Source organism: Esox lucius, chromosome 5, assembly GCF_011004845.1.
Source record: "Esox lucius isolate fEsoLuc1 chromosome 5, fEsoLuc1.pri, whole genome shotgun sequence".
NCBI classification, from domain to species: Eukaryota; Metazoa; Chordata; class Actinopteri; order Esociformes; family Esocidae; genus Esox; species Esox lucius.
This window is the reverse complement of record NC_047573.1, coordinates 3,590,477-3,712,372: the sequence shown is the minus strand read 5'-3', so window position 1 is coordinate 3,712,372 and position 121,896 is coordinate 3,590,477. Positions and strand designations below refer to the sequence as shown.

The 121,896-nt window shown below is 42.9% G+C and overlaps 2 protein-coding genes across 5 annotated transcripts; one reads left to right on the top strand and one right to left on the bottom strand.

Annotated features, from left to right (window-relative positions):
- Positions 1 to 215: 215 nt before the first annotated feature.
- Positions 216 to 61,180, top strand: micu1 (mitochondrial calcium uptake 1). 4 transcript variants are annotated; one of them, XM_013134025.4, is made up of 15 exons: positions 216 to 351; positions 8,257 to 8,424; positions 11,086 to 11,254; positions 19,988 to 20,150; positions 29,989 to 30,032; positions 36,045 to 36,056; positions 46,554 to 46,559; positions 50,046 to 50,160; positions 50,493 to 50,575; positions 51,254 to 51,371; positions 51,498 to 51,580; positions 53,174 to 53,311; positions 55,165 to 55,273; positions 59,217 to 59,306; positions 59,720 to 61,180. In XM_013134025.4, exons 2-15 carry the CDS (start codon positions 8,258 to 8,260, stop codon positions 59,881 to 59,883), a joined length of 1,461 nt encoding a protein of 486 aa, XP_012989479.3. In that variant the 5' UTR covers positions 216 to 351; position 8,257; the 3' UTR covers positions 59,884 to 61,180. The 4 variants fall into 4 exon arrangements, with proteins under 4 accessions (XP_012989479.3, XP_019902283.2, XP_019902282.2 ...); XM_020046724.3 differs by lacking the exon at positions 36,045 to 36,056; XM_020046723.3 differs by lacking the exon at positions 46,554 to 46,559.
- Positions 61,181 to 73,709: 12,529 nt separating this feature from the next.
- Positions 73,710 to 100,952, bottom strand: LOC105006110 (chitin synthase chs-2-like). The gene is made up of 19 exons (XM_020046310.1): positions 100,931 to 100,952; positions 100,539 to 100,674; positions 96,386 to 96,574; positions 94,067 to 95,100; positions 93,855 to 93,950; positions 93,594 to 93,752; positions 88,912 to 89,086; positions 86,539 to 86,640; positions 83,220 to 83,361; positions 81,792 to 81,992; positions 81,420 to 81,704; positions 81,138 to 81,317; positions 80,570 to 80,975; positions 80,285 to 80,322; positions 78,223 to 78,287; positions 77,455 to 77,565; positions 75,611 to 75,825; positions 74,969 to 75,059; positions 73,710 to 74,856 (listed from the first exon to the last, which is right to left on the bottom strand). The coding sequence occupies exons 3-19, from the start codon at positions 96,440 to 96,442 to the stop codon at positions 74,749 to 74,751; spliced, it is 3,465 nt and encodes a 1,154-aa protein (XP_019901869.1). The 5' UTR covers positions 96,443 to 96,574; positions 100,539 to 100,674; positions 100,931 to 100,952; the 3' UTR covers positions 73,710 to 74,748.
- Between the last annotated feature and the right edge of the window lie 20,944 nt (positions 100,953 to 121,896).

Sequence of the window (121,896 nt, the reverse complement as noted above, 5' to 3'; positions counted from 1 at the left end):
GCATTCATCAGTACAGCTTCAGTAGCCACAATGTCAGATTCCATGACTACAAAGTTTTAACTTAAGTTTAGGCATAAGTGTGGTTAATTTTGATGTTAGGATTACATTAAAAATAATATTTTAATAATACGAAATATAGAAATACGTGGTGTATGATTTTGTAGCTACAGAAGCTATAGTGACAACAGCACTGGGGCGGGCCGTCCCACGCGGAAGGAGTGTTTTGGATGTTCTTCAAGAAGCACGTCAGACTGTAGAAGGGAAACAAATCGGGAGACGTCGTAACTCACTAGCTGCCTGACATTCACACAGAAATAATTGAACAACTGTGGTATTTCTCTTAAAACCAAGGTAAGTAGCAACACAACCGTCTTCAACCAGTGTTCAGGTGATGTTGAGAAACTATGCATTACAGTTTTAAAAGCAGTCAACAATTGTGAGCTAGCTTGCATGTTAGCTAGTCTGCGTGCTAATAGCTAACCGTAGCTTCCGACCGTTTGATATTGCCTCTTTCGCGGTGTCGGAGGATATTGTACTTGTCTAGACCACATGTAATAACGAAATAGTCACAGCTACTTTTGTCGTAGACTTTGGATGATGTGTACCACACGTTTAACAGCGTAATTGCATTTAGCATGGTGCTAGCTACACCGTAGCTGTCATTGACATCAGCTGTAAACAGCACTAAGTCGTACACTTTTCTGTCCTGTTTTTTTTTGGCCCATTTTTGTTTTCAGTGATTGGCTTTACTGTTTCTATCAGCCATGCAAGTTTTGCATTAGCTATGTTCGTGTTTATTTCATTATGGCCGGGTGGCAGTTGCCTATGTGGAAGGAATATGGAATAGAACGTAAAGGGAGTTTTCATTTGTGGCCATGAAATAAAATTGCTCTTTCTTTGGTAAGGTGGAAAACTGGTCACACTTTATAATAAGATAATGTCTGTAAAGTGGTTATAAATAATAATAGTAATAATAATAATTTAAATGTACATTTTTGTTTAGATGTTCATAGGATAATAGGGTTGTGAATGTGGGTCAAGACACATCATGAAAACCAATCTATTTTATTTAGTGGGTAGAGTACTAATTTATCATAATCCAGAACCAATTGTAACTAAGGTTTAACTGTGCAGCTATGAAAATGTTACCTATGTTTTTATAGTGCTTTTCTTTGCAAACTCAAATCACTTTAGGAGAATAACATGCAAAAACAAGTATTTATTGGGCACCCATGTCAGACATGGGCTGTTATGTCATAACTTGACCTGTCAGATTCAGAAGTAGATCAGTTTGGGGATAAAACCCAGGATGGTCATCAGGGGACTCTGTCCTTTGCTCTCTTTACAGCCATGCTTCTGCGCTCTTACAGTGGTCTCTAATTGGTCTCCAATTGTTTAATTAAACTCCCCCCGTAGCAAGCTGTCGGATAACCAACTGGGTTGAACCCGCCCCAGCTGTCTGATAACCACCCGGGTTGAACCCGCCCCAGCTGTCAGATAACCACCCGGGTTGAACCCGCCCCAGCTGTCAGATAACCACCCGGGTTGAACCCGCCCCAGCTGTCAGATAACCACCCGGGTTGAACCCGCCCCAGCTGTCAGAAAACCACCCGGGTTGAACCCGCCCCAGCTGTCAGAAAACCACCCGGGTTGAACCCGCCCCAGCTGTCAGAAAACCACCCGTGTTGAACCCGCCCCAGCTGTCAGAAAACCACCCGGGTTGAACCCGCCCCAGCTGTCAGAAAACCACCCGGGTTGAACCCGCCCCAGCTGTCAGAAAACCACCCGGGTTGAACCCGCCCCAGCTGTCAGATAACCACCCGGGTTGAACCCGCCCCAGCTGTCAGATAACCACCCGGGTTGAACCCGCCCCAGCTGTCAGATAACCACCCGGGTTGAACCCGCCCCAGCTGTCAGATAACCACCCGGGTTGAACCCGCCCCAGCTGTCAGATAACCACCCGGGTTGAACCCGCCCCAGCTGTCAGATAACCACCCGGGTTGAACCCGCCCCAGCTGTCAGATAACCACCCGGGTTGAACCCGCCCCAGCTGTCAGAAAACCACCCGGGTTGAACCCGCCCCAGCTGTCAGAAAACCACCCGGGTTGAACCCGCCCCAGCTGTCAGAAAACCACCCGGGTTGAACCCGCCCCAGCTGTCAGAAAACCACCCGGGTTGAACCCGCCCCAGCTGTCAGAAAACCACCCGGGTTGAACCCGCCCCAGCTGTCAGAAAACCACCCGGGTTGAACCCGCCCCAGCTGTCAGATAACCACCCGGGTTGAACCCGCCCCAGCTGTCAGAAAACCACCCGGGTTGAACCCGCCCCAGCTGTCAGATAACCTTCAACAAACCTGCCCTTTAAGGGTGTTTGTTGAAGATGTTTGTCTTCAACAAACCTGAATTTAGGGGTGTAATGGTTCAGCATTGTGCTCATGGTTGGGTTTCGGTAAAGCAGTAATTTTAAATGCCTCACTGTTCATACCATTGTGATATAAGGGGCAAGCCTTTCAAACATCCACAACTGAAAGTGCAGCCTTCATCCCCGGAAAACAAAAAATGAAGTTACGTGAATATTGCTTTTTGTTATGTACATGTTGTTGTTGTTGTTGTGTTCAACTCCCAGAATTGGGTGTTATGGATTTCATTTCCTTAGTATGTGAAGGCAATGGTCTCCATGGAGAATTGGGTGATCAGGATGAAAGACGAGTTTCCCATTTAGGGCCTCCAACTAACTCTTTATTTACCATAATAACTGAGCCAATGACACGTGTCTGTAGAAGAGGTTTAGTCCAGGACTTTGCCAGCCCTATGGGGTATTTTTGTTGCAAACTGTAACCTGGGCCCATTTGTTTAAAAAGTTTAATCTGGATCAGAATTATCTGGATTTGGAAATCCCATGTTTTGCTATCTAGATTCAGGTAATCCAACTTTTATGCTGGTTTTTCAAAGCAACATTGGTTTGGATCACCCTGATCCAGATACACCATTTTAAATTTTATCGAATCTGGATTACCAGTGCTCTAAATGGGACTTCACATAACAATGTAGGTTACTAGCTAAGTATAGAACCACAGGTAGAATAGCCAGCGTTTATTTGAAGAGACAGAAAACAGCACAATAAAACAATACAAACTTCTTCCATTTTCAACATCATCTGACCCCCAACAAATAAATAAAAACAAACAAATATACATTATTCACAAATACATTGTGGATATTGTGAACACATTAATTCATGGAAAGGCTTAATGTCCCATAGTTAAAATAAGGAACGTTGTTGTTCATTGTGGAGACCAGCTTTTTGAATCCCTGCAGGTCTGGTTCGTGGTTTTTGTGTAATAATTAATTGTTCCTCTGCCAGATGAATCTGTACTTCTGCTCTTTCGGTTTCTTGTTTAAGAAGTGACTTGTGGGCATCATCATCTTTGTTTGGCAAAGAATGCTTCCAGGCTATTTTTTCTGAGCTCCTGTGGCAATAACTACTGGCTCTATCAGTGATGATCCATCTTCTTCCTCAATGACAGGTTCATCTCTGATGATTGTGTCATTTAAATAAATATACAGCGACAAATGACAGGTAAAATTAAATATATTATTTTGTTTGATATTGTCAGCTGTTTAGGGGATTATTTTATGGGGACAATCTTTTATTGGTAGCTTAATGTCATCTTTATGACTAACAGTTAATAATAGATGTAAATATGCTAAAGTATGCAAATGTTGGATTACTTAACCAATTTAAAAGTTTTATTACATTTTGTTCCAGAAATTCACCCTAAATCCTCCCTTCTGCAGGGATCAGGATAATCCAGATTTTTTTGATCAAAAGTATCCCAATCTTACAAAATTATGAACAACTCTTACTGAAGGTTGGATCCAGAGTAAAATCAAGACTGTGATCTAATCCGTGTTCTGCATGTTCTGCTTCGAGGTGTTTAGACCTAGCTGGGTTCGTAGAGGTGTCCAGGCCTTGCTGGGTTTGTAGAGGTGTCCAGGCCTTGCTGGGTTTGTAGAGGTGTCCAGGCCTTGCTGGGTTCGTAGAGGTGTCCAGGCCTTGCTGGGTTCGTAGAGGTGTCCAGGCCTTGCTGGGTTCGTAGAGGTGTCCAGGCCTTGCTGGGTTCGTAGAGGTGTCCAGGCCTAGCTGGGTTCGTAGAGGTGTCCAGGCCTTGCTGGGTTCGTAGAGGTGTCCAGGCCTTGCTGGGTTCGTAGAGGTGTCCAGGCCTTGCTGGGTTCGTAGAGGTGTCCAGGCCTTGCTGGGTTCGTAGAGGTGTCCAGGCCTTGCTGGGTTCCTCGAGGTGTCCAGGCCTTGCTGGGTTCGTAGAGGTGTCCAGGCCTTGCTGGGTTCCTCGAGGTGTCCAGGCCTTGCTGGGTTCCTCGAGGTGTCCAGGCCTTGCTGGGTTCCTCGAGGTGTCCAGGCCTTGCTGGGTCTAGTTACTACCAAGGTGTCAGACTGTTTGTTTCTGTCTCCGTGTTGCAGAGCATTGTGGGGATCATAGAGAGAGAGTGATTTTTCTGGAGTATTGGATTTTAGGAGCTTAGACCTATAAATCTGTGTTGTCTCTGGTGTGGAGGTTATAGTGTATGGGATGGATGGATGGAGAGATGTATTACAGTTAGAGATTTCCTGTCCGGTTCAGAAGTTCTGGCCTTCTGGCAGGATGTTAGAAGGGGTGAACAGACCCCCGTGAAATCAACAAACAGGAAAGCATGGATGGAATCACAAATGCCAGACTTTAAAATGGGATGCATTTTCTTTATTCAAATCGATGAGAACACAATAACATTTTAAGGGAGGCATATTATCATTAGGATAATCTTTTAAGTTTTGAATGTTGCCAGATTCACTTAAATTACTGAATTAAGTTATCTAGCTATTGACAGCGTTGCCATCTGTTGTAAGTAAACGTGATGTCAAATTGATGATGATGGCAATTGTGAATAACTAAAGATTTGCCTGCACTGGCATTGTCATCGTATTTCCAAGCCCCTGTAGTATAATTTATCATTTTAAATTTACCAGTCATTTACTCACCATTTCCACTTGTGAAGGCGTTGCCACCCATAAGGCAGTTTCTCTCTCCCCTTCACCTTTGGCCAAACACGACCCCTGTGTTTGTTAAAACCCTGCTTGTCTTGTGTCAGACGTTACCCGGCCTGCCTGTCCATAGAAATGCGGATTGATTGTTCTGTGCCGATGTGCTTGCCTGTCCTGACTTTCTGTCACCAGTTTTGGAGGAGGGCCTCACAGAGATGCACCGGCCATTTTAAACAGTGTTTTCAGTGGGATGCATGCAGGCACGGTTCTGGGCATAAGCGGCAAGCGGTCGCTTAGGGCCCCTGACCGCTGTGGGGCCCCAACCGGAAAAGAGGGGCCCCAAATAAAGTTTTGCTTAGGGCCCCCAAAAGGCTAGAACCGGTGCTGGGTGCATGGCGCTGCCTACTGTGCTGTAGACCAGCCCTACCCAGGGTTGCCGTCAATGCCACCAACGGGAGGCTGCCTGACAGGAACTCCACACGTTGCCATTCGACAGTTTTTCAGTGTTGTCCCCTAACGCAGATACCTCGCCCCTCTGGCCACTGTTGTCACAGACTACTGATTGTCCAATTACCATATATGCTGAGTCTTGTTTTTGTTGATGTTTTATTTTTTTTGCTGACTCAGTGGGTGTGACAATCCATGCCCGGATCGTTAGTGGAATATTGACAGGCAGCTCTATCCTCGGAGGGTGTGCGTATGTTTGAGTCCCAAACCTGACCACTGAGTGTGTGGAGAGGAATTCCCTGTGGACCCAGGCGTGACATTAGGGGACCTTTCTGTCAATTCTTAATCATCTTTTCCCAACACTGGATTGTTTTTTAATGAAAGTCATGTCCCAAATGTAGTTTTGGAGATTAGCCTTTCTGGGGTACAGTTAGAAATTGGTTCATTGTGAATGTAACAAACAGTGTGTCTGAAGATTTTTGGCTGTACTCCAAATGGACTTTGATACACTAAATAGGGCTCTGTTCTAATGTACTGTACTAACTACTAGGGAATGTGGTGCCATTTTTAGAAGCATCTATTTTCTTATTAATTACAACTATCAATTATAATTTTTTCCATGCACCTTCTCTTTGTAATGACTAAAATACAAGTTATTTGAACACCTCCCCCAAGGAAAGCCTCTATTTTCATGAAGACATAATAGTAATCGCCTGGAGTTTGCTACACATTGTTGGAAAATTTATCGTAAACTGGTTCTATTATCAGATGCCTTGATGAGAGAAGAGGCTTTTGTCTTGATTCACATTCAAACGGTGTTAGGGCCTGATATTAGTTCTGGAGATTTGGTGACCTGAAGATTGGACCAACTTCTGCAGTTATGTAACTGTGATCCGTGGTGGTTTATCACAGCCTCATTTTCTTAAGACTTAAGGTATTTTCAAGCATGTAGCTGTGATTTGATAGCCTTATCTAACTTTTGAAGGGCGAAAACCTTTTGTTTTATTCCATTTGTGTCCCATGACCTTCCCAATGTTGACAAAGGACCATCAGAATTTTGCATGTTTGTCACCTCATATTTACACCCCAGCCCAAAAACAGGAAGTCGTGGATGGCCATTTTATAAATGGTTCAAATGGAACCAATGAACCAAAGTTATGAAATCTCTTATTTATGTTGTAAATTCAAGGCTGATAAACAAAAGCTTGACAGCTTCTTGCTTTTTTCCCTAAGGGTGAGTACTGCCTGAAGACACCCTGTACACAAGAGCTCAAGACAACATTAAACAGAATACCTATTAATCTGTTCATTCCGGATGAGGTTTTCCCCCGGGTGTGGGGAGATGGATGCACACCAGTTGGTGGCAATTAGCAAATACGGGTCTTTCAGACTCAAGGGAGTACTACTGTCCACTTTGACTAGCCCACTTCAGTCCAGACAGAGCAAATTCAGTTAATGACGTGCCATTTGATTGACATTTACCACTCAAATGAATGGCACGTTGAATTGAATTATAATGGAGTGACCCTGAATGAATGGATGTCTGCGGACAACGGAGAACCGGGGTAGAATGTTGTCAAAATGGATGTCTTGGAACTAGCAGCATGTGTGATCCCTGCCCGCGGTTAAGGATTTCACTTTGACTAGGGCTCCAACAACTTCACTGTCAGTAGGGCTGATTGATGAAGATCAATATTTCTGATAATAACAACAGTCGGCAACAAATTTCCTTGTCGATAAGTTGGGCCTACATGAGACCTAGCTAGAGAAAAATCTAACTTAAAGATGGAGGACACATCAATTCTCATCACTGTACCATAGTCTAAAACAAGTGTCTGTTTCTCACAGAGCTACGTATTAGTTTGGCATAGTGCCCGAAGTTGCGTGTGAGTGATATACGTTTGGTCTTGCGATATACATTTGTTCTTGAATGCATTGTTAAGCAGAGCATTAATGTAATGGTTGCGGTCGTGACACTGAAACTGGTGGGCTACCTGTGCGCATTGGAGTTGTTTTACAGTCCAGCTAACTAAGCTTTCCCCTCATTGATGATGGGATGGATCATACCATGTGTGTCATAGAAACGTCAAGAAAAATGTATCCCCAGACAGTTAATTGAATTTTTAAGGATGTTGTCTGTGTACTTTGGGCTATACTTCTATTTCTAGTCAAATTCCGATCAAACGTAATAATAATAATCTACAACTTAGATTATTATTAAAATGTTTATTTATAGCCTTAATTGTTAGGCATTTTACAGTCACTGTGTGGACATAATGCTCTATTTCCAATTTAACTGCATACATTTTGTCTGTATTATATTCTATTTATTTTTTAGGTAAGTGAGATGATTAGGTGGCCTTTATGATATGACTGCAAGATTGGAAATGTGACCATGGGAACCTCAGTAACCAAACTAAGTTAGAGCCCCATTTTTTGGTTCCATCTAACATACCAGACCCTATACAGGGCAATGTCCCATTCACTGCCCTGGGGCCTTTGGATGGATCTTTAGACCAGAGTGCCCCCTACTGACCTTACAACACCTCTTCCAGCAACATCTGGTCTCCCCACCAGGGACCCAGCAGGTCTGACCACGCTTAGCTTCAGAGGACAAGTAGCATGGCAGTTCTTTGATGATAGCAAAGCATTCAGTGGAGAAACAGCGGTAATGTGCAGAAGAATAGCTGGGATTGCATAGATCTGCAGAGATAGAGGACTCCTCTACCTTTTGGGGCACCCCTCATCTCTCTTCCCTCTTTCTCTCTCTAGAATGTACCGCTTGCGGGCTTTGTCGGCGGCAGCGGTCGGGTTGGCTCAGTTGTCACGCCGTTACCATGGTGAGGCTTTAAGGGGCGGGACCAGCAGGAAGAGACTTATGCTGGCAGCTTTGGTGGGTGTGACTGGTGCCTCAGCTAGTGCTGGACTTCTCTGGACCAGGTAAGGTATACACACAAACCACACACTTCGAGTCAACTAAACCCCTTTCTTGTATTTAGTATATATATAGTTATATTTAATCAGATAATATGTAATTTCCTAAATTAAAAAAAAATCCCCCTGAAAGTGTATAGTATGGTGGGTGGATATTAGTAATTGTGTTTTACACAATTGAAACTCTCGAGGAACAACAAAATACAAACAAGTTTGAAAAGGTTAATGGGGATGTCGACACAAACAAGTCATAAACTTCCCATAAAGCATATTTTGAACTTTGATTCATAAAAAAAAGTGATTATGGCCACAACCAAGGCGCCAGGCCTTAAACCTATCTAATCTACGACCCTGTTCAGTTGGCTCCAAGGTGAAGTTGCCTGTATTCTTCCGTTTGTGCAGGACAGGAACTGGGGGTAACTCCGATCAGGAGGTCTGTTAACTCTGACCTAGAACTATGGTTGGCATGACAGTGTAGGGTCCTATCTTGTTTTCCTATTAGTATGATGAGTTGTTTTGTATCTCATAGCATTAGAGATAATATATTTGGGGGCTGACAAGGAGGGGTATAAAGAGCTGAAAGCAATAATGTGTAATCAGAACAATTGTTATGACACTACTCTGTTGGTCTCTGTACTTATACTCTATTTTGTGAAACCGGTTCTTCCTGTGGATCCACGTAATTAAACTTGAAATAATCAACTGTTATACCAGACTCTGAGAGGTTTTTATTTGTATATATCGTGAGCATTTTCCATCTTCCGCAATAGTAATCCTATAATCCTGTAAAAAAACACTATTTTTGCTGTGTCCTAGCTATGGCTACAGAGATTCTCAGTTATCAACTATAATATCTGGAGGTATTATATGATGTCTTCCTATCTCAGTTATCAACTATAATATCTGGCGGTATTATATGATGTCTTCCTATCTCAGTTATCAACTATAATATCTGGGGGTATTATATGATGTCTTCCTATCTCAGTTATCAACTATAATATCTGGCGGTATTATATGATGTCTTCCAATCTCAGTTTATCAACTATAATATCTGGCGGTATTGTCTGATATATTCCTATCTCAGTTATCAACTATAATATCTGGCGGTATTGTCTGATATATTCCTATCTCAGTTATCAACTATAATATCTGGCGGTATTATATGATGTCTTCCTATCTCAGTTTATCAACTATAATATCTGGAGGTATTATCTGATGTCTTCCTATCTCAGTTTATCAACTATAATTTCGGGAGGCATTATCTGAAGGCGTTAGACCCCAATTTTACACAGACAGGGAGGCGACTATTAGCTAGCATTTATCTCCCGGTTGCAAACTGGCTGTCTTCGGTTAAAAATGGCTTTAGTATTTATGGGGCTTAATGAGGAGAGGAGCGCTACTCTGTTAAATATATATTTAGGCTCTCATTTCTGCGTACTGGGCGTTACCATGAAGGCGTACTATGGAGAGGTGTGTTCCCCGTCCGCGCTGGACAATATTGCTGTTCCTCCACGCTGCCGTTCTGTGATTAATTTTTTTGAATGATGATGATGATGATGGTGGTAGTGTTCTAGGGGCCGACTCCCATTTTGGGCTGTCTTGTCAACAAATAGATCATAGGAAGCAATGGAACTGGGCCTCTTTGTGACAGATCTGTGGGTTGTGTCTGTATAATATACCGACCAGACACGGGCGGGGGGGGGGGGGGGGGGTAAAGGTACGGAACAGGGGGGACCCTTTCGGCACTATTTATCACACAGGCGCATGCACACAGACACTCCTAGCTGCTGAACATCTCTGTGTTTGCCACCAGGCTCCCTCAGGGTTCTAGTTTGTAGGTTGTAGTTTGACTCCAGTACTACTTCCTCTAAAGCCCCATCTGCAACGGTGTTATTCTGTGCAAACTGACACACCTCATAGGTAAGTGGTTGGGGGGGGGGTTGCTCAAGGGGACATCCGCACAGTGTCACCTGTCGACCTCGCGGGAGCTGAGCTTAAGTCACGCTTGATTTAAGCGGGATTGAGTGGCTTTGCAAGGCTCTCTTTTGACTGTTTATTGAACAGATGATATGTGTCTCTGGAAGGTCTTGTGACTGATCTGTCGATGCCCTGTAAACAAATGCCATGGCAATGCCATGTAAACGAATGATCTGTCGGTGACATGGCAATGCCCTGTAAACAAATGCCCTGTACACGAATGCCCTGTACACAAATGCCCTGTAAACGAATGCCCTGTAAACAAATGCCCTGTAAACGAATGCCGTGGCAATGCCATGTAAACGAATGATCTGTTGGTGCCATGGCAATGCCCTGTAAACAAATGATCTGTCGATGCCATGGCGATGCCCTGTAAACGAATGCCGTGGCAATGCCATGTAAACGAATGATCTGTCAGTGACATGGCAATGCCCTGTAAACAAATGCCCTGTAAACGAATGCCATGGCAATGCCCTGTAAACGAATGCCATGGCAATGCCATGTAAACGAATGATCTGTCGGTGCCATGACAATGCCCTGTAAACGAATGCCATGGCAATGCCCTGTAAACGAATGATCTGTCGGTGCCATGGCAATGCCCTGTAAACGAATGCCATGGCAATGCCCTGTAAACGAATACCAGGACAGTTGCCCCTTGTTTAATCCACACATCTTTTCTCGCTGCTCCAGAGCGTATGCAGATGCTGGGCCGTCTGTCAAGCATGACGATCGTCCTGAGGCGAAGGAGGAAGAGTCTGAGGCGGAGTCGGAGAGTTCTGTGGAGACCAGCGGCAGAGAGGAGGGCGAAGAGGACGGAGGGAAGAAGAAGAAAACCCGATCAGGTTTCAGAGACCGCAAGGTAATCAATAAACTACGAAACGGAGTCCAATCAGGGATTCACACAGTCACCACGCACGTAGCACGCAGAACCCACGCTCACACGCTTTCACTGACAGAACCACCAATGTATTGGTTTGTTTAAAAATCTTTATCAACTCAGTGATTTTTCTGTTGGGATAGTTTATTAAAGACACAGAACCGGTCCACTCTCACATCTGGAGAAGGGAGCGTGAATGGTTCCAATAACGGGCTTCACTTCTCAACCTAAATGGTGATACATTTGCTGAGTGGAAGGGACAAGTGGATGGAGACAGAGAGAGGGAGAGTTAGGGGGAGAGAGAGAGGGGGGGAGGGTTGGATGGAGGTTCAGAATGAGGGATGGGAGGCAGAGCCGGAGGGGGAGAGGGCAAAAGGGGGAGAGGGCGAAAGGGGGAGAGGGCGAAAGGGGGAGAGGGCGAGAGGGAGGGAACGGGAGAGAGAGGGAACGGGAGAGAGAGGGAACGGGAGGGGGAACGAGAGGGGGGGAACGGGAGGGGGAACGAGAGACGGGGAAAGAGAGAGAGAGGGGGGGAGGAACGAGAGGGAGAGGGGGAATGAGAGAGAGAGGGGGGGGAACGAGAGGGGGGGGGGGACGAGAGGGAGAGGGGGAACGAGAGAGAGAGAGAGAGGGGGAACGAGAGAGAGAGAGAGGGGGAACGAGAGAGAGGGAGAGGGGGAACGAGAGAGAGGGAGAGGGGGAACGAGAGAGGGAGAGGGGGAACGAGAGAGGGAGAGGGGGAACGAGAGAGGGAGAGGGGGAACGAGAGAGGGAGAGGGGGAACGAGAGAGGGAGAGGGGGAACGAGAGAGAGGGAGAGAGGGGGAACGAGAGAGGGAGAGAGGGAGAACGAGAGAGGGAGAGAGGGAGAGGGGGGGAACGAGAGAGGGAGAGGGGGGGAACGAGAGAGGGAGAGGGGGGGAACGAGAGAGGGAGAGGGGGGGAACGAGAGAGAGAGAGGGGGGGAACGAGAGAGAGAGAGGGGGGGAACGAGAGAGAGAGAGGGGGGGAACGAGAGAGAGAGAGGGGGGGAACGAGAGAGAGAGGGGGGGAACGAGAGAGAGAGGGGGGGAACGAGAGAGAGGAGGCTGGAAATCGGAGAAGGGGGAGGAGCAGGGGAGTTACACTGAGAGGCAGAAAGATGTTTGCGCTAGCAGCAGTGTACTGAACTCTCTGTCTTGTGGAGTCTCTAGTACGCACAACAGAGTACTGCAGTCTGTACACCCATCAGCCATAACATTATGACCACCTGCATAATATTGTGTAGGTCCCCCTTTTGCTGCCAAAACAGCCCTGACCCGTCGAGGCGTGGACTCCACTAGACCTCTGAGGTGTGCTGTGGTATCTGGCACCAAGACGTTAGCAGCAGATCCTTTAAGTCCTGGAAGTTGCGAGGTGGGGCCTCCGTGGATCGGGCCTGTTTATCCAGCACCTCCCACAGATGCTCGATTGGATTGAGTTCTGCATAAACAACTTGAATTCGTCATTGTGTTCCTCAAACTATTCCTGAAAAGTCTTTGCTTTGTGGCAGGGCGCATTATCCTGCAGAAAGAGGCCAATGCCATTAGGGAATACCGTTATCATGAAAGGGTGCACATGGTCTGCAACAATGCTCAGGTAGGTGGTACGTGTCAAAGTAACATCCACATGAATGGCAGGACCCAAGGTTTCCCAGCAGAACACTGCCTCCACTGGCTTGCCTTCTTCCCATAGTGCATCCTGTTGCCATTTGTTCTCCAGGTAAGCGACGCGCATGCCCCTGCCATTCACATGATGTAAAAGAAAACGTGATTCGACAGACCAGGCCTCATCCTTCCATTGCTCTGTGGTCCAGTTCTGATGCTAACGTCCCCAATTTAGGCGCTTTCGGCAGTGTACAAGGGTCATCATGGGCATCCTGACTGGGCTGTGGCTACACAGCCCCATACGCAACAAACTGCGATGCACTGTGTGTTCTGACTCCTTTCTATCAGTACCAGCATTAACCTTTTCAGCAATTTGAGCTACATTAGCTTGTGTGTTGGATCGGACGACAAGGGCCAGCCTTCACTCCCCACATGCATCAATGAGCCTTGGTCTCCCATGACCCTGTCGCCAGTCCACCGCTTTTCCTTCTTTGAACCACTTTTGTTAGGTACTGACCACTGCAGACCGGGAACACCCCCCAAGGGCTGCTGTTTTGGAGATGCTCTGACCCAGTCATCTAGAGAGATCCTACCTGTGTGTGTTGGGGGGGGAGGATCCTGTGTGTGTTGGGGGGGGAGGATCCTGCCTGTGTGTGGTGGGGGGGGAGGATCCTGCCTGTGTGTGGTGGGGGGGGAGGATCCTGCCTGTGTGTGGTGGGGGGGGAGGATCCTGCCTGTGTGTGTTGGGGGGGGAGGATCCTGCCTGTGTGTGGTGGGGGGGAGGATCCTGCCTGTGTGTGTTGGGGGGGGAGGATCCTGTGTGTGTTGGGGGGGGAGGATCCTGCCTGTGTGTGGTGGGGGGGGGGGATCCTGCCTGTGTGTGGTGGGGGAGAGGATCCTGCCTGTGTGTGTCGGTGAGTCTCCTCGGACGTGTGTCCTTGACTATCTGTCCCCGGTCTGATTGACTCTTTGCCAGCGCCCCTCCCCTGTGGTAGAGCAGACTGAATGTATCAGTCTTTCTAATGGCCTCTGGTGGCTCCTGAAATGCTGTTAGTTTAAGGTCTTAGAGGAAATAAAAGCTAATTTTGACGCGGTGCCGTTCTGTTGTCTGAAATCACACCCTATTCACTCTGTAGTGCACCGCTTTGGAACGGCGCCTGGAGGGGTTTGATGGAAAGTCGCGTCCTAGGAAGGGACTAGGGCGCCATGTCTGGATAGTTGTTGTACTGTCCCACGTACGGCGGCAGACTGGATTGCTTCCTGCCTCCTTCCAACTGGATTATGAGTTCGGGACCCGCCATGCCACGTGCCACATGCCTAGCTGCTGACCGAACCGGATACCGAGCAAAGCGGGTCAGTACGGAAGCTAAATCTACGTGCTCCGACAGAAACGGCTTGCTTCGCCTGTTTCAGCGAGACATGCTGGCCCTGAGGTCAGAGTGACTTTTATCATGACTGACTGCAGGTCAGCGTGTTTCTCTGCGACGTTACCTTTGATTTTCTTCCGTCCGACACAGGAGTCCACCGTTCTGTTCCTGCCGGCGTCATGGCAACATGAGACAAGAGGCAGCTGGCTTTGTGACGCAAATAATACTGAGGACACAATATTGAAAAAGAGACACTGCTGTAGAGCGAATGAAGCTGTGGGTGTGCAGGGCTCCGCCATGGCGTTTGGTTTTAACATGGTGGGCCTGTTCAGATGTTGAGGTTGAGTGTTAATGGTCTCTAGTGCTGATAATTTACCACAACAATTATGAACACTAATAGAGAGCTGGAAACATACTGCACATTAATGTCTGATTGTGGTCTCCAAACTTACAGGTTGTCAGGGCTACTAATATACAGCTAAACATGTTGCAACCCTTTTGTGTTACTTTCACTTAGGCCCATTCTTGTAGCCTTTCCCTGTATGGCAAAACGTGTCCTATCAATATACCTCCTTTACTAGTATAAAGTCCTATGAAATCTGTTGGAATTTTATTTGGGTGTTTTTACATATATGTAATTGGGTGTTTCCAGCTGCTGGATTGTTTTTCAGGATTCAGATATTACAAATACTAATTGAGAAAATAGGAAATGGCTGTCCATTTAGATTATTCAATCACGTTGGGAGGAAAAGGTCTGAAACAAAATATTTTTTCAATGTAATTGTGAATGTCCCAATCATTGTGCTTCTATAAGGAAGGAAGTTTTGGTCTTTGATAAATGCAGCCTCGTGCGGGCCTTATTTTATACAAATAACAAGTGGGTCCAAACGATGCACCAACTCTCTTTAGCTTTGCGGTGTGGCAGGTACAATTATTTCACGTCCTCCTCTCCTGTATCTTCTGCCAACTCATGTTCCTTCTTGGATTGTGTTCCGGCTGCCCCCCCGCCTGCTCTCCGGGAGCCCCTCTTGTCTCCCTTGACGAGGTCCAGATGAGGTGCAGCTAAGCTGTGGTGACCACTGCCTGCTGCCTCCGAAAGGTTTTTGAACTTTCACCTGAGCCTCAGAGTGCGAGACCACCTGCTTGTGTGGCGTGTGTGCATGTGGCATGGGTGTGTAGCGTGTGTGTAGCGTGTGTGCATGTGGCATGGGTGTGTAGCGTGTGTGTAGCGTGTGTGCGTGTGGCATGGGTGTGTAGCGTGTGTGTGTGTGGCGTGCGCTTGCTCATTTGACCACTACATGGACCAAGCTTCTTTAGTTCTGGCCCACTCATGTTATGCCTCAACAGTGCAAACTAATGTTTGGCAGTCTGGGCTGTGGTACGAGGCTATCCAATGGCAGGCCTATAACAAATGGCAGGCTTACAGCAGGCCTCCAATGTTAGACCCACATCCAATGTTAGACCCACATCCAATGTTAGACCCACATCCAACGGTAGGCCTACATCCAACGGTAGGCCTACATCCAACGGTAGGCCTACATCCAACGGTAGGACTACATCCAACGGAAGGCCTACATCCAACGGAAGGCCTACATCCATTGGAAGGCCTACATCCAATTACAGCCCTACAACAAGCCTACATCCAATGACAGGCCTACATCCAATGACAGGCCTACATCCAATGACAGGCCTACATCCAATGACAGGTCTACATCCAATGACAGGCCTACATCCAATTGCAGGTCTACATCCAGTGACAGGCCTACATCCAGTGACAGGCCTACATCCAGTGACAGGCCTACATCCAGTGACAGGCCTACATAAGTCAAGGGGTGTGGAACACGTCTAACAGCCTGGCTTGGCCTGGGTCCATTCATTGTGCAGATCTGGTGCTCATTGGTCTAATGACACAACCTCCCCTATCTGTTTCCACAGCATGTTGTGTGGATCCCTAATTGGCCAGATATTGTTGCTCTAGCTATCGATCTGCTTGTATATCTTCTGTCAACTTGGATCGTGTGCAATTTCACTGCGCACTACATGACACTGCTGTGTAAATGAACCTAAAAGCCTCCGCCCAAAATGGAACCTGTACTGTAAGGTTCGAACAGGGATTGGCTGTGTGGTGTGACGTAAATGTTTGTAGAAAACAGCCTGCATTGTTTTTTGTGATGTTCTGAGGATAACTGGTTGGGACTGACATGACACGGAGCTCCAGTGTCAGGCAGAGCTCAGCTGACCCCTGACCCTTCTGTCTGTTCAGAGGTTTTACGGGGGACTCAGGATCTTAGTGGAAGCGCCATGTTGTGCAGGACTGGCTGGTGAACAAAATTAAATAAAAATAATTATAAAAATAATTAATTGTCAAATAAAAATAAGATGTTATTTGCCTGTTAACTTTTTTTCTTGTTACCCCAGAGAAATGTACTTTCATATAAATCAATGACCCAAAAAATTATTTGCATAAAAAAATAAAAAAATGCTATATCTGGATTTATTTGACTGTTCACAGATCTCTTTTTTCTGTGTGAAATAGTCACTTCTATATATATATTTTTTTTAAATAGTCACTTCTGAAGTAGTTAGTCCTGTTTTCTTCAAATGCATAACAAGTAATGTTTTTTTAAAGCCACCAAAAACATTCTATTCTATATAATGTTATGTGGAGACTATTTAGGAGTTGTTTTGGGTGGAATCTGACCTCGTCAGTATACGGCTCATGAACAAGGCGGCCATATTAATCCCCGGAATGGACTTTAGACCAAAACTGTCTGGAGGGTGCTTTAACACAAAAAGTACGTGGAAAAGGAGGTACAAATATAATTGGGAATATAAATATATATATTTGTTATTGCGATGACATGGAAAATAACTCCAGGATTACATAAAAGACCCAGCTGCTGTTTTTATCTCACACACGTGGTTGTTTTAACCCAGCAATATAATGAAATTAATCCTGCAGATGGGTCAGTCCCTGAACCCGAGGCGCCGGGGTTAAAAGCACATCTCCCCCCTGTTGAGTGGAATTGCCTCACTCTGTGTGTGGCTGGCAGTTACCCAACCCTGTGTGATTCAAACCACCCAGGTTATTTCCATACCCAGTCTGTGTTTTGCCGTTTTCTCTTGTGCGACAGAGGGAGCAAGGGAGCGAGCGAACGGGCTAACCGAAGGCTTGTCCCCAGACAATAATGCACAGACGTAAGGCGGTGGTAAAAACACCTACAGACTCCAGGAATAAGGTCACTTAGGGCCCCCCAACCGCTAGGGGGCCTCCGACTGCTAGGGGCCCTTGTGCGATCGGGCCCCCAAAAGGCTCGAGCTGGCACTGCTTACACCCACACACACACCTAAATACCACGCTGTTATGGAGGTTAATGCTCTCAGGTTCAAAATGCCAAGTGGGGCACAAATAGAATCCTGTTTATGACACAGATATTTTAGATTCTTTATCTGGGCTCGCGAACAAAATGTGCAGTTCAAAATGGACCCCGACACAGAGTCTCAAAGTCTTTTTTATTCATCAAATGCACAGAATAACACAGCGTCATTCTGAACGATGACGTTCTTATGACATGGCGCACGACAACTACGCAGTAAGAATTATGAAATATATGAAGCAAAAATGTAGATATAAAAAAATATAGATAATGTAAACTAACAGCGACTGACTGGCAGCCATGGAGCGGTATCTCGCCAGCTGCCGGGGCTCTTGAGTTATGTAGGACTGCCATTTGAAGCCTGTGTGCTGTCAGCCTGTGAACACGGCCCACATTCCCGGATATCAGTACTGCATGTTTTCAGTGCCTTCTGCGGCTGTTCAGCCGTGTTGCACTTAAGCAGCTTTTCAGCAAAGATGAAGCGGTAAAATGATCGGCCCACGCCTCGAGTTAACGCATCCACTGTGCCCCCCCCAACGTCATAACCGTCATCGTCACCTTCATCATCAGGCCTATTTCGGGATGCTGGGTTGATCTGCCGTTGTTGCTTGTAGACTCTGCAATTTAGCCGGGCCACTTTATAGCTCTATGACAAGGGGTCTGTAACCACTACTAGGCATTGTTTACTAGGCATTGTTTACTAGGCATTGTTTACTTGGCATTTACTACAGCGGCGCTCGTCTCCATCTCGACCAGGTCATTATTGCAAGTGGGAACTGGTTCTCCATTGGCTAACCTGCTAAAATAAAGGTGAAACCTTTTTTTTTATCTTTTATTAATGAAGACAAATTGGAGCTTAAAGCTCAGAGCAAAGGTTAGCATTTAGCATTTCATTAAGTTCCACATTAGACACTGGGAGGGCAGAGGCTACCTCTCCTGGAGTCCAAACCAGATTTAAAATACAACTCGCACAGAACAACATAAATCAAATATAGGCTGCTACACATCTACACAGGTATTTGTGTACCAGCGTGACCCTCATCCAGTGTGACCCTCATCCAGAGTGACCCTCATCCAGAGCATCCAAATGATAACAGCCAGACAACTATAGTTTAATGTCATTTTTCTCCACCACATATTGTACTACGTGTGACGATATTTTGAAATATGAGCATCCTTGCAGTTTGTTTTAAATATTATTCTTTTTTTTGTATATGTTTATTGTAAGCAACCAAGCAAATAAACCACTACAAATGCAGAGAGGATTGGTGCTTCAGTTTGGAAAACACAAGACAACGATTATGAAGACCTGGAACAAAGACATACAGATTATAAAACACTACCACGCTCTTCCCAAAGTACATGCCAACACAGGTTTTCCGGGGTGGCAGAGGTCCATGTAATCATGGCTTAGGGGAAAAGCAAAGGGGATGTTTGCCAGTTCCAGTTCCATTTGACTTCTGCATTTCAAACGGTCCGTCCTGGTGAAGAGATGACAATGCAATCAGATTTTTTCGTTTCATCCGAGCTCAGGGAATCGATCTTTAGTTACGGTTACCCACCTTTATTCTTAACCTGGAGACTGAAAAGAGACCTGGTTGCATGACACGTCCTGAACTGATATTATTTCAAACAAGACCCTATTATGATGTTGTCTGTCTCTCTTCAGCTTGGAGCCAGCAGTGATTGACAGACATGTAATTCACAGTGGGTGTAGGAAGTTTTGATAATATTTCAAAATGTTGAATAGGGTATTTTAATACATTTTCAGACTAACTTGGATATTGTGGGTTGCTGTGCGTAAATACAGCTGGGAAAAGTCAGATTTAATGTGCTTTCATTTCAGGTTTTTAGGCAACAAATGTGAACGTTATGCCAGGGAGTGGTGACATTATATACCCGCTCCACTTCCAACCTGTCTAGTACGCCTGGGTCCTATATGGTTTGCTTTGCTCTGGACCAGCTGCTCTTGTTCTTCTTTGCCACTCGCCCGGGTCGTAGTCCAGGAGCGACAAATCTCCGGCGCTGTGGACCTGTCCGTCTGACTGGCGCGTTTTCACGGACACAGACTTTTCATTTCCGCGTCCCGTTCAGTCTTTCTAGTGAGGAGTGTATTGGTGACTGTAATCCCATCTGTCTGGACTGTCTCCGGTCAGCAGGCCACAGACACACCGTGTGGCCAGCAACCCTGTGGGGATGAATCCTTGTGAGGCTAACATATCTACAGTATGAGCCCTGGTATCTTCCCTCTGTCTTCAGTTCTTCTCTCTCCCTCCCTTCCTAGTAACAACCAGTATCTCTCTCTCACGGTCTCCCCCCCCTCTCCCCCCGTCTCTCCCTCTCCCAGGTGATGGAGTACGAGAACAGAATAAGGGCCTACTCCACTCCTGACAAGATCTTCCGTTACTTTGCCACGCTGAAGATCATTAGTGAGCAGGGAGATGCTGAGGTGTACATGACGCCACAGGACTTTGTGCGCTCCATCACCCCGAATGAGAAACAGCCAGAGAGTGAGTCTGAAACAATCCCACCTCTGTCCGCCTTTCCCATCTCTTTACTCTGCAATTGCCTCTTTCTTACTTTCTCTGTTCATCTCTCTCGGTCTGCCGACATTCATATTTTCCGATATCTGAACTATATTTCCATCTTCATCTCTCTGAGTCTAACCCCAGTCCAGTTCTCTCCCTCCACCTCTCGGTTTCTCGCCCTCCACCTCTCGGTTTCTCGCCCTCCACCTCTCGGTTTCTCGCCCTCCACCTCTCGGTTTCTCGCCCCCCACCTCTCGGTTTCTCGCCCCCCACCTCTCGGTTTCTCGCCCTCCACCTCTCGGTTTCTCGCCCTCCACCTCTCGGTTTCTCGCCCCCCACCTCTCGGTTTCTCGCCCCCCACCTCTCGGTTTCTCGCCCCCCACCTCTCGGTTTCTCGCCCCCCACCTCTCTGTTTCTCTCCCTCCACCTCTCTGTTTCTCTCCCTCCACCTCTCTGTTTCTCTCCCTCCACCTCTCGGTTTCTCTCCCTCCACCTCTCGGTTTCTCTCCCTCCACCTCTCGGTTTCTCGCCCCCCACCTCTCGGTTTCTCGCCCCCCACCTCTCGGTTTCTCGCCCCCCACCTCTCGGTTTCTCGCCCCCCACCTCTCGGTTTCTCTCCCTCCACCTTTCCTAACTCAAAGCGTTGCTCCCTGTGCATTGTCTCTCTTATTGAGTCGTCCTGCTCATGCTGCTCCTGCTGGTGCGGGGCGGGGCGGGCGTGTGGGTAACAGTGACCTGATAGTTGGTACAGTAGCGAGTGCTGTCACACACAGAGCGAGTGCTGTTTGATCGCAAACACTGAATGACAGAGCTGAATAGTGTGAAGGAATGCTCTAGTATATAGGGTTTTAGAATGTACATTGGATGAGATGTGTGTGTCAGCAGTCTGCTCTGCTGATAATAAGATATTAGATTACCCTGACGCGCGCGCACGCACGCACGCACGCACGCACGCTTGCATGCGCATGCACACACAAACCGCTAGTCAAGTCTTAGTTGGGCTTTTAGTATTATTTTGCCTTACTTCAAAGGGATAGTGTGATTTGTTGCCCGGAAAGCACTTTTTCTACTTCCCCTGAATCCAGTTATCTAATGGATAACTTAATGTCTCTGTGAGCAGTTTTTGAAGGAAGTAAAGAAAAAAGTTTCCAGAGCCATTGCTAACCAGCGTCAGCGCAATGAGTGGTAGTCCATCTGAACCGAGCCGTTGCTAACTAGCGTCAGCGCAATGAGTGGTAGTCCATCTGAACCGAGCCGTTGCTAACTAGCGTCAGCGCAATGAGTGGTAGTCCATCTGAACCGAGCCGTTGCTAACCAGCGTCAGCGCAATGAGTGGTAGTCCATCTGAACCGAGCCGTTGCTAACTAGCGTCAGCGCAATGAGTGGTAGTCCAGCTGAACCGAGCCGTTGCTAACTAGCGTCAGCGCAATGAGTGGTAGTCCATCTGAACCGAGCCGTTGCTAACTAGCGTCAGCGCAATGAGTGGTAGTCCAGCTGAACCGAGCCGTTGCTAACCAGCGTCAGCGCAATGAGTGGTAGTCCAGCTGAACCGCTAGCAGGCTGACTCAGTGGTCTGTGGGTGGGTAGATAACGCTTTCTGTAGGTATGTAGATGGCAACTAACAGAGCCCTCCAGAAAACTCTTGTTGCAGTGCATTCAATCAGTCATCTTACACAGATCATCCAGCTGTCAGGTCCCTGCCAGTCCGTCATGGCCTTTTATAAACTGGGTAGTTTGGCTGTGAGTGTCAGTTGTACGTGTCTGTATCCGACAATATACTGCGGGTTTGTGGCAAACTGATGTTTCCTGTTCTGTTTGTGTTGGAACCATCACTTTGTAATAGCAGTAAGGCACCTCGTAATTGGCATCCTTTCATTTATGCAACTAATGAAAAAAACAAGTTGGGATCCACCCCTTATTGCTATCTGTATTTTTAGTACAAAATATTTTGGTACCCCATATGTATTTCTTTGGTTTAAAGTTGAACCAAAAAAATAATCGGAATAATCAACTAAACATTTGATTATTCTACAAAGATATTGTAAAATGTCCCAGACAATATAATTGGCACCTTCTAATAGTAGTTAGAAATTATGACCTTTCAGGCTGGTGATCCTCTTTTACTTTTGAATTGAACTCACCTGTGGTAAGTTAGGAGTGGCTTCAATATGAAAATCACTCAGTTAACAGTTTGAATCCAGAAAACTAGAGAAATAAAATTTATTAATTTCTCTAGTTTTATTTCACTGTGTTTGCCGCAATGAGCATGCAGGAAAATAAGGAACCAGTAAATTGTCTGACATAAGAGGTCAGGAGGTCAGACACAAGATTGTAGTAAATCCTGGGCAATTTCAAGTCTACAAGTCCATTACCACAGACCTTGATGTTTCTGTTCACTTTGCATGTTACCAAGACGTTTAAGGCCCATTTCACGGTAGCCTACCTTCCTGAATGTGGCGGCAAGGCAAAATAAAACTTCATGGAAGTTTGCAGCGAGGGATTGCCACAGATTCAAGTTGATTTTCAGATACCAGGTGCAACAGATTTCTATTCCATCAGTAATTCAATGAGCAGGAGTTGTAAAATAGAAGACTTAGCACCCACTGCTGACAGAGAGACCACGACTGCAGTTTGCCAAAACACAACTGAACATGCTATAATCCACCTTGGGCGATCTCCCAGACAGTACAAAGGCTTTAAAGAACAGAATACGTTCACCACAGTTAAGCTGTTACGTGGTAACTGAAAAAACCCCATGTGCCTGCATTTGACTGCCGACGCTCAACTAGAATCTGGCCGTCCTGTGGTAGTTTGACGTCGTTCATTTCAAACTCAAATGAACGTGCGTGTCACCAGATGTCTATGAAAAAGCAAAAACAAGAAATTCTTACTTCTGGAAATATTCGTGGTGAAAGTTATCTTGCACTTGAAAGGAATCTTTCAGCGATCCACTGCGGTCGGCTATAGTACTGTGCAAATTGTTTCGTAAGTGCTTCCTCAGTTCAATTCAAATGGCTTTATTAGCATGGAAGGTATAACTACATACGTTGCCAAAGCGTAGATAAATATATTCTTTCTCCTATACTGAAGACCGTGCACACTGAAGTGATTGGTGTTTCTCGCTCAGCTGCTCGTTGCCATCCGACTGATTTTCAATGTACCAAGTAAATGCCATTCACGTGTCTAGCCAAAAAGTTTACATCAATATTTTGTTTCAGAGGCTATGCTTTTGAACACAGGGGAAACACTGGATTATGTCCATTTGGTTTTTGTAACCTAATACATCCCATAATATAGAGATGTTGACCGAGCAGTGTAGGTTGCTTGTGGCAACCTTTGAGCACCAAGTTTCTTTTCTGTAAGATGCAAGTAAAATCAGCATGACTTGAGCTGAATTGAACGTGAAACCCTTTGAAGATAAAAAAGATTGGTATATGCTCTGTGCTTCATCACAGAGGTTTAAAAGAAGCCTTTGAACAAGTAACAGACTTAAAAATGAATATGAAAAGAGTTTACTAAAACATGGAAATACTACATGTCATATTTCAAATTTGATAGCTGCAGGCACCTGTAGATATGATTGACACGCTAGCTAAAGATGAACACCAAAGGCTCTAAAATAACCACAGGTGAAGAACTATATTGTAATTTGCAATTAACCATTTGTGTGTCTTTTTATGTGTGCCTGGGTTCATTGCCTTGCTCGGTTTTTGAGCTAAAATGTACTGGTACTTGGATATGATCATTTTCTATTATTGATATATAGAAGTCAAAATGAGGTGAAAGAGACTGGCTTCTGATTTCCAATTATATTATTGATATGGAGAAGTCAAGCTAAGGATAGTGTCTTGTCAGAAGTCTGTAAAAGAGTCTGGCTCCTGATTTCTGATTATATTATTGATATAGAAAAGTCAAGCTAAGGATAGTGTCTTGTCAGAAGTCTGTAAAAGAGTCTGGCTCCTGATTTCTGATTATATTATTGATATAGAAAAGTCAAGCTAAGGATAGTGTCTTGTCAGAAGTCTGTAAAAGAGTCTGGCTCCTGATTTCTGATTATATTATTGATATAGAAAAGTCAAGCTAAGGATAGTGTCTAGACAGAAGTCTGTAAAAGAGTCTGGCTCCTGGTTTCCATTCTAGAAGGCCCATTCCTGGTCCCTCCTCTTTATACACCAACAAGGATGCTGCTGACCTTAAAAAGAAAGGCCACAGGACATCTGGAAGCAAAACCTTGACAAGCCATACTCCCTTCTTATATGTGTGACCAAAAATCACATTTTCTGACCATGTATTTACAATCCAAATGCAAATTGCCATGTAGCAAACACCAAGCCCCTCCATTTGTTGGCTGCCCTCAAATTTTTTTTTTCCTGGCATTTCTTTGGCATAATATTTTTTTTCTCCATTATGATAAATACCTAGCAGGCATGATTCAGCATTTACGTTGTAGTGCTACTGTTTATTGCTATAGATAGCATTTACATAGTAGTGCTAATGTTTATTGCTATGGACAGCATTTACATTGCAAATGTTCACTGCTGTAGACAGCATTTGCATAGTAGTACTACTGTTTATTGCTATAGACAGCATTTACGTAGTAGTACTACTGTTTATTGCTATAGACAGCATTTACATAGTAGTACTACTGTTTATTGCTATAGACAGCATTTACATAGTAGTGCTACTGTTTATTGCTATGGACAGCATTTACATTGCAAATGTTCACTGCTATAGACAGTATTTACATAGTAGTGCTACTGTTTATTGCTATAGACATCATTGCTAATGTTTACTGCTATAGACAGCATTTATGTAGTAGTGCTACTGTTTATTGCTATAGACAGCATTTACGTAGTTGTGCTACGGTTTAAAACTGGTTTCATGGTCTGTCCTGAAGTAATTATTAGGACGGATTAGGATATAACGGTTTTCGTAAAGGATGATCCACAAAGTTTATATGTAGTTTTCCAAAAATGTATCTAGCTAACTGACGGAGAGCCGAGGAGTCAAAATGCTTGTGACCTGTATCAGGTTTTCCATGTCCGTTGCACACCACTGAGATCCTTTGTGGTTTTCTGGAAGACTGAGTTTCTTTAGCCCCTGGATAAATAATTCCCTATGCATGAATAAATGATAAAGCAACAGTAAACTCTCTATTTATTAGGCTACACATTCAATTGGTCTATTTGGATCTCGCCTTCAAAGAGCAAAACATTTTGCAGTGGATAACAAAAGCAAGCAGTTTTTTTATTTCACTTTATTTGACACATCAACAGTATATCAGACTATACAGGAAGTAGTGAAATACCTGTCTCGGGTCCTAAAACAATGCAGTCCTTTAATTCTAATTAATTACAATAAAAACAATTACATTTTATTATGCAATTTTTTTAAATTCATTTTCGAGAATACAATTATGTTCAGGTAGTTGGATTCCTGTTTCAGTCCTATTCCATTTGCTGCATATTTGAATACTTCCCAGGAAATGTAGTGGGTGTGTGTTGACTTGTGGTCAATAGTGATTGGTGACTGTGTTAAAAGGTATATTGAAGCAGTCTGACTGGAGTTCTACTGGACTGAGACAATCTGTTAGCTACCTTTATTTAATCTTAATGAGAATTTCTCTGTGTTAACCACTATGCTGGTGAAGTCCTTGTAGCAAATCAGTAAAAGTGGGGCTGTTTTGAAAGGATATTTTTGACTCTGGGTTATGATTTTTAGGAGTTTAACAGGGGTGTGTAGACTTTTTATATCCACTGCTCGCGCACACACACACACACACACACACACACACACACACACACACACATGCTTTTCCACCATTGCAGTTTCATTATAAATGACCCCAAGGGGAAAATGACAGAATCAGTGGCGCATCCAAATGATGCAATGTTTTTGCGTTGCGGATGTCACACTGCTTAGCCAGTAGCTCTTCTTCTACTGGACAGCGTTCAGATCTGGAGGTCCTCCACACAACACATCAGTGACGTCCTTCAGAACATGCCCAGAAATGCACCTCTTCAGTGTTTCCATCCTTTACATCTCAAACCAACTGTGGAGCACATTCTTAACTCTTAGGACATTTGAATAAACCCAAATCTTCTATGACTTGAGGTCAAGGTAAATGTATGCAGTGTATATACATTAAGTATATATTGAGTTATGATTCTTACCTTTACAGCAGTTGAATGTTCAGCCTTGAAAGACTTGAGTTCAGCTTAATGAGAATAAGAATATTTTAAGTTGTGCCGATTCATCATAACTCCCCTTGCCACAGCTACATAGCAGTACACACACACACCACTTTAAACCCGGCTTGCTCATCACACTGATATTATGCTTGTTCCAAATGGCCTTCTATTCCCTACATTACACACTGCTTTGCCCAGAGCCCCATAGTGTTACACACTAGTGTGTAGGATGCCTGTTGTCGCTCTTTAGCCTATTGAAGAGAGGAGCTGAGAGGAGCTCAGGGACATTCTTTCTCCTTCGGAGAAGCTGCTGTCCTAAAGAGCCTGTTATCTGCTCTTTGATGTGTGAGAAGGAGACGTTTCTGTGTTATTTCACCTTTATTCAACCGGGGGGAAGAATGGGACTGGAGAGAGAGAGAGGGAGGGAGATTATGTCAAGGTCCACATTCAGGATTTACTGTAAATATCTAGGTATGTCATACTAGTAATACTCTTTAAGCCATTGTTGAATGAAGCGGTATGTATTTCTAAAAGTGTTTCAGCAGAACGTTTTGAGAAAACAAGCCGTTTATAGTGTAGTGAATCATTGTGCCATCTAAATCGCTTGGCTATGTGCTTGAAAATATACCAGAATATCAGGTGCTGGATAACTTGTTTTGGCAGTGGTAACACACATTTTTCTGTGGTCTTAGTCAGAGGGAGGTACGGAGGGAGGGAGGGAGGTACGGAGGGAAGGAGGGAGGTACGGAGGTACGGACGGAGGGAGGGAGGTACGGACGGAGGGAGGGAGCGAGGTTATAGAGTGTAAGGGAAGGGAAGGACAACCAGTGAAAACGGGGTCAGGTCATGGCCTCCTGAACTGAGGAAGAGAACAGAGATATAAGGGGGATAGATCCAGAGAGATAAAGGAATGAAAGTGGAGGTGGAAAGGGTTTGGAGTGAGTGAGAGGAGAAAGGACAGAAATTAAAAGAAAAAGGTTTGGGAATGAGGAATGGGAGTTGGGAGGTGAAAACCGAGATGAAAGGGGAGTTGGGTGGAGAGAAAAGGCAAGGGAGAGAAGAGATATGAAAGGGGCTTGAGTGAATGAGGGAGGGAGGAGGGGGAAGGAGTGTCGCCACGACAACAGCAGATGAAAGTTGGGATGAAGAGAGGAATATAGAAGAAGGCCTCATGTATTATTCATGGGTCCAGACGACACTGTCAGTAGTTCTTTCCGGTTCTTATCCACTGTGCGCTGTAGTAAGTGGCGTCATGAGATTGATTTACTGTGACACACGTGGTCCTCACCTGACCATCTAATCCATCAACCTGGACTGGAGGGTGTGCTTGGTTTGGTTCACCTTTGCTCATTTCAACTAGCCTGGAGAACTGCCTTATATAGGGAATGATCCGAATTGGGGTGTAGACAATCGATCTATTTTGCATGACAAAGACAGGAGTGTAGATCTCCAGGAACAAGTTTGTGGACTTTTCCATGGGTTATACGCAACTGATCATTGGGTATTATTCCATCGACTAGTGCTGGTTTGTGAACCTGAATTTCAGAAACGCTGTGTTTGCAGACCGTGTCATCCAGAAGCTTAAATATGCTCATGAATGTTCTGTGCGGGTTGTATAAACATGCGTTAGTGGTGGTTTATGAGAAGCTGGTACTGTAACAATTTGTTCAGAGGGGTTTATGTAAATCATCAACTCATCAGCATTCTCGGCATCCAGCAAAGTGATCCACAGCTGATTAATGAACAGTAGAATCAATGCTGAACGATGATGGCGTTTATTTGAAGGATCTTCTGGAAACTGGAAATGGCTTGTTAATGGTGGTTGTTAATCTGTGGCAAGTCAGTGATTCCCCACTGTTACATTGTAATGACACACAGCCGAATGCACTGCGAGAAGTGAAACCCTGTTAATTCATTTCAATGGCCATTGAGCTTAACTAGCTCCCACCCAAAAAAAACTAGCGTCTGTATAGTGCACTATTTTGCCTGCTGTTCACCTGCCGCCTGCCATTCCTACTGTACAGACCCACTCCTGCCGTAAAGATACATTCTTACTGTACAGACCCACTCCTGCCGTAAATATACATTCCTACTGTACAGACACACTCCTGCCGTAAAGATACATTCTTACTGTACAGACCCACTCCTGCCGTAAAGATACATTCCTACTATTTAGACCCACTCCTGCCGTAAATATACATTCCTGATGTATAGACACACTCCTGCTGTAAATATACATTCCTACTCTACAGACCCACTACTGCCGTAAAGATGCATTCCTACTGTATAGACACACTCCTGTTGTAAAGGTACATTTCTACTTTGCAGACACACTCCTGCCCTACAGACACACTCCTGCCCTACCGACCTACAGACACACCTACAGACCTGCTGTAAAGATACATTCCTACTGTACAGACACCTGTCGTAAAGATACATTCCTACTTTACAGACACACTCCTGCTGTAAAGATACATTCCTACTGTACAGACACACTCCTGCTCTACAGACCTACAGACACACTCCTGCCCTATAGACCTACAGACACAAACCTGCCCTACAGACACACTCCTGCCCTATAGACCTTCAGACACACTCCTGCCCTATAGACCTACAGACACACTCCTGCCCTATAGCCCTACAGACACACACCTGCCCTACAGACACACACCTGCCCTACAGACACACACCTGCCCTACAGACACACACCTGCCCTACAGACACACACCTGCCCTACAGACCTGCAGACACACACCTGCCCTACAGACCTGCAGACACACACCTGCCCTACAGACCTGCAGACACACACCTGCCCTACAGACCTACAGACACACACCTGCCCTACAGACCTGCAGACACACACCTGCCCTACAGACCTACAGACACACACCTGCCCTACAGACCTGCAGACACACACCTGCCCTACAGACCTGCAGACACACACCTGCCCTACAGACACACACCTGCCCTACAGACACACACCTGCCCTACAGACCTGCAGACACACACCTGCCCTACAGACCTGCAGACACACACCTGCCCTACAGACCTACAGACACACACCTGCCCTACAGACCTGCAGACACACACCTGCCCTACAGACCTGCAGACACACACCTGCCCTACAGACCTGCAGACACACACCTGCCCTACAGACCTGCAGACACACACCTGCCCTACAGACCTACAGACACACTCCTGCCCTACAGACCTACAGACACACACCTGCCCTACAGACCTACAGACACACACCTGCCCTACAGACCTACAGACACACTCCTGCCCTACAGACCTACAGACAGACTATTGTTAGATGTAATGTGGTCAGAGTTCAAGTTTCTGTATCTCTCGTACACACAAGCACCGTTCTGCTTGCTCCCTCTATGGCTTTCAAGGACCTCCAGCTCTCTATCGCTGCCTGGAATTATCACCGTCTCTCTGTCTCCTTCACACTTTGTAGCCCTGGCTTGGTGTACTTTCAGAAACGCTACTGTCTGCTGTAATCTTTTGAACTTTTGGAGTGCATTTCTTTTTATGTGTCTTAATCGGTCTGTATCTCTCTCTGTCTCCATTTCTCTATCCGTTCCCTTCTCTCTCTCTCTTTCTCTCTCTCTCTCTCTTTCTTTCAGATCTGGGTTTGGATCAGTTCCAGGTGAAGCGCTACGATGGAAAGGTAAGCTGCGATGTGTGGGTGGGTGGGTGGGTGTGTGGGTTAGGCAGGGAGTGTGGGTGGAGGGAGGTGGGTGGGAGAGAAGGCAAACCGTCTACAGTATTGTTAAAGTGTAGCTGAATGACATCTGCCCACGACTCTCTTCCATGTCTTTCACAACCTGGGAATGAGTCCCAAATATCAACCTATTGGTTCTTTTTGTGCGCTTATTGTGCACCATCATCCCATTGGTTTATGGTTGAAACAAGTGTACTATATTGGGACTAGGGTGTCATTTGGAACTCGGGCATGGTTCGATAAAACCCCAATTTCCCCTCCTTAGAGGCTTTCATGAGGTATTTTAGGCCCAGCTCTCAGACCTGCAGTGGACTGTCTTATTCGCCTGGTCTCCATTTCATACATTGCTTTCTGGGGGACATTTTCTTTCATGCTTTTTTTTAAATTTTTTACACGTTGTATTTTCTTCTGCCTGATTACATTCTTTCTCCCCAAAATGTACTTTAAGCTGCTTGAAAGATGAAAGTGAGTCTTAATTGGGTATTAAAAGACACGGTTTATCGAGATGAAATAAAATGTATTCAGTTACTTTTATATACCTATCCAGAGGATAAGTTGTACTGTAAATATCGCAGCCCAGATAACATTTAGAAACAGTAAGCAGTGAAGTGCCTACTTACTGTAATTGCTCCTAAATATCACAGTTTGCCTTTGAGGTGTATAGGAAGGTCAGTAGGCCTGTTTTAAAATATCATTTTTGAGCAGCAATGACTGTAGAGAAGAATTAGTGCTATACTTGCTTATTATTAACATCTAAAATAATGGATTTCTAACTTTAACTACAATCACCTGAATGGAAGCAAATCTGGAAACCTTCATGTAACAAAGCCCTCACCTACTGAAACCCTTTTAATCCGCGGGTCCTGGGGTCTGACCCCGCAGATTTGCAGAAGAGCAACAAAGATAGGCCCGATTTACATCTGAAGAACAAAAAGTGTTATAGGGAAGAATCAACCGAAACATCTGAGTAAATTGGAATTATACCTCGCCATCAACAGTGAGCTTGAGAAAAGCCTGTACTATGTACAGACTCAGTGGATCAGACCTTGTTATCTTGACAGGCCAAATCGGCAGACCTGGCTCCTGCAAGACAGACTTTGCATGCTGCCACGAAAACAAGTGGAAATTGAGCTGCCATTACTAACCTGCCTAATGTATGAGTACATTAGAGATGCACCCATTTGTCACTTATCACACAAACCCAGAAATCAAAGATCTATCTTCGTGTGCCATCACAGCAGCAAGAATGGATGAGAAACGGGCAACCAGTGAAGCACAGACTCTGTAAACATCACCACTTTTGATCTGTTTATTGCCCTCCTTGCCATTCATGCTGTAACTACTGCTTTGGCAATATGAACACATGCTTCCTATGCCAGTAAGGCCCGTTTGAATTAAATATTATTAAATAAAAAACATACCCAGGCCAAGACACTGCTGTTTCTGAGTGACACTCCCTATCCTAAACTAACAGGATTTCAGAAAAGCCCAAATTGGCAAATATAATAATATCAACACGCATTCAGAATGCTGCTGATGTACGCTCAGACGGCCGCAATCCTAGATCCTTCCCCGTCCTCTGATCCAATGTTCCTCTCCCACAATACGTCTTCCGTCGCTCACCTAAATGTCTTTGACATTCGCCTTTCGCCGCATCACCAGGCCTGATGAGGGTGATTTTCTTTCTCACAGGCTGTCTAGCGAGCTTAAAGGATAGAGACATCGATGCTTGCCAACCAAAGGCTAGCCCAAATCTCTTACAAAGCATCCCGTCGCTCGTCCAGGATCAGTTTGACCTTTTTTCTTTTTTCTACTATATAATGAATAAGATCTGGGACCTGATCCAATCCAAAATGTTCACTTGGGGGAAGGACCCTTGTCACTTTACACCCCCCTTTGCTGTACCGACTTTCATGCAAGTCTTGAAATATGGAATATCCGTAATGAGGAGGAGAACAGTGGCTTCCACGCTGATTGGATAACTCACTCTCCAGGTTGCCAAGCAGCTATTTTTTGCTTGTCCAAGCAAAACCAATCTGTAAAAGGATGCTAACTCACGAGGTAATGAAATACATATTTCTAACAGCTGAAGATTTGATTTTCGACTTTGTTCTGATTGCATTTTAAAATAACATGTTCTACATGTTGTCAACGAAAATATGAATGTGGTTCCCCCTGACATTTCCCAGTGACTCTGACCAGGACTCGAGGATTGCAATGTCAGCTAAAGGGACTAGTATTTATCCTGCCCCTGAACTAACCCTGAAGGATGGGTTGGTACGTGGATGCTTGCTCGAATGTTCCACAGGGAAAGTGCTAGCGCTGGTCTAAAATAAGGATAATATATTAATGAACGATGTGGCCTTAAAAGGTAATGTAGTCAATCTCGCCCAAGTCTGGCTGCTCTAGGTCTCCCCAACCAATAGGAATCAATTTCTTGTTGTTGCTTGCTCTTTTAGGGGGATTTGTATGGATGAGTGTATTATATTGGGCACCCTTAAGATGAACTTTAGCACACTAAATAGTATTATTACTGTACTTTTTAAATGGTGATATGTGTTCTTAAGTGTGGTGAAATGGCCCCACTTATATCATGTTTTAGTGTTTCTATAATACATGCCTGGAAATGGCGTTTTAACATTTTTCACTTACAATATATTCTTAATGTATTTCAAATACATCAATGATCGTGTGAATTATATTTGAAATGTTTTGGTAATTGCTATCATTTTCTATACATTTATAATACACTTATGTTTAATTCTTGCTGACTTACTCGTCCACGGTCGAAGCTCTGCCACCTGAAGCGCTCTGCCCTGGTCTTAATAAACTCCCTGGGCTACCTGTTAGGCAGTCGCTGCTCAGCTTGGATTACTTCGTTTTTGGGGCTCATTACCAATCGCGTGCCCACACACAACGCACCGTGCAGGCTTCTCGACATGTCTAAATGTCAACCCGAGAGCAGCTAATTGCCAGGTTTGCGTCTCATGATGTCTGTGCGTTACGTGTGGCTTGTCTGTAGCGCTGAGGTAAAACTAGACAATTCACTGACAGCGGTGAGTGATGGTGAGCAAGAATGACAAGTCAGTGTGTCTGAAAACGCATGATCAGCTGCTGAACAACGCCGTTGCTGTGTTTTTCGGGGGCGGGGGGATTTTCACCTGTTTGCACTGTATTCATTTTACTCTTCGACACAAATCTGGCAACATGTCTCGTTCATGTAAATACACTCTACTCCTTTGCATTTTCTGATGTCCACCCTGTGCTTAACAAAAACAGGACAGACAACTACATAACCCTGTCCCCCTGCCCTGCAGGCTATTCAAATGTCAGTAGGTATTTTAAATAACCCTCCGTCTCTGTGTGGTGGACATCCCATAAATTGAAAACACGACCCAGCATCAGTGCTGGCGGATGGATATCCGAGCTGTGTTTTCTCTCTCTCTGTTTATCAGGTATTAGTGAAAGGAAAGTGTCTTTGGGTCCACTCCCGAACGGCACCCGAAGACACCGCCCTCCTTTTGACCCTAGCAAGTTTTGACGGAGTGCACTGCGCGAGGCTTAGGCTCCCATTTGGGACACACATGGTGTGGTTTACGTAGCCATGGTGACACAAACTCATAGCAGGAGTGTGTCCCAGAATCCTTTGTGGACGGACACACGCACACACTCCTTTAGGTTTCTTCTAGACAGATCCTGACGCCCCTGTGTTAGGTACATACATTTACAAAACGTGTGTTTTCCGTTTTTCTGGATGAGTCCTCGTATAGGACATGTTTGCACATTCGTGTGTTTTGATCCAGAGTCAGATTTTGGCCTGGGACAGTGTGTGCTTAATGAACACACAGCAGTTTGCTCTCCTCATGGTTGTTTTATTACATATGCCACCATGGTCTTTTGTGACAAGAGTATGGACATATGAAAAGAGTAAAGACATTGAGAGAGAGATTTACACACACACTAATACACACACACTTGTGAGGACTTTGTGGTGACCAAGACACATATTCCCATTTGGTCTACTTGTGACCCTAAATCTAAACTTAGCCCCTAACCTTGAATCTTAACCCAGTCATAACCCTTCCTGTGATCTTTAGTGGGAGCCTAAAATAACCAGGACGGGAAAATCCTCATGTTGCCAGATTAGCCATGGTTTAAGATCCTTGTGAGGATTTCTGCTTCTCACACATGGTAACACACATTTTCTGTGGCTGCACACAAATCCCATTACAGCTGCCCTTAAATCAGTTGGTTGATGTGCATGCAGTAAGAAAACCTGGGGTTTAATAAAGAGTACAGGGCTTTACTATTGCAAAACGTCTTGTGAGCACTTCTGCTGAATCGCTGAACCACTCCGCCAGCTTTAATGCTCCACCTGTCATCGTCCTGTCTCTGAGCGTTAGCATTCTGGTTGGTTTGACTGGGCTTGGGTGTCCCTCGTTTGCTCGCCCTTGGTCACATTGTTGTACGCTTGTGGTGTGAGAAACATGATTCCATTGGCTGACATGTTTATGTAATGAGCTATAACAAAGATGAATGAGGTGTTCAGGAGACAGGTTTTCCCAGCTAAAGGCAGCCAACCCCCCCCTCCCCCCTCCCCCCAGTGTTCTAAATGCACGACTCCTCCTTCCTGGCTGTTTTTCACACGGGTCTCAAGCTTTCTGTCCACAACTGCTGGTCTGAGGGGAAATATCAGAGTTAAATTGTGCCACTTCCCCGTCTCTTGCTACATATTAACTGAAAACACGTCTGTCTCTCACTGTTTAGATCGAATGTTCTGTGAGAGTGAATTTTGGATCCGTTAAAAATGGAAATGCCACTTGAATGTCGGTAACTGAAGTAGTGGTTCGCCCCTGTCATCTCTGCTCCCCCCAACTGGCACTCCGTGCTTTATAGACTTCAACTGGGCCACAGAGTACAGAGTGATGATCGTGGTCCCTGACCCTTAGCGTGCGAGCGTGTGTGCAAGGTGTGTGTTTTCATTCTTCCCTCCCGTTGGCCGGTCTGACGCACTGGTCTGACGCACTGGTCTGACGCACTGGTCTGACGCACTGGTCTGACGCACTGGTCTGACACACTGGTCTGACGCACTGGTCTGACGCTCTGGAAGCTGTGTCACTGGATATCCTCAGTTCTTTTGTTCTCTTTCTCATTTGCTAATCCTTCAGAATATTGTGTTCACATTTCTTGATAATTTTTTTTTCTGGATATTATTTGTTTCTATTTCAATGTTACTCATTCAATGCTGTTGAAATGGATTATACTTGGGTCTCCTGTGTTTGTTGTTTAAACACAATGATGTTCCATTAAGCGTTACTCATACACTGTCTCCAGGTTTATTGGTCTCCCGTCTCTCTGACTCTGTCTGTCTCTCTCTCACTCTGTCTGTCTGTCTGTCTCTCTCTCTGTCTCTCACTCTCTCTCTGCTTCTCTCTCCTTGTCTGTCTCTCTCTCTGTCTGTATCTCTGCCTCTCTCACCCTGTCTGTCTGTCTCTCTGCCTCTCTGTGTCTGTCTGTCTGTCTGTCTGTCTCTCCCTGTCTGTCTGTCTGTCTCTCCCTGTCTGTCTGTCTGTCTCTCCCTGTCTGTCTGTCTGTCTCTCCCTGTCTGTCTGTCTGTCTCTCCCTGTCCTAGCCTCTTTCCCTCTATTGTACTGTCAGTCGCTGTCCCACTGTAATATTATAAGGTTGTTGTAACGCTGTGTTGCTGTCACCCATGTAACAGAGTTGAAGTTCATGTAACCTGTGTAATCTAGCCATGCTGTGGCAATCTTCTCTCCGTATAACCAGTAACCCTTCCATTCTCTCCACCTTTCCTCTCCAACATGCCCCATGGATTGCTCCGTCTTCCTCCCCCTGCTCTGACCAATCTCCCCACTCTGTCCTCCTTTACTACCCCTTGCCTACCCCCCCATCCCTAAACTGCCTCCCCCCGTCCCGACCCCCCCTCCCCCTCCGCAGGACTTCTGGCAGGTATGGGGGCGTGTTCCGAGCAGCATGCGTATGTTTGAACCAAGGCCTGGTCTGATAACTGCACCATGTACTCTACCCTCTGTACCCCCTCCCCCCCACCTCTTTTGTTTCTCTCTCTCTCTCTTTCTCTGTCCTTCCGGGAACGTGGGAGGGTGTCTGTTCTTTTGTAATGCTGTCGGTGGGGGAGCACGTCCGAAGTGTCTCCGGTTTTTGATTTTTATTGGAGATTTAAGTGCTTAACCAAAGTCACCGGCTCCGTCCTAAATGGCAAGGGTGCCTCCCAGGAAGTGAAATAGGACGCCGTGGGGGATATGAGTACAGCCTCGACTCACCCCCCCATCACCCATTCAGCCAGACAGGAGACTGGCCAAGCACCAAACACTACATTTAGGTGTATACATTTCCACCAGATTTCACTGGATTGGTAATAAAACCCCTCCAGAACGTTGTTAGCCGAGGTGTCTGTCAGAGGGGAATGGGTTTAGGGCGTTTAAACATTCTAGTGTGTTGGCCTCCTCACATAGATCAACGAAGATTGTGAAACCTGGTGTGTGATCTTTACAATCTCCTCTGTAACCTAAAGGTGTGGCTGAACAGGTTCCTGCAGGTTGACATGCCATCTCCATACCTACAGAAATACACCCCAGGACACAGGGTGTAAGCACAGCAGGGCGACCTTCGATCCTAAATCAAACGGCATTGACGCGACACTCCGACGCACAATCGTGACTCAGCTACGCTGTTCTGAAACCATTCGACTTGGTTGCCTTTAACATGTGGACGGCTTGATCCGCGCAGAGAACAAATTCCCGTAGTCCGGAAGACTGTGGATTTGGATGAGGCCTGCGTGTACTAGGCCCGACGCACCCAGACAGATATGGACCCTGTAGCACAGCACCGCGACGCGCCCGCCTTCCCCCGCCTTCCCCCGCCTCTGTGTAGGTCTCCTGCCCAGACGGTGTGACCCTTGACCTGGCCGAGACGCGCCCTCCTGTTATCTGTACTGTAAAGGGTCCCGAGCCGTGGACGACAACGCGTGTTTGGAAGGATCAAACGGGCCGCTGCAGTGTTTAACACTGTGGGTCAGAGTAGCCATGTGTAGATCAAATTACACCCCACACACACACACACACACAGAGAGCCGTCTGGTAATGTCAGCGTGTAACAAGACACTCAGTGTTTAGGCAGGACAAATGTCAGCACTTTAGAGATTAGAGAGAGAGACGTCTGTCCACACTGGATGACGAGTGCTTGTCCCCCGTTTTGTCTTTACCCCTCTCTTTACTTCCCCTCTCTTTCCCTCCCCCACCCTGTATGCCTCTCTTTATTTACTTTCAACCTCTCTCCTCCGCAATTTCTCCTCCTCTTTCTCCTGCCTTGTCCCATGCTTTGGCGCTGCGGTAGCTCTTTCCCAGCATGCACTGCTCCTTGCCTGTGTCTGAAGGGGAGACTGTTCTGCACTGTGCTGTGTGTGAAGCGGCACAGGGCTGCAGGGTGTGGCGCCTCCTTTCTGTGCATGGTGGAACCACAGGCCGCTCTCAAACCAGGAAATGAATGTCCACCGAGGCCCTGGTCCAGTACGCTGACCGGGTTGGTGAAACAGTCCGTCTGTCACCAGCCTGCAGGTTCAGGTCAGAGGTTATGGTTGAGCTCTGCCTCCTCCTATACACGTGCACACTTCCTGTCGTGGACTTCTGGTTGATGGACACTCACTTCAGCCCATGCAAGGCTTTTAAGTCCATGACGGGGAGTGTGCACCGGGCGCAGAGCTGGGAACGACCTCTAGCGTCGGACCAGAGATGACCCAGAGGACTGAGTCTGCGTTGGAACAGGGCCCAGACCCTAAATTAAGGAAATGATTTACCTAATTTCAGGCTGGTTTAACAAAGGCAATGGATGCTTCAGATGCAATGACTGATTACCAGCAAACACTATTTGGACTCTGTTGATACCACCACAGAACCCGGGTTTGTCTGTTGTTGTTCACTGATTAAAACCCTCCTGTGGCCTTCGCCGCTCTGTGATACCACTGCAACCACTGTCTGTCCTATGATTGGTTGAGATGCCTGTCAGTCACAATGGAATGCTGAGGGTGCTGCTTCCATGGAAACAAACAAGCCTGTTGTTCTGTCGTTGCACAAGTCCTTGTAGTCGTCATCATAGCTACTAACATTTATTCTGTTTCAGCGACCTAAAACCAATATCCAAGGACGGCTCATCTGCTCTCCTAATTCTCTCTTTCTGTCTACCTCTACCTTCTTTTGTTCCCTGTCATGAGTCTTTCTTTTTTATACACACATTATACGCACACTCCTCTCAGGTTTGAGTGACGTGATTTTACTGCACACATCTAATCGGGTGCTCCTCTTCCAGGAGAGCTGTCGATCTTTTGTGACCGTAATTGTTTATTGAACGACAGTGGCACCACAGTCACACCTTGTCATTAATCTCTACAAGTGTCTGTTCCGTCTCTCATGTTAGTGTCAGCCCACGCGTCACTGGACACCTGGGTTCGTGGTCCTTTCTGTGGACATGCCAAACCGAATGAGATGGGGAGGAGATTAATTTTGTTTTCTGTTGGGCTGATCCTAAATGCTGATTGGTTCTGTCTTATCTGAGAATTCCTGGTCTAAAGGGTTAAAGTCAGTGACACCTGCAACGGTCTGCCTTGGACAGTGGTTGGACAGCCTCTAACTCTGTTTTGGCCTGTCATTGGTTAAGCCAAAGCAAAGTCCATGAGTGGTTCCTCCACTTTTGGTAGGACACATTAAGGTAACTCCGCTGGTTGGTTGAGCAATGATTACATCTGTGAGAAGGGGGAGCAGCTCTACTGTACGGTTCAACTGATCCAGTGATTTCTATGGTTGTGGTAGGTGAATCGGGTGTTCTAGCTCTGGAATAGATCAAAACCATGGCATTACTGGGTCACCCCGAGGAGAGATCTGTGAACACCTGCCTCGACACAGGGGAGTTATGAAACAGGATGACATAACATGGTACAGAAGCCCATTAGAGGGCTGATGTTTACCGCCTGGTCCTTCAGATGTCCACTTTAACACAGTGTCAGACCTCAGAGGCACAGTGAAGCGCTCCCTAGAATGAACCAGTCAGGTTAGGGTAAATCAGTTACGTCAGAGTCAGTGGGATGTTATTGTCTGTCTCCCCCTGGGGCTCCCCACGATCAACCAGATCCGACAAAGGGAATTTCACGGCTTCCAAAAGGGTCTCCCATTCTCATAGCCGCCTCATTTCCCATGGTGAATCACACAATTCCCAGTCAAACTCAGCAGTTCTCACCTCAGACCTACCTAAAGACAGAAAATCACAGACACACTAAGTCACACAGTCACATAAAACGGAGTCTTCACCAGACGACTGGAATGCTATAATCCTTTCCACTGGGTTGTAATGGGTCTTCCTCACCCCTCTTCAAGTCTTTTAGCTCTCCCCCCACTATCTCTCCACTTACCTCTCTCTTGCTCTTTCCTCACACTCTCTTACTCTCCTCCTGTCTTTCTCTCATTTTTCTTTCTCCTCCTCTCCATCCCGCTCTATTTTTCCCAATCTTCATCCCTTCTCTTCATCTGTATAGTTATGCTCAGTACTTTATGCTGCTCTGTCGTGGTCCAGACAGTCAGAACACAGGAGATACTCTTTCTGGCCTGCACTGATGAAAGCACTGGGGATATCTGGGCAATATATAGAAAACATACACACACACACACACACACACACACACACCTTCTCTGCAGTCTGACAGGCTAATCTGTTTATCTTCCAATCCTGGCAGATAGGCCACACCCCTGACATAAGCACACAAACACACACGTGTGGAAAGAAACAAACTGACCTCCACCTTAAACAAACCACATTACGTGTACAGGATGTGGAATAAGAGTGTGTGTTTGACAAAAGAGTTGTGTGAAGGTGGCTATATTAAGCTGTTTTTGACAGTCTGTCTGTCTCTCCTCCATTTTCCCCTCTGTCTTTCGCGCTTCCTTTTTAAAATCTATTTATATATACACCAATCGGTCATAACATTATGACCACCTGCATAATATTGTGTAGTTCTGTCCTTTTGCCACCAAAACAGCCCTGACCCTTCGAGGCGTGGACTCCACTAGACCTCTGAAGGTGTGCTGTGGTATCTGAAAGAGGCCAATGCCATCAGGGAATACTGTTATCATGAAAGGGTGCACATGGTCTGCAACAATGCTCAGGTAGGTGGTACGTGTCAAAGTAACATCCACATGAATGGCAGGACCCAAGGTTTCCCAGCAGAACATTGTCCAAAACATCACACTGCCTCCACTGGCTTGCCTCCTTCCCATAGTGCATCCTGGTGCCATGTGTTCTCCAGGTAAGCGATGCACACACACCCGGCCATCCACGTGATGTAAAAGGAAACGTGATTCATCAGACCAGGCCACCTTCTTCCATTGCTCCATGGTCCAGTTCTGATGCTCACGTGTGCATTGTAGGCGCTTTCGGCAGTTTGTGCATCCTGACTGGTCCGTGGCTACGCTGCCCCATATGGAACAAACTGCGATGCACTGTGTGTTCTGACACCTTTCTATCAGTACCAGCAATAACTTTTTCAGCAATTTGAGCTACAGTAACTCGTCTGTTGGATCGGACCACACGGGCCAGCCATCGCTCCCCATGTGCATCAATGAGCCTTGGTCGCCCATGACCTTCCTTGGATCACTTTTAATAGTTTCTGACCACTGCAGACGGGAACACCCCACACAGGCTGCAGTTTTGGAGACGCGCTGACCCAGTCGTCTAGCCATCGCAATTTGGCCATTGTCAAAGTTGCTCAGATCCTCATCAACTTTGAGGACAGAATGTTCACTTGCTGCCTAATATATCCCACCCACTGACAGGTGCCATGATAACGAGATTACCAGTGTTATTCACTTCACCTGTCAGTGGTCATAATATTATGGCTGATCGGTGTACTTCATATCCTCTATCTCTCCTCCTCCCCCTTCTGTAGTTATTTTCTTTATCTTTCTTTTTCTTGTCTGTGCAGATACTTTTGTTGTGTTGGATGGGCTAGATAGATGATCATCACTAATCCGGACAGTATATTAAAGACCTGTCACTATCACTAATCAGGTTAGTATATTAATGACCTGTCACTATCACTAATCAGGTTAGTATATTAATGACCTGTTTCTATCACTTAGCAGGACAGTGTATTAAAGACCTGTGACTATCACTAATCAGGACAGTATATTAAAGACCTGTCACTATCACTAATCAGGTTAGTATATTAATGACCTGTTTCTATCACTTAGCAGGACAGTGTATTAAAGACCTGTGACTATCACTAATCAGGACAGTATATTAATGACCTGTCACTATCACTAATCAGGTTAGTATATTAATGACCTGTTTCTATCACTTAGCAGGACAGTGTATTAAAGACCTGTGACTATCACTAATCAGGACAGTATATTAAAGACCTGTGACTATCACTAATCAGGACAGTATATTAAAGACCTGGGACTATCACTAATCAGGACAGTATATTAAAGACCTGGGACTATCACTAATCAGGACAGTATATTAAAGACCTGTCACTATCACTAATCAGGACAGTATATTAAAGGCCTGTGACTATCGCTAATCAGGACAGTATATTAGAGGCCTGTGACTATCACTAATCAGGACAGTATATTAGAGGCCTGTGACTATCGCTAATCAGGACAGTATATTAGAGGCCTGTGACTATCGCTAATCAGGACAGTATATTAAAGGCCTGTGACTATCGCTAATCAGGACAGTATATTAAAGGCCTGTGACTATCGCTAATCAGGACAGTATATTAAAGGCCTGTGACTATCACTAATCAGGACAGTATATTAAAGCCCTGGGACTATCACTAATCAGGACAGTATATTAAAGGCCTGTGACTATCACTAATCAGGACAGTATATTAAAGGCCTGTGACTATCACTAATCAGGACAGTATATTAAAGCCCTGGGACTATCACTAATCAGGACAGTATATTAAAGGCCTGTGACTATCACTAATCAGGACAGTATATTAAAGGCCTGTGACTATCACTAATCAGGACAGTATATTAAAGCCCTGGGACTATCACTAATCAGGACAGTATGTTAAAGGCCTGTTTTTGCTAATCAGGACAGTATGTTAAAGGCCTGTTTCTATCACTAATCAGGACCGTTTTTTTTACAGACTTGTGACTATCACTAATCAGGGTAGTATATTGAAGACCTGTGACTATCACTATTCAGGAAAGTATATTAAAGAAGACCTCTTTCTATTATTAATGTCTTGATCCTTGTCACAACCAGGCTTCATGCATAACCCACGGTAAAGTGGACTAGTTTTATTCTGCTGTTTGGTGTCAAGTTCTCACTGAACATTTTCAAATAGGTTCTGCTTGTAAATGCAACGTCATGAACAAATAGTTTGTCCTTGTATTTAAGGGTGCCAATTTGAATGCAGCAGTGCCCCCTAGTGTGCAGGAGTGTTTGGCAGGCTTAAAAGGAGCTCATCTTTCTGGGACAGGAAGTAACTTCCCTGCTGGGCCATGTGGTGTTGTGGTAACAAGTGACTATTTATTCATGAAGAATTCCATTTGAATTCCTGGAGGGGATGCTAGATAAGTGCTAACAAGTCTAAGCGAACGTCCACTAATTGAAAGGAGCGAATGAAGTTGCAGAGTAAAATTCTGTATACGACAGATCTGCTGATGGCTGTAGAGAACAATCATCTGTGGGGTCAGTGAATATAGCCAGGTCACTGGGATTACCTTTGGGTGAACTGGTTATTGATCATAATATCAAAGAGAGCTACACAGCATTTTAGATTTAGATTGGTTGGGGGTTGTATGTGTCTCAGAAGCCACCCATGTGAAATGAATAGGGATGGAGTCGTACCGCGCGAAGCCTCTTGCTGTACTCTGCTTGTCCACTACAGGAGCGTTGGCTTCATTCCCTGTTACTACTGTAGTTAGCCTCAGTTCAGTGGAGATCTGTGGCATCCTGGGCTTGTGTTTCACGGAAAGCCACGCCTGTGAAAGTATTTAGAAGATTTCTGCATCGCAGCCTCTGGCCGCGCCTCTGGCCGCGCCTCTGGCCGCGCCTCTGGCCGCGCCTCTGGCCGCGCCTCTGGCCGTGCCTCAGACCTGGTAAAGGTTCAGTATGGCCGGGCCTCTGGCCGGGCCTCTGGCCGGGCCTCTGGCCGGGCCTCTGGCCGTGCCTCAGACCTAGTAAAGGTTCAGTATGGCCGGGCCTCTGGCCGGGCCTCAGACCTGGTAAAGGTTCAGTATGGCCGCGCCTCTGGCCGTGCCTCTGGCCTGGTAAAGGTTCAGTATGGCCGGGCCTCTGGCCGTGCCTCTGGCCTGGTAAAGGTTCAGTATGGCCGGGCCTCTGGCCGCGCCTCTGGCCTGGTAAAGGTTCAGTATGGCCGCGCCTCCCCGGTGGAATCTGTCCGGCCACTCTTACTGGTGTCAAATTTGAGTATTACTGTCTCTGTCAGACTATTTCAGACTCTGTCAAACTATATCAGACTATATATACCTATATCAAAATGTATGTCTGACTACTCTATATCAAACTATATCAGACTATATCATACTCTATTAGACTATATGAAACTATATCAGACTAAGTCTATATAAGACTATATCTATATAAGATTATATAAGACAATATCAGATTATATAAGACTATATCAGAATATGTAAGACTGAATCAGAGTATATAAGACTATATCAGATTATATAAGACTATATCAGAATATGTAAGACTGAATCAGAGTATATAAGACTATATCAGAATATATGACTATATCAGTGAGGTAGTGCCCCCTTTGCTGTGTCACCTGCCAGGGATGATCTGACACCATTGTGCCCAGCTCCTAACCCTCAGATGATGTGCTCTCTCTCGGCTCTCACTTTCCATTTCTCTATATCTGTCCATCTGTTTTCCTTTCCATGTTTCTCCAGCGGTCGGCCTGTCACACAGAGTGCTGTGTCTGACAGGCTTGTGGCCGGTCCCTGAGTGATCACACTGCAGTTACACTTATATAATTAACTCCAGCGCTGCAGCTCCTAGGATTAAACTCCATTTCAAGGTCAGAGTACGTCTCAAATGGTACCCTATTCCCTTGTTACAAGCACTGCACTACTGCTGACACGAGCCCGGAAGCAGTAGCCTTTAGGGGAAAGTTGCAATTTGGGATGTAGAAGGTTATTAGCCAGAGCCTTTTGCGTGGGTTTTTATACAAGTTTAACCTCTAGAATTGCAAGATGATTCTTCTTCTGGTTTAGTCGAACTGCTCTCCCACAAGTACGTTCTGCCCTAACCCTTCTGAGTCAATCCTGACTGCATTTAATATTTTTATTGGAATTTCAGCTTATTAAAGAGGTGTATCCCAAACTGCACCCTGTGCACTTCATATCAGACAGGGTAAGAAGGTGATCGAGCTCTGGGCTTATCATCTGGTTTATCTATGTAATAGGAGACTCCGTATATATTTTGGAGGGAATGATTGAAGGAGAGACAGATGTAGAGATGTGGACTGTGCGTGAGAGTTCTGGAGAAAGGGATGAGAAGAGAGATGGGAAGGAGGGAGAGATGGAGAGAGAGGATGGTGAGCAGTGTTCTTCCTGCAGTGGAGGGAGGAAAGGAAAATAGAGAAGGGATGGTCACAGAGAGGGAGGGAGAACAAGATGGCTCCCCATTCTCCATGGAAACGGTACAGAACAGGCTGTAGAAACAACTGTGTGTGTGTCATATAAGGATGAATGCTAAACAGCCTGCATCTGTGCAGTGATCCTGGTTGCGTTACTGATGCTCAGGTTGACTCATAACCTACAGTCATTGGTTATTATCATCAGCTAGGCTGTGGTTGTGTTATAGCATAGCATGAGTATCAGGAGAGTAACGTTTAGCTAGCGGTTTCCAGAGAGGTTTGACAACCCCTGGGCTAGCATGAGTATCAGGAAAGTAACGTTTAGCTAGCGGTTTCCATAGAGAGGTTTGACAACCCCTGGGCCAGCATGAGTATCAGGAGAGTAACGTTTAGCTAGCGGTTTCCATAGAGAGGTTTGACAACCCCTGGGCCAGCATGAGTATCAGGAGAGTAACGTTTAGCTAGCGGTTTCCATAGAGAGGTTTGACAACCCCTGGGCCAACATGAGTATCAGGAGAGTAACGTTTAGCTAGCGGTTTCCATAGAGAGGTTTGACAACCCCTGGGCCAGCATGAGTATCAGGAGAGTAACGTTTAGTACTTTATGCTCAATCCTAGTAGATGGGTCAATTATAAGGGAACTTTGTTACTACCATGCGCTGCACTGTGTGTGTGTGAGAGAGATTATGAGTATGTGTAAGTAGACGAGTATCAGACCATCAGTAATTGAGTCATGGTGAGAGACAGGGAATGCACGAGTTGGATTGAAATACAACCCAATAGAGGAATTGGGGGGGGGGATTTTCCCATTCCAGCTGGGGCAGAGAGACAAACAGTAGACTGTCTTCACCTCTATAGTCCACTAGGACTGTTGTGTACACACACACACACACACACACACACACACACACACAGTCACACCACCGACCTACATCAACACACACCTTCTTATACAGTCGATAGCAGGCTTCTCTCTCCCTCTCTTCCCCCTGTTCATTCTGACTGTGGCTCTCATTTCTAGAACGCCCTCTCACCCCCCCCCCCCCCCCCCCCCCCCCCCTCACCCCCCTCATAAAAAACATGCCGGGGTGGAAACTGTGTTGGCAAGATGTTCCCCCGGTGACACCCGTCGGTGTTGCTCTGGACACGTCCCGTGTGAGTCCGCGTTGCTGCTCACTGGTTCGGATCAGCTGGAGGCCCAGTTCACTTCATGTAGCAGAACCCCTGGGGCCTTGGTCAGAAGTGGAGCACTTTAATGGGCTTCCACCTGAGAGGCACTCGCTGGGTTTACAGCGCGGTGGGCCCTGTGTCAGGGCCCTGTGTCAGGGCCCTGTGTCAGGGCCCTGTGTCAGGGCCCTGTGTCAGGGCACTGTGTCAGGGCCCTGTGTCAGGGCACTGTGTCAGGGCCCTGTGTCAGGGCCCTGTGTCAGGGCACTGGGGTCTTCCTGTCTGAGTGCTGCTTTTTGTGTGCGTGTGTGCGTGTGTGTCTCTGTTTTCATGTGTGTGTCTGTGTGTATGAAAACACATGTTTTTCAGTGTGCGTGTGTGTGTGCGTGTGTCTGTGTGTCTCTGTTTTCATGCGTGTATGTGTATGAAAACACATGTTTTTCAGTGTTTTGGCTTGGCTGTTCAGTGTGCGTGTGTGTGTGTGTATAAACACAGGTTTCCGTGGGCCCCAGGATGATTAGCTGCTACCAGGAGCTCATATAGATCCCCGATTACCGAATAAACTGTGGATGCCTGCGGTGAAACATGGTGGTCAGCTGTGTTTTAACCCTGTCTCTCTCCTCCCCCTCTCTCCTTTTTTGTGGAATCACCTGTCAGACGGAGGTAACTTTTCTCCTATTGGCCCGGGCTGGTGTAACACTTCTCCTATTGGTCGGGTTGGTCGCAGTTAGCCCCTGACCTTTGCTCCCTGACCCAGGCCACTGCATGTTCTGTAGTAGTTTGGAGACACGCTGACTCTCAGTGCTCCTCTGATTAGAACACGGGTGACGTCACACATTATCTGTGTGTATTGAAGTCTCACCGGGTCCCGTTCCAGCATGTCACTGATCACTGTTTAGTGTCACTGTAGCTCATTTAGTGTTGTGAAGTAGCTATGTCTATATCGTCTTCTGTGTGTGAGAGTCTGAGTTCTCGCCCCAATATCCAGATAAAGCCTAGATCTGGCCTCTGTCATGTTTAAATTCATATTCTGTCCATTGAACGTACACTACGTAGCCAGTTTATTTGGTAAAGCAGGCCCACACGCCTCTTCTTGTTTCAGCTGATCGAAGTGGAACGCCTTATGGCCGTCTACTGAAAAAGCCCGTCCATCACGCCTTGTGGCCATGTACTGAGAAAGCCCGTCCGTGGCGCCTAGTGGCCGTTTACTGATATAGCCAGTCCGTGATGCCTAGTGGCCGTCTACTGAAATAGCCTGTCCGTGGCGCCTTGTGGCGCCACCATTTTAACAGCTTATTAGCCATTCGTGAATGACATTGATACAATAACTATCAATATAGTTGACGATAACAGACTTTTTCGTAAATTGAAAAGATGAGAGAATCGTGAAGCCAGTGAAGTGTTTGCCTATCCTGAACAAATCCTAATATCCACCAGAACCATTTTATTTTAGGCTTCCTATGACATAGCTACGTAAAGCCAGCAAAGTTTTTTTCTGTCCTGAACCTCAGACATAATGCGTTTTGACTTACAGGAGGCGAACGCGGGACCTGTTGTTCCGGAGCCCTCGTCTCTGACCACTACTCTATTTAACAAGGGGTAATCAGTCAGCCAGCCAGCCAGTCACTCACTCACTCACTGCCGCTTACGTAGTCCGGCAAAAACAGTAACTGTAATCCTTTACGTTACCAACTAAAATATTGTAATCGGATTACAGATACTTTTGGAAAAGAATATGATTACTTTTGGATTACTTCATTTGAAAAAGAGTGCTAAGACACTTTGCATGTTTTTAATTTATTTAATTTAATGTTTTAAAAACATTATTTGAACCAAAATGACAATCGCACGCCTTAGTTGTGTGTGATTTTCATGGGCACAGTTGGGCGCGCAGAAACAGATTAGTGACCGATTAAGCTAGTTTAATTTTCTCCGGTTTTGATTGGCTGGTAAAAACAGAGTATATCTACACTAATATTAGCTGACCCATATGAAATGTGATTGTTATCTACTATTGATGCATCTTTTTCAGAACAATGTTAGGCGATAGGCCTAGTGTTACATATTTTTCAAGTTTCAAGGTTTATTTGTCAAATGCACCATACTCAGACAGGAATTGTTTCCAAGATTAGGCAACTATTTGTTAGATATTTGTAACATGGCTCTGCCTTCAAGATAAAACATTATAAGGAATTGATCACAATATTTGAGAGGAAAAGGTGTTGGGAAGCACACTGCCAAAGGATGACGATTTGCATTTGACGCAGCCACATGAACTCCGTCCATACAGGTAGGCCATGTGATTCTGCTTGCTTTGCATCTCGGAAAATTGTGTTAATTGGTTATCATTGGCTGCTGACGACATTGACTTTAAGTTAAGAGTGCAGGTTTATAATCACAGTTTATTTCTTTCATTTGCGTTTAGAAAATCCATCGCTGGTTGCCCTGTTAATCGCAGGTTACCTTTGCGCGGGTGAAACTTATTTGTGTGCGGGTGTTCACGATTGCAAACGTGCATTCGCGTGCCTGGGGTTTCTGCAACGTTTTGGCAATGTTGGTGGTCGTAGAGCAAAACATCAGACTACTGCAGATTATTGAGTGTATGCGCGAAAAGCTACGGATATCCAGATTTTTGTATATGATAATCTCAATACCCTTTTCGGCAAATTGACATTCAGTTTTTCATTTATGTTTTGAACCAATAGAAAACATGAATACAACACATAACGGAATAGGTTAACACATCAGATTCTGGAAGAACAAGGGTTATTGGATTAATTGGAATGATTGAATATCTGACAGACCTTGTGTGTATAATGTAGAGATGTAGCCCAATCATATTGAAGTAGAATGCAATGGTTTAGAAACCCTTTCCAAAGCCACTGTACATAACCCATAAGGTATAATCCAAATTACATTTTTGGCTAGCTATGCCAACTCTAACATTGATTGATCCTGCAAAAGGTGTTCAATTGGTTATAGGCTATTCCTATTTGTTTTCTAATCCATATGAAAGTAATCTAAAAGTAATCAGATAACGTTACTGAGTAATCAAAAAGTTTAGTTACTGATTACAAATGTGGGCAGGTAACTGTAACGGATTACTTTTAAAAAGTAACCTACCCAACCCTGTCCGTGACAAGGGCTGACGTATTGTATGTGATTCTTCACACATCTCATGCTACTTTCTCGTTCCTAGTCCGACTGTTATCCTGGAAAGTTCTAGCCGTTCTCCTTCGACCTCTCGAACAAACACGTTTTTGCACAGTGGACTTCTGCTGACTGGTCTTTTGGTTTGTCGCACCGTTGTCATTAATCTTTACGCCTCGTCCTGTGGCAACAGCCCGGAGGGCGGCCGCAATGCTGAAACAGACGCGCCTGCTACCTTACCGCACCACAAGGTTTCTGTGAGCGACTTGGTGGACCAAATAAACTGACAACTGCGTGTATACGACTAGGCTTAATCTGTGATTTCCCACGCAAATCGATATCTGTTAAACTGTGTGTGTGCGTGCGTGTGTGCGTGTGTGCGTGTGTGCGTGTGTGCGTGCGTGTGTGTGTGTGTGAGGGAGGGAGTGCGAGTGCTGATATGTCTGCTGTGTGACCTGTGACTTTGTGTTATATATGTATGTTCACTGTTATTGTAGTCATATTGTTGACACTGTTGTTAATACTGTACTGTTCTTACAACACTGACTAACACTGTAACCTCCCTCCTCCCTCTGCCTGGATTGCGTCCTGTGTATGTAGCACTTTGCATGATTGTCTGATTGTGTTTACCGTGTTGACTTTGATAGCATTTTCTTTGCATCGGGTTAGCATTTGTGCCGGTCCTTACTGTATGCATTTGTCTGCGCGAGCGCGCGTCTGTCTCTGTGTGTGCATGTGTTTTTGTGTGTGTGTTTGGAGGATACCTTTTCGTCTCACACACAGGGTGTGGGACCTCCCAGTGGCAGCACACAGGGTGTGGGACCTCCCAGTGGCAGCACACAGGGTCCATCTTGCTCGCGCTGCTGTGAAACCCAAGCCTGGGAAGGTCCCCACACTCACGCAAACCACAACTACTGAAATGTCTTTTCTCTTTTTTTCTTGTCTCCTTCGATCTCTCTTATTCTCTCTGCCTATGTGCCCCCTGCTGCTGATGAGTAGAAGATCTCCCAGGAGAGGGAGAAGTTTGCGGATGAGGACAGTATCTTCTTCACTCTTGGAGAGTGTGGGCTCATCTCCTTCTCCGACTACATCTTCCTCACCACTGTTCTCTCCAGTAGGTCCTCTACACACACACACACACACACTTCCCATCTACACACACACACACACACACACACACTTCCCATCTACACACACACACTAATTTCCCCCTTACAGACACACACACACACATTTTCCCAATGTTTTACCAACTCAAACACACAGATACAGATAGACATGAATAAATGCAGACAGACAGGTTGTGGGTTCAATTCCCAGAGGTGGCATTTAAAAATCGAATCAACTGTGCCCTAATTGGAGTGTGTGTGTACACGTCTGTGTGTGTGACGTTCCTGGAGAAGCTTTGTACTGTAGAGTTTGTCTCCTTCTGTGTCTCTCTTCCAGCACCTCAGAGGAATTTTGAGATCGCCTTCAAGATGTTTGACCTGAATGGAGATGGAGAGGTCGACCTGGAAGAGTTTGAACAGGTTAACCTCTTGTGTTCAATACTACTCCCATGATGCCCCCTTACCCTGACAGGGGAGGTCGACAGATGCCCCCTTACCCTGACAGGGGAGGTCGACAGATGCCCCCTTACCCTGACAGGGGAGGTCGACAGATGCCCTCTTACCCTGACAGGGGAGGTCGACAGATGCCCTCTTACCCTGACAGGGGAGGTCGACAGATGCCCTCTTACCCTGACAGGGGAGGTCGACAGATGCCCTCTTACCCTGACAGGGGAGGTCGACAGATGCCCTCTTACCCTGACAGGGGAGGTCGACAGATTCCTTTTCCCTTCCCTTATTTTAATTGATGTAGATAGTAGTTATAACAAAAACTCTTTGTAGTTACCTTGATTTAGCCATGTCTTACAAAGTGGGTAATTTTTGAAACACAATGCAAGTGCAATGTAGTGTTACTTATGCAGGATCATGCCCACAAGATATTGCCCAGAGGGAATAATGTCTGTTATAATTATCCATTATTTTCACAGACAACTAAAAATGTTGTTTTAATAGTTTGAGGGTCAGTCAATTGGGATAGAACATGCTTCTCCTGCCTCTGTTTCCATATCCACATTCATGACAATACTTTATTATCAACATTAATTATAATACCTACCCCCGCCCCCGTCCTTGTCTTCTCCGTAACCCCCCCGTCTTCAGGTTCAGAGCATCATCCGCTCTCAGACCAGCATGGGGATGCGACATCGAGATCGCTCCACCACGGGGAACACACTGAGGACCGGGGGCTGCAGCTCTGCCCTCACCACCTACTTCTTCGGTCAGCTAATCACCTCGTCCAATCATCCGCAAAAAGAAATGACTTGCCCGGCACGCTGGCGCTCCGGAGATATCTCATGCCTTTTTTTGTTTTGTTTTTGGCCGCTGTACTGAATGCTCCCCTCAGGTGCCGACCTGAAAGGCAAGCTGACCATCGGCCACTTTCTGGAGTTCCAGAGGAAACTACAGCATGATGTTCTTAAGTTGGAGGTGAGAGGGGCAGGGGAAGGGGTCCCTCACAGGGCCAGGATGACGGGAGAGATTGAAGGTGGGAGCCTGAGTTGACTCGCTCCATTTTGATGTATTGCCTTTCCTCATTCTCATAATGCCTGACCCCCCCCCCCCCCTCTCCATGCCTCCTTCTCAAAACGAGTTGTCATGGGAGGTCAGAGGGGGAGGGCCTGAGAGAGGAGGAAAGGATAGTGAAACTGAGCGGACTGTTGTTTTGGGTGTGTCTGAGTTTAGTAGATTGTCCTTTATTCTCAAAGTGACAGGGATTTTCCTCCTCTGCTATGCCACCATCTCTATCTGCCTCTACTCTATACAGTGGCTCTCAAAAGTATTCACTCCCTTGACCTTTTTTACATTTTGTGTTACTACATGAAATCAAAATGGATTTAATTAGGAGTTTCTGCCACTGATAAACACAAACATTTCCATTCTGTCAACGTTAAAAATAAAATCTACAAATTATTCTAAATGAATTGCAAATAAAAATACAGAAACTTATTGCTAACCTCCTTTATACATCCGCACCAGCCCTAATCTCCAGCTAATCTCTGTCCTTTTCCATCTCTCTCTGACTCTTTTGCTTTCTCTCTATCCTCTCTCTCTCTCCATTCTCTGTTTCTTTATCTCTTTATGTCTTCCTTCCCTCTCTCTCCTAAAGCAGTACAACTAAAATGTGTTAGCCTAGAGTGTAATAAAGGGGTGATAGTTGGAATGTAGAATTAAGTTATGAGAACTGTATTAAAAGAGGAGCGAGGGGGGGAGTTTATGAGGAATTTGTTTGGCAGCAGAGAGAGGGTGAGTGTCAATAAAGGATAATCAGTGCAATAAAACAAGACATACTGTTCACCCACTTGAAAGCTTACTGGTAATATGGTTTTCTCTCTCCAGTTAGTTTTTCTCCCTTTGTCTATTTGTTAAATTCCCATAACCTTTAATGGTGTGCCAACATGACCCTGTTTTGGCAGAGCAATGCATTTCTAATGCTAAAAAAATAATAACAACAGTACTTTTAAATCATTAATGCATTGAATTAAACTCTCCATTGCTGCCTCTCGATTTCTCATTAAATTCAAAGGTCCTCATTGGCATTGAAAAACATGGATAACTGCCAGAATGGCTAAAATGGGCCAGAATGGCTAAAATGTGTCTACAGTTGTCTGGAGTCCTATTGGAGGGATGCAACCCCATTGTTCCACAAGGATGTACTTTGGTGTGTAGTTGATGGTGGTGGTGAACTGTCTTCACTCCAGCACCCCCCAAACCTGTTTTAATCAAGTGTCTACGCAGCCGTGGCATTTACCGAAACTCCGTCCGGCTGAGCCGTGCCGTCACAACAACATGCCTCACAGACGACCACTCTTTCAATGCCATTGAGATTTCTTCTTGCCAGGGCTGCTAGATCCTGCATTCACTGCTTAAAATCACACATTTTTTCTTAACTCTCTGTCCCCCCCCACCCACTCTCTCCTCCTTCCCAAACCCTCTGCCCCCATCTCTTTCTCCCTCCTACCTCACCCCCCGCCCCTTCCTCCCGCACCCTACGCCCCCCCATCCTCTCCTCATTTGCTCCAGTTTGAGCGTAATGATCCGGTAGACGGCTGTATCACCGAGAGACAGTTTGGGGGCATGCTGCTGTCCTACAGCGGAGTTCAGTCACGCAAACTCAAACAGATGCAGAAGGGCCTCAAGAAGATGTTCAAAGACTCTCAGGTACAGGGTCTCTGTGTGGGCGTGTCTCTCTCTGTGTGGGCGTGTCTCTCTCTGTGTGGGCGTGTCTCTCTCTGTGTGGGCGTGTCTCTCTCTGTGTGGGCGTGTCTCTCTGTGTGGGCGTGTGTCTCTGTGTGTCTCTGTGTGTCTCTGTGTGTGTCTCTGTGTGTGTCTCTGTGTGTGGGCGTGTGAAGAAAGGACTAACTGACAGGTAATTCATCACATTAAAAGCCCTTCTCTGTCGCGTCTGTCTGTCTGTCTTTCCCTGTATTCATCTTTGTCCCTCCATGTCCCTCTCCTCCATCTTCTCTCCCTTTCTCTGCCTCCTCTTCATCTGTCTCCTTTTCTCTCCTCTATCTCCCTCATATCTAACTCTAGAGAGGAGGGAGTGAGGGAGAGAGGAGAAGATGGGAGTGAGGAGGACCAAGGGAAAGCTGGATGTGAACTGCACACTAATCTCTTTAGAATTCAGGAGACTCATTTTTGACTTACTCCATTTAGAATAATCTGAAAGGTGTTTAATCTCCGTTATGAGATGGGTGGGATATGCTGGGACAGGATAGTGTGGGATGTAAACATCTTATTCCTGCTGTTTTTCACCATCAGCGCAGGCTCAGTCCCATGACGTCATAGTGTGATGTTTTCATCTGATTGTCATCCAAATCACTTTAAGTGGCTTAGTGTGGTGTAGCCAAAGGATTGTGTGTGTGTGTGAGAAGAAAGGACTGACTGACAGGTACAACGTTAAAAGTGTAACACAGTAAAAGCCCTTCTCTACTGCAGCTCTCTTCTCTGATTACTGTTCCCTCCTCCCTGACTACTGGTCCCTCCTCCCTGACTACTGGTCCCTCCTCCCTGACTACTGGTCCCTCCTCCCTGACTACTGGTCCCTCCTCTCTGACTACTGGTCCCTCCTCTCTGACTACTGGTCCCTCCTCTCTGACTACTGGTCGCTCCTCTCTGACTACTGGTCGCTCCTCTCTGACTACTTACTACTGTCCTCCCTAACAGTCAGTGTCTCCTAGTTAATTGGGTTGTAGATATCTGTCTAATGCTATAGCAGAGCCATTTTGAGTGGTTCCGTTGTTCAGAGTAGATGAAGAATCCGTTCGAGGCTGATGGTGGAATCATCTCACTCTCATCGTTGTGTCAAATTTGTGTGTACCTCTCCTCCAGGGTCTCGGAGCACAGTGGATTATGGTGATGGTTAATGTTCTGGCCTGAACTACATTGAGCATTGGCCTAATGAAACTACAAATCCCTAAACCCCTGTTCGTTCATTTCACATTTTCTCCTGTGAGTTATTTGATTTCTCTCTGGAGAAACAGAATATGAGCTCACAAACAAAATACTCAGGCACATGTTCCCTCCCTACAGGGCAAGGCAGCAACAACAACAACAGGGAACCTTTAGTGGTGTGTCCTTGTATAATGTCAGCTGGAGTGATGATAATGCGACCTCAATGTTTAGACAGCGATTGGCAGAGAACAGAAATGGAGAGGAAGAGTGTGTTTGTTTACTATTTTCCTTCTTAGTGTGTGTTGCAGTCTCCCTGTCAGTGTGTATTTGTGTGTGTTGCGGTCTCCCTGTCAGTGTGTATTTGTGTGTGTTGCGGTCTCCCTGTCAGTGTGTATTTGTGTGTGTTGCGGTCTCCCTGTCAGTGTGTATTTGTGTGTGTTGCGGTCTCCCTGTCAGTGTGTATTTGTGTGTGTTGCGGTCTCCCTGTCAGTGTGTGTTTGTGTGTGTTGCGGTCTCCCTGTCAGTGTGTGTTTGTGTGTTTTGCGGTCTCCCTGTCAGTGTGTGTTAGTGTGTATGTATTTTCACTGTGTAATGTTTGTTTTGGTGCCCCTCCGTAGGGTATAACGTTTGAAGAAGTGGAGAACTTCTTTACCTTCCTGAAGAACGTGAATGACGTGGACACGGCTCTGAGTTTCTATCATATGGCTGGAGCCTCTATCGACAAAGGTACGCCACAGACGCGCTCATTTAAGTCACTCAAATCCAGAGCCTCTCCTTCTCTTGGACTCTCTTGGACTCTCTTATCCAGTGTCTGTCTGCTCTCGCTCCCCTTTCCTCCTCCCCCCCGGCAGGCCGATTAACAGTCAGCCATCCAGATTCTGCATCAAATCATTGCTCCTGGCTCTGTTGCTCTCCCTTTTCCCTGCCTCTCCCTCTCTCTCTCTCCTCTCTCTCTCTCTCTCGCTTGTCTAATCCCTCTTGGCAATCCTCCATTGGGAAAACCAATTATTTTTATATTTATACTGTATATCTGATTTGCTACTCAGCCTATTAGTCCCACTGCTTTGTTACTCAGCGTGTTACTCCCACTGCTCTGCTACTCGGCGTGTTACTCCCACTGCTCAGCTACTCAGCTTCTTACTCCCACTGCTCAGCTACTCAGCATGTTACTCCCACTGCTCAGCTACTCAGTGTGTTACTCCCACTCCTCTGCTACTCAGTGTGTTACTCCCACTGCTCAGCTACTCAGCGTATTATAGATATACGTGTGTGTATATACATATATATGAGGACAACCCTGTCGCCTGTAGGTTTTAACTCCAACCCTGTCGCCTGTAGGTTTTAACTCCCAACCCTGTCGCCTGTAGGTTTTAACTCCCAACCCTGTCGCCTGTAGGTTTTAACTCCCAACCCTGTCGCCTGTAGGTTTTAACTCCAACCCTGTCGCCTGTAGGTTTTAACTCCAACTTATTTTTTTGCCTGTTTCCGTTAAAAAGAAACACTGAGCAAATTTACTGAAAATGTCAACAATGGCAGTTTTTTTTTTAAGGACATTGCTGCTGTTTAATGTACTCTAATCAGTCCTTTGAGGATTTCCAAATGCTTCTTAGAATCCATCTTGGCCTTTAGATTGAAGGTGGTTTGGTGTATTAGGGAGCCAGACCTATTGAACAGGGTAATAAAAATCAGTGGGCAGGTCACTGGAGAATGTCAGGAACCCCGCAATGGCATTTCCAAAAAATAAAAGATTGAAGAAGTATGGGGAAGTAATATCCGTCAACGTAACACAAACTGAATAATTTTGTATTAACCGTTACTATACCGGCCTATTATGGGAAGCTCCTGTTTTAACTGTTATCAGGTATCATGTGAGCCCCTATAGTACATCCTCGCTCCTTGCCTTGCCTGCCTGGAAGATCCTAATAACACATTCACCACTGCTTCCTCTTGGTCTAGTGGGGTTACTGCACCACGGTATCTAATCTGTACAGTCCTTAAGAAGACTTGCCATCCGTCTGAGCCTGGATCCTCTCCAATCAATCATTTAATCAAATGTATTTATAAAGCCCTTTTTACATCTGCAGTTCAAAGTGCTTTTACAAAACACCCAGCCTTAAACCCCAAGTAGCAAACAACAGTATTGTTGAACTTCAGTGGCTAGGAAAACCCCCCTAAGAAGGCCGAATTTTAGGAAGAAACCTAGAGAGGACCCAGGCTCAGGGGGATGGCCAGTCCTCTTCTGGGTGTGCCGAATGAACATATTAAGAGTCCAAATTGTATTAATTAATAAATGAATGTGGGCTGAGTCCAGAGTCTATTTAAACTTAGTCCAGATGGGCAAGGACAGGGACAACACGGGGGAGGTGTCAGCACAGTGGCAGCTGAAATCGTCAGGTATCTGCAACACAATGAGGACTTTGGACAGGGACAGCAACGGGTCTTTCAAGCCTGGTACTCCTCAGGTGTGGACCTCATGTCCTCCTAGGTTAAAACGGCAGGAGACAGGGAATGCATTCCTTAGATCTATAGGGATTTATAGTGGAGAAGTGAACTGACCCTACTCCCCCAGCACAATAATATGGCAGCGTAAGACCTTTGGGCTTTATAGATTCCTCTTTTCTAGGGAGTGTCTACCTCTGTGACTGTGTATTTATGACTTCACACTGTTTCTACCTCTGTGACTGTGTGTTTATGACTTCATACTGTTTCTACCTCTGTGACTGTGTGTTTATGACTTCATACTGTTTCTACCTCTGTGACTGTGTGTTTATGACTTCATACTGTTTCTACCTCTGTGACTGTGTATTTATGACTTCATACTGTTTCTACCTCTGTGACTGTGTATTTATGACTTCATATTGTTTCTACCTCTGTGACTGCGTCTTTATGACTTCATACTGTTTCTACCTCTGTGACTGCGTCTTTATGACTTCATACTGTTTCTACCTCTGTGACTGCGTCTTTATGACTTCATACTGTTTCTACCTCTGTGACTGCGTCTTTATGACTTCATACTGTTTCTACCTCTGTGACTGCTTTTCTCTGACTTCATATTGTTTCTACCTCTGTGACTGCTTTTCTCTGACTTCATACTGTTTCTAACTCTGTGACTGCTTTTCTGTGACTTCATACTGTTTCTAACTCTGTGACTGCTTTTCTCGGACTTCATACTGTTTCTAACTCTGGGACTGCTTTTCTCTGACTTCATACTGTTTCTACCTCTGTGACTGCATCTTTATGACTTCATACTGTTTCTAACTCTGTGACTGCTTTTCTGATTTCATACTGTTTCTACCTCTGTGACTGCACTCATTTCTCCTCACTGATGTGATTAGCCAAGAGGATCACCTGAATGTCTAGTTTGTTTTTCTTCACACCCTTGTCTTTTTTCTCCCAATTTTTAACCCTTTCTTTCTCTCTTCATCTCTCTTCATCTTTATCACTCTTGGTTTCTCACTTTCTCTTCACAGTTTTTTTCTTCCATGCTTTTTACCCCCTCTAACTCAATTTCGGAAATGAGTAAATTATAGCCATGTCGGTACAGCATATTGGCCCAGAAGGAATCAATTGGATTCTGTGTGCAGAGCAATAAACTATCCTACCATCTACACTTCTCTCTCTCAAGCTCCTTTTTTCTGGCGCGTTTCATTTTTAATATACTGTCTCTGTTTTCCCTTCTTGTTTTCCGCTCTCTTCCTTAAATCTCTTTCACACTCTCTCTTCTTTAATGCCCCTCCTTAACTTTTCTCCGTCCTACTTGACACATTGGCCATTTCTAAATGCGTATTTGCATTCTCCCCTTCTTCTAAATATGATCTTCTCAGAAAAGCCAACAGAGCATGCTGTCCAGTATGAAACAATGCAGAACACTCATAAAAAATTTACATTTAAAACATATTTTTGTTGCCATAGTTACCTCACAACCAAGCTGACCTTGAAGTGTTTTGGTTCCCTGTAAAGAGTTAGCTAAAGTTAACAACGGTAACTAGCTACCATGCTAGCTAATATTAGCAAGTCATCAGTGACTTCACAAAGTGTACACCTCTACCTTCCAATTTCTTTTTTATATTAAAACAGCACAACATCTGATATTCACAGTATTAAAGATGATGATGAATGTGAAGTGACCCCCCAGTAAAGTTGTTCTTCTCAGTCGTAGTTCCTTGTGTGTATCACCAACTTAACACACTCTCTCCACTTTAACACTGCCCCATCCTCAACTCTCTTCTCATCCTCAACGCTCCCCACTCATCCATGACTCACATTTACTCTCTCTTCACTCTCTCCATTTCCTCCTTTCCTGGTTTAGCATGTTCTGATCATTGTGGTCCCTGTAACGACAATAAGGGGTTTTCATCGTCTTTACGGTCTTCTTTCTGTTCCTATTCTCTTCTATGCAGCGTATTGCTCTTTGTCTCCTCCCTCTTCCCCCTTTACTCTCTTCACTCCTCTCCACTCCTCTACTTTTCTCTTCACAGAGGTTTCATTCTCTCACTCCAGGCAGGACTGATACGCAAGCACACACACACACACACCAAACACACACACCGCACACATATGTATATATATACACCCACAGCTGCTTCATGTTCCTGTGTCCACTCCACTTTTCCGCAGTCACGTTAGATCTTCACAGGCTTGTCCTTTCCTCCTTTCTCTCCCCCCTCAGCCACGATGAAGCAGGTTGCTCGTACGGTGGCCAAAGTGGAGCTGTCAGACCATGTGTGTGATGTGGTGTTTGCTCTGTTTGACTGCGATGGTGAGTAGGAGTGTGTGTGTGTGTGTTCTTCATAGTTCCCCTCTGTGTTTATGTGAGACACTTTTTCTTTCTGTAGTTAACTAATGAAAACAGTATCATTTTCCCTTCCTCTCTTCTTTCTCCCTCTTTTCCCCTTCCTCTCTTCTTTCTCCCTCTTTCCCCCTTCCTCTCTTCTTTCTCCCTCTTTCCCCCTTCCTCTCTTCTTTCTCCCTCTCTCTCCCTTCCTGTCTTCTTTCTCCCTCTCTCCCCCTTCCTCTCCTCTGTCTCTCCTCTGTCTCTCCTTCCTGTTCTCTTCTATTCCTAATTATATCCTTAAATCTGTATATCCATCTTTCGTTTCTCATTTCCCCTTGACTTAATTGCCTCTGTCTTTGATGTAATTATATTTTTCTCTCACCCCTCCCTCTCTGAAGGTAATGGTGAACTGAGTAATAAAGAGTTTATAGCCATAATGAAGCAGCGCCTGATGCGGGGCCTGGAGAAACCTAAAGACATGGGCTTCACACGGCTGGTACGCGCCATGGTGAAGTGTGCCCAAGACACCGCTTGGGACTTTGCAACACCCAAACAGCATTAGGTGTGTGTGGGAGTGTGTGGGAGTGTGTGTGTGTGTGTGTGTGTGTGTGAACGTGGTGCGTGCCTACAACTAAGGGTGTATACACAAGAAATATCTGCCAGGCATTGTCTCTCAGCCATAAGGCCAACCTTCTGTTTTCTGGATTCAAAACAAGGCAATTAATTGTCAACAATATAACTCATTGTGTCTCATCACAACCAAAGCTGGTTAAGACAAGGACAGCAATAAGTAGTAATCCATTTTGCACGCTACTGCAATGTACTAAGTGGCTAATTTGGCCATTCTGAGGTGAATGGCACCTTATTGTCTTATTTAATGCACTCCTTTGGCCTGGAGCCCACTGGTTTCCCTCCTGGTCTTGGTAAATAGAAGTGTGCTACATAAGGAAAAACAGATGCAATTAGGTGGCTGAAGTGGAGCATGATAACACGGCGTAGCCCTATGGGGCTTTCCATAGGGGGCTGATGTAGAGCATGCTAACGCAGCTTAGCCCTATGGGGTTTTCCATAGGGGGCTGATGTAGAGCATGCTAACGCAGCTTAGCCCTATGGGGCTTTCCATAGGGGGCTGATGTAGAGCATGCTAACGCAGCTTAGTCCTATGGGGCTTTCCATAGGGGGCTGATGTAGAGCATGCTAACGCAGCTTAGCCCTATGGGGCTTTCCATAGGGGGCTGATGTAGAGCATGCTAACGCAGCTTAGCCCTATGGGGCTTTCCATAGGGGGCTGATGCAGAGCATGCTAACGCAGCTTAGCCCTATGGGGCTTTCCATATGTGACTGTGGCAAGATGTTGTGGTCATTATTGGAGGCGGGGCTATGGAATCTTGTATATTTATAGTTTTTCCATAATGATTGTTTTGGGGAAAGCGAGGGCTGTGTGGAAACCACCTCAACATTGTCAAAAGTTAAACAGCACTTGAGCTGTAGTTCTAGTTTGAACGGTTTATATTTGACTGCATAGTCACAAGACAACGTCATGAACAAGTTCTAGATGTCTTTTATTCTTAATGTTCCCAATTACAATATTCATTTGGATATTGTGTAATGTATCTACAATAGGTTTGTCATCGTGTTATTGCATCTCTCATGTCTCTGTATGATATTCCACCACTGTACACTGATGACACTAGTCTTGACGCTAAAGGTCAGCTGATCCCGTTCCACAAGTGGTTGTCTGAAGTTAATCAAATATTACCGCTTCTTTGTTTACATTTTATTTCAAGGAATGGGATATGGAATGACTTAATAAGGCTGATGTTAAAACAATTGCTCTATCATTAAAAGTATGTTTTTCATATCTGAACAAAGTGTCATTTTTGACTGGTATGGCAATCTCCCCTTCCCAAATTATTGACACCCTTTGTAAGAATTCAAAATCCTTAGGTAAGAGGCAAGTGATCCTCTGTTAGGGGGTTAATCATCTCACCTGTGGTCAATCTTTTACAGGGTTAATCATCTCACATGTGGTCAATCTTTTGCAGGGTTAATCATCTCACATGTGGTCAATCTTTTGCAGGGTTAATCATCTCACCTGTGGTCAATCTTTTGCAGGGTTAATCATCTCACCTGTGGTCAATCTTTTACAGGGTTATTTATCTCACCTGTAGTAGTAACAAATAACTTGGTTCATTGGTTCATGAAAACAACATTTGAAGAACCATTTGGGGTAGGTTTTTGAGTCTTGGACAACGTTTATAGTGGTTCCCCCACTGTTTCAAAATAAAGAATATTCCAAGAACCTTTTCTTTTTATAGTCTAGAAAGTTGTCTAAAGTTGGTTTGAGCGGTTGACAAAGCACCTCGCACAACTGTTAAAGATCAACCAAAAGACACATCATGCAATTACTGCACAGTTAACCAACAAGGGTTAAATGGTAGGAAGCCCAGGACATAGACAAGAAAGCCAGATATAACGTGCAACTCTGGAAAGACTCATACATCCTTCAGGCCAAACAGATAAACCATGTTTTTACAGATGACGAAATGGAGTGTTCAAAGAAAAGACCAAGTAAAATGAGGAGGACTATTGCTAATGCTGTGGGGGTTGTTTCTCAGCCTCTGGCACAAGGGCACTTGAATGCGTGAAAGGCATCATGTTAATAAGCTGATTATCAAACCAGTATCTCGAAAGTGGGTCTCTGTTCAGCGTTTTGGGTCAGTTAGCAGGACAGTGACCCCAAACCGATCCGAAAGCACTCAGGAATGGCTAAAAAAGTGATGGGCTGTTTTGAAGTGGACCGTGATGAGACTAGTTGCTGGGTGAAGGGGCAGCTTGAAACAAGTGTCCCAAAAGTGTGCCTGTGTCTAATGTTTTGGGCCAATTAGCAGGACAGCAACACCAAACACATCTGAAAGCACTCAGGAATAACTGAAGAAGTGATGGACTGTTCTGTGGACCGTAATGAATCTAGGGACTGGTTAAAGGGACCGTTTGAACGTTGCAGAACTAGAGCAGTTTGCTGCCTAAGAGTGCCCTGAGGTGTCATTACAGGAGGGCAGGAAGCTTACTAATGGTTAGAAGACCTATTTAACAGTTGAACAGTTGAAGTATATACTTCAAGGGGGAAAATAAGTAAATTGGTTGTGATAACTTTTGTTTGCTCACAGTGTTGTTTGTGCTCCACTGGTTCTCTTTTATAAAGCAAGACTACTGTGATTGCACACTTTGGTACCCCTTCCATGGTTTATTTTGGTCTTTTTACAATCTTTGATAAACCCCAACAGAATAAATTACACAGGGATTTGGATAATCTCTGTTGTATCTACTGTTATGTAACATGTATTCAGAGTAGGGAGATTATTTTGTTTAACATTGTATTTTTTTCTAATACTTAAAACACTCGTTCCTGTACCTTGTGACACTCCCTGCAATGCCCTTAGGGAAAAAACGTCCATGTCCTAATGTACGGTGGAAGTTCATCTACAGTTCTCAATTACTAGGCATTGTACCTAAATATTACCGAATATTCTCTCTGAGTGAACATCTTTTGGACTGAATGGTAGAGATGAGCCATCAGAGAGCACGATGGGAACTAAAAGGATTGCCTAAAATGTAGCTGCTGACGTTAAACCCTTTTCAGCTAGCTAAATTAACCAGTCATGGGCAAGGATAGTTGGTCTCTTGTACCAAAGTATAATCGGGAGAAAAATGTAATACTTCTTTCAAGGTATTTTGGGCATTACCATGTTAGGGACCAATACCTAACATGTGACATTGTGCTTTGGCAATGTATTTCCAAATGTTATTTCAATAAAAGCACATTAATTTAAAGGGGCAATATATACTGTAACAGTTGATTAACAACAAGCAAAAACAACTAGTAGACATTTCCAGTTAATGTTTTAAGTTAATATTTCTATATTTTTTTTTACAGAATGTATCCAAGTGCCTTATATATTCCCTGTTTAAAATGTCCTTCCCAACATACACCATCCTGGACTAGATAATACTATCTTTCCCAACCTACACCATCCTGGACTAGATAATACTATCCTTCCCAACCTACACCATCCTGGACAAGGTAATACTATCTTTCCCAACCTACACCATCCTGGACAAGGTAATACTATCTTTCCCAACCAACACCATCCTGGACTAGATAATACTATCCTTCCCAACCTACACCATCCTGGACAAGGTAATACTATCTTTCCCAACCTACACCATCCTGGACAAGGTAATACTATCTTTCCCTACCAACACCATCCTGGACTAGATAATACTATCCTTCCCAACCTACACCATCCTGGACAAGGTAATACTATCTTTCCTAACCTACACCATCCTGGACAAGGTAATACTATCTTTCCCAACCAACACCATCCTGGACTAGATAATACTATCCTTCCCAACCAACACCATCCTGGACTAGATAATACTATCCTTCCCAACCTACACCATCCTGGACTACTGTAGGTGATACTATTCCGGATCTTGTTTGGTTAGGGTGGAGGACAAGGCAACAAGTTGTGTTATTGTTTAGAGGCAGGATTCTACACAGTGCCCCTGATTAAATACAGAATATGTGCTAGCACATTTGCTCAGTATTCTCGAGTACAGCATGTGCTAAGTCACTTGAATATGAATGAAATTCACTGCAAGTGATGAGGAGTAAAAATGATCCAGAGCAACGAGAAGGAGCTATGAGAAAAAGGCTAAAGTTGCCAAAAACGGTAACTTCTGTGACCTCAGCACTCCCCTGTGGAGATTTTGGCAACCTCTCCAACACACTGCGGTTCCACTTGAGAAGACGCACACACACACCCCCCTGCCATCATTTAATGAGGTATCCGTGGAGGGAAGCCAGGTTCTTATCTCTGCCCTTGTATCAAGCAGGAATATATCAGGACTAATGAAAAGATGGACCATGTGTCCCAATTGGCTCCCTATTCCCATCATATTGCATACTTCTGACTTGGCTGGGGGCTATTTGGGACACAGTGAATCACTAGACAGAACAAAAGAGAGAAATAAGTTAGGTTATAGTGGAGACAGCTGATGTAACCAGAACAATGCATCATGGGAGAGTGTGGGCCAGCTGCCCTGAGTGCCGGTGATGTGTGTGCGTGCATGTGCATGTGCATGTGCATGTGCATGCGAGCAACAGTGAGTCTGTGTGTAACTGGATCATCTGCAGTGAAAGACTACAGAGGTGAGAGAGTGTAACTCTTTAGGAGGAATATTGGATAACACTTCTCCATAGAAACCAAAGGCATAGAACTTGATTCTAATTGAAATGTCACAGACACACGTACCGTAAACTGAGGCTAATGAAGAACATCACACTCAGATTGCTTGTAATTTGATACAGCTTTTTACTTTCCATAATGTCCATTCTATCATTAGATATCTACAATATGGTATTCATGAACCATTCATAAAATGTTTAGGTTGGTGAACAGTAATTATAATGGCTTACAGTGTGCTGGTATATTGGGTTTGATCCAATAAGTAATACAGGGCCAGAATCACCAATATCGATAATGTTTATTATTAAAAACGGATTACGTGCTTTCATGTAGGGGAGATCGTAATATCCAGAGTTCTAGGTGAAATCCAATAATTTGGTCTATATCCTATGAAAGACTGCATATTTATATATTACAGGTATATATTTTTTTAATTCCATTAAAATAAGTAATTTAGATCAATTTCAATGGGCCAAATATATTATTTGAATGTCTGAATATAGTCTATATTTAATCTAATGATGAATTAGTCCCTTCTGTTCTTTCGCAGCTCAGAATTCTGTTACTTGTGAGTTTTCATATGTTAAAACAAATTGGTTGTGTGGCCACAGTAGCGAACAACCTTCCAAAATACATCATGGTTCGGGATGTTTTCATTTACAGTTGTAAAATTGCTCCACACGATGGAATTGCTCCACACGATGCTCTTCTTTCGTTCAGCCATGGTGTTCATGCATGCCATGAATGTAGGCCTATGTGTGGGATTGGCGGTTGGCGCGGTAGTCTGGGTGTGCGCTGCAACTCATACGTTCAAGTGCGCACAGTCGCAAGCAACAGCAGTGGAGCTGGATAACTGGTGAAGGGCCTAAGATTTCTTCAAAGGGTGGCATTTCTATTCTTTGATGAAATGGGTACAGCCTAGAAGAGAGAAACTGAAACTGGTCTTGATTATATTGACGCTGGAATCGATCTTCAAAAACGAGACGTATTATCTGTAGTATCGATATTTTGGGATCGATCCGCCCAACCCTACTCTGCACGTGCAGGGAAGTTGGTCTGCTGTTGTGGGGGCATTTTATGCAACGACTGTTGGGAAAAACTTAAGGACAATATATATTTCTGAAGACAACGGGATTTTCTTGAAAACTGCAATGTTACTACTAAGTACTATTTCCAGCTTTTATGTTTATTTTCTGTAAACTTGGTGAGATTTTTCTCGCCAAGAACTACAAGAAAGTTTTGCTAACTTGGTTAGCTTAGCTAGCTAGCTATGGAGCTAGGGTAATCGTCCATGCATACCAAGTTCTCACACTAGCCTATTACTAGAAATAGCTAAACGTTAGCTAACGTTTGGATTTATCAGAACTCAAGTGTTTATTTTTTGTTTTTGTATTAATATAATCTTACTTCAACTAATGTTTTATTTTTACCTCTATCAAGAAGTAGCTTGAGTTCTACAACAGGATAAATTGCTAGGTTAAAACTCCCTATTATATTATGGGCGTATCCCGCTGCAGCAGTTTTGTCATAATATTTTTTGTCAATATTTTGAGGTTATTGGTGACATAGAAAATGATAGCTACCGTGTTTTGAATCACTAACTAACCCCTAACTTTGGCCAACCCCTATTAGAGGCCGTTTTTAGAGTGCGCAGAACAAAATCGTTGCGTTCAAAATGTCAATGCAATGCAATGGTACGTTTTGCTTATAAATATAACATTTCAGTAGGGATGGGACACCGAGGCTTTCTGTAACATTGAGGCTCGTTTTGAAAAAAGGCTTAATTGATCTAAGTTTTCCAACAGAGTGGACAGCACGGACATATGCTGGACAAATTGTAATATGTTTTATTTAGACGTATTGTACTTAACCCGGAGCGGCCACCAGCCCTTAATGTATCTCATTCCTTATCAGTTAATTTGTTATGGTAAGGATGCCTGAATAATTAAAGGAAAGGTTCGCTATGTTTGATCCTGGGGCCTTTTTCATCTAGCCAAATCCTGGACTGTGGAGACATTCTTTTTTGGAATTTATACAGTTTTGAGATTAAAACGGTTTTTTTTAAAAAGGAATTATTTCCCGGCTTCAATGAAAGTGAACTGGGTAACGGATATAGCATGCGAAATTATATGATCCATTAGGTTTTCCAAAATGGGAATGCCACAGTGTATTGATAGGTGGTCCTAGTTCTCCTGATTAAAAAAATGGTGCCAAAAAGAACAATTTGCAATCTCCCTACATTTCAGCTTACCCGCCACTTTTTATAGAAATTTATGCAGGTTGAGTTATTGTTTTTATAAAATAAAAAAAGGCTTATATGGAGATTACAAATTGTAAAATTCGACTATTCAGATATTGTGTAACATTGAATTGATCTATCTTTAATTTCTTTACCGGAACGCAAGAGAAGTAGCTAGTTACAACTGTCTTGTAGACACTTCAGAGAAGACTATATAAAGAAACCAAATTACCCAAGGAAATATAATGTAATTGGACACAATACTAAGGTAGTCGATAGGGATGTTGGTCATTAATAGGGGTTGGTATATTTTATCTACATCTCTAATTAAATAGCTTTAAATATGAAATGCTAAGTAATTGCATGTTAGCTAACTTTTGTCACTAATAATCAAAAAACATTCACGATTGGATCAAATGATTTCTCGTTACCTGAAGGTATGTTTCAAAACTGGGGGGGGGGGTTGTGCTGATAATAGGGGGTTCTGCATTTCTGAAATTTCAGTGGACATTGTTATTTTCTACTAATTGGGTAGCAACGTAGCAAAAAATTTGACCCCATATTATTATTGGCCACCTTCCAGATTTATTGGTTAAATTACATTAGATTTAAGTTTTATAGTTCTTCAAAATTAAGTGAAATGTTGAATTTCATGATTTGCAACTGGTCTAAAACAATGACATCCATTCATGATATTTTTTAAATCTCAAACAAATATCTGTAACCTGCATATACATTTCTTTAAAAATTGATGATGGGCTTGCTGAAAGGTTATATTTAATATGATTTAGTATTACAAAGGGCATGCACATTTTAAGCTTCTGTTGTGTTGGAAGAATATATTTTCCTACATTTAGGAACATCTAGAAATGGAAACATTGTTGAATGAAGATAATTAAAGTCAAACACCTTGGAACTGTTCACAGACTTTGGTCAGAAAATGTTGGCCTCAGAATCGTTGAACAGAAGGAAGTCGGGACGTGACAGAAGACGTTTAGGAGGCGTCCCATACAAGAGAAGTGCTGCATTGAGTTGGTATGTCAGTGTCATCATTAGGTAATCATTAATGATTTGGCAAATCTCAAGGACAGAACTCCAATTTAAACCTTGATGGCTCAGTATTTGATTTACCAAACCTTTGGTTTTTGGTCAAAGGCACCCATTTGCATCATTGATTCCAAATGAAACTTCAGTGGTACTTAGGGAATGTATTGTATTAGGTTTTCCTACTTCAACTGTGATAATTCCTAAGAAATGTATATCAGCGCCTTTAGAAGAATATTTTGCCTTTGGTAGATAATTGAGCTGGGTGGAAGCAATTCGTATTCTAACTGTAACTACCCTGGAAGCAAAAACCAGGCCGGAGGGCGGGGGGTGATCTTGATTCATCTTGCTGGATGAAGGTAATATAATAAAGCCAGACGAGCCCACTATAAAGTAGATGAAAGAGACATTCTGTCAGCTGCTATTCAAAACACAGTCTGCTTCGGCAAAAGAGCCTTGCAGTGTTGTTGAATGTGGCTCCTACTTTGCTAGTAGACTCACATCTGACTGGTGCTCACCTCTCCTGCAATAGAAGTGTTGAATGCAGAATAAAACATCGCTCTTGGTAATTGGATATCCAATCCTTGTCAATATTCCAACTGTCTCATCGGCTAATTAATATCATCTAATAATGAAATTACAGATGAGATGAGGGAGAAAGAGGTAATTTGCTATCTGAGTAGGAGGGCTGAACTGGATAGACGGTACACTACAATACCAAAAATCACTCGCATTTGCTTGATCAGCTTATTTCTCCAACCTGATTGAGGCGAACAAAAACAATGACATTTTTTGTCTTCGATACAGTTGTAAAGTTAACAAAGCTCAACAAGTGAAGTGGGTCTTCACTTTAGCTGTAATGAATACATTAACTAATTCCAACAAAATTACTTAAGGAGCTATTTCCTGTGCTAATGTCTGCCAATGTTGAACATAATAAATTGCTCCCTTTCCTCCAGATGTGTACCAAACTCACTAAAAATAGCGGAAATAAAGCTTCTTCTAAAAAAAATTGACATATTAAACAATTATAGGCCAATATCGAACCTCCAGTTCCTCTCAAAAATCTTCCAAAAATGTGTTTCCCAACAACTGAATGCCTTCCTGAAGACAAATAACATTTATGAAATGCTCCAATCCGGTTTCAGATCCCATCATAGTACTGAGACTGCACTCGTGAAGGTAACAAATGACCTTCTAATGGTCTCAGACAAAGGTTCTGCATCCGTCCTGTTGCTTCTTGATCTTAGTGCTGCTTTTGACACTATTGATCACTCCCTTCTCTTAGAGAGACTGGAAACCCATATTGGGCTACGTGGACATGTTCTAGCCTGGTTTAAATCTTATTTATCTGATATCAGTATGTTTGTGTAGATGGCATATCCTCTGACAAGTCAAAGGTATATTTTTGTGTTCCTCAAGGCTTGGTTCTGGGCCAATTATTGTTCTCACTATATATGCTGCCTCTGGGTGATGTAATCCAAAATCTCGATGTAAACTTTCACTATTACGCTGATGACACACAGTTATATATTTCAATGAAGCATGGAGAATCCTACAAATTAGCTACTTTGGAAGCATGCCTTTCAGATATTAGGAAGTGGATGACCGAAAACTTCTTGCTTTTAAACTCAAGAAAAACAGAAATGCTCGGTTTAGGACCCAAGAAACAAAGAGTGTTGTTAGCAGATCTCACGGAACGTCGACGGCTGGATGGTCGTATCCCAAAAAACTGTAAGAAACCTCTGCGTTACCCGTGACCCTGACCTCTCCTTTGATGAACATATAAAATATGTCTCAAGAGTTGTGTATTTTCATCTAGGAAACATTGCAAAAATCAGAAATGTTTTATTAAAAACTGATGCAGAAAAACTAATCCATGCTTTTGTTACTTCTAGACTAGATTACTGCAATGCTCTTCTTTCCGGTTACCCTGACAAATCAATAAATAAAATTAGTGCTGCACACGGCTGCTAGAATCCTAACTAGAACAAAAACTTTTGAACACATTACTCCTGTACTAGCCTCTTTACACTGGCTGCCTGTTAGCATTAGGGCTGATTTTAAGGTTTTATTGTTAACCTATAAATCAATACATGGACTTGCTCCTGCTTACCTCGCTGAAATGATCCAGCCATACATACCTACATGTAACCTACGGTCGCAACATGCAGGCCTTTTAATTGTACCTAGAATCTCTAAACAAAGAGCTGGCGGCAGGGCCTTTTCTCATAGAGCTCCACTACTGTGGAATGATTTGCCAATTAAGGTTAGAAATGCAAACTTTCAAATGTCTACTAAAGACTCATCTCTACAGCACGGTCTATGATTAGGTGTAGTCTGACCCAGAAAGGCTATGATTAGGTGACCAGATTTGCTTGATACAGTCCACCCTTGCTGTCTTGCCAGGTGGGCTCTCATCGCCATTGGGATGCCCTCCCTCCAATGCCTCTTGGGGGTCACTGGCTTGTTGTCTCTCTGTTGCGCGCTTGTGCGCTTGGGCTGTACTCTGATGGAAATACTCGGCCCTCATTCAGGGTGGTTGCGGTCGGTGGGTGTCCCTTTGGTTGATGCTTGGGAATGTGGTTGGATTGATTTCCTGCCTGTTGGGCCCTGTCCGGTGCCTCCCCCAAATAGGTCCACAGTGTCGCCAGACCCCCCTGCTATATTATTGTGCTGGGGGGACAGTTCTCCTTCTCAACTAAGTTCTTCTTCTCCACTATTCATTCTTGTTGACATGAGAAATGCATTTTCTGAATTTTCACAGTCTCCTCCCGTTTTGAACATAGGAGGGCATGAGGTCCTGGCCCACATCTGTGGAGTACCTGGCTTGGGGGACCCTTTGCTGACCCTGTCCAGAGTCCTTTTGGTTGTGTTGCAGATCGAGACGATGTCTGAAGATTTCAACTGCCTCTGTGCTGACACCTCCCCTGTGTTGTCCCTGTCCTTGTCCATCTGGTCATGCTTCCGACCTGGACTAAGTTTAAATAGACTCTAGACTCAGCCCACACACATTTATTAATGATTAAAATTGTCATCTTAATATGTTCACCTGGAACAGCCAGAAGTGGACTGGTCACCCCTCTGAGCCTGGGTCCTCTCTAGGTTTCTTCCTAAATTTTGGCTTTCTTAGGGAGTTTTTCCTAGCCACTGAAATTCAACACTACTGTTGTTTGCTACTTGGGGTTTAAGGCTGGGTGTTTTGTAAAAGCACTTTGTGACAACTGCTGATGTAAAAAGTGCTTTATAAATACATTTGATTGATTGAACTCTTTAGTCAGAATGGACCCAGTACATTAAATATTATGAGTAATTACTGTAAATACATATGTACATGTACTAGCTTGCATGGTTATAGTACTTCATACCAGATACTTGAATACCAGTTGTCCTCCTAGTTGCTCTTTCCATTCTGTCACTTTTAAAAAGACAAAAACACAGACACACTCACTCCAGCTGGCAGAGTAGACATGTGTTGCTATATTACTATAAGCCTAACAGTGTATAATTGCCTTGATTTGCTTCTCAGGCACACTGTCAAAGCAGTGCTTTTTAACACCAACACTTGTCAAAAATGCTATCAAACCTATGAAGCTGCTATGAAACCGTAACCTTGCCGGAGTACTTAAACATATTCTTGGGATTTTTTTTTACATTACATGGTTTGTTTTAACAGCTGTCAATTAGAAACTTTGAGCACAGCCGTAAAAAATCTGTAAACATTTCACTATACTGTATGTTGTCAGTATTACAGATGAATGTCTCTCCTGTCATAAACTAAAGTAACATTAATAAATGGTCCTAAGACTGGAAATATTGACCCCAGTCCCCAGGCACAATACTGCTGCACTCCAGCAAGGTAGGCAGTTGCCAGGAAACCAAAAGTCCATGAAAGTGTCCCAAAGGTCCATCCAGATGTCGACCTGAGTTCGAGCCATGTTTGTCCAACCACCTTCAGGGCTTGCTGAACAGCGATACTGAATTGGGAAAATATTTATGCTAGGGGCAGTGGGTCTTGACCTGTTCATGTGTAATTTTAATTTGTCTTCAATACAGGGTGCTGGAGAACACTCTGTGTAGCTATATTGTACCTTCAGTGAACAAGGTCAACTGGTAACTGCATGGTTTCTTGGTTCATCCGTGTTTTGCTAAGCAAGACCATGGCAGCCTTACCTTGAAAGGGCCTGCAGTTCATGTTGCTCATCACCCTCATCTGTCTTCAGTCAAAACACTGATTTGTTTAATCAGATGTCTACCAACATAATGGCATACATAAATATTCTATGAAAATAGTTGCTGATATGATCATTATTTTAAATCTAATCAATACAAGTGTAGATGTCAAACTGATTTGGTGACATAATAAATAAACAAACAAAATTCAGCTGACAATTGATCAGAGTTAATCAGTGCAATATTTAGTGGGACACACAACAGTAGCAGTTTTTATAAACTAGCCTACACACATTTAAACATTAATTATGGATTAATAAACATTTGATTAAGCATAGTTTATACATTTATAAGTCTTAGTAAGCCACACAATGTCATCTTATAACTGATGTGATTGTGATTAATGTTAATTAAAAGTTGTTTTGACATTTGTATCTAAAAAGAGGTCTTTAAAATATTTATAAAAGATCGAAAGCCTGGCCATGCAATGAGTAGCCATTACAGCATTACCAGATGAACCACAAAGGGCACAATATTATCTTAAACATTAAACAGTAAAACAGTACAGACATAACACATGTTTATAGTAATTTGTTAGTATTGAAATCTTTAGCCTACAGAATACAAGAGCTTACTTCCTCATTCTGTGTTAATTGAATGGAACATGTTTATTTTCAATGCACATGTTAATTTGTGGCCGTATGTTATAAATAGGGAAAGGAAAACAATTCGTGAAATCACAAATTTCTGGCAAAAGTCAGTGTACAATCTGGTTATTGTGGCCAATCAACTCAATCTTTGTCTCATTTGACCATAAAACTATCCCCCAGGAGGCCTTTTCTTTGCCTATGTGGTTAGCGGCAAACTTTAGTCGAGCTTGAAGGTGTTGATTTTGGAGCAGGGGCTTTTTTCTTGGGCGTTCATGGTCACTCGCTTCACTGTAGACAGTGACACTGGTTTTGCAGCAGCTTCCAGTTCATGGCAGACCTGTGCCTTGGTAGTTCCTGGGTTGTTCCTGGGCCGGGTCGCGGGGGCAGCAGTCTAAGCAGAGATGCCCAGACTTCCCTCTCCCTAGACACTTCCTCTAGCTCTTCCGGGGGGACACCGAGGTGTTCCCAGGCCAGCCGGGAGACATAGTCCCTCCAGCGTGTCCTAGGTCTTCCCTGGGATCTCCTCCCGGTGGGACGGGCCTGGAACACCTTCCCGGGAAGGCGTCCAGGAGGCATCCGTTCCATCCTTCCCTCACTCGTGAACAAGACCCCTATATACTTAAACTCCTCCACTTGTGGCAGGAACTCTCCACCAACCTGAAGTGGGCACGCCACTCTTTTCAGACTGAGGACCATGGCCTCGGATTTGGAGGTACTGATTTTCATCCCAACCGCTTCACACTCGGCTGCAAACCGTCCCAGTGCATGCTGAAGGTCCTGGTTTGAAGTGGCCAACACGACAACATCATCCGCAAAGAGCAGAGACGAAATCGTGTGGTCCCCAAACCTGACACCCTCCGGCCACTGGCTGCGCCTAGAAATTCTGTCCATAAAAATTACGAACAGAACCGGCGACAAAGGGCAGCCCTGCCGGAGTCCAACATGCACTGGGAACCAGTCTGACTTACTGCTAGCAATGCGAACCAAGCTCCTGCTTCGGTCGTACAGGGACCTGACAGCCCTTAGCAAAGGACCCAGGACCCCATACTCCCCAAGCACCCTCCACAGGATGCCGCGAGAGACACAGTCGAATGCCTTGGGTCTTCTTCCAGACCTTGGCAAAATGGCTACACCCCTCAATAACTTAGAATTGTTGGAACCAATGATCATTGAATCTGCAGTTATTTAGAAATGCCTCAAAGAGACATTCCTATAAATCTACCATCCTCTTTTTCAGATCTGCACTGAGCTTCTTGAAGTTTCCCATTTTACTGTGTTGGTCAATCCATTGAGTGCTGTCAAACTTTTATGTTGGCACAGAGAAGCTACCAGCTGTAGTCAATCATGATCACTAACAGGAAGTTAAGAGGCTTGGCAAATTAAAGGACATTTCAGAACTTTCAGCACCAGTGAATTAATAATCTAAGTGGGCATATGTATATTACAGCAAACCCAACAAATGAATGAAAACCTGTCCAGGAATTAGAAAAATCCTGCGACTATAATCAGCTAATTTTGGATATAGGCCACAATTTTCTGTCTTTTGAAACAGAGGATATTGCATTAACAGAGGAAGGCACAATATACGCACTGGGGAAAACCTTTTCTGTTATAGACAGGAACCATATTTGGGATTAAGTACATTAAGGATTAGAGCAGTGATACTGCCATGTTTGTCTAATTTCTTGGAAAAGAACAACTTTGATTGCTTTTCTGCCCCCAGCCACTTCATAGCCGGTCAACAGAGTTTGACAGAGTGGGTGAGTTGGTTTGCGTGACTTGGTCAGTCTGCCTTTGCGTGTTTGCCGTGAAAGGATAAATTGCATTGCTATTTCTGTATCATGCTTGTGTCAAAGTGTTAAGATTACAACAGACAATCATCTGTACCTGGTCTGGGCAGGAAGGAAAAGTGGCATCCGAGAAGCAGCAACGCAAAATAGCCTCATCTACATAGAGAGGCACACGTGCAAAACCGTCAAAATATTTAATATGGAGAAGAAAAGATCTGAGATGGACAGAAAATCTAAAATCCATTCTTAGGAGCCACTGTGAGAACCAGTAATTGGTTCTCACAGTAGCGTTTCTCTTCTATATTTCTGGATTGTTGGATTCTCTATAGTCCGAAATTCACCAAAATGTTTGGTGTCTTTCAGCTCAGTCTCCAGAAGCTCAGGAACCTGTGAAGTTTGAGTAAAAAATTATCTTTAGTTATTCTCTTTGGCAACAAAGGGTTCTCTTTTGTCCCCTAAAAATGTTAATCTTCATAATCAACAAGGATTTGATATTTACCGGCATTATCTCGTATGATGGTCTTCCCCCAGTCTTTTTTTGAGAGGATTCCATACTCACAAATGCCACAAAATGGATCAATGTGTAAATTCTAAAGGAAGAAAAAACAAAATAGTGTATTAGCGGTGGTAAAATTGGTATGATTCAGTTATTGGTCTGATTTAGTTATCCTGCGAATAAATATGCAGACAGGTGACAAATTAAAGGAAAAACCTTTGTAGAGATGGGTTTATGCACAGCATCCCTCAGAATGCTGTTGAATATTGTTATGTATCTTCATTAATAGATCTAAATGCAGATGTAACTTTAGTCACTGTCCAATTGAAACACCAGCCAGTTGAGTGGTCTTTGTGACTGAAGCTGCTGCCCTCCCTGCTCCAATAATGAACCCTCTTTCAAAGTCACTTAGATTCTGTCCTCATGACATGTTCTGGATTCTTTATTGAGGTCAGCTGGTCCTGCCTAGCATTTTTCTACTCACCACAGAGCATCATAAGATGTTAGTAACTCACTTATCATGCAGTACACCTGTATGGAAGCATTTGAATAAGTTCTGTTCCTCCACTCATCTCTGGTTTTTCATTTCATTTGTCACACGTCTGCATGTATATATGAATATATTAAATATAATAAAATTGTCACCTGTGGTAGAACATGCCAATAAACTGAATCACCAGTAATGTTGTGAATCCTAAAAGGAACATCAGTCCTATTGGATCGATGAATATATACTCGCTAGTCTGAGTCAGGTTGATATTGTACTTTGGCATTTTGATAGTGACTGAGGTTCCAATAAGTTGAAGAGTGAACGTCGCCACCAGCCACATGGCATTGCAGATGAAATACACAAAAGTCACCTGTACGAAGAGGAGAAAGTCCATTTAAATTATTGGGATATGAACATGGCGAGCAATAGAGATATGTGATAGAGAGAGGACATTTACAAAGCTTTATTATGTCAGTGTTAACCTCAGCTTTACAGACATTATCCTTGAATTTCAATATGCTTATATTCACAAACTATAAACCTTTAAAGCAATAAAGGTGCTGTCACATTTTCTGGATAAAAATCCCACTGTTGACGGATCATTGGTCCGGCTGTAAATCTTAAGGAATATTAGGAGCAATATACAGAAGCTAAAAAAGTTAATACAAATGCATAAACTTGGAACAGGGTACAAGTAATCTCCAAGATTTAGGATATTCCTGTTAGCACAGGATCAATGACCAGGAAGTGGAAACTTCATCGCACCCCTGTTGCTGTCTTTCAAAACTCAGCATGCAAACAATAAGGAGACGGAAGGAACTATAGACTTCTGTGGCTGGGAATAGAGTGATTGTGCTCCGGCCAACCATATGTAGAGCTCTGTGTAATACACCCTGTAATGGCCTGTTTTGGAGGGTGGCAAGGCAGAAGCCACTGAAAGAATGCATGAGAGTGGCCCAGCTGTGATGTGGGGAAGGGTTTTTTTGTTCTTTTGTGGCCAAAACATAAAGTTATATTTGTGTCGTAAACTTAGCTCTGCCCATGCCCCAACACACGCTATACCTACATGGAAAATGTTTGGTGGCAGCATCATGCTGTGGCAGTGTTCTAAATCAGCGGGGGCTTTCTGTTGAAAGTTAAGTAAGAATGGATGGAGCACGATACAGAGAAATGCTGCGAGAGAACCTGCTTAAGTCCATTAAAAAGCTGATACCAAAGCAGTCAAATGTCTGGATCTCAGTCCCATTGAGAATCTGTGGCACTAGTTGAAAATGTTTATCCTATAAACATTTCCCAATATTGAACCGCTGTCACTTAGAAATAATGTATTTTTAGTCAGTTAAAGTGCAAGTCACTGTATATCACGTAACTTGTTTATTGCAACACTCAGTTGATTAGGGTCCGTGGAAGGCTTGGTCCACTTGTAGCAATGACAGGTGCAATTACAGCGTGTGTAGCGTCCCTCTTTGTCGTTGATAGTCCAGGCAATGTATACCCCGCTCTGTGCAAAACTTGTAGATAGAAGAAGTAGGCTACTCGCTCCTCTTTGAATTCCGTATTGAGACTGAAGAACTTTCTTCACTTCCATACAGGTGAAGTCGAATTCTTCCACTAGCTTCCAAATTACGCTCTCATAGGCTAATCATCAAAGACGGATATGGCTTCAAGCTTAACAAACCGTACAAGCAACCTCTTAACTGGGTGAGATGCAGATGCAGTATGTTGTAGGCTACAATGAACAAACATAACTGACCAATAAAAGAGGCTAACTAACCACCTCAGACTGCCCCGTCATATGGTTTAGTCCGATGCCTCAGCCCATCTGAGCTGGAAATAAGAACATGGAAATAAGAGTCCATAAACCCAATTATTTTGAATTGAATTGGATTTTCAATCCATTATTTACAGACATTGATTAAATTAATAAACTGATGAGCATTACACGGACTGATTAAGCTTCCTGATGTGATCGTTTTGTGTCAGTGTTTGTTACGTATACCTTGTTTCTAAGTTCCATTAGGTCCTTTGCGATTTTGTTCTGTTTTTCTTTATCCTCCGCCAGAGGGTCCAAATAAAGCTTCTGTAGCTCTCTCCAAAAGTCCTCCTCTTCCTAACACAAATTCAGACACTTAGTGAGTATTCATGCTATGAGTAATTATGGATATAATAACAAACCAACAATACTAGCCAACTGTAGCCCCACTATACGTGTGTTAGTGTGTGTCCGCGTGCGTTCCTGAATATATACAGGTGTATAAAAAAAATGGGATTATCGTGGAAAACTCTAATTCAAAAACAAATGTGGCACCTTCATAAGTGACACTTACAGCTGAAAGCTGTAATTATCAAGATTGAAACAAAGTCTTGACAAATTTTACTTGGTGTAATGAATCTAGAATATATGAAGGTGTCACTTTTTGATTAGAATTACAGAAAAAAATTATACATTGTATTCAAAAAATGTAGGTACACTTGTATGTGTGTATGTATATATAATATAATGTGATTTTTAGAAAGTTACTGTTATAAATTACAAAAATGTCTAATTGTGTTTGATTGAACCAGTCATGAAGTACAGTCTATTCTGCATGTTGGAAAACTACAGTATATACCTGTGTTGTTTATACAGCTTTTTATTTATTATTTCTCAAAGGTGTTATTGATTTTTATTTCATGTGACTGTTCTTTCTAAGTATATGGGTCTTATAACGTAGGAGAACAGAAATATAATGACTATAATTACTAACATTATTAATAAGAACTCTACCTTCACAAGATATTCCTCATTAAGAGGAAAGTCACGGGACTTATTCTGTAGCTGTTTTACCCAGTCTGTAATTGGAAGAAAGAGGGAACATAGTTAACAACAAAATGATTACATCTTTCCTTATTGGATTTCTTTTGAATTCAGGAAGGACATTTGCAAACAAATGCAATTGACACCATTTAGTTTTCAGTATGTCCTTCAATTCATGATTAAAAGAAGCACTGCGCAGGTTGAACTTGGACAAAAATGCATGTTTTATTTTTTTTATTCCAAATGCCTTAAGGTGAAAGTCCGATTGTGATGATTAATCTGGGTAATCCAACGGTTATGTTGATTATTACCATTTTAGACCGCTAACAATAAACTGTAATTAACTACTTTTTGAAAAGTAAGCTCTCACACCCTGGTGAAGGATACCAGGATTTGATCAAAGTTGTTGTTACCTTTTGACATTTAAGTATAATACATTCTACTATCAAAATAATATATTTATTTAGAGGGCAGTTATTGGCCTTGTTCTGTATTTGTGTGTTAACCAGTCTAAATCTTGAGTTTGTTTATTGAAAAATGGTTTTGGTGGAATTCCCCATACTTTTGATTTAGCGGTTGTGTAGTTTTAATTAATGATTTTTTTTGACAATGCTAATTAAGCTTTTGGCTGGGGAAGAAGTAACCAATTTCTTCTTGTGGATTATGACATGATGGGCCTTTAGACACAGCCCAAAGTCATGACAGTTTCACCAAAATACACTAGTCAAAAAAAATTAAGGGAACACGTAATCATCACAGTATAACACCAAGTCATTTAAACTTCAGGGAAATCATTCTGTCCATTTAGAAAGCATAAGAGATTGAAAGTCAATGTCATCTGTTTGGTGCAAATGAAAGTGACAACAGGTGCACTGGAGAGGCAACAGCAAGACAACCCAGAGAAAGGGAATAGTTTTTCAGGTGGTGGCCACAGGCAACTGCTCTCTCCTTATCCTTCCTGACTGATTCTTCTCTAAGGTTGCATTTTGCTTGTGTCCTTGTCACTGCTGGTAGCATGAGGCAGTACCTACTGTTGCAAAGGGACTCCAGCTCCTCCAGGATGGCACATCCATATGTGCCATTGCAAGAAGGTGGACAGGGCTGTAGAAGGGCAACAACCCAGCAGCAGGACCGGTATCTCCTACTTTGTGCAAGGAGGAACAGGAGGAGCACTGCCAGAGCCCTAAATATTGACCTCTAGCGGGCTACTGGTGTGCATATTTCTGGATTAACTGTCAGAAACAGACTCCATGAGGGTGTCATGAGGGCCCGACGTCCTCTAGTGGGACAGCATCATGCATCTCGATTGGCATTCTCCAGAAAACACCAGAATTGGCAGGTCTGCCTTTGGCACCCTGTTCTCTCCACAGATGAGAGCAAGTTCACACTGAGCACATGACAGATGTGAAAGAGTCTGGAGACACCGTGGTGAAAGTTATGCTTCCTGCAACATCAACCAGCATGACTGGTTTGGCGGTGGGTCAGTGATGGTCTGGGGAGGCATGTCCTTGGAGGGTTGAACAGACCTCCATGTGCTAGCCAACGGTACCCTGACTGCTGTTAGGTACCGGGATGAAATCCTCATACCCACTGTCAGACCTTACGCTGGTGCAGTGGGCTCTGGGTTCCTCCTGGTGCAGGACAATGCCCAGCCTCATGTGGCCAGAGTGTGGCCAGGACACCATTTGCTGTATCATCAGGAGCATGCCCAGATGTTGTCGGGAGTGCATACAGGCACATGGGGGCCATACACACCACTGAGTCACAAGTTGGAACAGCCTGTGATTTCAATTGTTTCCTATTACATTCAGTGTGAGTTTGAATCCAGCCCTCAATCAATTGGTGATTTTGTTTTTCTATTGACCGTTACGTCATTTTGTTTTTAATATATTTTGTTCATTGAGACCCGATGTGTGATTTTAGTGTTCCCTTATTTTTTAGCAGTGTATGATTTTAAAACAAAGGATCCTGAAAATATCTATCTTTATGTCAGAGTAAAAAGTTGAATAAATACATTAAACAATATACTCACTTTGTTCAATATATTGATGAGAATAGCATCCCGCTTTCCTATTTAAGGAATTATTAGAATGTTAGTTGGTGTGCATTCCATTCAACTATCAATGCAAATTAGGTGATAATGGAAGAACCAATTGTACACATATATCTTATATTAAAATAAAAAATATGTGGAATCCCACATATTTCCTTGGGGTGTTTTTATCACTGAGTTGCACAATGTTTCATTAAAACTTAATAGCATACAAACATTTTTGGGGTATATTTTAGTCAATTTGATCATTCAAAATGTAATTACCAGTTGTTGTCCTGAGTGGTCAGGTCAGGTGTCATCTTCGCCTTATCATCCATCACCACCATTTGAGTCACCTGGTCATTCTGTTCCACTGCTTTACCATTGTTCCAGCAGGGACATTTGCAGCACTTGGCCTGTAGGATGCGCTGTGTGATGGTCTGGGTTGGTGGTTTAGCAGCAGCTGGGCCACCTGTCTCCCTGGTGCCCCAGGACACATTGTTCAAGTTGACCATGGAGTAGATGGTCAGCAGGAGGTAGCCACTGGGGATACAGACGAAGTAGAGGAGGCCGTAGATGACCAGATGGAACTCTTTAGGGTGGAGTCCTGCTGTGATGATGTTCATCAGAATCATAGCGATGATAAACAGCCCGCTGGGGGTCCAAATGGTCTGCTCTTCAACCATAGTTCCTGAGATTACAGAGAAAATCAAAATAATGGCAGAGAAAGACACGTGTAGTTTGTTTTGTTTTCTGGCATGGATATGCGGTTTGATATTAGCCATTTGGTTGACTTGGCAGTCTGGAAGTTTATATCCTTGAGATTAAGTCCTAGTTTATTGCTTTCATTTACCTACGATGGAAAGGGCAGTTGCTATCATGAGGAAAGCGTAGAAGACACTCAAGACGGCTGCTATGGTGATCTGTGTGTCTGACTTCAGCTTGAAGCACAGAATCAGATATATGACAGGAGGAACCACTGCAAGGAACAAAGCTAAGTTGGCATCTATGTTTAGGATTAACGTCAAGCATCCTGAAAAAGAGAAAGTGAGAGAAAGTTGTTTCAAAATGTTTAGATCCTGTGAAATCCCAATATAACAAACTAGCCCAAAGCTTAAGTGGTTGCCATGAATACCTGAGATCATTAGGCAGATGGTGGCGGGACCTAGGACTGAGGCGGCCATGCTGATAATTTGATAGAGGATAAAGGGTTTGGAGATTGAGCTGTTTCTCTGCGAGGTTAGAGACCCTGATCCCAACAAGTCAAGGGTGTTGGCCATGGTGGAGGGACCCCAGCGCCGTCTCTGGTTGTAGAACTCCTTGAAGTCCTGAGGGGCATTGGTGTAGGCATCTGATGCAGCGTTGTACTCCACCCTCCAGCCCTGCTGCAGAAGGAGAGTACAGAGCCAGCGGTCTTCACCTGTGACCGACCAGAGAGGGTTTTAATCTACTGTAGAGAATAGAGTACTGCTGGCTGTGTTAGTCTAGACTATGAATAATAATTTACCTTGATCGTACTGTACGTGGTGGCCGGCCTCTGTGGCTTTAGTAGTGTATCTCTTCATCACGTTGTCATCCATGAGGGCTGCACCTCTGAACAGACTGAAGCATCCGGGGCTGCAGAGCACACAACCAAACACATGCTCTGCTGTCTTCTGAAGCCAGTGGCCCACAGCATACTCAAACTTCTGGTACCAAACCATAGGACCTGGACAACGTAACAGATCGAGTCATTGTATGTATTTTTTTTTTTTTATGTTTTGATATGCATAGTTGTTTTCCATTACAACTTAAGGCCTGAGAAGATATCTCATGTTGTTTATATTCTATCTGCACATCCTGTATACAGTATATAATGTCTAAAAACCAGTAAAGGAACCTGGCTAGCCTAGTTCAGCCGGCCTGCAATTAAAAGTGATGAATGTTGTTCCCACGCTGGTTTTGAACCCTTCCACATCAGAGGCTGTGTCATTTACCAATATGCCACAAAGCTATACTTTTGCTGAGGTTCGGTATAGCATCTCAACATTAGATCATTTTGTCAGGCATTAACACCACGCCAAGTTTGAATATTTTCACTAGACACCATTAAGCATTGTTTTAAACTATTATTGAGTTTACCTCCACCACAAATAGCATCTATGAACTGTATGGCTTTTGCCACTGGCTGTTTTAACATTAGCCTTATTAGCCAGTAGCAGGGTTACTAGTATCTGCTAACTTACTACTTGAAATAGTCATAAAATTTGAGCAATTGCTAACGAGACTGAAGATAACATTGCCAAAGCTATTTAATTTCATGGCACAAAAACATTCGTCTTTCTTTCTTTTGTGACTGACATTGATACAATAAATATACATTTAGGTGATGATAACTGCCTTTTTTTCGTCAAGTGAAAAGATGAGAGAATCGTGGAAACCCCTACTCTTTTACTGCCCAAGGGGTTTTAATAAAGCCTATATTACCCCAAAAAGCATGCACGGATTCGTACTTCATAAATCCACCAGAAAAAGTTGCAATATAACCGTAAACAGTTTTATTTTAGGCTTACTGTAACGTAGCTACTGATGGTTGTACCCAGCAAGTTTTTGTCCATTCAGAAAAAATCATAATGCATAATTTGTTTTGACTGTGGCGAGATTTGAACGCGGAACCTATCATTTGCAGGGCCACTTCTCTAACCACTACGGTATATAAAAAAGGGTCGGTCAGTCACTCGATAAGAGACATTTGCTCTTTTTGCCCAGCTCTGCTTACGCAGTCTGGCAAAAAATGTAAGTATGGTATTTATTTAGATAAGCTTTGTTGGTACGTAAATATTATATCAAATATTTAAATTAATCCAGCAAATGAGCCAGCTGTTTTGTTTAGTTGTGGCTGATCATCAACTGATCTTTATTGTAACAACACGATTCACATGAGAGCTTCACATACCTGTACCAGTTGGATGGATCCTTCCACATGCCGCACCTACATGTGGGTAGAGTTTCAGTCGGTCTATCAGGAGCATTACCGCAGAAGGCTGGAAGTCTGTGTCCCCATCCAGAGCCAGGAGGTAGGTGTTGGCCTTCTCTTTCTGACAGTATTTAGGAAGGTAACGCTTTATTTGAAGTGTAGAGTAATACAACGTCTTAACTGTCATGACATACTGTATATTAAGACCTGTTTTTCATTATGACATATGGCATTATGTTTAGGCTGTTTATTAATACTGCACAATAGCGCTAAAACCCATCACATAAAGCCAACCATTCCATTATCCAAAAGATGTAAATGGTACTTTATTTAATACTTTTAGGAATTCAGCCATTTAGACAAAATCCATACCTTTGTGTTTGCACCCTAATTGGTGCCAGTATGTTCCTACACTGTTGCTCTGTGGCTGATGACTGGGATGAATGAAGGGGATTTTGACATTTTCATAATTATAAAGGAACTTATCTAAGTCATTACTAGTCATATAAATCTTGCTCCTGGAATGGTTTGGAAGTATTGGAAAGTATTCAGACCACTCTGAAGTTATTCAGTTTCTCTACATTTGTTGTGTTACGAACTCAACTGTTTGCCGTCTGTCTACACACACCTACCTCATTATGACTTAGCACATGCAGGGAGGTCCTTAAATATTCGGACATGGACAAAACGGACAAGTTTTGTTATTTTGGCTGTTCCCCAGAATATGTTCAAGATACAGTTAAATAATGAATATGGGTTTAAAGTGCAGTCTGTGAGCTTTAATTTGAGGGTTTAGGAATTATAGCTCTTTTATATGTAGCCCCCTCTTTTTCCTGGGACCAAAGGTAATTGAACAATTGACTCAAAAACTGTTTCATGGACAGGTGTGGGCTATTCCTTTGTTATTTCTTCAGCAATTAAGCAGGTAAAATGTCTGGAGTTGATTCCAGGTGTGGCATTTGCATTTGGAAGCTGTTGCTTTGAACCCACAACATGCGGTCAAAGGAGCTATCAATGCAAGTGAAACAGGCCATCCTTAGGCTGCATAAAAATCCATCAGAGAACTAAAGAGAAGACAAATATAGAGGGTTCACCACAAGGTGAAAACCATGAGCCTCAAGAATACAAAGGCCAGATTAGAAAAAGATATAAAAAGGCCAGCCCAGTTCTGGAACAGCATTCTATGGACAGATGAAACTAAGATCAACCTGTACCAGAAGGATGGGAAGAAAAAAGTATGGAGAAGACTTAGATCGACTCAAAGCATACCACATCATCTGCAAATCACGGTGGAGGCAGTGTGATGGCATGGGCATGCATGGCTTCCAATGGCACTGGGTCACTAGTGCTTATTGATGATGTGACAGAAGCAGCCAGATTAATTCTGAAGTGTATAGTGTCTGCTCAGAATCAGACATATTCAGCAAAGTTGATTGGACGATGCTTCACTTTACAGACCGACAACCCAAAACATACTACGAAAGCAACACAGGAATTTTTTAAGGCAAAGAAGCAGAATATTCTGCAATGGCCGAGTCAATCACCTGATCTCAACCCAAGATCGAGCATGCATTTCACTCACTGAAGACAAAACTTAGGGCAGAAAGACCCACAAACGAACAACAACTGACGACAGCTGCAGTAAATGCCTGGCATCACAAAGGAGGAAACTCAGCGTTTGGTGATGTCCATGTGTTCCAGACTTCAAGCAGTCATTGCCTGCAAATGATTCTCAACAAAGTATTAAAAATAAACATTTTATGATTGTGTTAATTTGTCCAATTACATTTGAGCCCCAGAAATAAGGGCACTGTGTATGAAATTGTTGCAATTCCTAAACGTTTCATACAATATTTTTGTTCAACCCCTTGAATTAAAGTGGAAAGTCTGTAGCTTAATTGCATCTCGGTTGTTTTCTTTCAAAACCATTGGGGTAGCGTACAGAGACAATTTTATGGAATTTGTGTCAGTCACCAAATATTTCCGGACCTAACTGTATGCACTTAGAAATTGGTGAAAATGTTTTAGAAAAAACTGAAATATCTCATGTACGTGAGTAGTTAGATCCTTTATTCAGTACTTTGTAGATCACAACTTTTCTTGGGTATACCTGTACAAGCATTTGCAACCTGGATTTGGGCAGGTTCTCCCATTCTTCTTTGTAGAGATAGGATGGGGTTGTAGTTGAAACATCCACAGATGTTCAATGGGATTCAAGTGTGGGCTTTGCTTGGGCCACTCAAGGGTGTTCACAGACTTGTTTTGGTTTTGTGCTCTGGGTTGTTGTTGTCTTGAAAGATGAAACATCGCTGTAGTCTAAATTCCTGTGCTCTATGGATCAGGCTTTCTTTAAGGACCTGCAAATTTTGCCCCGTTCATTCTTCCCTCAATCGCGATCAGTCAACAAGTCCCTGTCACTGCAAATCCCCCATGGCATGATGCTCTACACAACCATGATTTTGCATAAGGATGATATTAGCCAGGTAATGAGCGGTACCTTGGTTTCACCAACCATAGCGCTTTGCATTCAGACCTAAATTATAATGTTCAGTGTTCAAATGGCTCCTCAGCCTGTTACTGAGGAGTGGCATTCATCTAGCTGCTCATAAAGGCCGGGTCAATAGAGTGTTGCAGAGATGTTGTCCTTCTTACGGATTGTCCCATCTCTACAGAGAAACTCTGAAGATCTTTTGGAGTGGCCAAGAGATTATTGGTTATCTTCATGACCAAGGCACTTCTTTTGCTCTGACTTGCACTTTAAAGCGTGGGACCTTATATAGACAGATGTGTGCCTTTCTAAATCATGTCCAATCAACTAGATTTTCCACAGTTGGACTCTAGAGACAAGGCTGATCAAAGGAAAGTGAATGTATCTGAGCCTAATTTGGAGTGTAATGGCAAAGGTTCTGAATTACTTGTACATGAGATATTTTTAATTAAAATAAAATTAGCACAGATTTCTAAAACATGTTTTTGCTTTGTTTATTATGGGGGATTGTGTGTAGATTGATGGAAAAAACGTGATCAATTAAAAATTAAGGGAAAGGATCTGAATACATTCTGAGGTCATCTTATCAATATGTCACAAGAAGTCTAAATATGCATCATGACACTATGACATTATTATGAGCAACTGTAACAAGTTATGTCAACAGTTAGGACTATTTTTCATAGTTATAACAGCACATTTTGACAGTACACTTAAAATAAAGTGTTATCCAATTCTACAAAAACAGTATATTGAAGTAACAATTCTAAAAAATAATACTGATAATGCTGTATTGTTTGTGAGGTTCACCTGCATCTTTTGATTCAATTCCCATTCATCTTCACCATCTACATATTTCTTGAAGTACTTCCTGGTGAGTCGCCATCCAAGAATGTAGTACAAGTACATAATCTGCAAAGAAAACAGTGTGTGAACTGAATAAATCTTCAGTCGTAATCATATTATATTAAATTAATTGGTAGCTTTAAGAATGTTCTGTCAAAGATGTATAGGTTTGGGTATTTCAAACACGCCAGAGGAATAACATTTATGACACAAGCTTAGAACATCACTAGCACACTGGTACACTTGCAATTGCTGCATAGTTGATACAACTATCGCCGCCAGTCCACACATTATACTATCTTTGACTAGGAACTATTTTTTTTTTTTTAGAGAGAATACCGATTGTAGAGGATTTGGAGGGGCGATTCCACCCGAATTCAATTGTGATTCCAAACCTAAGAATGTGAAATGGAAATTATAATATTTCCATTTTCCGTGTGCAGGAACACGTTTACATCATTATTTACGCATTACGAATCATCTTATCCAACTATAAACAGTTAACATCTACTGTTACTGCTGGTCCGATCAGCAGACTATAGCTAGCTAGCCCAATGCAGTAGTCAATGGACAATTTATTGTCATCAAGAAATTGGCAACAGTTAGTAAATCACCAGCTGTAATGTTGATTATTCCTCCAAATGTGCTTATGATTTTAGACTGTATCTTATCACCACCTCTTACAAATGAAGTGCCTGCAGTATCAAACAATGTCCTTGTTCTTGTGTTTTTCTGTCTGTGCATGAGAAATAAGATCTGCATGGTGGGCTTGTATTTCTGATTTGCAATATTTACAGTATGCTTTTCTTTCATCGGCTGGGATAGTCTTAATCCATTCCATTATGCCCTGTTTTCTTTCCTAGTCTTTGCAATATTTTCTTCCATGTTTTGCCCAAATAACTCACATTTTTACTGTAGTATCTTGTTTATCTGTTTATTTTGAAATCTCCTTCCTCACCTCTACCTTTTCCTGCTCACACTCTCTCACTCTCTATTTTTGGTTAGCTTGCTAGCTAGTTCAGCTTGCTAGCTAGTTCAACTCTTTGGGATAAAGGTCTGGAGACTGACTAGGCCACTCCAGGACCTTAATGTGCTTCTTTTTGAGCCATTCCTTTGTTGCCTTGGCCGTGTGTCTTGGGTCATTGTCATGCTGGAATACCCATCCACAACCCATTTTCAATGCCCTGGCTGAGGGATGGAGGTTCTCACCAAAGAATTGACAGTACATGGCCCCGTCCATTGTTCCTTTGATGCAGTGAAGTTGTCCTGTCCCCTTAGCAGAAAAACACCCCCAAAGCATAATGTTTCCACCTCCATGTTTGACGGTGGGTATGGTGTTCTTGGGGTCATAGGCGGCATTCCTCATTCTCCAAACACGGCAAGTTTAGTTGATGCCAAAGAGCTCAATTTTGGTCTCATCTGACCACAACACTTTCACCCAGTTCTCCTCTGAATCATTCAGATGTTCATTGGCAAACTTTAGATGGGCCTGTACATGTGCTTTCTTGAGCAGGGGGACCTTGCAGGCGCTGCAGGATTTCACGACGTAGTGTGTTACCAATTGTTTTCTTGGTGACTATGGTCCCAGCTGCCTTGGGATCATTGACAAGATCCTCCTGTGTAGTTCTGGGCTGATTCCTCACCATTCTCATGATTATTGCAACTCCATGAGGTGAGATCTTGCATGGAGCCCCAGACCGAGGGAGATTGACAGTTCTTTTGTGTTTCTTTCATTTGCAAATAATCTTACCAACTGTTGTCACCTTCTCACCAAGCTGCTTGGCGATTGTCTTGTAGCCCATTCCAGCCTTGTGTAGGTCAACAATCTTGTCCCTGACATCCTTGGACAGCTCTTTGATCTTGGCCATGGTGGATAGTTTGGAATCTGATTCATTGATTGCTTCTGTGGACAGGTGTCTTTTATATAGATAACAAATTGAGATTAGGAGCACTCCCTTTAAGAGTGTGCTCCTAATCTCAGTTTGTTACCTGTATAAAAGACACCTGGAAGCCAGAAATCTTTCAGATTGAGAGGGGATCAAATACTTATTTCACTCATTAAAATGCAAATACATTTATAAAATCTTGACATGCGTTTTCCTGGATTCTTTTGTTGTTATTCTGTCACTCACTGTTCAAATAAACCTACCATTAAAATTATAGACTGTTAATTTCTTTGTCTGTGGGCAAACATACAAAATCAAACATACTTACCTCACTGTACATGTACAGTTAAAGTTTTATTGCTTTAAACTTTTATTTAAAAGTTGGAACCCAATGGCTACAAATGCATCTTTATTTCTGAGGAAATAAATGGTATTTTGACAATCGTCTTACCTGAGACCATCTCTTCTTGTGGCGGATCAGTTTTTTGTCCTTAAAGTGCACCATCATCAGGTTGCCATTAGGGAGTGTGAACTCCAATCGACCTCCATAAGGGGTACGCAGGATCTTCTGCCTTGGGAGGATTTGGTTCTCCCTAAATATGCCTGATTCCACCTCATTGAAAATTCTCAGTTGGAAAGATTAAATGAGGGAAAGGTCACACATCATTATTCTCAAGTGCCGGGACAGAAATAAAAGAAAGCTGTTAACACCAGCAATAGGGAGGAAACAAACTGCTTGGATACATGGATTTCCCCCCCACTAAACCACAAAACCAAGGCCCTCTGCCCTCAATTCAGAATTGGATAAAGGGCATTGTGGATAATTATAATGTATTTTAAATGTGTTGTTTTCCTCCAGGAACATGTAGCATGCTCGAATATGCTTTGTGGTATAACTACAGTATGTACTGTGGCTTTGGAAAGTATTCAGACCGCTTCACTTTCTCCACATTTTGTTGTGTTATAGTCTTGATTTATAATTTATTCAATTATTTACTTTTGATATCAATCTACACACAATATTGTATAATGACAAAGCAAAAACATGTTTTTATAAATGTGTGCCAGGAGTGGCAAAAAAAAATTGAACAATGTCAAATACTGTGGGGAGAACAAATATTTGATAACCTGCACAATCGGCAGTTTTTCCCACTTACAAAGCATGTAGAAGCCTGTAATTTTTTATCATAGGTACTCTTCAGCTGTGAGTGACGGAATCTAAAACAAAAATCCAGAAACCACATTGTATGATTTTTAAATAATTAATTTGCATTTTATTGCATGACATAAGTATTTGATCACCTACCAACCAGTAAGAATTCCAGCTCTCACAGACCTGTTAGTTTTTCTTTAAGAAGCCCTTCTGTTCCTTCAGGTTTCAGGGCTGTTGCTGGGCAATTTGGACTTTTAGCTCCCTCCAAAGATTTTCTTTTGGGTTTAGGTCTGGAGACTGGTTAGGCCACTCCAGGACCTTGAGATGCTTCTTACAGAGCCACTCCTTAGTTGCCCTGACTGTGTGTTTCGGGTCGTTGTCATGCTGGAAGACCCAGCCTCGACTCATCTTCAATGCTCTTACTGAGGGAAGGAGGTTGTTGGTCAAGATCTTGCGATACATGGCCCCATCCATCCTCCCCCCAATATGGTGAAGTCGTCCTGTCCCCTTTGCAGAGACGCATCCCCAAATAATGATGTTTCCACCTCCATGCTTCACGGTTGGGATGGTGTTCTTGGGGTTGTACTCATCCTTCTTCATCCTCCAAACACGGCGAGTGGAGTTTAGACCAAAAAGCTCTATTTTTGTCTCATCAGACCACATGACTTTTCCCATTCCTCCTCTGGATCATCCAGATGGTCATTGGCAAACTTCAGACGGGCCTGGACATGCGCTGGCTTGAGCAGGGGAACTTGCGTGCGCTGCAGGATTTTAATCCATGACAGCGTAGTGTGTTACTAATGGTTTTCTTTGAGACTGTGGTCCCAGCTCTCTTCAGGTCATTGACCAGGTCCTGCCGTGTAGTTCTGGGCTGATCCCTCACCTTCCTCATGATCATTAATGCCCCACAAGGTGAGATCTTGCATGGAGCCCCAGACCGAGGGAGATTGACCGTCATCTTCTTCCATTTTCTAATAATTGCGGCAATAGTTGTTGCCTTCTCAGGTGTCTTTTATACAGGTAACAAGTTCAAACAGGTGCAGTTAATACAGTGGAGTGGAGAACAGGAGGGCTTCTTAAAGAAAAACTAACAGGTCTGTGAGAGATGGGATTCTTACTGGTTGGTAGGTGATCAAATACTTGTCATGCAATAAAATGCAAATTAATTATTTTAAAATCAATGTGATTTTCTGGATTTTTGTTTTAGATTCCGTCTCTCACAGTTGAAGTGTACCTATGTGTACCTATAATAACAGACCTCTACATGCTTTGTAAGTAGGAAAACCTGCAATATCGGCAGTGTATCAAATACTTGTTCTCCCCACTGTACATACGATATTTAAGAGACCATTTATTTTGCACTTTAGAAGTGCCTTTGAGTGTTCACAGCTTTGAGTGTTTTGGGGTATGCCAGTACAAGCTTTGCACACCTGGATTCCTCAGATTCTATTCCTTGTAGATCCTCTCAAGATCTTTCAGATTTAATAGACTCTGTGCACCAGCGTAGTGACGAACTTCCGCTTTTGTCTAGAAGTTGGTATTGCAGTTTCCGGTTTACTTCCTAATACTCATCCGCATTAGTGAACACCTAAACTCACAACAAGATGATTGATGCTGTTGTACGAAAAAAAAGAAATATAATGTATGTGACTCATTTAAGTTTCAAGGTACAAATGGGGCATCATTTTAATCAGGAGAATGTCCTCTTTTTAATAAAATCTGGCTTGCGCCATTCAATGACTTCAAACGCTAGACTAGAAAGACTTTTTATATACTTCCACGTAATGCAGGTTTAAGCGCAATTAATACCATATAGGACCAGATGTTTTCTTCCTATGCCAGTTGTTATTTTTCAGTTTCGTTGTGCAATGAGGTTACAGTAGTAAAATAAATGAGGAGACCTGTTTTGGTGCTTTTTTGAGGCTATGGAATTTTAAGCTTCATTCAGGTTGAAGAGGCTGAATGAAGGTTCGTTTCAATTCACTTGCTATGGGGACGCGCTAGCATCCAGCGCAGCCAGCGTTCTTTTGCTGTTTTTGAGGCTAGGGTGAATTTTTATGCATTCTATTGTCCCGCCTAATACTACACTAAAAAGGAACACGTCGCTAACTAGCTTAGCCGATAGCCGGCCGGCACACCACAGTAAACTACTTACCCTCGTAGTTGTGCAGATAACTCGATACGTAGAGTTTGAATCCCTTGTTCCGCTTGCTTGTTGGAGCAGGGGACCAGGCATCAACAATTCAATGGACATCACTAATGCTTATTTTAGGCAGGTCTTGGAGACATCTACTAAACACTGAAATTTTGGGCGACGCGGGTGATCGCCTTAAGAAAAACCGAAAAATGATATGCCAACATCTGGCTAAAGCGGAAGTTCGTCCATATACTTGTGCACAGAGCCTATTGGAAGCGTTGGTGAAATGCGATCTTCAGGTTGACGTTCAAGTCCAGTCTTTTGTCAGGGCCATTCAAGGACATTCACAAAGACTTGTTCCAGAGTGTTGTCTTCATAGTCCCACCATCACGTTTCACTGTAGGGATGCTTTTAGCCAGGTGATGAATGGTGCCTTAATTTTTCTAGACATGCGGACAGTAGGGTTATAGTTTCATTGTATTTGCTTATGGCTGGTTCTCCCATGTCTACAGATAAACTCTGAAGCTCTGAGTGGCTATTAGATTCTTGGTCACCTCGCTGATTAAGGCCATTCCTAGCCAGATACTTACACGGTCAGCTCTAGGAAGTCTGACTGGTTCCAAACGTCTTCATTTTCAGCCCATTGTGCTTCCGGGGTCTTTCAATGCTATAGATTTTTTAAACAAACTTCAGATCACTGCGTGTTCACATTTCTGTGAGGACCCTGAGGTCTACGTAGAGTTCCTTGGATTGCATGATTTTCTAAAGACTTCTCAATGATGATCAAAGTTCCTGGGATCCATCTGTCAATTTGGAGTTTCATGGGTCATGGCCATTTTAAATACATTTGCTTACATTTAAAAAAAAAATGTATTTATCACTATGGGTTATTCAATCAATAAATCAAATTTATTTATAAAGCCCTTTTTACAACAGCAGTTGTCACAAAGTGCTTTACAGGGACACCCGGCCTTAAACCCCAAGGAGCAAACAACAGTAGTGTTGAATATCAGTGGCTAGGAAAAACTCCCTAAGAAGGCCGAATTTTAGGAAGAAACCTAGAGAGGACCCAGGCTCAGAGGGGTGACCAGTCCTCTTCTGGCTGTGCCGGGTGATATATTAAGAGTCCAATTGGAATAATAAATACATTTCTGTGGGCTAAATCCAGAGTCTATTTGATTTTAGACTAGGTCAGAAGTATGACCAGGAGGACAGGGACAGCAATGGGCCCCCCAAACCAGGTAATCCACAGGTGTGGACCAGGACCTCATCTCCTCCTAAAATTTAAAACTGGAGGAAACTGAGAAAAGTTAGAAGTGCATTCCTCATATCCCCCAGCACAATAATATAGCAGCGTTATTGTGTGTAGAAATAACACAACAAAATATGGAGAAAATAAAGGGTCCTGAATACTCCATTAAACCATATATACTTGCTTCTAGTTTTGATTCTGCAAAACAAAGGCTACCATTATTTCTACAAAACATTGCTCCATTCTTTTTTAAATCATACTTTGCATGCCTGGTTAAACTTTCAAACCACAGAAATTCTAACATAACTGAAGTGAAATACATTTCTCATGTGATCTGAATGAAGTATAGGGTTAAAGTATAAGTGAAAAGTGTGAAAAATACAACAAAACTGGTTTCGGTATATTTCAATACACAACACAAAGTGAAACCTTTTGTATTATATGGTCATTGACTTTCAATATGAAAATGTGAATTAGGTTGGTTAGATCTGTAAAAGTAGATTTTTTCATATTAAAGAGTATGCAGGAAGTGTGTGGACTTAAGTCTGTGTACATGCATCATAAATTGTGAGAATCTGTTGCACTGTTTACCTGTAAACCTCTCGGATAACTTCTACCAGGTCCTCTGCATATTCGTTAACATGTCGTTCTTTACTACCTTCCACGTCTTTAAAGGCGTCGTCAAAGTAAATGTGAGACTCAAATTTTACATCATCAGTGGTGTCATTCTTCGGCCTGTATTTGTCCAGCCTGGTAAAGAAACAAATACAAATTTTAGTAAATACATTTTATTTTTGTTGTTATTTCTGTCAATTGTGTTATTGTCTGCTAAGTAAAAGAACTGCACTGTACCTGAACATTGAGATGATAATTTTCATCATTTCATCATAATTCTCATGCCACATTGTTGCACACAGGTACACTGTGACTGGGTCAGCTTGTATGTGGCTGGAGGAAATGTTAGATTTGTAATTTGTCAAAGTGTATATTGACAATTCATTACTCTCTGTCATGCACATAAATCAACAACCATCCAGACCCCAAAGCACCTGCAGTAATCTCACCGTTTGTTCTTTTGAATCACAAAACGTGTGTTGAGCAGAAGTGATTGTTCCAGAAAGGCCCCCTCATACATCCTGCGCACAAACAGGTCTTGGGTCCTCTCGATTCGCTGAAGCTTGAGGAACCAAATGTACATTGTGCAGAGCATCCAACCCAACCACCAGCAGAGCGTGCATCCAACTGAAAACCCTATTGCTGTAATGTTGGTCATGTTGTTCTGGCAGAGGGTATAGGTGATATCCATGACAAGCTTTTCATACCAGACATTGTCTTGAATTAGGATGCTGTCACATGTGATGTCGTTGCAGTACTCTGTCATTGTGTAGTTTGCTCCTCTGGTTTTACTCAAATTCTGGTAGAAGATAATGACAGGCGATATGAAAGCTGCCACAACCCCTAAGGTGGCCAGGTAAATAGGTAGAAGGAAGCTCCACCGCATGGCGTGCATTTTACAGGCCACCACAACAAACCAGTGGCACAGAGCAGAGGACACTATCTGGATTCCCACCAAGATCCAGATCACCCTCCTTACGTTGTCTGGAACTGATGTCACCGATGACCAATCTCTACCAGACAGAGGGACATACGCCCCCACCACGGCTGCAGTAACCAGGATCCGAACCACGCTGGAAAGAATGCTCATCACATTTCTTGATCTTGCTATGTCTTCAGATATACTGTTTAGAAATGGGCTCCTAAAGAGGGTGCTGTAGTTCTCCCACCAGTTCAGTGAGACAAAGATGGTTCCCACTATAGCAAGTCCTATCCTGATGTTTATATCCCTATCTTCTATCACAAGCAGGTGACTGAAGATGTAGAGCACATAGCCTGCCAGTATGAGGACTATTGAGATGATTGGAGGCACAATAAATCGGCTACTCTTCCTCGCAACGCAATGAGCAACCACCTGGAAGATAGAGGACAGAAGGCTAATGCTGTTCAGCATCATAGAGTTGATCAAAATTCCAAAGAATGGCATGGAGACAATGGTGAGAATGGCTGTCCCCAGTGACACCAGGAAGTCAACACTCAGAACCTGGAAAATGTAAGAAATAGTATAGTTAACCGTACGTTAAATGACGAACTACTTGAATGATTAGTGATGGAAAATATTCCTGTTTTAATATTTTAAATTAAAGACACATGGTGTTAAATCAGTCTCAAAACTCTCTTTCTCATGGAAATGACACTTAAAGAAGAAAACATTTGGTTGCACATGCAGAAACTCAAGTCGAGATTGGAGAGTCTCAAGCTGAGCGTGAGAGTATAAACATTGTAATAAACAGCATTGTGTGGAACTTGTAGCTTAAAATGTAGCTTATATCCAACAAAAGTGCAAGAAGTTGCAAGCTGCCCAGCAACTCAAACCTACCAGATGAGTTAAATATCGTGAAGTGAACATAGCCTTGTAACAGTGAGTCATGCTTGAGGGCACTTGTTGTTTTGGACAACTGTGTGAGCCAGCTCTCGTAGCTGATCTGAGTAAAACTTTTCGCAATGCCCGGTGTTGGAACATTTTTGAATATCTTATTCTTTTATCATATATCATAGCAAACGCTTTATGAATTGAATATATATTAAAGCATAAGATACCAAGATAGAAGTTTGGTTTTTGTTCTTTACAGGAAAGCAGGAAATAAGATTGCTAAGAGTGGAAATGACCTGATGAAATGTCTAGAAGAGCAGAGTTGTGGTTAAGGGTGATAAAAACTTATTCGCTTGTGTTTCCTGTTTTCCCCATATGTTGCAGAGTACACAAAGAGTAGAAAAAGGATAGACAAAGGGCAACCCGTGCCAGGTGTCACATAATAACCATTTCAGTCTATGTGTAACCATTCTCAGGGCGGGCTGAGGAAGGATTCGGAGTTGTTTCCTGACAGGTATAAAATGTGTGTTTTTCCAATTGTATTAGAATCCTCTGAATAAATGCTTAAGACCAGTTCGCTGTTATTTAGTGTTTCATTGGCTTCAGTTCGGTTTCTAAATAACTATATTTAGTAAATCCGAGCCACACAAACGCTGATTAGTGTTTTGGAACCTGACACTGGGCACACGTGCAGACCAGTTGGCAAGTGTTTTACCCACTCTCCCTGACCCAGTCTGTTATACCAGCTGGCTTTAAGCAGGTAACCCTGACTAACATTATTGCCATCATCCTGGATACTCTAGACCCACTCCAATTTGCATGTCGCCTTAACAGATTGACAGACAAGACTTACAGTGAACACCCTGTTTCAAAAGGTGCGAAGATCACAAATCATAGACACTTGACAAAAACAATTATGATATGAAAAATGCAGCTTGGAACCACTGGTGCTTACCCATGCCATTGTCTTCTTTGATGGTTTCTGGGAATCTTTGAATATTATCTTCCACATGCTTTTGATGAGGAGCAGAACACTTGGACCAATCACTGCAACACTGATACTGAGGAGAGCGCATGGCTTTTGGTCAGCTGGGACTGTGTAGGTGGCGTTACTTGACAGTGTTATCAGGAGCAGAAAGGATCCCTGCAAAGAGTAGAATTGTGTAAAAAAAAAAAAAGCTTTTAGCTAATGGCGACATGGCCAGCACAGTGCTGGGGGATGGGTAAAGTATTGATGCTCGAGTGCCAAATAAACACAAGTGGTTAAGAAAAGGTTTAAGCCATCTGGAAGAAGAGGAGAAACCTGCAAAAGATAAAGGTATGCAGCAGCGACAGAGCTTAGCTTTCTCTCCCATGGGTGCGAACCTTGGCCCCGGAGTCCCCCCCACCCCTCCGCTGCTAAAATCTTACTATTGCTGCCTGATTTCCCAACTAAAAGATAGAGACAGATTATTAAAATTTCATACAATTCTCCCCCCAAAATATGTAAGTTCATACCTCATAACAAACAGAAGGTTGTCTACAACTAGCTACAACAAAACATTACCTGCAGTTACAAAAGTTTGCTGTTAGCTGCTATTGGACCATCATAGGTACTCTTCAACTATGAGTGAGGGAATCTTTAAAAAAATCCAGATAATCACATTGTATGATTTTTAAGTAATTAATTAGCATTTTTTTGCTTGACAGAAGTATTTGATACATCAGAAAAGCAGAACTTAATGTTTGGTAGAGAAACCTTTTGTTTGGTAGAAATTTCTTGACCAGGTTTGCACACACTGCAGCAGGGATTTTGGCCCACTCCTCCATACAGATCTTCTCCAGATCCTTCAGGTTTCGGGGCTGTCGCTGGGCAATACAGACTTTCAGCTCCCTCCAAAGATTTTCAATTGGGTTCAGGTCTGGAGACTGGCTAGGCCACTCCAGGACCTTGAGATGCTTCTTACGGAGCCACTCCTTAGTTGCCCTGGCTGTGTGTTTCGGGTCGTTGTCATGCTGGAAGACCCAATCACGACCCATCTTCAATGCTCTTACTGAGGGAAGGAGGTTGTTGGCCAAGATCTTGCGATACATGGCCCCATCCATCCTCCCCTCAATACGGTGCAGTCGTCCTGTCCCCTTTGCAGAAAAGCATCCCCAAAGAATGATGTTTCCACCTCCATGCTTCACAGTTGGGATGGTGTTCTTGGGGTTGTACTCATCCTTCTTCATCCTGCAAACACGGCGAGTGGAGTTTAGACCAAAAAGCTCTATTTTTGTCTCATCAGACCACATGACCTTTTCCAATTCCTCCTCTGGATCATCCAGATGGTCATTGGCAAACTTCAGACGGGCCTGGACATGCGCTGGCTTGAGCAGGGGGACCTTGCGTGCGCTGCAAGATTTTAATCCATGGCGGCGTAGTGTGTTACTAATGGTTTTCTTTGAGACTGTGGTCCCAGCTCTCTTCAGGTCATTGACCAGGTCCTGCCGTGTAGTTCTGGGCTGATCCCTCACCTTCCTCATGATCGTTGATGCCCCACGAGGTGAGATCTTGCATGGAGCCCCAGACCGAGGGAAATTGACCGTCATCTTGAACTTCTTCCATTTTCTAATAATTATGGCAACAGTTGTTGCCTTCTCAGGTGTCTTTTATACAGGTGACAAGTTCAAACAGGTGCAGTTAATACAGGTAGTGAGTGGAGAACAGGAGGGCTTCTTAAAGGAAAACTAACAGGTCTGAGAGCCGGAATTCTTACTGGTTGGTAGGTGATCAATTACTTATGTCATGCAATTAAATGCAAATTAATTATTTAAAAATCATACAATGTGATTTTCTTGAGTTTTGTTTTAGATTCCATCTCTCACAGTTGAAGTTTACCTATGATAAAAATGACAGACCTCTACATGCTTTGTAAGTAGGAAAACCTGCAATATCTGCAGTGTATCAAATACTTGTTCTCCCCACTGTATCTAAATTTAATTTTTGCTTTGTTACTTAAGCTAGCTATCTTCTACAGTTCAAATCCTTAGCAAATGAGCAGACTAGATTTGACCCAGGGTTGCCAGATATCACCAACAATATACAGGAGCCATCTAGCCTTTGTGCAATTTAGTTTTATTTGTGTATTTTTTGTTAGCAATAGGGCAAGAAATGTATTCTCTTTTTTATTTTTATTTATATTTGTTTGTCTTTGTTACTTCTTTTTGATATTTATTTTTGTATATATTTTCATATTTATATGGGGGGGCCCTGAACCCAATGAGCCATCCAAGCTAGAACCGCTACTGCTTGGATATTTAGTATTTGTGCCTAAATTAGTTAAATATATATTGTAAGGAGCTCTGTAATCTGACAACATTTTATTTGATGCAGTGCTTTTCTTAAAAAAAATTGTCTAAATGGTACTTCCATTTACAGGAAATAAATTACTTTACTGTGCCATGATTCTTGAACATAATACAGTCATGTGAAAACTAAGTTATATCTAGATATTTGGACACATAAATAATTAAGCTAGATTCTATGACTACCTTCATTGAAATAGGTATACCAATTTGAGAAATTACTAAACTTTACCATTTATTCAATTAAAGTGAATAAAATGCAATTTCCTTGTGTGGAATGTTAGTACACCCCCACCTTGACCATCACATAAAATGGCTAAAATTAGAATCAGGTTCAAATAATTACAAAATCATTAGAGTAACTTGGAAGTGTCCAGCTTTCCAGAAAAATTAGAAACTTGCCTATTCTGGTTTGGTTTTAACCATATGGGTGTGTGGTAGGCCCTCAGAAGATTATTGATGTCCCCAAGTCTGGTAAGGGTGACAAAGCCATTTCCAAGCAATTTGAAGAACATCTTTCCACTGGTCAATAAATTCCATGCCAGTGGCAATCTAAGTAGGAGATCTACGTAGGAGATTCTGATTTGACAAAAGGGGGAGTGGTTTTGCCACAAGGCTAAACACCTTTTCTAGCTAAAAAAACAAAACCTCATACCAACTGTAACACATGGAGGTGGCAGCATTATGATTTGGGTCTGCTTTGCTGTCCCAGGGCCTGGCCAACCTGACATTCTTGAATTAAACATGAATTCCATATTGTATGTGATTAATTTTAACCAAAGTGGGCAACACCAGCTGTTGAAGGTAGGGTCTTCTTATGTTTATATCTGGGAATAGGCCTTGTGTTGAAGTGAAGATAATATATACATATCTTGTTGAGCAAACCTGCTGTGGGGCAAGTTAACTCATGGCTAGCTCTGCTAGTCCAGAAAGAAAGGACTGAGCTGTTGGTTAAGAAGTACAAAAATGTATGTTCCTCACTCTTGTGAAAATTATCATCACTTAAAATATTTTTTTCAGTCACGTTTCTTTCATAATAGTAACATAAAATTACACATTACACAATTTGTAATATTTTGATACATTTGCAAGATAAGAAGCCTAAACACAAAGCACATCAATGACGTTATTAAAGGTAATAAGGAAATAAAAGGGTGAAGATGTAATAATAAAAGGTTAAAGAGGTAATAAAAGAGAGAAGGGCCTGATTGTGTCATTTCGTATATTGAATTTAGCATACATTAAATTTAGCCATGGATTGACAGTTCACCATTGACTCAATTAAGAATTCAGCCTTCAACTAGCCACACACTACATGCACACTTACCAGCCAGTTATAGTTAGTGACAGAAAGTTGAGCAAAATCTGCCCTCGTAGAACAAGTGTGAACGGGAATGTAAAGCCAGCTGGAGCTTAATCTTTTTTAATTTTGAAAAAGCCTGTTTAGATCTAGGTGGCTACATGGTTCAACCTTCATTCCAATTCCAGTGTCGGGGTGGCCGATATGTCAGGTTAACTGAAGAATTTTGCTGTAATATGTGGTATACATTGTTTATAAATCATTTGTAACCCTTCATCTGATCAGTTTACTCTTTACAACACCCAAATGACAATTCAGTCATTTATATTTTTGAGTTGTATTTGAAATATTTAGCTATGATCTATAAATGATATACAGTATTATGTAATTATTAACTGTGTATAAACTGTGGATAAAGGATCCATAAATGTGAAATGTTAGTACTGGTTTTGTGGAAAAAAATTAACAGGATAAAACTCACCTTACTAAATATGGCAAAAGAAAATGCAAAAACAGCAACAATGAAGAAGGACAACCATTGCAGAAGTTTCTCTAGCCTTTGAGATGTCTGTTCATCCTGGATGACAGGGACCTCTCTACACACGTCCCAGGTTTTCCTAAAAGGCATGTAGAATTGGAAAACGTAAAAGTTCACTGTGGTCAATGGAAGAATGAATTAAAATACATTTAAGTCTGTTAAAACGTTTTCAAAATTTTCAAAATAAACAAAATGGAGATTTACACACATTCAGATAAAACCATAATTGAGTGAAATGTAAATCTTTATATATATAAAAATACATGTATACATATTTTATACATATAATACAATGTAATACTACTAAGTATGCTGTATAATTTTTTTTGAAATACCTGAGCTTTTGCTTGTCATCCATACTGGTGCTGTTTGCGTAAACCCCCCCCCTTCTGCCTTGTATTTATAGTGTTTGGCGTCTGGGTGTGGGTGGAATTTAGCATAACCTGAGGGCGATAACTATGCATTCAAGACTGTGGAAGTTATTGAACTTCCTATGCAGTTATTTTATTTTTATATAAAAAACACTTTTGTGTTTATTTAATAAAGACAAAAACTGCAGCTTCATTTGTTTTTGTATCATTTAATTACCTGAGTCTCTTTTGGCCCTTGAAATGCTGTCTGATCATGTGGGCATTAGGATACAAACGTCAAGATATTTACATAGACAGCTCTGATTGGCTGTTAGGATGGTCTACAGCCCTCATCCTTATGCAGATGAACAGTGGTTGGATGATTTATTTTAGATCAACTTTCTAACATATAGCAGTTGGCCAAAATGTACCTTCTAACTGTACAGGTATTTATTTCAAACATCTCTTTTCAAAACAGTCATTATTAAAAAAAAAAACATGTATATCCTTTGAATTTATTGTGCTAATGTATTTCAATTCCGCATTCCAATTATGAAGAAAATAATATCTACTGTGTCATAAGCTTCAGATTAAATAATGTTGTGTATGACAAACACCTTGATTAATTTTGTGGCTATAGGTTGGAATTAAATTTATTCACAGTTCACATACTCACATACATTCATGAAAAGAGTCATTGACAAGGTTAGAAATCATGATTTTTTATTTCAATAATAATTGTGTCCTTCAAACTTTGCTTTCATCAAAGTATCCTCAATTTGCACCAATTACAGCCTTGCAAACTTTTGGCATTCTAGTTGTGAATTTGTTGGGGTAATCTGAAGAGATTTCACCACATACTTCGTGAAGCACCTCCTACAAGTTGGATTGCCTTGATGAGCACATACCATCTCAAGCTGCTCCCACAACAGCTCAATAGGGTTGAGATCCAGTGACTGTGGTGGCCCCTCCATTATAGACAGAATACTAGCTGACTGTTCTGTGCAGAGAATTGTACACAGCGTTGTACAAGATCTTCAGTATCTTGGCAATTTCTAGCATGCAATAGCCTTCATGTATCAGAACAAGAATAGACTGACTAAGAAAGTTTGTTGTTTCTGGACTTTTTGAACCTGTAATCAAACCCACAATTGCTGATGCTCTAAATACTCAACTAGTTTAAAGAAGGCAAGTTTTCAGCTGTGCTAATGTGATTGCAAAAGGGTTTTATAAGATATAGCCTTTTAAAATGATTAACTTGGATTAGCAAACACAACGTGACATCAGCCGTTTCCAGCGACCAACATCATTTACACAGGTCTACACTGTATTTTTGATCAATTTGGTGTTAATGGACAACATTTTTTTTCTAGGTGACCTAAACTTTTGAACAGTACTGTATGTACATAAGCAGTGTATTGGATTGTACTGTATGTTTGTATATTTAATGGGCACTACATATTTGTATATAATGTGTCTACAATTTTGTGTTAGCAAACTCACCTTTTTCTAAATGTGTGTATTATCCTATTTAGCAATTCTTTGGAGACTTGGTAGTATTATTGGCATTTAAGTTCTGCTCGCCTGAGGTTACTCACTGCCATCACATGATCATGTCTACTATACTACTAATGATGATATCTGCACCATAATATCATTAATAACAATCCCCCTAGGCAACAAGCAAGGTACACAGTACCAATCCACCCAGAGAAGGAAACACAGGACCAACCAGGTGGAGGCAAGAGTGGTGGGTTGGTTTTTTCCTGCATGCTAGTGAAACCAGCGCACAGACTAAGTGAGTACCCTGACGATTAGATCATCAGCAAGAAATAAAAAATTCAGCTGGCACTTTGTCCGAAATCCGCTAGTACGTTGCTGACCCAAGACCAATCGGGTTTCCTATCTGAACTGGCTATGCCAATGTCTTTATGGGCCTGGCAGCTGGTGGGTGATGGCAACAGTGCAGGATAAGGAACTGTGGCTGGAGATTATGGTTTTAGTCATGATTGAGTCCTGCCCTCATCCTGCCGGAGGACATTTTGGAACAGGGAGTGACCAAGGTCAGATGGATCAGCAATGATTTTTGCTGTACACTTCCTCACCCTGGAGTAGTGACGAACCTGAAAAGAGGTCAAATAGCAGCTGATTACCTTCTCTTCAGATGGAAAAATATCTTTGCAATGCCTTTGCCGCAGTCACACCCGAGGAAATGAGGGCACACCCACTCACTGATGTTTAAAACCAGGTTACTTTTTTTTATTTGATGGCTGACAATGGTTTTTGTTGAAGAAGCAGTGGGATTCAAACCCACGCTGGCAGTAGTGCATTTTCAGTGCCGGCAGCAGCTTAGTACCACTGGTTTAGAATATCTATGGTTATAGGGCTATTGTAGTATAGAGGAAGTACCATCACAACAAATTACTTATCTTTTTTCTCAATTGATTTAAGAAATGATTCAGACCCCTTTACTTTCTTCACATTAGGTTGTTATATAGACTGAATTAATAAATAATTAATTGAAAGTTTCTCCATCAATCTACACACAGTACCCGATAATGACAGAGCGATAACACGTTTTAGAAAAAAGTGCCAATTTATTTAAAATGACATGCCATGACACTCCAAATTAAAATACTGTGTGCAAGAAATTGCATCCTGTGTTCTTTGATGTATAATATCTCTAGAACTCCAAATTAAATGTAATGCCAAATTAAATTTCATAAGCAGAAACCTATATAAATGAGGAGAGGTGCCGTCAGCAGGGATTTCCTGGTCTCATTGTTCTTTTACAAACCCGGAAGGCGCCTGCTACGCTAAAGTTGTCAGATGAGTTAGCATGCTCTCATACACGTTGACTCAGTTTCTTGTTGGTTCACTAGTGATGAAAAAACACTCACATTTGCTTGGCTCTGTTGCCTATGAGTGCCTGCCACGATATTCAAATCTCCCAAATCTGTTGGGAATTGTTCCAAAAAGATGGGGATAAATAAACATCATCACATAACACTCATGATACCATGGAAAACTGATCCCTTCACAGATGTAGAAAAATATCAGTCAATTTAATAAGTTTACATGCCACCAACTATCCCATAAATAGTTAGCATATTCCATGCATCTTATCTAGGTTTCTCATAACTGGGATACAAGATTTTTCCGATTTTTATAAATGTGATGTTTATTCAGTATATATTAACTGGAAAACAGAACACCTGAGTGTCCTAAATAATACTGAAACATTTGTGTGCTGGTAAACATTGTCACTGAGCTATAGCTTTGGGCACTGTCATGTATCGTGTGACTGAATACAACTGACATTGGTTGTTAGGGCCTGGTAGGTCGACAGGTGATGGACAGGTGACTCTTTGATGTGCTGCTTTTGCCATGTCACTCTGTGTTATTCTAATTGTCCCTTTTTGTTCACTGAAGAATGCACAAGAATGCTCAGAGATGATTGATGTACGTACGCACACATGTAGGGTGTATGTACATGACAGTGTTGTGTGGTGGCCAAGGGAAACTAAGAGTCGGTCAATTGTTTGAAATCACAAAACCCCTAGTGGATAGATAAAACCTAGCACAAACAATCACCAGGACAAATTATCCGAGGTAGTGTATACTGTCAATGACAGAAAACAATGGCAGCGGATTTTGCTGAAGTAACCCAAAGCTTGCTTAAGTGCTTCTCCGTTACCATAATTATTATTAAGTCTGTTGGGAAACTTCCCATGTGCCAACTATGAATTCAAAATGTGAATTGGTTTTAAAAAATGTCAGTAACGCTATGTGACATTTCAGACCACATGAAAATAATATTTCTTAAAAAGCAGTCAATTGTGTAAAGGTTGCAGTATGTGGCTAAACATATAGTAGCTTTTTCCAAGCTGTCCCCCTGGGCCTAATGCCATATAGAAATGTGTTTTACAATCTAAAAGATACATGATTTCCCATAATACTATTTTCTTGTAAACCAGACTTGTGGTTCTAGCCAGCCGATTTTCCAATAAGAGTGGCCCCAGAGCAGACAGCCACTGGGGATCTTCTATCTGGTGTCATGCCACAGCCCATATCGACCACAATACAATTCACTGTGAATGATCTTGACAGGCTAAACTAACACAATGCACTCTGAGGCCTTAGACATTCCAAATAACATGACTTTAACAAAATCATAGAAAAAGGTATTTTAGGGCCTGGGTAAAAATATCACACGTACAAAACAGATATTTTCGGATGTCTAATTTTACGTCTCAATTACCAAACAGCTTTAGATGCAGGATTTCATTAGGGTTCTCATTACCTACTGCCAAACACAGCAGCTACTCTTCCTGGGGTCCACACAAATCATCAAACATGACAAAAAAATGTTGTACCGTTAAGTATGCTAAGAATGGATTGGTTGTAAAAGTGGCACAGTCAAGCCAAAAGGTGGCGATTTGTGCTCCATGTCATCACTTTTACATTTTATGGCAATTTATGTAGGAATATGAACATATGTCAAATGTATACACTAAACAAAATTATAAACGCAACACTTCTGTTTTTGCCCCCATTTATCATGAGCTGAACTCAAAGATGTAAGACTTTCTCTATGGACACAAAAGGTCTATTTCTCTCAAATATTCTTCACAAATCTGTCTAAATCTATGTTAATGAGCACTTCACCTTTGCCGCTAATCCATCCACCTCACTGGTGTGGCATATCAAGATACTGATTAGATTATTGCACAGGTGTGCCTTAGGCTGGCCACAATAAAAGGCCACTCTAAAATGTGCAGTTCCATCATACAGCACAATGCCACAGAAGTTTTGAGGGAGCGTGCAGTTGGCATGCTGACTGCAGGAATGTCCACCAGAGCTGTTGTCCGTTAATTGAATGTTAATTTCTCTACCATAAGCCGCCTCCAAAGGTGTTTCAGAGAATTTGGCAGTACATCCAACCAACCTCACAACCGCAGACCATGTGTAACCACACTAGCCCAGGACCTCCACATCCAGCGGATTACCTGGTTTGGGGGGCCCGTTGCTGTCCCTGTCCTTGTCCACCTGGTCATATTTCTGACCTAGTCTAAAATCAAATAGACTCTGGATTTAGCCCACAGAAATGTATTTATTATTCCAATTGGACCCTTAATATCTCACCCGGCACAGCCAGAAGAGGACTGGTCACCCCTCTGAGCCTGGGTCCTCTCTAGGTTTCTTCCTAAAATTCGACCTTAGGGAGTTTTTCCTAGCCACTGAAATTCAACACTATTGTTGTTTGCTCCTTGGGGTTTAAGGCCAGGTGTCCATGTAAAGCACTTTGTGACAACTGCTGTTGTAAAAAGGGCTTTATAAATAAATTTGATTGATTGATTGAATGATCTTCACCTCCAAGATCTGAGACCAGCATCTGAGACCAGCCACCCGGACAGCTCATGCAAAAATCGGTTTGCATAACCAAAGAAGTACTCATCGGGATCTTGACCTGACTGCAGTTGAGTGGGAAAGTTCATATTCAATGGCATCTGGTACTTTGGAGAGGTGTTCTCTTCACGGATGAATCCCGGTTTTCACTGTACAGGGCAGATGGCAGACAGCGTGTATGGTGTCGTGTGGGTGAGCGGTTTGCTGATGTCAGCGTTGTGGATTGAGTGGCACATGGTGGCGGTGGGGTTATGGTATGGGCAGGTGTGTGTTATGGACAACGAACACAGGTGCATTTTATTGATGGCATTTTGAAAGCATAATTGTCATTTTTTTTTATACATCCCATTTTCTCTAGGTGTGTAATATGTTGTTCATATGAAATGTCTTCTGTTTAGAATCACTATCATAACATACCTAAATCTGTTTGAAAGTGAGTGGTTTAATGACATTGAATCAGGTGTTGGTTGTTGCATAACAATATATATGGAATGGCAATGGTGTCTTGAAGAGAGATTTGGGCACCAAACCTGTGAGGACAGATTTGGGAACCAAACCTATGAGGATAGTTTTGGGAACCAAACCTGTGAGGAGAAATTTGGAAACCACACCTGTGAGGAGAGATTTGGGTAACAAACCTGTGAGGAGAGATTTGGGAACCAAAACTGAGGACAGATTTGTGCACCAAACCTGTGAGGAGAGTTTTGGGAGCCAAACCTGTGAGGAGAGTTTTGGGTACCAAACCTGTGAGGAGAGATTTGGGAATCAAACTTCTGAGTAGAGTTTTGGGAACCAAACCTGTGAGGAGAGATTTGGGAGCCAAACCTGTGAGGAGAGATTTGGGAACCAAACCTGTGAGGAGATATTTGGGTACCAAACCTGTGAGGAGAGATTTGGGAACCAAACCTGTGAGGAGAGATTTGGGTACCAAACCTGTGAGGAGAGATTTGGGTACCAAACCTGTGAGGAGAGATTTGGGAACCAAACCCGTGAAGAGAGATTTGGGAACCAAACCTGTGAGGAGAGTTTTGGAAATGGATAAGTTAACACTTTGACAGACATTAAATCGTAGTTTTGTATCAACAAGGAATATTGAAGCAAACAAAGAGCCTAAACCGATTTTCAATATGTGGCATTTAAGAAAACTCAGTGGAATACCCAAAAAGCTATGTGCATCTTATGAACAGTAATTAAAGCTAACTTTATTGAGGAACAGAATGAAACCTATGGAGTGCTAATTCAGCATGTTGGTAGAGTAATCTGTCCACACCGTGAGAAGATGTGTTATAATAGATGTCATTATTGGGTGGACAGGGAACAAAAAACAGCCAACGTCAAGAGTCATGAAAAATCCTACAAGAAGCTCAAAATTATTTATCACAGGACTACTTGAAAAATTACGCAACTGTCTACCGAAGTGAGTTGCTTTAGCTTTGCATTCTGATGGAAGAGACGATATGAATATTTAATTTTCTCCCGTGCCACAGTAACACAGTGGCTTATTTGAAATTATTCAACCATCTTCATTTTCATCACATGTTATTTTGTTAAATGTAGAATTTATAATTGATTACATTCATTATATTGCCATCGATCTACGTACACTGCCCTGTAATGATAAAGCAAGAACAAGTTTTTGAAATGTCCCTATTGAATATAAAAAAAATTAAACATCCAATTAACATAAGTATTCAGACATTTCATTTAGTACTTTGTACTTTAGTACATGTTTGAATCTTCCTGGATATTCTTCTACCTGCTTTGCTCACCTGAATTTGCCCTGTTTCTCCTATTCTTCCTTGTTGATCCTTTCAAGCTCTGCCAGATTGATGTTCAATAGGGTCCAATTCTAGTCTTTAGCAGGGCCGCTCAATGCCATTCACAGACTTCACCCAAAGCCACTACAGCATTGTCTTGGTTGTGTCCTTCAGGTCATTGTTGTGGTGAAAGATTAATCTTTGCCCCAATCCGAGGTCCTGTGGACTCTGAGGTTATTCTTCAATAACCTCTCTGTACTTTTCTCTGTCCATCCCAGTTCCAAGTCCCTGAGAGGCATGGATGGCATTAGCCAGGTAGGGATGGGTACTCTTTGTCCGTCCCAAATCATTTGGCCCAAATCTATTGCATATAATCCCACACTCTGCCATTCTCACCCCCTTATTGAAACATCTTTCCGTAGGAATTGCATAAACTTGTTATATAGAATTCATATAGTGTTGCTTGAAATAGTGTGAACCCCTTGTGCCACACTTTTTTGTGTTCATCACTGAATCTTTACTCAATCAGAATCAGTCTTTTTTATCTGACATAACAGGTTTGTAGTTACCAATTCCATGTGTTGCAAAAATGCAAGTGAACCCCAAGTTGCATTGGTTAATTCAAGTAGTTAAGTAAAATTGGGTGGGTATCATTTTTGGGTATCAAATTAACCAATCAAAAGAGGGATCTGTAGGAAAATGTGTGGGCAGCACTCTGATAAGTAGAGACAAGAAACCTGGTCAGTTACTGGCACAGGTGAATGGAAAACACCATGCCAACAGGATTGAAGATGCAATGCGCACAATGGCGTTTCAAATAGCTGTTAATTTGAGGTGAGGTAATGAATATACATTGTCCTTCATAATTATTGGGACAATTAAGTGTTTTTCTTTTGTTAAGTGTAAAGTTATTAACTATGAGGTTAAAGTGTACTGTAACTGACATAGTGACCTTTATTTTTTTTTTACTTTATTTCATTTTAATGTACAAACAATTTGCTTTTCTTCCAAAAACAAGGACATTACCCCACTTTTATGACCCCAAATTTATGAACAGATGTGGAGAATACTTCCACTCTGACAGTTAAGGCCATATTGCCAGCTGGTTTGCGCCATAATATTCTAGCCTTATGCTTTACATTTTATATATGATTGCTCATGTCAGTCTACAACAGGTTATAGAATTAGTGTAGGGATTAGCTGTCCACGGGTGGAAAAGGGTGAAGCACATGGGGCTTTAGAAGGCCTCTGCGTTCAGTGGAAAGTGGCAGTGGTGCACCGATATCACTGGACTGTCAGTCATGTTCTCCCAACCTGGAATCTTTCTTCATTAACTGCAAGCCATTCTAATTGACTTCCGGAATCCGTCACGGTTCTCAACATGTTGACGGACGCCTTGGGGGACACTGCACTATGGCAACTGGCACACCAGATTTCAGGTGGAAGAGAAGAACACAGATTCTTCTCTTACCTTTCTGGTTGAGTTTAACAATCTGAGGAATCAACTACCCAACTGGTAGAATGCAATACTTGGAATCATATACATCACAGTGCTATCAAACTAGGACATTGAGCTGCTACTCCAGTGCCACTGAGGAACACTGATTCCATGTGGTACAGACATTGACTGACAAATTAAGAAAATTACATTCCTATTAACATTTTAGTCAACATTTGCCAAAAAACACTACTTGATTCAACGCTGAACTCAAAAGCCTATGCTTAGCCAAAGATAATGCATATAGGATTGAGAAAAAGAAGCCTATTGATTTGCTAAGTAGCAGCTTAACAAGGGGATTTAAGAGGCCAAAAGGCAATTTGCCACCGACAAAGTCCCCCAAACCAAACCAGCTGAACGAGTTCTAATGTCATTTTGTCTCTTCAGCCATCTTTCTCGTCTCCTGATGTCATCCTTAGCCAACTTGAATAACCCTCTTTTTGCTAACCTCCCCATCTACTTTACAAAATCTACTCCACCCTCTTTTCATCACAGATGAATTCAACAACTTCCAAAGATTAATCTTTTGCCTCAGTCCAAAGACTCCTACAGATTGCTACAGGTTTTCCTGAAGGATGTCCCTATATTGGGCTTTATCAATCTTGCCTTTGCTCCTGAGAAGTTTCCCAGCCCTGGCCAATGAAATGCATCCCCATAGCTTCCACTAGCATTCTCTACCATGGGGATGGTGATCAGAGGAAGATGACTGACTTGGATGATTGCTGCTTCGTTGTGTAAGGTGTTTTTGCTATTACTGGATTGTGTGGTAGTCCCAAACTATTTTAAGATGAATGCCCTGGATGAGAGTGTCTGCTAAAACATAAAAATGTAAAAGTCTAATGTGCAGTGTGGGCTTTGTGCCACACATAGGATTTTACATTTAGGGCAGGGAAACATTTGCAACATCTTTGCTGTTTTCTATGTGCTTTTGTGGCACAATCCAAAATTATTTGTTGTGATGGATTTTAAGACAACATTTTCTTCATGCCATTCTTCCATACAGGTCCGATTTGTGGAGCAAAATGTGAACCAGGGAGTGGTTGACGTACAGTTTCTCCCATCTTGGCCATGAATCTCTGTAACATCTTCAGTTACCTTTGACCTTTTGGCTTCTCTGACCACCTACTTGTTTACTTTGTTTCATTTTACAGCATTTCATTTTTTAGTAATTCAGCTGAAACTCTTATCCAGGGGTGACAGTAAATTCATTCTTTTTAAGAAGCTAGGTCGTACAACCATGAAACTCTGTAGTAGTAAGTACATCCTGCTCAATTAATTAGTTATCAAGTTGGTTGACATACTGCTCTAGGGGGGAGTTGTGGTTGTGAAATATAGTTTTATAAGGTATTTTAATGTGCACCGAGGGATGTCTAAAGTTTGGGATATTTATTTTATAGCCTGACCCAGACTGGTGCTTTTCAGAGCTTTCTCCTGGACTTATTTTATAAGGTCCTTGGGCTTCATAGTATGATTGAGTATGCTCTCTACCATACTCTGAGGCCTTCCAAAAACAGGGTGTTTTTAATCTGAGATTATGAGACACTTTAATATCACATAGGTGGGTGATTTCTAGACAATTTGTCTGCTCTGCATCTTGTTTACATGTGCTGTGCCAAACCAAAGGCAGTACATTTTTCTGCAATCAAGACTTCAATCAATTACAGTTTTTTTTATTTATACCCCCCCCCCCCCCAAAAAAAAAACATACTACATTATGTAGCCTAATACTTTTCGTACATCAGTGACAGAAAATCTCAAATCCATTTCAGTTCCAGATTGTAATACAAATAAATTGTAACACAACTAAAAAGTATTTTGGGGTTTATACAGTACTTCCAATCCTCTGTATATTTCAGCAGCAGCAGAGGTCAACATAATGGACCTGTTATGACCACTGACATAAAATGCTTTTTTAAGCTTCTCAGAACATGTTTAATATATGCATTACCAGTAACAAGTAGGGCACACCTACTCATTCAAGGGTTTTTCTATATTTTTACTAATTTGCACATTGTAGAATAATAGTAAATAAATCAGCACTATGAAATAACACATATGGAATCATGTAGGAACCAACAAATTGTTAAACAAATCAAAATACATTTATGTTTTAGACTCTGCAAAGTGCCCAACCTTGCCTTGACGACAGCTCTGCATTCTCTCAACCAGCTTCATGGGGTAGTTCTGCTACAGTGTTAGTTCACAGTTCATATTGAGCTCATGTTGAGTATTTGGAGCTAGTGCCTAGTTCATCTTAAGTCAAGCACTGCATTGAAGTAAGCAGCACATATGGTTGGGTCACATACGGTTGGGTCACAAACATTTGGACATCATGGCCAATAAGAGGGTTCATTCACAAGTCGTGTCAGCACGTCATTTAGCTATATACGAAAAACCAACAACATTTAAAATCTATTTTTGGGATGTGTTTTGGGAAACATATAAAAACAGAGGGCTATCTACCAACAACCAAACTCTTGTCTAAGCTGTGTTCTCTGACCCAGTCGAGGTATGGGCACCTGGGGAATATAAAAAAATTGCCACATGTACAGTACCTGTCAAAAGTCTGGACAAACTTGCCCATTTAAGTGAAAGGTATGTCAAGGAAAACCAAGCCTTTTCATTTCAGAAGGGAGCTTGCACTCAGCAGGTGTACCTGAACCCTATGGCCGTCTATCATCATAAGAATACTTTTGAGTGAAGAGAATTAAATCTAGTTCCAAAGCACAAAGCATGATCTTCTTAACGTGCATAAACTAGCACATGAAGGTGTTGGTTGTCTTTTGACGTGACCTTTTAGGTCATTAAGCATTCTTGAAGATTTGTTGCCTCTACTTGACTCCTTATTAACCCTTTAACTGTTTTCTCAACGAGCTGGTAGAGCATGTTTTTGACAGGATTATGAAGTGTATAGAGAAAAAGACACTTATCCTTTTATCCTTTTAAGCTTGTGATACTTAATGTTGTGGCACTGTACATTTTGTTTGTCTAAGGATTTCAGTATATCATTTACATTTGAAATGACTTAAATAAGAACACTACAAAAAAGTGCAAAGAATAAAACATGATGGCTTTTGGAATGCACAGAGATACCATGACTAGATCATGAGACCCATTGTTGTGCCATTCATCCACGACAATCACCTCATGTTGCAGCATGATAATGTTGCAAGGATCTGTACGCAATTCCTGGAAGCTGAAAACATCCCAGTTCTTGCATGGCCAGCATACTCACCGGACATGTCACCCATTGACATGTGTTACACTGCGTGAGGCAAATGGTGGTCACACCAGATACTGACTAGTTTTCGGACCCCCCCGATACAGTGAAACTGCACATTTTAGAGTGGCCTTTTATTGTGGCCAGCCTAATGCACACCTGTGCAATAATCATGCTTTCTAATCAGCATCTTGATATGACACACCTGTGAGGTGAATGGATTATCTCGGCAAAGGAGAAGTGCTCATTAACACAGATTTAGACTGATTTGTGAACAATATTTGAGAAATAGGCCTTTTGTGTACATAGAGAAAGTCTTAGATCTTTGAGTTCAGCTCATGATAAATGGCGGCATAAACTAATTGTTGCGTTTATAATTTTTTTCAGTGTAATTGTTTTTAGATTAATGTGTAAATCATTTTGAATATTGATAGTGAGTTGTAGGACCTATTTAGCTTTCCCAAAGAATTATTAACAATTATTTCAATTTACAACAATATTCAAATTCTCCAAAATATACCTAGTGTTCCATAGATTTTAAATTTTTTAGTGCTTAGCATATTTTGTATCCAACTATTTGGGAAAACCTTTGTTTTATATGACACACATATGTTACGTAAAAATTCTGGGGACACATAATCATCACAGTATACAGTGGATATAAAAAGTCTGCACACTCCTGTTAAAATGGCAGGTTCTTGTGAGGTAAAAGAATGAGACAAAGATAAATCATGTCAGAACTTTTTCCATCTTTAATGTGACCCATAATGTGAACAATTCAATTAAAAAACAACAACAACACAATAACCTGGTTGTATATGTGTGCACACCCTCTTATAACTGGGGATGTGGCTGTGTTCAGAATTACCCAATCACATTCAAACTCATGTTAAATAGAAGTAATTACACACCTACCATTATTTAAAGTGACTCTGATTAATCACAAATAAAGTTCAGCAGTTCTAGTAGGATTTTCCTGACATTTTCTTAGTTTTTTTTTATCTTTAACCTATTTCGATTATCGACACACAAAGTGTGATTTCTGTGTTCCCTTAATTTTTTGAAGCAGTGAATATGTTTAATGCAGTATAAAGGGTACAATATCCAAAAGTATCAGAAAATTAGTAAAGTGAGTTGCTGAATTTTGGTAATTGAAGAAATTCAAATAGTTACTTAAATGGATTACATGTAGAAATGAGCCATTTTTGTTATTTGGTGTTTTGTAAATGTAGGGTGTTTGGCAGATACATACTGTAACTTATACAATGGAACCTCTTTTTCCGACACATGAAGATGTATGTATTTGACACAATAAGACTATAACAAACTAGTTTGGAAGTTTATATGTAAACCTATCAAGTGATACAATTCCTGGGTTATTTTGCTAATTGTGTAAATTTTTGCACATTTATGTCATAATAGTCTGTTAAACCCTTAAGCACTTCAAGTTGCTATAGCCAAAACGTAAAACACAGTTTGTTTAGTCGTTTGAGCTTGAACCGTTCAGGAGATACTATTATAGGGTTAATTTGTGTGATGGTAAATGGATCCAAATTTCAATCATAAAACTAAACATGCTTAAGCATTTTATGTTGGGATAGTCAAAATATGTGAAACAGAGACAAATCTAACTAAGACTGTGAAATATGACACCATGGGCCTTTAGGTGAGGGGAATTTCTCCCAAACATGATTTTAGGTTGAACTGACTTTTTGCTGTACCTTTTGCTTAATATAAAAAACATAATTCCGCCAACAGACTGCTACTGAAATTCATTTTTCTAATGCACCAGTCTCTGGCCGACAATTAGATATTTACATTCTTACTGGCCAATGACTGCCTCTTGGTCCTCAGTTGAAAAATTAAAGACACAACATATCTTTGGATTTCAATAAATAATGAAAAGGTTATATTCGAAATAAGAGTGTAAGATCTTAAATTGTCAACGTCAATGCTAGAAGTTGATTGAACAGGTATGATTGTACTCCAAGCTATTTTTCCAGTCTGACAGTAATTTCAGTGCCCAGGTTTAAAGTGCCCTGAAAGGTTCTGTTGAAGGGGGATTAACAAGTGGGATTGGGTGATATTTTACAAGTCAAATCCGTCTGCTCTGTGGGAAATGTTATTAGACAAGCTCTGAAGCTCTCTGTTTTTGTGTGCAGCTCAGGTTTAGTACTAAGGTAGACACAATGCTTTTTGTTTGAACCATTTTAGAAAATAACAATTAAAATCGCTAAATCGTCCTGCTTTCATGCCTGTTAGTGTCACATAACGCAACTCTCCTGCTTCCTGCCTTTTGCCCGGCTTTCTTTCCTTTCTTACTTTAAAATTTTCTTTTAGTCTTCTTTAAATCGTTTACCTTTGTTTCATTTTTGTTCTATATTGGTTTTAATCATATTTTTACAATTTTATGTACTTTCTAAAAGAGGACCTCAGCAAAGTTCTTTTCTATTTTTGAGTGATTTTTTATGATGGAGGAGCTAAGACAGCTGTTGGAGGAACTTATCAACCGCTTAGAAAATTTAGTCACCAGAGCGCACCTGAGTGAATCAACAAATCCTAATGTTAACATAGCACAAAAGGCTAACCTAAGGCTAGATAGTTCTAATGATTTCCCTATACTTGATAGAATGCAGTCAAAACTAGTGAACAGACCAGAGCAATTTCAGAGCAAACGGCTGAATGAGACGATAACACAGCTTGAAATACGTGAGAGTGAAAAATTCATTGACTCTGTAGCAGCTACTCTAGGGGTTGAGCTACCAAATGCTAACGGACAGACACAGATTGGTATACAAGGGATTACTTCAAATCTAGACCACTCTGTCACGGTCCTGGCTGACACTCTCCCCTGGACATATGCAAATGCCACTGGATTAACGCAGAGGCTTTCAAACCAGCCTTCCTCAATGAAACATCTTACTGGCACAGCACTGAGGCTAGACCGAAGGCATCAACTCCAGCAGGGACTTTTACAGACATTTACAGACATCCACGATATTTAGCAAATGTTATTGATATTTTTGCTGAAATACTCTCTGTTATATCAGTTGATTATAACTTGTTTATTATTACAGGAGATTTTAACATCCACATAGATAATAGTACAGACAAAAATGCCAAATAACTTTTTGCACTACTTGACACTTTTGATCTCACTCAACATGTGAAAGAGTGAGATCATGTGAAAGAGTACAGACACTCAAGGCCACATTCTAGATCTGGTTATCTCTAAAAGTCTCGATATTTCTTATGTCATGGTTAAAGACTTGGCCCTGTCTGATAATTTCTGTGTATTTTTTTATTCACTTATCACCCCAAATGTTCCAGTAAACTCTGTTTCTGTTAAGAAAAGGTACATTAATGAGAGTACCAATGCTCAGTTTATTGAAGCCACAGCTATTTCTCCAACAATAAGTGCTGAGTCAGTTGAGTCATGTATCGTGTTGCACCAGTAAAGGTAAAGAAAACTGAGCAAACAGAAAACACTATGGAGAACCACCATGATGGTAAGCGCTCTGAAAAGAGAATGTAGGAAAGCGGAAAAGCAAGTGGAGGAAAACTAAACTTCAAATTCACTATGACATCTATAAACAAAGCATTGGTAGCTTCAACAATGAGTTACGCAGGGCCAGACAGCAACATTTATCGGGAATTATCAACAAAAATACCAACAATACCCGCACTCTATTTGTCATGGTCAACAAGCTTACAAACCCAATAAAGCAGATAGCATCAGAACTCATGTCCACTGTGAAATGTAATGAATTTGCATGTTTCTTTAGTGAAAGACAAGTATTAGACGGAACATCAGAACTACACAGTCTAACAAGGACTCTGTACCATCACCACGACCACCAAGACATAACTTGGTTATTATGTCACATTTTAATACAATTGATAAAAAAATCCCTAGAACAAACAATTCGACATCTTAAAGCTTCCACTTGCTGTCTCGACACACTGACATCAGACTTTTAATTCAACAAGGTGCTGCACATCCAAGCTCCCGTTCCACCACACCCCAAAGATGCTCTATTGGGTTGAGATCTGGTGACTGTGGGGGCCATTTCAGTACAGTGAACTCATTGTCATTTCAAGAAACCAATTTGAAATGATTCCAGCTTTGTGACATGGTGCATTATCCTGCTGGAAGTAGCCATCAGAGGATGGGTACATGGTGGTCATAAACATTGCTCAGGTAGGCCGTGGCATTTAAACGATGCCCAATTGGCACTAAGGGGCCTAAAGTGTGCCAAGAAAACATCCCCCACACCATTACACCACCACCACCAGCCTGCACAGTGGTAACAAGGCTTGATGGATCCATGTTCTCATTCTGATTATGCCAAATTCTGACTCTAACATCTGAATGTCTCAATAGAAATGGAGACTCATCAGACCAGGCAACATTCTTCCAGTCTTCGACTGTCCAATTTTGGTGAGCTTGTGCAAATTGTAGCCTCTTTTTCCTATTTGTAGTGGAGATGAGTGGTACCCGGTGGGGTCTTCTGCTGTTGTAGCCCATCCGCTTCACAAATGCTTTGCTGCATACCTCAGTTGTAACGAGTGGTTATTTCAGTCAAAGTTGCTCTTCTATCAACTTGAATCAGTCTTCCCATTCTCCACTGACCTCTAGCATCAACAAGGCGTTTTCGCCCATAGGACTGCCGTATACTGGATGTTTTTCCCTTTTCACACCATTCTTTGTAAACCCTAGAAATGGTTGTGCATGAAAATCCCAGTAACTGAGCAGATTGTGAAATACTCAGAGCGGCTCGTCTGGCACCAACAACCATGCCACGCCCAAAATTGCTTTCCCATTCTGACATTTAGTTTGGAGTTCAGGAGATTGTCTTGACCAGGACCACACCCCTAAATGCATTGAAGCAACTGCCATGTGATTGGTTGATTAGATAATTGCATTAATGAGAAATTGAACAGGTGTTCCTAATAATCCTTTAGGTGAGTGTATAATGAACAACTATATCAATAAAATGTATTTATAAAGCCCTTTTTACAACAGCAGTTGTCACAAAGTGCTTTACAGAGACACTCAACCTTAAACCCCAAGGAGCAAACAACAGTAGTGTTGGATTTCAGTGGCTAGGAAAAACTCCCTAAGAACGCCAAATTTTAGGAAGAAACCTAGAGAGGACCCAGGCTCAGAGGGTTGACCAGTCCTCTTCTGGCTGTGCCGGGTGAGATATTAAGAGTCCAATTGGAATAATTTATAAATTTCTCTGGGCTAAATCCAGAGTCTATTTGATTATAGACTAGGTCAAAAGTATGACCAGGTGGACAAGGACAGGGACAGATCGGGCGGCAGTCGAAGGCGGGGGCCTAGACAGCCCAAACCCTGGACACTAGCTCTAGGGACGTGGAATGTCACCTCGCTGGCGGGGAAGGAGCCTGAGATCGTGTGAGAGGTTGAGAGGTTCCGACTAGAGGTAGTCGGGATCACCTCTATGCATGGCTTGGGCTCTGGAACCACACTCCTTGAGAGAGGATGGACTCTACCCCACTCTGGAGTTGCCCATGGTGAGAGGCGGTAGGCTGGTGTGGGTTTGCTTATAGCTCCCTCTGGACAGACATGTGTTGGACTTTACCCCGGTGAATGAGAGGGTTGTTTCCCTGCGCCTACGGGTCGGGGATAGGTATCTCACTGTTGTTTGTGAGGAAATGGAGAAGTTCGGTGAGTCCATGGAGAAGGACTATCGGCTGGCCTCGAAGAGATTCTGGCAAACCATCCGGCACCTCAGGAGAGGGAAACAGTGCCCTACCAACGCTGTTTTTCAGTAGAGGTGGGCAGCTGTTGACCTCAACTGGGGATGTCATCGGGCGGTGGAAGGAATACTCCTCAATCCCGCCTTCACGTCTTCCATTGAGGAAGCAGAGGATGAGGGCTCAGAGGTGGACTCGTCCATCACCAGGGCTGAAGTCACAGAGGTAGTCAAGAAACTCCTCGGTGGCAAGGCACCGGGGGTGGATGAGATCCGCCCTGAGTACCTCAAGTCTCTGGATGTTGTGGGGCTGTCTTGGTTGACACGCCTGTGCAACATTGCGTGGTGGTCGGGGACAGTGCCTCTGGGATGGCAGACCGGGGTGTTGGTCCCTCTTTTTAAGAAGGGGGACCGGAGGGTGTGTTCCAACTATAGGGGGATCACACTTCTCAGCCTCCCCGGGAAAGTCTATGCCAGGGTTTTGGAGAGGAGAATACGGCTGATAGTAGAACCTCGGATTCAGGAGGAACAGTGTGGTTTTCGTCCGGGCCGTGGAACACTGGACCAGCTCTATACCCTCTGCGGGGTGTTGGAGGGTTCATGGGAGTTTGGCCTACCAATCCACATGTGTTTTGTGGATTTGGAGAAAGCATTCGACTGTGTCCCTCGCGGCATCCTGTGGAGAGTGCTTCGGGAATATGAGGTCCTGGGTCCTTTGCTAAGGGCTGTCAGGTCCCTGTACGACCGAAGCAGGAGCTTGGTCCGCATTGCCGGTAGTAAGTCAGACTTGTTCCCAGTGCATGTTGGACTCCGGCCGGGCTGCCCTTTGTCGCTGGTTCTGTTCGTAATTTTTATGAACAGAATTTCTAGGCGCAGCCAGGGGCCGGAGGTCGTCAGGTTTGGGGACAACACGATTTCGTCTCTGCTATTTGCGGATGATGTTGTCGTGTTGGCTCCTTCAAACCAGGACCTTCAGCATGCACTGGGACAGTTTGCAGCCAAGTGTGAAGCAGTGGGGATGAGAATCAGTACCTCCAAATACGAGGCCATGGTCCTCAATCGGAAAAGGGTGGCTTGCCCACTTCAGGTTGGTGGAGAGTGCCTGCCTCAAGTGGAGGAGTTTAAGTATCTAGGGGTTTTGTTCATGAGTGAGGGAAGGATGGAACGGGGAAATTGACAGACTGATCGGTGCAGCTTCTGCAGTTATGCGGTCAATGTATCGGTCTGTCGTGGTGAAGAAAGAGCTGAGCCACAAGGCGAAGCTCTCGATTTACCGGTCAATCTACGTTCCTACTCTGACCTATGGTCATGAGCTTTGGGTCATGACCGAAAGGACAAGATTCCGGATACAGGCGGCCGAAATAAGCTTTCTTTGCAGGGTGGCTGGGCGATCCCTTAGAGATAGGGTGAGAAGCTCGGTCACCCGGGAGGAGCTCAGAGTAGAGCCGCTGCTCATCCACATCGAGAGGGGTCAGCTGAGGTGGCTTGGGCATCTGTTTCGTGAGCCTCCGGAACGCCTTCCTGGGAAGGTGTTCCGGTCCCGTCCCACCGGGAGGAGACCCCGGGGAAGACCTAGGACACGCTGGAGGGACTATGTCTCCCGGCTGGCCTGGGAACGCCTCGGTGTCCCCCCAGAAGAGCTGGAGGAAGTGTCTAGGGAGAGGGATGTCTGGGCATCTCTGCTTAGACTGCTGCCCCTGCGACCCGGCCCCGGATAAGCGGAAGATGATGATGATGATTCCTCATACCCCCCAGCACAATAATATAGTAGCGTAACACCTTTGAACTGAGACAGGGGGGTCCGGCGACACTGGCCCAACAGGCAGGAAATCAATCCACCCACATTGCCAAGCATCAACCAAAGGGACACCCACCAACCGCAACCCCCCTGAATGTGGGCCGAGTATTGCCAGCAGCGTACAGCCCAATTGCACAAGTGCGCAACAGAGAGTCAACAACAAGCCAGTGACTCTTTCCCCGAAAGGCATTGGAGGGAGGGCATCCCAGTGGCGACGGGAGCCCACCTGGCAAGACAGCAAGGGTGGACAGTATCAAGCCTACTGGTCACCTTCACGCCCCCGGGCCAGGCTATACCTAATTATAAACCGTGCTGTAGAGATGAGTTTTTAGGAGACTCTTGAAAGTTTGCACTGAGTTTGCATTTCAAACCTTAATTGGCTAGCGGAGCTCTATGAGCGGAGCTCTATTGTTTAGAAATTCTAGGTACAATTAAAAGGCCTGCATCTTGGGATCGTAGGTTACGTGTAGGTATGCATGGCTGGATAATTTCACCAAGGTAACTAGTCCATGTATTGATTTATTGGTTAAGAGTAAAACCTTAAAATCAGCCCTAACCCTATCAGGCAGATTGTCTTATGTTTATGACCGAAAAAGAGTGTAAAACAACTGCAGCTCATTCAGAATGCTGCTGCTAGAATGTTAACCAGGACCAAGAGAACATTGCACATCACTCTGGTTCTTATATCTTTGCATTGGCTTCCAGTCAGTTACAGAATAGATTTCAAAGTTGTGCTTTTAGTTTATAAATCTCTGAATGGTTTAGGACCTGAAAACATTTCTGATATGTTTGCAGAATATAAACCTTGCAGGGCTCTTAGATCCATGAACACTGGTCAGCTAGTAGAGCCCAGAGTCCAAACTAAACATAGAGAAGCTGCGTTTAGCACTTATGCTGTTCAAAACTGGAATAAATTACCAGAAGATCTTAGATGTGCCCCAAACGTATATATTTTTAAATCCAGGTTAAAAACTCTTCTCTTCTCACGTGCCTATTAATGAGCACTCAAACTTAACAACACTGTTTAGCCTTATAGCTTCCCACTTTTAATCGTTAGCCTTACAGCTTCCCACTTTTTATTATATTATGATGTATTAATTTGCTTTGATGTTTTCATTTGAGTATTTGTTTTTATGTTATTGTACTTTCATATATTTTTCTTTGTAAAGAACATTGAATTGCTTCGATGTATGAATTTTGCTATATACATTTTGCTAATTTTGCTTGCTAGATTTATTTAGCTATAGTAAAAACACGACACTGACCCAGATGGTGGAGTTGCTCTATACATCTATCTATACGTAGATTTAATTCAAAATCCAAAAGGCAGAAATCAGACAGACAATGGGCGATACACAGCAGATCAAAATGGCGTAGGTACAATATCAGGCAGACTCAAAACAGGGTCGAGAATAAACAGGCAGACTGGTCAGTACACAGGAAAAGCTAATAATCAAAGAGCACTCTATACAACAGCTTAGTATGTTGTAACGAATACAAAACAATACCTCACAAAGATATAGGAGCATCAAACTGAACTAAATAG

Excerpts from the sequence above, each read along its gene's own strand:
- LOC105006110 (XM_020046310.1), bottom strand. The coding sequence starts at position 96,442 with ATGTGGAAGATAATATTCAAAGATTCCCAGAAACCATCAAAGAAGACA. Across the intron at positions 80,976-81,137 it reads AACTGCCCTTTCCATCGTAG|GAACTATGGTTGAAGAGCAG; the intron begins GTAAATGAAAGC and ends CTGTAATCTCAG. Across the intron at positions 75,060-75,610 it reads ATTGGCATGTTCTACCACAG|AATTTACACATTGATCCATT; the intron begins GTGACAATTTTA and ends TTCTTCCTTTAG.
- micu1 (XM_013134025.4), top strand. The coding sequence starts at position 8,258 with ATGTACCGCTTGCGGGCTTTGTCGGCGGCAGCGGTCGGGTTGGCTCAG. Across the intron at positions 8,425-11,085 it reads GCTGGACTTCTCTGGACCAG|AGCGTATGCAGATGCTGGGC; the intron begins GTAAGGTATACA and ends TCGCTGCTCCAG. Across the intron at positions 51,372-51,497 it reads CCTCACCACCTACTTCTTCG|GTGCCGACCTGAAAGGCAAG; the intron begins GTCAGCTAATCA and ends TGCTCCCCTCAG.